This window comes from Pinus tabuliformis, chromosome 6, assembly GCF_031772625.1.
Source record: "Pinus tabuliformis cultivar Carrire ecotype Pingquan chromosome 6, CPIR1, whole genome shotgun sequence".
In the NCBI taxonomy this organism is placed as follows: Eukaryota; Viridiplantae; Streptophyta; class Pinopsida; order Pinales; family Pinaceae; genus Pinus; species Pinus tabuliformis.
The window spans coordinates 574,893,723-575,037,901 of NC_142292.1; the positions used below are offsets into that span (position 1 = coordinate 574,893,723).

Sequence of the window (144,179 nt, forward strand, 5' to 3'; positions counted from 1 at the left end):
GTGGTCTTTGGAGGGATTTCCTCAAGATTTATTATCACAGGAGGAGGCTGGGAGGGTTGGCCCCCTTCTCTTTGCTTCAGTGTTTCTTGTAGTGCTGCCTTTGCAGCTTCAGTTTGTCCTAGCTGGTCTTGAGTCCTAACCAGCTCTTTGTATAGGGATACCAGCAGATCTGTAGCATCCTTCTCTTGCCTTTGCTGGGCAACTTCATCTGTTTGTGGATGGATGGTGGCCGGGAGTTTGATTTTCTTTCTTAGGGCTGCCATGTCTGCATCCCTTATCTTCAGAAGTTCTTGGATGCCTTTGACATCTTTAGGATCATGCCCTATCTCTATAATTACCTCTTCCAAGGACTTGATCCTATTGTCCTTGGCTTGTGATGATGCTCTTTCTAACTCCAGCTGAGAAGCTGTGTTATCCAGGCTGCTCTTTAGTTTATAATTCTCCAATGTCTCATCTGCCAGGGAGGCATACACCATTTCACCAGTTTGTTTATGTAATTCAATCTTGTCCATAGGGTGTATGTCTTTGGCAAGAACCTCCATGTTGGTTCTTAGATAGTCCGAGGTGGACTGAGGTTGCAAAGTTGTGGGCATGAAGTGGCTCATTACCATTTTGCCTTCGCTCACATCGAAAGCAGACATGAGTCTCTGCTGGTTGCTAGGAGCTAGGTTTAACAAGTGATCATACAGCTGCACTTTTATGGGATCACTCCTCCTTTTGATGTCAATGAATTGCTGCTTTATACTTGACTGCCCCTTTCTATGTTGACCGGAGGAGCTGACCTCTCCACCCATAGTCATGTCATGTCCACGCTGAGATGAGCTGGCCGAAAGTTCTCCACTGGGTGGGCCCATGCCCATGGCTTGCCTTACTGCTATGTCCTCCTCTTGGGAGTCATTCAGTCTTTGTCTCTTCTCTCCTCTGATGAAGGATGAGGTGTGGGGGGTCTCTCTCTCCCTTTTCCTGGTCACATCCTCCTTCTGTGGTGTTTGGAGGACTGAGGTGTCTACATTGGTGTCTGTCCTGGGAGGCACCTCTGTTTGGGGCTGCTGCTCAGTGTTACTAGGTAAATCTGTCCCCTTTTCCTGCTGCAAGGGCTGCTGTTCACTGGACTGTGCTTTTTCTTGTTGCTGCCCCAGTTCTTGCTGTTCCATTTCTTCTTGCTGCTGTAGCAAGGTGTCAACTTGTTCCTCTGTCAATACAGGTGGCTGTTCCACCTGTTTACCTTTGTCTTTGCCTGCTGCCTGGGATGTCTTCTCAGTGGTTTGCTGCTGTGCTGCTGAAGATCTAGCAGCTGTTCCAATTTGCTTTCTGTAGGAGAGGGGCACCTGTCCACAAGTTTCCAAGTCAGCTTCTTTTTGCACATTCCTAGCTTCTTTCTCAAGTAATTCTTCCTTAGTGACTTGTTCTACTAGTGTACCCTCTTCCCAATCTAGTGCATTGGCATACTGTTCAATTTCAGGTTGTCTTTTATGTGCATAGTTGCCCAATTTGTATCTAATTCTCCTGAGGGAGATAGTATGATTGGGGTCATAAGGAATCCACTCAAAACTGGTCTGCAATCTGAGGCCTTCCAGGATGCTGTGTGCCTCTTTCCACCCTTCCTCTTTCTTGTTATACAGGAAGGAACCTAGCTGGCTTCTTACCTTCAATTGTGACTTCTTGTTTCTACTCTGAAAGTGAAGGTAATCTGAGTTCCCAAACTGCCTGAAATACTCTAAGGCAAAAAGCCTCATGGGGACATACCTTGGCAACCTAAATGGGTTCAATTCACAGCCATATATCCTAATGACTGTGTGGTTCTGGTAGAAGTACCAGTTGCCAATATTGTAAGATTTGTTCAAATGTAGAATCCTCTTCATTTCATCGGTTAATCTAGGAGGAGGAGTACCTTGCAGAGCTGTTAGGGCCGGATGAACAAATAAATCAATAAACTCACAGTATGTATAGGGTGATACTGAGGTAAAATGAAAAACAGAGGTCCAGAAAACAACTGATCTTGGGCTTCCTTGGGCATTGAGTGGCCTCAAAGGAACAGAGAAGGTAGCTGGCTGATAGAAAAGGAATAAATGATATATATAGGAGGAGTACCTGAACATCTCTCCCTTTTCAAATTCATGAACTGATCATGGATTTTCTCTGCTATGTAAGTTGCATAATCATACTGCACAGCTGGAGGCTTACCAGGGGCAAATATGGACAGCATTGCCATTATGCTTTCATCTACATCTTCCAGCCCCCTGAATCCTAGGACATAGCCAATTAGATCCACCAACATTCTGCCCAACTCATTCAGACAATGGTACCCAATAGGAGGGGTTCTGACTGTTTCAGAGCCTGGTGTGACAAACAGTTGGTTGATTTTGACAATCTGGTCACTGGACAGCTTGATCCCTGTGTTAATCAGATTCTGCATGGACAGAGGGGTCAATTTCTTGGCTGTATTGAAGCACAGCATCTGGTTTATGCTCTCTGGGGTGATCTGGAACAGGACTAGGCCTGTGGGGCTCATGACTGCTCTTTGGCTGGGGTCATAGCATTCCTGGCAACTATAAATAAGCTCTGGCATTGGATTGACTTGGGGAAGGTTGTATATGGGCAAATTTGACTCCCAAATCCCCAAGATATCTGCCCCACTGAGGTGCTGGGCTCTTAATTCATTCAACATTAGCACATTGTACTTGGTTCCCATGGGGAACCAATCCAGCATTTGGTAGTCCATGTCCCCCAGGGCTTTCCATGCTAATTCCTGGTGAGGGGCATTGATGGGCTTAATATTCAGTGCAATAGGGGTCTCCATAGCTCTTCAAGTTGCAATAATTGTGGGTAGACAGGTGAAATGGTAAAAACACAGTCTGGAGGCAGTTTTCTGTGGAAACAGTTGATGTTTTGAGTATTCAAGGGGAATTCTCTCAATAGCAATTGAAATACTACTGGAGTCTAGTGACAGAACTTCTCTGTGGCCTAACTGAACTCTCCAATCGGGTGAATTATGTCTATTAGGAGCTCTGCCGGGAAAACGCAGAATTACAGAGGTTTTATGAGGATTGCAGGTTTCTAAAGCTCTGCAGGTACTTCTTGGCCCTCACAATGACAATGGTGGATGAACAAATGGAAATGAACGGTGCAAATATCGTTTTTATGGTTCTATTATCCCTCTGAGCAATTTTAAGCTTAATGAAGGTCGTATGGAGGGCGAGACGGTCTAAATACCTGTAATTCGACGAGCAGAGGTTGAAACACAGGTGCACAGTTGCTGTTTGAGGAGGTCGCCCGGGCTAATTGACTGGTTGGCGAAAATTTGAGTTCAAACGGTCATGCAGAGCATTCAGCAGAAATCACAGTGAAAATGGTAAAAACACGGGAAAATTGGTAAATATGGGTTATTTTACCAATTTGGCGCTTTTTTCTGCTGACGTCAGCATGACGTCATTGGTGGGTCATGGTGAGGTGACGTCAGCTGATGTCATCGGGCGACGTGGCAGTGGGTGACTGGTCAAGGGCGGCGAGGTGGCAGTCCAGTCAGCAGTGAGGTGGGCCAATACGAGAGGCAGGTACGAGCAGGCAATGACGTGGCGGCGAGTCAGCGACGGGTAGGTGGCGGTCAAACTGCAGCGGTCACGGTTAAGGCCTTAACCGCCGCGGTTTCTCGGGGCGGTTTAGGTACGGCGCAGAGGCTGTCAGAGCGGGCTCCGAGATGGTCCATCGGTTGACGCGTGGAGGAGACGTGACAAGGCGCAACGTCACTTTCCCGGAGGTTAACGTGCCGCCACAGGAAGCGCTCCGATATTGATGTGGGCCGTCGGATCTGATGGGCTTGATCCGACGGCTGGCGGAGGAGAAAAAGGCGCGTTTGATAGTGCGGGCGGAAAAATCAAACTTTGTGGGTTTTATGGGTTTTTTCAAATGTTTTGATTAACCAACCATGCGGTAGGATTGGGAAACGTGCCAGAGGCGGGTATTAGCCTTTGCAAAGGTTTTATATGCCAAAGGGGTTTGGAGAGGGGTTTTATCAGTGCAGAGGTGATTTGAGGGCAAATTGACTTGCAGCAAAGGGGAAATAGGGTGGAATAGGTTCACCAAAGTGGCCAGATGCCATTTTGGTCCCTTTTGAACAATACACGGCTATTATGCCTAGGGGAGGGAATATACATAAGATTTGGGGTTTTATACACCTTAGTGTTAATAATATTAGGGGTGGGGGTAAGATAAGGGAGGTTATATAGTAGAATTAGGAGTTAATATGAATGAAGGAGGGGAATTAGAAAGGGGGTGTTAGTGATAGACTAGAGAGGGAAAGAAAAGAAGTTAGTGATGCTCTTTGCTGTGAGTTCATGGAATTCACCACTTTGTTTGCTGATAGATTTATTGCCTTGGCAAGAGACCTATTGATGCCTGTGTAATGATGATCATATTCTTTCTGCAACCACAACTGCCTACCCAACTATTTGCCTAGCATTTTTTGTTTCTTCTTGGAGGGGCACTTGGACTTGCAACCCTCAATTGCCTTTTCTTTTCTTTGGCTTTTTCCTTTTCTTTCTATCTACTTCTACCCTTATGTCTTCCAAGGTCCCAGATTAAACTTTTGGGAACCTTTGCTTCTCTACCTGAACTACTTGTCTGCCAAGATTAAGCTGTTTGGACAGACCTCTTTCTCTATTCTACAACTCAAAATTGAAACATGGCATGATCCAGATTAGACTGTTGAATCATCCACAAAATTTGAAATAAGGTCCTCAATACTTGAAACACTTTACCCAGCTCTTGCTTTCTAGGAAATATGGGATCTTTGGGATACCAGAGCAGAGCATATTTGGCTTTTCTCTTGCCAATCATGAAATATGAAACCTATTACTATAGGTATCCAACAGAGTTGTTTGATTTTGACCCAGTACTTTTTTGAGACTTGATACATGAAATGTGTTGTGGAGTCGACAATTGTCTGGAAACTTCAATGCATAAGCCACACTACTTATTTTTTTGATTATTTAGTATGGTCCATAATACTTAGGAGATAAATTTTTTCCCTTGTTTTTTTCATGATAGATGATTATAGGGTTGAAGTCTAAAGAAAACCTAATCTCCTTCTTCGAATTCTCTTTCTAAGTGGTGTTGGTCGGCTTGTTGCTTCATTTTATTGTGTGCCATTGTTAAATTTTCTTTTAACAAGTTAATAATTCTTTAGTTTTCTTCTAAGTGGTTATTTACTGCTTTAACCTTAGAATTGTGTAGCGCAAAATCCTTCCACCTGGGTGGTTCATAGCCATATAGGGCTTGTAAGGGAACCATTTTAGTTGAAGTATGATTGGCGGTATTGTACCACCATTCTACTAGGTGTAGCCACTAAGACCATTTTTTTTGTTTGTCAGTGATGAAACAATGTAGATATGTTTCCAAACATTTATTTAAAACTCTAGTTTAACCATCTGTCTAGGGGTGATAAGCTGAACTCATGTTGAGAGATATTCCTGCTTGGTGGCAAAAATATTTCCAAAAATTTCGTTTAAATTTTGTGTCTCTATCACTGACAATAACCTTGGGAAAACCATTTAGTTTGCAATTTTTTTTACAAAACACTTCCGCAATTTGCTTGGTTGTGTTAGTTTTTCTGATTTCCATGAAGTGGACATATTTGGTGAGTCTATCTACTACGACAAATATCTTGTCCTTACTATCAGACATAGGTAGTCCTTCAATGAAATCCAACAAGATTTCCTCCCATTTTTTATTTGGAATATGTAACAGTTGTAGTAAACCAAGGGTTGGAATATTTTCACTCTTATTTCTTTGACAAACATCACATTCAACCACATACTTTTGGATTTCCTTACTAATACCTTTCCAGTAGAACGATTTTTGAATGTTGTAGTAGGTTTTGAAGAATCAAACATGCCTAGCTACAGGAGAACTATGAGATTCTTTTAGATTTTTCATTCTAAATTTGGATGAGGGAGTTAGATAAATTCTACCCTTGTACCATAATATGTCATTTTTCATCCAAAGTTGACATATTGATTGATATTTTCAATCATAGAACCACAATCCAAATCCTTGGCATATTCAGCTCGTATTTCTCCTAACCAGTCAAGAACAACTACCAAGGCAACGCATGTTGTGTTGGCATCATCTTTCCATGAGAGTGCATCAACTACGACACTTTCCTTTCCCTTTTTGTGTAGTAATTCTAGGTCAAATGCCGAAAGTTAATTCTCCATCCATCCTTGATATCCTCATCACTAGGAATGATGATGGCTCTATATCCCACCAGGTATATAGAAAAAAGACTCACACTGAACAATATTTACATGCCTTCTCACATCATCACCCTACCCAAAAACTAGGAGTCCTCAACACGTTAGCGACCAGGGCCCTCAGAATCTCTGACAAGGAACACCTAGAAAAAGAAATAGAACACCTTACTGAAGTTTTCCTAAAAAACGGATACAAGAAACATCAAGTGATCAAAGCCATAAATAGGGCCAACACTCGTCCGAACAAAAATAAAAACTTTGATAATACAAATGGAAAAGTCAACCTCCCTTACATACTAGGGACTACGGACAAAATTTCCCGAATCCTGAAAAATAATGGAATCCTAACCACCTTCAAACCCCCAAACACTATCCGCAACTGCCTTAATCCGGTCAAAGACAAAATTGATCCTAAATGCCATAAAGGTGTCTACTTAATTCCTTGCTCATGTGGAAAATCTTATGTAGGTGAGACTGGGATATCCTTTAACACAAGAATCCAGGAACACTCAGCTGACATTAGACACAATCGATCCAAATCTTCAGCTCTAGCTGAACATTCTAAAAAACTAAGCACCAAATATGCATAGAGGATACCCGAATCCTAGCTAGAAGTGATCACTACTTCATAAGGAAATTCAGAGAAGCCATAGAAATTAACAAACACCTAATAACCTCAATAGAGACGATGGATGGACTATAAGTGAAAACTGGATTCCAATCCTATCATCCAAATCTACTCCTACCCAACTATAATCCTCCTCCAATTAACCTTTTAATCTAATCCTCTCTAACTAAATTAACAAATTTTGACCATATTAAAACATAAGTTAACAATAATCTTCATTTGAAAATATCTTAACCATAATAAATCTGCAACCTAGAACATTATATAAGAAGCCTTAATAATAAACAATCAAAACATTTAATTAAAAGTAAAAATTTTAGATATAAACATAGTAAAATCAATTATAATATGACAAAACAATAATAACAATTCATCAAATAGAATGACTTAAGGGTTAAAAATAAAAAACAAGAAGGATCATAACAATTAAATATTAATAAACAATTAATATTAATAATTAATTAAAATAACAAAACAAATAAGTATAAATATAACCCTTACGTATTTTAATTTTAATCAACAAATTAATTAAAATACATATACATACTTAATTATTAATTAATAAATAAATATGTATATGCACATATACATATTTAATTTTAATTAATATATTAACATGGATATGTATTTTAATTTTAATTAATAAATTAATTAGAATTAAAATAATTATTAATAAATTAATTAAGATTAAAATAATTAGTCATCAAACATAATAACTAGAGAGTTAAGTAATAAATAATCATGGACATGTATTTGAATTTTAACAAATTAATTAAAACTAAAACAATTGGAATTAACTAAAGAATTAATTAACATAACTAGAATTAGGGATATGTATTTTAATGTTAATTTTAATTTAAAAATTAATTAAAATTAAAATGATTAGAATAATAATTCATTAGAATAAGAGCACATCCTAAGACAAATTAAAAGTTAAAAACATAAACAAATAGAATCTTAACAATCAAAATTAATAAACAATTAATAATTATAATTAATTAAATATATAGTTTAATTTTAATCAATAAATTAAAATTAAAATAATTAAAACAAACAATAAATTTAAAAATCAATATAATTAAATTAAAATAGATATAATTAAAACATGAAATAATTAGGACTAATAAAATTAAACAATAAATAAATAAATAAAAATAAAAATAAAAAAGATAAGATAAAATAAATAAATAAATAAAATTTAAAGACCCGTCGGCTAAGCATCTCATGCATCTCTATATATATTTGGCAAAAAAGAGCAGTCTCTCAATTAATTCTCTCACATCCTGAAGATGAACCACCATTGCTGGTTCGAAACGTCGATCTAAAAAGAAATTGAATGCGATGGATCCGGAAGAAAATATACACAAACATGAAACTCGCAGAAACCTCAAAGACAAAATTAGAATGCTTATGATATATACGTGGGCCCATAACCCACAGGTCCACGCATGGAATTTTGTAAAGATGCAGCTTTGTTGCGTTAAAGCAGTTTAGCTGTCATCAGAACATCTATAGGAACACCGCTGAGAAGAAGATAAATGAGATGAAGGAAGTAGTTTCAAAGGCCACATATTCGAACAACGAGCAACAATCACTAATCATATTCTAATTTTTGTTACTTCTTGTTATCTTGTTTTCCTGAAAAGAATGAGGTGTCTTTTACCCTCCAATGTAATATTCTGTAAATACTTTTACTTTAGACAGTTAGGAGATAGTTAAGTAGTTTGACAGTTTTGGTGGTTACCAACTGTCCCATGATGTATAGGCAAAATTATAGAAAAAGGGTCCGAATTTTGAAGAACGAGGAGATTAGGCTATTGTATTTTTGATAAACTGTTGATTAATGAAAGAGTCAAAATATTTCCACACATTGTTGGGTATGATTTTGTAATTTCTCTGTTAAGTGTCATCACGTGTCTTATTTTCTTTAAGTATGGTAATGAAGTTGCAGGTCTTTGTTTACTTATGTGAATGAAGTTAAAATTCCTTAAAAGAGTGCTCCTATATTTAAAGTCCCTACTTTTGCATTTCTTCTAAGTTACAGATAATAGTTTCTATGAAAAACAACATATTGTCTCTAACTTCTCAAAGCATTCTTCACTCAGCATTTATATTCAGCAATCATATGGCATTCTGAGACTTTCTTATCAGCTAAATATTAAGGGTTAAAAGTCAGGCCCTTCAGGTCCTTCACTTGAGGATATATCATACAAATAAGTGACATGAGTAATAAACATTAATGTCTTAAGCACAATTTCTACACAGCCAAGAAATTGGTTTCTTAAGGGACAACAACTCCTATATGCATTTCCACACTTGGTCATGCATTCAGTTCACCTAAGCCTACACGAGGCATGCCTAAGAAGTAGATTGAGTCCTTGTCACAGTTGAAATTCGATGGTGAGAGTAATATTTTTGCATTAAATCATATTGCTGGTTTTTTTAATAGATTTGAATATTTTAATATAATCATTGATAATGAGATTTGCGGGCTTTTCAATCTCACATTTAGAGGACGGATCTGCAAATGGTTCTTGGTGCTTCCCAAGAAGTCGATTCATTCATGGAAACATTTTTGCCAAGTATTTCTCAAAGCACATCAAAATTACAGTTACAATAGTTTGTGTTTAGAATTAAATAATCTTTACATGTATGATAATGAATCTTTAGATGATTTTTATAATAGATTTTGGTCATTTTGTTATAGATTTCATTTAGATGATTTTCCTTCAACTGAAGATTTAATTGAACATTTCACTTCTCTTGTTTCTTCCCATACTGAAAATAATGAATCAATTAATGAAGAACAAGATACATCTAATTCATTAACTATTCTTGAATCATTAAATGGTTTTATGGAACCCGAACCTGAAATTGTAATTGAATCACAACATTCTTCTTTAGAAAATTTCAATTCTCATTTTCTCTTTGAAGATGCAATTGAAATAACTTTTAATGATATGTGTGATCAATCAATAGTTCCATTAAAATTTAATCTACAACAAGACTTGGATAATGAACATATCAATTTATCTTATTCAAGAAAAATTCAAAAAATACAAAACATGTTTCTCTAATTGAAAGAACTTCCTTAAACCTAGATTATAATACAGCAAGTTGTATAGATGAATCGTTTCAGCCGTCATCATATTTTGGCATACATTATTTTCTTTATCCTGATGTCTGTTCAAATCAGAGTATAGTTAATGATGATCATGATAATATTTGAGTTGATAATTTTCCTAGTTCTTGTTTTGAAAATTCTACATTAGCAATCATTTGAATGATAATCCTTTAATTGCAAAGTCTTCTTCTTTTGTATTTTCCGATTTTGTTATTTCATATCAGTCATTTGATTTTCATAAGAAGAAGGTAATTTATGACGATTATCATGACGATGATGACAAAGAATCATATCTTGTACAAATTGCGTCAATTTTGAAAATTGATTTATTTCGTGAAGATTCACATGCTTTAATTTTGTCTCCTTAACACAAAATTATTTTTGAGAATTTTGATGAGTTAATTTTACGAGTTCCTAATGTATTTCATTTTTATTCTCTTTTAGGAATTTGTATTTTTTAATTTTTCAGGGAACCTCCTTTTAGTGGCAATTCATTGACTGAAATCCATGATAGGTTCCAGAATTGCCTTGTAAAATTATTTTGTAATTTTAGCTTTCATAACAATTTAATTGTTTTTCCATCCTTTTATTTTATTTTCTTTTTGCGAGCATGTTAAAACTTTCAATATTGAATATCATCGAGATTTATTAGGTGAAAAGGATGAATTGGTTTCTTATAATCCTGAATATCAAAAACTATTTTGCTTCCAATTTAATTCGACATTCAGAAATTCATTCCAATCATTTCATCATCAGTCAAATTTAAATCTTGAGAGATTTTTCCCTTCACAACATGTATTTCCATCATCTCCTTTGGAAAATTTTCATTCTCTAACAAATATACATCCATTCAATTATGATCCCATTAATATTTATTTAGAGCATGCTTTCCAAAAAAGATGGTTGACGAACAGGTTAATAGTAAATAAACTTATTTTTGTACATAATATTACATTAGATGTAAAAATTAGATTTTGTTTCATTTTGATTGTCTTCATTATCTTGTTATTAACGTTTGACTTGTACATACATGTAGGTAATAAAACAAGAGAATGGTTACATTGGAAGTATGATTATTCATAGTCATGTTTCCTTCGTTAAATTAGAATTAGGAGTAGATTAGTTTAGATAAGATTTAATAAATAATGATTTTGAGTTAATTGCCTTGCATTGGAGAAAGGCATATCTTTCCAGTAAGATTAAATGAAATTCTTCAATGGTAGGTCTCATACACTCACTTTCATTTGTTTCTTTACTTTTTAGATTTAGTTTTGTTTTCTTATTTTCTGTTGATATATAACTCTATTTTGTAGCTCTTCACAAGAATTTTCACACCTTCACTAGATCAAATTGCGATCTCAAAGAAGTAGTAACCATTTTCATGGAATCTGCTAAAATGGGGAAGTTCTAAATCTTAATATTTTTCTTCAAAAGCGTTACTCTGATTAGAAAATGGTTAAAACGGACAAGTTCTGCTTTTGAAAAAGATAAATAAATAGCAAATTTACTCATTCAAATTGAATTATCACTAAATGCTTTTAACTTTGCAAATTCGATTTATCTAGATTTCGACATAAGAAGAAAAGTTTTCTTCATTATCTTTTTCCTCTTTTGTTAGGAAATTTGCATTAACAATTTTGTAAAGTTTTCCTTTTAGATTTGGTTTTGAGTGATTTTGTCATCATACTTGTGAATGGTTATATCTTGATAATTCAGTTATCATGTCACATTTACTTTTTCTTTTAGATAATAATGTTAAATGACATACTCTTGGCTTTTCATCAACAGCTCTTAGAAACCATTTTATGATTTTTCAGATTGAAAGTAGGAATTTTTTAGAAGTGGTTACCAAAATTGAAAACTAGATAAAAATTATATAACTCTGAAAATTTTCCATTAAGTTGTAAAATATTTTAAAAACCTTAAAAAACTATATCTTTTTACTCTAGTTTCAGTCAAAAAAGGTTACTCTTAAAAAGTAAAGACCGTCTTACGACTAAAACACTTTCAACTTATATTTGTCATATATAGTTCTTAAGGAGTCAATGATCCTCCCCATCCATTAAAAATGGATTTTTTAAGATTATAATTCTAAAATATAAAAAGATAAGAGGTCTCATCACGAGCATGCTTACCATGTTCATAGGAAACCAATTAAACTAGCATTACCACACTGAACACCAAATCAGGGTAATGGCTTACGATTTTTAATTGTGAGACAAGGGGTCTCATCACGAGCCAGCTTGTTCAGTTTGATTATTACCGATGAATGGAATTGTCATTATCTGGCCACCAAAATGGGACAATGACTTTTTAGCATAAAAAAAAATATTACCTCTAATTATCGCACTATTAAATGGATGGGATATTGGATTGTTGTTGGTTAAAAGGTAACCCTGTCAAGGCTATGAACGCTTGTTGGCAACAGTGGCTCTACCTGTGACGAATGAGTACATTATAAGATAAGTCGTAAAAGGCCCCCTACTTCATTTTTTACAACGATTAATGACTAATACAAGTAAATATAAGTTTTTCACTTACAAAATGTTTTTAAAAGAAATTGCAATTTAATGAGTTTTATAGCCAAAGTAATTTTATTTATCTAAATGTTTTGAAAAGTAGTTTCCACTTACTAAATTATTTTTAGTGAATCTTTGAAGAAATTCATTATTATCATAGATAACTGATTCTTTCAGTGAATTGCCAATTATTGTACTGTTCAACAACCCCCCATTTTAATATATTATAAATTTCCTATGAACTTGATTATATTAAAATAGGGACCCTTTAGTTTTAAAAAGCCTTTGATTTTTTATCTCTTTTAAAAACAAAAAAAAAATATAAAATTAACATTAAAAAAAAATGTTAATAAAATCCTATAATCAAAGTTTAATACTTAGGCTTTTTAATTCAAACCCAAGTATTAAACCTTGATTATCCAAAAAACTAGTTTTCAAATAGCCCTCGAGACCAAAACTATACTTAGGCTTTAAAAAAAACTTCAGTATTAAAACAATATGGGTTATTTAATTTGAATCAGAGTTTTCAAATTCCCAATGGTCGAAATATTTATAAACTTCGACTCTTCATCATACCCCACATCGCACATCCCATAATAATAATAAATAAAAAAGGCAAACTCCTCTCTGCACCACTATTTCGATATGTGATAAAGCTTGGACCCAATAGGAAAATACATGCCAGTCCCTAAAATCTTGCGTCCGCCAGCTATTGCAAATATCTAAAGTCCATGCCCCATTACTTCACCGAATTGTGATTGTGATCTTCGATTAAGCCCGGACCCGATGGGAAAATCAACTGCAGTTTATAAAACCACGCATCCGTGCAATCACAAAGTTCCAAGAATCATGCCTCATGCCAATGCTGATTGTGATATGACATCAATAGTGACGTTAGATTCCACATCACCTGTGACATCATCCATGATGTCATACTCCACGTTAGCTACCATGTCATCACCACATCATCTACCATGTCACATGCCATGCCACATGCCACATCACATCATGACGTCATTTGTGACATCACTGCCCAATCACCCTGGGACTTCTTAATCGCAAGTTTCAAAGGGACATGGCTTATAAAAAATCCTTCACCCCAGTTGATTTACGATTGCGATTAGGCCACCTAGTTCTGACACGATATTTAAATAGATATGAATGATTTTTCATATGGGCTTATCACAACTTTCATAATCCTACTCGTACCTTTGCCTTCGCTCTGAACACCAATTGCGATATAAAAACTCAACTTGCCTTGATTTAATAATAAATGGCTCATATCTGCCTGGATCAACGACGGAGAAGACTTTAGACCCCCTACACTCAATTTAATATTCTCAAGGGGGGCTCCGAAAAGTGGTTTTTCATCTAAGCCCTATATCCACGCATCACTCCTTTATTCTTTCGGACCCCCCTCTTCACAAACAGTTACCACTTCCAACCCCCCTCGAAAAAAATTGTTAGCCATCCACCTTTTTGCGATTGCGATTGCGATATAAAGTACTCTTGGTCTCCAACCGATTGCAATTATTCTGAGTGTACCCCGGTCTAAAAGTGATTTGCGATAAGCCCATAAATTCCACCTCTCTTACCACAGACCTCACTCTGCAATCCTCTCCATGACATTTGTGTAGGGAATTATTGCGCTCTACATTTTTCCTGATTTCCGGCAAAAATGATTTGTTTCAAATAAAATTCTTTTATCAGTCTCATTTATTTTTATCTTATTGATTCCTGCTTTCCATGTTTAGGTTCATGACAAAAGAAGACAGTTGTGTTGATAAGTGTCAGTTAAGTTCAAACAGACGGACAAACATCCAGAGAATCCGATGGAACAAACAAATCAATGAAGACAGCAAATCATACTCAAAAATTTCTACCAAATATTGTTTTCCTTTTAGCATTGTTGAAGGAATCTATTTAAATGCCCTCAACGCTCTACACAATAGATTCAGTTGTTTTCTGCTATTTAATCTTCCTTGTTGTATGAAATAATGGTCCAGAATTTTATAAAGAAAGGCTTACGAAAGCTCGCACTAGTGTACTTTCACACTTTTCTCAATAGAAATACGGAAACATTATTTTTGGAATTTTCATAAAGAATTTTGAGAACTTGCACTACTGTACTCCTAAAATCATCTTTGTGAGAAAGACTAAACTGTTGCTATTTCTTCTATGAGCTGAGCAACATGCATCTGGTATTTCTATCTTTGTGTCTCTGTTTTGTTCATAAATAAATAGTGAATTTATCTTTTGAGATTCCTTATTACATGGTATTTCTACTCTTCTCTACAATTCACGAATTCTTGAAGGCACTATTGTATAAAGGATTTAAAGTTGTAGGTTAGAGGAGAAAACTCAGATCTGAGGGATTATTGAGGATTTTTCTTTTGCACTGTGAATTATGTTTTGATGGGCAGAGTTTGTACTATTACAGCTCTAATTTTTAAAAGCAGAAGTTCAAGCATTGTAAAAGGTTGTTGGAGTCAGAGCAAGAGAAATGCATTCAATAAATTGGTATTTTTAATACTATCGTTTTAAATACTAGTTTAATTTTATAATGGTAAGAATGTGTCATTTTATTCATATTTGTGCACTATTGTCAGTATGAGTAATTTGTCTCAATCATGTGTTATTATTTATCTCTACTCTTATGTGTTGAATCCTGATTTCTGAGTAACTATTTACTGAGAAATATGTCTTTTAATATCGATTTAACAAATAATGATATGTTGTGAACTATTTCCTCATATTCTTGTTTAATTATTTGAGTTATTGATTTAACAATCAATATCATTTTGTAAACTACTTCCTAAATGTTATCAATTGATTATTTCAATTAAGAGGCCTCTTAATAGAATGTGTTTTGGTATTCATAATGTCAGTTAATTGAACTACTTTGTTAGCTTGATATTCATTATAAGTGAGACATATTTAAATCTCAATCATTTAAATATCTTTCTCTTAGTTGGATTAGATCATTATGTGCCTAATTGAGATAGGATTAGGATTTATTTCTTTTCTCTTACATTTTAGAATTAGTTTTCATTTAGATTAATTCTACATTCCTAAAAGTTGTCTTTTGAGGAAACACTTTAGATTGGTTTGGTTCTTCCACAAAAACAAATTAAGGATCATTTTTTTTTGCCTGATCAGCTCAAAGAATTGATTTAATGGACGTAGATATTAGCAATTAAAGACATATTTAAAGTTGATAACGGTTGGGACAAGGTAACTAGACCTAATTGAACCAGTTGGAGCCACTATCCCAAATGGAAAAGGAGTTGTTTTAAGGTCCAGACCAGGTGGTTATCCCCAATGTTGTTGCAGTGATTTTCGAGGCCTCAACAGGAGGTCACAACATTAAATATTCTCGACACCCTTGGGGTTAGGCCCAACATATTAGGTCTACGGGTAGATCCCTTTGGGTGGATCTACCCATATTATTTCTCGTTGATGTAGAGACCACTCAGTAATTGTGAACCACAGTTGAAAAAAATTAGATTTTTGTTTGTAATCTCTAACATTGGTGACATTTGGCTTCCAACAATTTGCATTATAGCTTATATGTGATATTTTGAACACATTCAATAAAAATACCAAAGTTAATCAATTTTTTCTTTTTTCTCTTCATTACAATCGATTGGTCCTAGTATTAAAGTAGAATGTGATTGGTCCTAGATTTGCAAAGGGGTGCACTTTGACCTCCATATACTTACATATTTCAATCATTCAAATTCTCTAAAATGTACCCATTAATACTCCCTCCAGAAAACAAAATATTCTTCATCCAACCATCAATTTTATCTCCTCTGGAAAATATTGATATAATCAAATTTTCAAAAAAAAAAAAAACATAAACTAAACTAAACTAAACTGTGCATTATTCTCATTTCCAATATTTTGAGTTTTGTGAAGTATTTATTCTATTCTCTTGATGCACAAACATAATTTCAAAGCCATCATAAACATAATTTAGGAAATAGAATACATGGACTGCAAGTGTTGTTTTGTATGGAAGGACTCCCATCAAAGATTTAGAAGCTCTTGGGAATTGAAAATACTAGCCAGGCATAATTATAATTAACATCGTTGTTGTGTCTCATGAAGATGAAAACATCGGCCTTGAATATCTACCCAAACTTAGTTACAACTGGATCTTCATCGACGCATTTTTGAGTGGGGAAACATAATTGTTTGAATGGCTTGGAAATGATATTTATTGATGCATCTTCATTTTTATGCAAATGAGGTGACAAAGTATGTTGGGAATATGTGAGTTCACCAATGAACATGACACCTAATGCACATATGCACGCTAATGATAAACATGTGAATTAAAGACCTCACATCTCATAGTTTTTACATGGACTCCATATTACATCATCACTCATTAGATGTTCATTATTAGTCCTTGCCTCAAAATTCGCTTTGCAGTCAAGTTTCCTTGACTATGCTTTATTCGGCTATATTTTTACAATTTTAACCAAAGTTTTGAGAAAATGCTTAATATTTTATTTTTGCATAAATTCAAAAATAATTATTGAATTTTCAGTGAATGTTATTTCTAATTTTTGATTGGTTGAAGAAGCTTTGATGGGACATAATTCCCCTGGTGGAGAGCATTTTATTTTCATTTTTTTCCAATGCCTGACAATTCATTTTAAAATTAAAATAAAAGTAATTTTGTGAATGGCCATTGTGTTGGTGAGTGCTCTGACACTGTCACTGTTATGTTAGCACTCTACTCAATGATGCGAGAATTGATGCGGTTGTTTTTTTAGTGCTATCTTCAATGGTGCGAAAATTGATGTGGTTGTAGCTTGTTTGCAGGGGGGGTTGTTCTGAACAAATGTCAAATTAATATTATTATGTGCAGGAGTGTTGGGTTTCTTTGCATAGTGAATGCTGTGATATTGATGAACGATGTGGTAATTGGTACAATTTTGTTGTGCACAAGAGTATCTGTGGGAGAACAGGGGTCTTTTTCACTATGTAACGAATGTGAGGAAGGCTTTGTATTTTTAAATTATTATTTAGGAACATTTTTTTCAAGTACGGAAATAGTTGTATGAAGGTGGTTGTGTGAAGTTAGTCGTTGATGTGGTTCTAGGGCACTATTATGTTAATTCTTTGTTCAATGATGCGAGAATTCATGTGGTTCCAAGGCACTATTATGTTAATTCTTTGTTCAATGATGTGAGAATTCATGCGGTTGCAGGTTGTTTGCATAGATCTTGGGAGGGATGAACAAATGTCGAATTAATATTATTGTTTTTTCTTGTGCATAGTATAGATTATTTGCGGGAGAGCTGAGGTCCTTTGCATAATGAGTACGGGGGTCATTGTAAGAAATGTTTATTGTGTAGAGGACAAAGTATGTGTAGGAGATTCGAGGTATTTTGTGTAGATAAGGATGGTAAAAAATTGTAATTTCAATTCTTGTGAAGAAAAAGTGTTGTGCGGTAAAACGAATGTGTGGAAGGCTTTGTCTTTTTTAATTATTATTTAGAAATGTTTTTCAGAATTACAAAAGTAGATGTACAAAGGTGGTTGTACGAAGCTAGTGTTCAGAGGTATCGTGTGTAGAGTTTCGAATGTCAATTAAGGGCGTTATTGAATGCATAAGTAGTTGTGCGGACGAAGTTGTGTAGAGGTTTTTGTGTGTTTGCAGATGTTATGCTAAAGTTTTGTTCAATTTTTAATAAGATAATAAAAATAAAAATATTGATGTCAATTAAGGGTGTTATTGAGTGCAAAAGTAGTTGTGCGGAGCTAGTTATGCATGTGTGGATGTTATACGAAAGTTTTGTGCAAATTTTATTAAGATAATAAATATGCAAATCTCTTTTTTAATTCTTATTTGGGGACGTATTTCACAACTTGTCCTAAGTACACACTTGTTTTATTGAACACTTACTAGGAAAGTACGTATTGTTACGTTTCTACTTCCATACATTCATCCATGTCACATGTTCCACACATTATCTATTTGCACAAGAAATTATTCGTTTTCGCATATATGCATTTGTGTTATATTCAAAGTGTACGAAAATCATGTTCTAGATTTGATGTTTTGGTGCTTATGTGGTTTTCTAAATGCGTGAGCAGATGTGTACTCGATGAACTAAATGCTGAGATGATTTGTAATTATTTGTAGCTCTATTTTCTATTGATCAGAGGACATATATCAAGACGATGAAAATTTTGGATGGCAGTTTTATGTTTGTAGCATGTTTTAGATGCAAAATAATGGGAGGTGGTAATTTCTAGGGAAATGAGATTGCAAATATTTTAAATAGTTAGTATAGTAAGGGGAAAAACACTATTTCAAGTGATAGACAAAATAATGGGGTGTGTAGCATTTTCTCTTTGCAAATTGTGTTTAGGAGTTTCTGAGCTTTTGTTGCCTTATATATATTGTTATCTGTGGGATAGAGAAGTACAATACTACAAGCTTCTATGCTGATTTTCATGTTTGCTTTTGGCAATGGTGTGATTTTTTGGTTTGTCAAGATTTTGTCTATAATACTCTACAATATTATGTAAACTTTGGTTTGCTTTATGATAGTGCGAGAAATAAGTGTGTTAAGTTATTCATAAATCAAATTTGTTTATGTTTTACAAAGTAGTGGGGAGTATTTGTGAATTTGATTCATCATATAAGATAATTTTGCTATTTTTGTGGTATTATTGATAGTTTTACGAGTTTTAACTTTTAGTAATTATATTATTTTCTCAATTTTATAAAACAAAGAGTTTAAAATTAAATGTGTTTGTGCATAATAAGGTATGCACTGCATCGTAAATGCGTGTCAAATTTTGCGAAAAATAGATGTGTCAGGTTATTCGTAAATCATATTTGGTTTGGCTTTACAAAGTAGTGGGACTAGTTTTCAACTCAATTTGTCGTAGAGAGTAACTTAATATAGGTTACAAAATTCACCCAAAGAGTTATTTTTCATCAGAATCCGACAATTTGATTCAACGCCATCAAAAACTCATTGTATATCCAAAACCTTAAAGCCTAATAGTTGTAATCTAGATTTCCCAAATTTTCTGCGAGACTTTAACAAAAAAGCATGGTGGAATTTCTACTATTTTCCAAGAAAATTTGTCGTCTCTTTAGACTACTCTACGCGGATAAAAAAATTCTCTATGGGATTCATTGGGAAAAAATTGAAGAAATCAAATGTTGAAAGTGTTTGAATCATTTTTTTTTAATTCTGAATCTTGATAGTTGTTACCAGAATCTTAAAAAAAATGGTTAGAGTGTGATGTTATTGATATCTTTTCAGGTCTTCGAAATTGACTAGAAAAACAAAGGAAGTTTGAGCATGTTGCTGAAAAAATATGGCAGTGACTTTTTGTAATTCGAGGTTACACTTGTCAATTTTCATCATTTAGGTGTCAATCGGATATGTTAACAAAAAACCACAGCGAAAAAAAAAAAAAAAAAAAAAAAAAAAAAAAAAAAAAAAAAAAACGGCTCTTTGTGATATTTGGTGCTCTTGGAAAATTTGTCGATGGTGTTTTTGATGATGTTGAATCCATTTCCACTATTACGAAAAATGATCAGGTGAAACGGTAATTTTTGTCTGTGTAGACAAAGTTACTAGTTATCAAAAATTTATGTTTCGTAAGGCACGTATATCAATGATCTTGAAGCGAGAGCAAAGTGTGTAGTAAATGCACAATATGCTTTAAATTGGAATTTCAAAATTTTTTCCTATTATTGTCCGCAAAACTTGGTTTTGCTATCTTTAATTTCTATTTACTTGGAGCATTGTCTATAATAGTTTTGCAGACGATTAATAGTAACAATCAATGTTTGTGGAGAAAATGGGGAATTGTATACTGGAACGGGATTTGAATACGTTATTCATTGACAGTGTTTTTTTTCCTCTGCTGCAAATGAATAATGGGCAGCATGCGAGAGAAAGGGGTTGTTTATAGTGATACAGATAACTCCATTATTGAGATCGATGATAGATTTGAATGGTTGAGAACTTATGAGTGATATGTGAATCTTTCAATAGGAGAAAAACAGATGACAATATTTGGAGCATTAAATTAGCAAATGTTGGGTGTGTTTTGGAGGTCTTTAATTTTAGAGAAATTGTTTATCTCTGTGCATATAATTTTGATTTGCGAAAGAGGGAAATTAAGCTAGGAGAGATAAAAGGTTTCTTTGAATCCCAATGTATTCATATTCTTATTCAAGTTACCGGAACCAAACAAGCATTTAGAATTGTCCGTTGTGGATAGTTTCCTAAAGTAGAAGGGTGCAGAATTGACATTGTGCAGGAATTCATTTCTACAAGTTTTGAGGTTCCTTCCAATCTTTCTCTTGTATATATTTCTTTGTTTAGGCAATCGTTTAGGGATTTTTGTTGGATTTTTAGTACATCACGTGTTCTAAAATGCATTTTCTATGTGCTTTATGATACATACATAAATAATTGTATGTTCGATTGGGCTTGTGTCATTTCGAGTGAATTAAATTTTCAGTTACATGGATTACCCAAGAACAGTGGGTTCTTTATGATGTTACATATGATAACCCTTCTCATGTCAAGGAATGTGTTTGACGAGTAGCCTTGTAATCCTATATTCAAGTTTCCAGAGGAACCAATGCAATTTTAGAATCCTATATTGTGGAAATATGAAGCTTCTTTAAATTTTTGCTTAATTCAAGATGTGTTTGTGAGACAAGTGTATAGCATGGTAACTGGACAAGAGCCTCCTCGAATATCTACATAGGCTTAGGCTTTATTACTTTTCAAGGGGGAATTTTAGGAAAGAGAAAGCAATATGGTTATACGAATTTATGGTTTTGAAGATAAGTCATTGCTTTTTCCAATTTTTGTTCTAGATAGATATTTTGTTTTTGAAGTTTTCAGGCAATATTGTCGTTGGCTATCTATATTTGAACATAAAAAGAAGAGACAATTTATTTATTTTCCGTTTACTATTGGAAAAGTGACTATGAAGAATATGGCTCACGCTCTTGTTGTTGCAAAGTCTTTGGATGGTTTCAACTTAAATGAAGTTGAAGCTATTAAATGCTTTGGTAGAGGAATAATTTCCATGAATCACCTTAAGTCTATGAGATACGGGAACTTGTTTCCGAGAAGTAGAGAGTAGGGTGAGAAAAGTCATATTGTTGATCAAAAAACACTAGTAGATGTTGGACAAGTTGTTGAGAAAGAGATCATCGCAATGGGAGAAATATCTAAGCAAAGAGGCACAAACCATGCGGGGAAATATCAATCTTACACATGCAGTACTGGTGCGACTTCATCTACTAGAAAGAAAAAAAAAAAAAAAAAAAGTAATGGAAGTGAAAAATTGGTTTTCAATAGGCTATCTGGTGGCAGGGTTAATGAAGGGTGTCCTCATAGAGTGACCCTAGAAAGAGCACATATTGTTGAATCATTTAGATCATGTGGATTTTATTGGTCGACGACAAGCATGAAATCAAAAGATGAAGGCAAAAATAAAAGAGGTATAAAACGATTTGAGTGTGGGTCCTTTACTAAAGACTCTATTGGAAATACCTGGGAGATCTAATAGGTTTGAGAAACCTGTCAATCTTTTTAGAGGAGTAAAATCATATATCATTAATAATATACTTGAAAGATTACGGATCATTGAATCTGCATGGCAAGTTGTTTTTTTATCTTCAACATTTAAAGCAGAGAACAAGGTATTTTGTCGAACTGGTCAAAAGTGAAGGGAATTCGTACTTTTAGTCAGAAGCTTGATTCACTGTCCGAACTAGAAAGAGATAAACAATGATTGTTTGATGTTGATCAGATGAGGAAAATCAAGGCTGCATGGTCTAGGAAAATGATAACATTATAAGAGATTGTTTTTTAGTGTGGAAACATAGAAAATCGAAGAGAGGATGCGTATGTCAAGGTGGTAATGATTATTCAAAATTTAAATGGTGTGTCTATGACATGTGAATCTAGATTAATTTCAAAGGAAAAGTTGATGCTTGATTTGGAGAAGTTGAAACAATCACAAGCAATAAAGTTTAATGATATAAATGATTTTAGTGTAGAGGAAATTAGAAAATGGCTAATTAATTTTGTTGTTGTTAAAGAAGAGTACTCTGCCTCGGTTTTTCAATTGCAACAAGAATAAAAAGAAATTGAGGAGGAGATATTCAATGAACATGTTAGAAAGACATTATCGTTTCTCCAATGAATGAATTCATCGAAGCTAAAGTGAAGGAATTTGTTACAGGAAGCCTGATTGCGAGAGATGGCTAAGAGTTGAAGAATATCATGCTCTGCTTTTTCATATTGTAAGTGTTTTAATGCATTGGAACATTTTTTTCGAAAAATCATTTAACTATGTATATCTTATATATGCGTTATGAGGGAATATTCTAATTCCCTAATGCAGTTCCTTGTTATCTGTTGCAGATGACTTTTGGATATTGCAGTTGATGGGATTTCAATCGCAACTATCATTGAGACGCCTTTGCAATTGAACTATTGACATTTTCATAAGTTCTTTATGTAATAGAGCCTATTTCTTGGATGACAGTTTTGTGATCATAACTTATTTTAATTCAGATTACTATTTTTTCTATGTTTGATAATTATGTAAACAATTGTGAGATAGAATTTGACATGGGATGTTGTATGGACTTGAGTCCTCGAATGTTATACAAAAAACAATAATTGAACAACTATTTACCAATATTTGCTTTGTGATTTTATATATTATCTAGTGTTCTGTAATGAATAATAATTAAAATTCATTTATGTTTACTATGTTCTAATACTCAAACTTTTTACCAGTTATTTCAATAATTCTTAGATTATGTTTTACATGTGAAGTTGTATCTATTGCATATGTTGTTACTAGCATTTGAATCTGAATAAAATTCACTATGTTGATAACTATTGAGGTTTGTTGGGCTAGAAAGTGTTACTATTGTATTGAAGTTGTGTTTTTTTATGAATGCATGCAGAAAAACAAAAATGGAACACATCAGTGTTTCATTGTACACAGTTTTCATTCTGCAAGAATTAGGATAAGAGTTTCACAATGCAAGGGAAATTGCTTGGTGTGAAAGCTCTACACAGTAACATACGATCATAATAATAAATAATAATAATTAGACATTGAACTATGATATCTTCATTTTTGAATGGTCAATTGTAAACTGTTTATGTAAGTGATTTGCTTATAGAAATATATAGTTTGTTTGCTTAAAGAAAATAAGTTTTTATATAAGACCTACTGAACATAGAAACTTGTTTTATTGTTGGAAGATTTTTGTTATGCGAAACCCATATTAAATCTTATGTTGCAAGTCATAAAAGTTACAGTAGTCAATTGTAAATGAGTATTTGTTAAACATTACTAGATATGAAACCATGGGGACTTCACTCAATGAACCTCTGACATAGCACGTGTGTTCGTGGCATACTAAAAAATACCCTTATTTTGACTACATATTGGAAAATACCTCTAAAAATCACGTTATTTAACCCTCTACCAATGTGAACCCATTAAGCCTTCCCAATTTAAAAAACCTATACTTTCACTAGATATTGTAGGTATACATTTTTTGTACCCCTTTATATATATATATATATATATATATATATATATATATATATATATATTTATATCCCTAGTATTCCATTCAATTGCACCTTCTCATGTTCTTATTCTTCTTTTGATTCCAACTTTTAAGAATTCAAGTGAAATGTATATCTATCCTTCCTTGATTTCAAGAAACACTCTATGAAATATATCCCCTCAGGCACATGGTATCTTGTGAAACTAGAAATTCAAGGTGATGGGAGTGTTAGGGAAATGTAAACATGATAAATATTTATCATTTGTGGCCTCTAATCCAAGGCCCATAAGTTATTCAGGTTTGAGATAACTAAAATGGAAACTTCTTATCCTTTCATTTTTAGATGAGATGAAGTTAAGAGTTATCACGAAGCTTCTACTAGCATTAGATTTTTCCCATTGTACTTTGTCTTAGCCAGTACTCTGTCAACGACACTATAAGTGGTTGATATATGTGTGCACATAGGTGTGTGCATGTGTGTATATAATTTTTTCATGTATTATATAAATTTTAAGTTTAGATGTTATCCCATTTAGTGTGGCTAAATCTCTTTACCATCTTATTGCATTTCAAAAAGTCACAGATTGACAAACAAATTACCTAATATTAAGGATACCTAGAAACAAATGTAATTTTAAGGTGTGCTTGGGTAGATATGTTAGACAAGTCTCTTATTAATATGGTAGTATTTTTTTTACCTGAGGGTATTTTTTTAACATGTGGTTGACAATGGACACAATGAGTTGAATGAAGAACACAAAGTATCTTTTCAATATATTTGGGAAGAATTACTTAAGGTTGGAGAAGAAAGTGTTCCCTAGGTTATTATGGATGGTGCTTCAAATTATGTGGGTATTAATAAGTTGATCATGGAGAGATTTAAAATAATTGATGACATCCCTTGTGTCACAGTGCCACTCATTGTGTGGATTTATTGCTTCATGATCTAGACAAATTTCCTTGGGTAAATGGGGGATTTGTAGATGAAAAACAATTATGAATTTAATCATCATCCATTACTTTTCAGTGAGAATCTCTAGGAAGCATGATAACAAGAACTTAATGAGGCATTTTGACACAACATTTTCCCTGTTTACATCATTTCTGAAGAGAGTGGTTGAGGAGAGGTTGACAAAAATCTCTCTTCTCCATGCCTATATATACATGGATTAGTTTACTTATATGATGCACATATATGGGCAAAGACAATGTAAAATTAACTTGTGTAAATTGACCTGGGATTACATTGTTCAAACATTTAACTAGTTTGTGACATTTCCACATTTGAAAATATTTGTATTTTGTGTTCAAAACGAAAATTGATTCAACCTTTATGGAACATGTTAGCACTCCATAGTTTTCCTAGGATGAGGAATAAAATTACAAAGGTAACCAAAAACCACTTTTAAAGCTGGCATCTAGCCCTTCCAGCTTTAGAGAGGGCTCTCTCTGTATGATTTTTAATTTTAATGTTTAAATTTTAGGCTAGGTATGAAAGGAAAAGGTATATTTTTTTAATTTCTTTATTGTAAAATGGAAGTGAATTCCATTGGGCATGTGGCCATCTGATCTTCAATAACCAAATAAAATAAACAGAGGAGCAGAAAACAAGGCGAGGTAGGAAAAATCTTGGATCTCGTAGAGCTGATGTGGTGTGAATGAGATGAATGAGAATTAAGTTCAATTAAATATAGAGCATACATAGATGAATTCTATACTTAATATCAGAAATAAAACATTGAAATTGCTTAACCATCCATAGCAGAGTACAGAAAGTAAATTTGGCCCTTAATCTTCTTGTAAACAATTTAGGAAGGAAAACATTCATGTGAAACTTGAAAGGAAATAGATTTACAAAGAGGGAAACATCACCATTTTCTTGACACAAGAATCATGAAACCAAACTACCTTTGTATTACTGAATTGATTACTTCAAATGTATTTCGTTGCTTACAATTATAGAAAAATATTTTCTTCTTGCATAATCCAACCCTTTCTAAGTATTTTTACAAAATATTTATAGACTTTTTCTCAAATAAATTTGGACTTCAAATAAAACTTATTAAAAATAATATCTACTAAAAACATGTAGATATTTTCAAAATAAAACTAAGTAATAGGAAATCTAGACTATTTCTGATTTACTGTTCAGACTTTGAAGGGAATTGTTGCTGACTGTAGCTACTTTTTCTCTTCTTCTACCTGTGCATTTCCAAAACTGTAGGATTTATGTTTATCTTTATTCAACTAACACTAGTAACTTATCCCATCATTCTTCACTTGGAATGGAAAAATTTAACATGTTCCTGAATCTCTCATCTACTTATGTATATGTCTCTAAAGTTGGATTATTCAAAAATAGATGATGAATTTCATTATGAATAAAGAGATCATGTCATAGGCCCTCCATGAAAGCTTCTCCACTTATAGTTCCTCTAACTTTAGTAAATTTAGATGCATATATAGCAATATTACACAATTGATCTTGACATTTTTTTAATGGAATCAATTTTCCATTAGAAGCACTTAAGGTTGGGAGCTCTTTCTCCTATAACGCATTAAATTTTCTATTGAATCTTTTTACCTGTAACTCCAATTATTTGCACTTATTTTCTAATTGCACCATGATATTTTTCTTTGTCAACAGTCTTTTGGATTCCATCACTGCATCTATTCTATCATGAATGTTGAGTTCTTCAAGCTCATCTTTAGTTTTGGAATTCAACATTTTTATAATCATGGGTGCTTCTATTGGTTTGTGCTCAATTTCAACTTTTGTCTACTCAATTACTACCTTAACATTTTGCACTAACTCTTCTTGTTCAAAAATGATTTGAATAGATGGCCATAATTCTATAATATTTGCATTAATATTGTGCCAAATGTCGTGCTTGGCTTCTAATAACATTTGAGTTGTAAGTGACTGGTCTTCATATTTTTGAATTTGTTGAATTAATCTGTAGTTATTTTTCACCTCTACTAGGTATGCATTGTCATCTTTTATCTTGATTTCTTCCATCTTGGTGAGTGTTATTGTTAACTCTTTCCTTTCCTTATTTGTTAATGATAATTCTCCTATAGCTTGGACTACCTTCTCAGAAGAATCTGAATTTGATGCTTGTGTTATTTGTTGTGTTTCCTATTGTGTTGATGTACCTACTGGTGATGTACCTATTGCTTCCAATTGTTCCTTTTCCTTTAATAGTGATTCCATGTCATGTTCCATCTTCTGGATTTGAACATTCTTTTCAACTACTATCTTGAATAGGTTTTATTTTTCCATCTCCAAATTGGTTACTTCTTTGGCCTGAGGGCGCTCTGTTGTTGGAAGCTTAAGCCATTTCCTGAGGGCTTGAATTTCCGCAATTTTTTTTAATAATCTCCTCGGCTGCCTTGACATCACTAGGATCATATCCTAGTTTGATAATTAAATCTTCTAAAGTTTTAATTCTTGTGTCTTTGGCCAGAGAAGACATTCTTTCAATCTTTAACTGTGAGTGCACATTATTCAAGGAGGTCTGCAACTTGGAAGCATCCATGAATGAATTGGTCAGTGTTGAGTAGATCATTTCACCTGCTTTCTTATGCAAATCAATTTGATCGATTGCATGGACCTTCTTAGTATCAACAGAAAATATGAAAGCCTTGTAGTTTTCTACAATTCTGGGAGATGGTACTACAGGTTCCAAAAAGGCCATTTGGAACTTCCCCTTTTCTGAGTCAAATGCAGATAACAATCTGTGTTGGGTGGTGGCATTTTGCTTCCAAAACTCTGAATATTTTGAGGCCTTCAAAGCTTCATTCTTCAACTTGATCTCCCTGTATCTTGCAAAAATTCTCTGTTGTGTTGGAGTTTGAGATGTAGAAGAGATAGGAGACTGAGTTGTCTCCTCTATATATGGAAAAGAAGTGGTAGGAGTACCTATCAAAACAATTTTACTTTTCTCCTATGAATCCTTTTCTTTTGAGGATTCTTCTTGAATATTTATTACTTGAGGATTAGTCTTAGTAGTGGTTTTTGAATCCTTCTTCCTAATATTGAAGACATGGAAATCTGCAGCCTGATTTTCTGAATTGTAGAGGACATACTCTCCCTCGGCCTCTTGATTTCTTTTTCTTTTGGAATAGGAGTTTGCAAAGATGATTGACTAACTCTCTGCTCTTCAGCCTCATGTAATGTGTTCTTTGTCCACTACTCTTGGTTAGCATATTGTTATATTCTAGCCTAGGTGTATGTGCATATGGAGTAGACTCCTACTCAACTCTTAACTTTGAAATTATCCCTAATGGATCATAAGACCAAGTGAAGCTTGGTTTAAATTTCATCTGTTTTAATATTTCCTCCACTTCCTTTGTTTTTGCTCTAGTATTTACAATATAGGTCCAACATTTGCCTTCAATTTAAATTGTGCTTTCTTTTTATTTGACACAAAGTGCAATTCATCCATATTTAACATATGCCTAGCATATTCAAGGGAAAATATTCTCACTGGAAAAACACTAGTAATCTATAGGGAGGAAGCTCACACCCATAGATTCTAGTTTCTGTATAATTCAGGTATAAATACCAGTCTCCAACTTTTGACTACTCTGATAGATGAAAAAACTTCTTGATCTCTGGTGAAATCCTAGGTATAGAATCACTACTAAGTACACACAAGGATGTATGGAGAAACTTATCCATGAAATCATTGAATGAATAATCCTCTGAGTTTATTCTAACTAAATAAGTCCAATGAATGACTATTCTATAATTGGAACTTGAACCTGTCTGCCTGGTAAAATAACATAAGATATATTGAAATTGATTGGTGTTTGAACACACCTTCAGCTTTAAACTTAAGAAATTGCTCATGTATGACATCTAATAATAACTTACTATAATTGAAAAGAATTGAAGGCTTCTGACCAACTGTAAATACTGATAAAAACCTTAGTACTACCTCATCTACCCATTATTCTGAGAGATAACCTAATAAATGGGTAACCATAGAAATGACTTGTTTGGACATCTCTAGGAAGATAGAAGTAAAGTATGGGGGATTTATTCTCGGCAATTTGAAATTTGTAGGTGGAAAACATTCGAAAAATTGGGCTCGCTGGGGGAAGGTAAGCTGCTTGTATAACTCCATAAGTGCATCGGTAGAAAATGGATGTAAAGAGGCCTGGGGATTTAACTGAAGGGATAGACATATGCTTTCTGGGGTAATTGAAAATAGGACTTCATTGTTCTGAGCATTTATTGATTTCTGGCTAGGGAGGTACTTGAGATGACACCAGGTAGTGAATTCAGGAAAAATGTGAATTTGAGGAAAGGTAAATTGGGGAGAAATGATTCCCAAATACTTAAATCATCACTATGGTCTAAATATTTTTGTTTTTCCCAATTATGGAGCTCATATAGTTCAAATTTGCATTGGGTTTCAACTATCTTGCACTAGGTATCAATCAAGGGTGTCTTATCTAAATCAGGGGCAAGGGTTATCATGGGATTCTCCTCTAGCAACTTTTATTTTCCTTTGTAAGACGACATTTTTAATTTCAAAGTAGAATTGATGAAATGGCATTACTAGATTATTGTTTGACTAAAAATTGTGGAAGGAAATGGTTCGCAGAGGGCGCCGGTAAACTTCAAAATACTTCAAGCTAAACCTACGTAATTCAATTGACTATCGAAAAGGAAATTTGCAAGTTAATGGGAGATTTTATAACGGGATTTGAGGGCGGTGTAACAGGATTATTACCATTTTCAAAGTGTGGTAGTAATTAGGAATTTCATACGTTGGTGGGATAAATTAATTTTCCAATGCTTATCTAATTGTTGGTGGGTGATTTAAAAGATAACGGTTAGATGATGTGGAGAGTAGATGAGGCGTATGGTGGGACAGGTGACAAATGATGTGAGCGAATAGCAGGATAGTGGTTTTTAGGGGGGGTTAGGAGTGGTAAACGGTATCAGGAAGGGACCCACCAAAAATTATGTGAAGTGGACACGTAGCTTTGTGGTGTATTTGGAAAAGCTTCCCCCCTGTTAAGTCTTGAAAGCTTGCGGGGGGGTCCAAACATTGTCCCCTACCATTGATCTGGGCGAGGATGATTGTAACCATCAAAAAGTGCAATTATTTTATACAAAACAACAACACGTCGAGTCAGCTTTATTTTGAATATTTAAAACAACTTTAATAAAACATTTCATTTGGAAGCATTTGAGCTAGTGTACCTTTCGGGGTTTTATTTCTATTTTTTATTTATTTATTATTTTCATATTTATTTTTCCCCTTTTAATTTGTTTTTATTTCTTTTCTTTTTCTATTTTTCTGTTTTTCTTTCTTTTCTATTTTTCCTTTTATAGACTAAACAATTTAAAATGAAAAATAATTTTTACAATATCCCTGTGGGATAAATGGCTAAATAACCATACTGGACTACTATATTTATAGGACCCTAACAAAACACAATCAAATAACCATTTTATCTAACCAATTCTAGATTATTCTTGTGAACAATATCAATGAAATTTCTCTGGGTCGCTTCATCAGTTGCAAGTTTAACATACTAATGCTAAGCCAAATAATTTATAAATTGTTCAACTAGTGCTTTAATTAGGATGTGTAGCCCACTAAACTCTAAGCCAAATGTGTTTGTAGAATAAACAACAAGTGTAATCCTGGAAATTCCACTCATATCACTTTATTAAGCTATGATGCCAAACCTATTTCAGATAGCTTGCTAGTGTATTATTACAAAAATCACCCTGACACTTCATCAATTACAAATCACTCACAATTGAGTCTTTCCCAAAGTGTTGCAGCCTTGTAGTAATATATTTACAAAGGTTGTTTTTCATTGTTGAATATGTTAGAGTGTCATGTCAAACATTTATTAAAATCTCATGCAATAGTCTATTGGCCTCTTGGGGTGTATCTTCCCTTGCATGGTCCATTTGTAAGGATAGTATACGTAGTCATATCAGGGAGATGCATGTTATCTTTCATCAGTTTAAACAACTTTATTCACTAGTTAAGAATCTTAAATAATTTGTGGAGAATTTCCCTCATATTCACAACCACCTCTATCCACCAGGCTCTGTAGCATTCAGTGTTATGACAGGTGGTATACAGATCATTTGATTTGAATATTTGAATGTGATGGTGTATATATCATTTACAATGACATTCATTAAACCTAACAGTTTGTATACCACCAACAACAACATTGAATATTGCATCACCAAATGGATGGATGTGACCAGAACACTGTGGGATTGATTCAAAGTGAGGTGGGGGTCAACGAAAGTGAGGTGGTATTATTGTATTTAGTAAGCTTTAATTTCCATGTTACATTGTAACATGAAGTCCCACCTTTTAATTGGTTGTGGATGCTAAACAATCAAATATCAAGCATCTTACAAAATCTCTGAATCTTGAAATACCTCCAAATGAGAGAAAATAATGTGTCACAAGAGATGGGACGAGTTGAATCATTTTGCAATACCTCCAAATGGGAGAAAACAACATGTCACAAGAAATTGGATGAATCACTTTCGGAAGGGTTAGATAGCATTCAAGATGAACGTGTCCACTGCAAGGTTAGGTAGAAAGGTCAATTGTTTCGTTATCCAACATATTAGTGGATTAGGTACCAATATTATCTAGTTTTTTATACAGTTTTCATTGTAATTCTTGCTCATAAAATTGCACAACAATCTAAAATGAGTAAGTTTTCAATCAGATTCACCATTCATTTCATGTGCAATCTTTTTGCATAAGAAATATTAGAGAATTGAGCGCATGAATTGGCATTGGTCTCCAATTCATGCATGAAGATTTGATTACAACATTTAGAAGCATATGAAAATAACCAGTGGATAAATCACTAAAATAAGGCATGCACTTACAATGAACCTTCTTTCATTCCACATATTATTTGTATTCTTGAATTGTTAAATAGAGGGATAATGAAGGCCCTATTGTTAGTCGGGACTTGTTTTGTAATTCACATAAACCCTCAGGATAAATGAAGTTCATATTAGTAGTTAGGACTTTTTTTGTGATTCACATAAACCCTCGTCTGTAACATGATTGAATTAGAGTGGCATAGATATCAACATAAATTGCAAAGTCCAGCTGAAATATCAAATAAAATGGCAGATACAACATGAAAGGTTATATACTAGACTTTAACTGAGTGTGTGATAAATGCTACCTAGTTGATATATGTCAAAATTAATTTCGTTAGAATCACTTTTCATGAAAATACCTGATGGTAAAAGCCCAGAAAAAAATTTCATAAGTGAAAATTAGCGCCAAGAAAAATGCTAAGTTAGTCATATCTAAACATGTCACCATGTCATAGTTGTTTCAAACAGCCCCATAGTGACAATTGATTTCAGAAAATATTTATATTTATCGATTTCAGAACATACATATACTTATTCATATCATATAGTAATGTGAAAATAAAATGCATAGCTCCATATTTACCCTGACTACCTCAAAACTCCATTAACATTGTAAAAAGTGAAACCTACCACAAAAAATATTATACCATTTATAAACATTCCAAAAAACATTACACCATATATAAACATTCCTATCTAGGTTCTCTACACCATATTCTTCTCAAAGATTAAACATGACTTTGAGTATTCCCCCCACCAGGACTAGTCTCAAAAGCTTCTTCCACTTCCTTCTGAGAGAATCCAAACCAATGGGTGATCAACGGTTTGACATCCACTTTTCCACTCCTTAAAAATTCCAAGCATAGAGGCCAAGTGTTCTTGTAGAGGAAAACACCAAAAATATCCACCTCCCTACAAGCAGAATCGACATGAGCATAAATTCTTCCCTAAAATGAAACAGCAATATATACTCATGATATGCTTCAGAAAATAAATATTGAATGTGGAATATCAGATATGAGAAGACCATACATGGCAGTAGTTGGAGTGAGTGGCACAATCATCTCATTATGGCCCATTCCCACAAGGAATGCCTTACCGCCAACAAACGTAGCGTTTAGAGTCATTGACATGGTTTTAACAAAACCAACACAGTTAAAAGTTACATCTATGTTTCCACCCATAGCATTTTGTATGTGGGTCACTTCTTCATCAATATCCTAAAATATCATCATCCCAATCAGTAACAAAATGAATTTGGTAGGAAATTATCCCATCCATAATACTTCTCACCACTAAAGCAACATACAGTGAATACAAGTAACAAAATTATTAACATTATACCTGAGAGTCTATGGAAACTAAGATACATTCATTAGAGCCAAAAAAATTAGCCATTGACAAACGCTCTTCATCTACATCAACAATAATAATCTATGGGGCTCCAAATGCATGTGTAAACAACACGGTGACAAGGCAAATAGGACCTACCCCCATTACTAAGACATTTTTATCAGGACCTACATAAGCATAGTGACAAGCATGAACCACAACACTGAGTGATTCACACATAGCGCCTTCCTCTAGACTTACATTATCTAGAAACAACATAAATCTGCGAGATGAACAATTTGCAATTCAAAATCAAACAATTATCAAATTGTCATATGTATGAAATTCTGAATATTATGAACTATCAATATACATCAAGAAGTAGATAGATATCGTGTCAGATTGAAATGATTCCTTCAAGAAAAGAAGATGAATAGTTATATAAGTTTCCCAACATACCCAAACGTCAAGAGTTAACTTTTAGCTAATCTTAATCCTAAAGGGTAAATTAGCATAAATCTATTTTAACTCTTGACCTATCATGTATCATGTATTGAGATGGATCAAGTTTCTCCAAGTGAAAACCTGTTTAGATTAAGAAAAAAATTTAGGAAAGGATTGCGATAGTCAGTGATTTGATATTTTTCAACACATGATAAATACAAATATTTTATTTATGGCTCATGTTAGAAAAAAATTATTAATATTTTTTCAATATAACATGTAAACTCCATGTTAAACACAGAAGGAATTAAACATCTCCCTCATATTGTTGAGCATCGAAGGAATTAAACATCCACTCCTCATACTAGACTATAGAAGGCATCTTTCTATGCAATAATATAATCTCATATTGAAATTAATATGTGAAGAAAAATATATTTTTAACACAAAGAATGGCTTCTCAATTTAGAAAAAAACTTCCTGGAAATTGTTGAACATAATAACTGAAAGATAGTTAAATATTGATTGCAGTCATGTGCGATTGCTAAATATTTTGAGACTAAATATGTGAAATATTATCACTAACTAGTTAAGATCTTACGAAGTCAACGGATCGAGATGTGTAAGAAGGCAAATTGAAACCATAAAAGTGGTAAATATTTATGATATTCCTAGATCAGTTATGTTTGTATCATCACCAAAGGTATAACCCACACTTGAAGGCTTGAGTACATTGAGGTCATAACCAGAAGTTTGCATTTAACTTTGGAAGTGGTCATAACCAAGTTTGAAGTCAGATAAGGTTCACTAAATAATGCTCTTCTTGAAGGAACAACATTTATTAATTGGGTGACTCAGGAATCAGAACCATATTCATTTTGTATTTCCATCAATATCATATTCATTAGGATATGTTTTGATTCCAATCTTATCATTTGAAAATGGTTTAACCATGAACAAATTCTAAAAAATGTTCGTGCCACATATTTGGTTGTGAAAAAAATGTTGATCTAAAAATTTGCGGAGGATGTCATTATCCTTATAGGACAAGCTATCAGTCACCAACAACCAATTTGTAACACCAGTGCCTGCTATAATTACTAACGAAAGTCTCTATGAAATAAATCATAGGTTACTACAACTTTCTTATTTAATTAAGTCTCGATTATCTTCTTTACAATGTTGAATTTAAGGCTTTATAAGTTGTAACATAAGAGGCATTGGACAAGAACTTGCTTAAGCAAAATCAAAGATACAATGAGCATGTAGGAACGTTTTGTATTGTAAATTTTATTTTGAATAGTTGACCTGCTACTCGAATATAGATGCAAATTATTCCTCAATGGGAAGTGAGAGCACAAGGGATACCCATTCTGTTAAGTTTTCCTCTCCTTTCTATTGATGATATTGTCTCAGAAAATATTGCTAGAGACAAGAAATTATTGATGATTCACAAATTCCCATAGAAGTAGATCCTAACCATGAACTTGAACTTACTTATCAAACCAAATTTCCATATGCAATTAAGTGATACAGATACAAAACAAACTTCTTCGTTTCCTATGGTTACTCTTATGTAAGAAAAAAAAGGCCCTTATGTAAGAGAGGAAAAGGGATGGAAATACAAACCTGATTGGCAAAGGAACCATGCATGGGAGGTGTTGTAAAGAACTTCATCTCGGGACATAAAGTATAGGAACCTTGCTTACATTGCTCACATCACCAACATGATATTCCAAGCTCCAAATCTACATGGTCACCAGGAACCAAATGCTTCACTTCACTGCCAACCTCCTCAATTATTCCATCACACTCATGACCAACCACCATTGGTTCTTTTATAATAAAGTATGCACACTGTAATGTCTGAAACCAGAACCAAGAAAGATTGTTTTAAGTAAAATTATGGACCGCTAAAGCAAATTCCATGAGCTAAATGTCCTAGAACTTAAATATATAATTTCCCTAGTTCAAAAAATGAAAACTACCACAAGGGATTATTATCCATAAAATAAAAAATGGCTAAACAAAGTCTATCTTTCTAGCTAGCACACAAGGAAATTAACAGTCGACAAAGAGAACATCATGTTGCAGAAGGAACATGCACATGGTGGTCATTGAGTTCCTTTGTCAGTGGACTTCAACCATCATGAACAGGCTCCAAGTCTCTTACAATTGGCCAAACACATTGTCAATGTTTTTTAAGACCATACATTATCATTTTTAATCAAGGTAGGGCACATTAGCTAAGTTAAAAATTTAATGCTCAAGCAAGATATTTCTTCGTGCTCTTATGGTTGATAAAAAGACATTTCCAAAGCTATTTATCCAATGCAATTATTTAATAGTGTTGATGATTTAACCTCTTTTATGTATGATTGAACTTGAGAACGAAGATATTGTTATGAATGTGTACCATAGGAATATTTCTTATCTAATGAAGGAATGAAGATCATTCAACTATTACATCCATAGATCCATGAAAATTAAAGAATTTATAGAGAATGATAACCAAAACTCATATTGCACCACAACTCTTCAAGCTTCAGCCCAAACACTACATATGAGAGAAATACATCCCTACTCAATTGGCCAAACCATCTTCCCAATGCATGTTGCTGATAGGGAGGCCATAGATCATAAGTTTGGTTAAGTCACTTGGGGTTACCAACAACTATTGTAGCTGGAATTTGAGCCCCCCTCCATCTAGATATTCCAAGGAATAAAGGGTGATGTAACAAGTTATTATGAATGCATGTAGAGAAACATCAACTAATGTAGAATATTTTTAAAAACCTAGTGAAGATTTTCTATCAAATGAAACAGAGAACAAAATCAAAGTCTATACAATTCAATCAGTTTCATCATATTCTCTAGTTAATCATGAATTGGAATGAATTCCCATGTGATAGAGTTTAAGCCTTGAGCTTCACCAATTCAAAACACCAAACCTGATCTATTTGTACAGGGAATGACAAGTTTTCCCAAAAGGATGTTAAGTCCTCTCTATAAAGTTGGTAGAAACCCAAATTATCTCTGACACCACCTGTTTGTTTACCATACCCAACCTATTTTTTAGAGCCCATATCATGGTCACCTCGATTATCATGAAGAAAGACACAGAATATTTCCATGAAGGAGGGCTCAATACACTGAAGTGTGTATGGCATCTTAATATGGTGCAAGAAATACCAAGCGATGTAAATTATGATTATATCATCACATAAAATCAATTACACCTTTGTAAATTATTCTCACTCACCCTCTCAGCAAAAATGTCCTGAATACTTGAACATTGCATCTTTTCAGCTAGTTTGTTTCATAGACATTTACCTACATTAAGTTACATGCCTTTCTTATGATGGGAAATCATCTGATCAATGGGAAGTGTGAACCTCAAACTGAAAAGAAAAACACTATCAATACAATCAAATCACTCTTAGAATGTAGGGAAGTTAATTAACATCTCTCACTTTCAATGGTCAACATGTGAATGGATAAAAAACAGGCCTTTTTGGGGAGTGGAGTAGAAACCTGGAGCAACCTTCACGAGAGGAACCAGTTAGCAGGAGCCTAGTGTTGCCCCCGACCGGCAGAAGGAAGCCAAGGGAGCGCACAAAGACACAACCAACCTCGAGACTAATCGAAGCTTCAGAACCATGGCCCCAAGAGGGGGCCGAGAAAAGAAAACTCCCTTGCCACCGGAGATAGGCGCATTCTGGGATCTGGTTGCAACGTGCAATAAAAGGCCAGCATCTGAAAACCAACAGAAGTTCGTAAAAAAAATGGCAACTATCCCCACAGTTGCTTTGCCCACTGAAGAGCCCTACAAAGTGGCTTTAAACCTAGCATAAAGAGGACTTATCAGTCATTTCACAGGCTTATGGTCCTCGCCAAAAGCGGTATAAGCCTGGGTTCAAAGAAACTGGCATTCACTGGTCAAAGAAGGAATAAAAAGCCATTTCGTCGGCAATGGCTTCTTTGTTTTTGTATTAGAAGTAGCAGAAGATAGAAACATAATATTCATAAACATCCCATATTTCATGGGGCCTCAGGGACTATATCTGAATCAATGGACTCCAGACTTCGACCCGACCTAGGATGTGCCCTCGGCCATTCCGGTCTGGGTGAGATTGCCCCACCTTCATCTTCACTGCTGAAACCCTAAATCCTTGGAAACCATAGGCAACAAGCTAGGCAAATACATCGATCGAGCAAAAAGAAGAGACCAATATTCTTGTGCTAGAATTTGTGTAGAAGTAGACCTAGAGGTATATCTCCCTGAAGTCCTTAAACTCATGGTGGCTGATTGGTCACGCATACAAGTGCTAGATTACGAGCAACTTCCATTTAAATGCAGACACTGCCATGGATACGGGCACTTTATCAAGCATTGCAAAAAGAAATTAGAGGATGTAGTTGAGAAAGAGAAGCGAGAACAATGGACTCAGGTTCAGAAATCAGGGCCAAGTAAACAGAGCAACAAGAAAAAAGGGAAAGCCATCTCCACTGGGAGGGTTTCTCCTCCAGAACCCCAAGCAGAAGGAACTTCAGTCCCTCCAATAGCAGACAAATCAACCAACCCCTTTGATATACTCAGCACACCAAAAGAACTCCAAGATCCAGTAGATAAAGAGATTGAACAGCATGTAAGAAAGCAATAGGCAAGAGGAACCAGTCCCAAAAGGTGCCTCTAGCTCCCCTACCTATGCAGATATGACAAGAAAGAAGTCCCCTTAGATATCGGGATCCTCGGAAGATGAAACATCTGAGAGGCCCTTGAAAAGAGTGGGGAGGAAATCTCACAGAGAGGCCAGAGAAGAAGAAGCAAAGAGATAAAAAATGCAAGGCATTCAGGCCACTATAGAGATGTCTATCGGCAGAAATACTAGAACCAGGCCTCCCAAGGGAGGTACTGCCCCAACCCCTACCAGTAAATAATGTGATTAGTCTCTTGGAATTGCAGAGGACTAGGGAACCCATCAAAAGCTAAAGCAGTCAAGAGCCTATTAAAGTCAGAACTTCCCGAGATCCTCATGCTCCAAGAGACTAAAATAGAAGGAGAATCCCTTCTAGAACTCAGCAAAGAAAAATGGAAAACAAAAGCTAGAAAAGCGGTAAGTGCTAGAGGTACATGCGGTGGGTTAGCCACCCTCTGGGAGGCTGACAAATTCCAGCTCGAGAGCTCCTTTCAGACGCAACACTGGATTTACACCGAACTCCGACACCTACCAAGTAAGATAAACATTGCTCTCTTTAATCTCTATGTTCCTGTACTCTATGTAGAAAAGGAACAATGCTGGCAAACCCTGACTAATTTTTTGGAAGCTTACTCCCTCAATAATATAATCATTGTCAGAGACTACAATCTAATCCTAGACCCAAAGGAAAAAAGAGGAGGAACCAGTAGTAGGGATTGCTTTCTCCCCTTAGTGGAAAACCTTATTCAACATTGGGATTTAAGCCAAAAAAAATGGCTATACACCTGGACAAATAACAAAATAGGGGAGGAGCATATCTCAGCCAGGCTGGACAAGTTCCTTCTTCGGATTTCCTTCCTCTCCGAGAAGATGATCATTTCCACAAAAATTCTGCCAAAGTGGAATTCAAACCATAAACCCATCCTCCTTCTGATGGAAGAAGAAGAAAACCTGGTACCAATCCCCTTCTGATTCAGCCCACTATGGGCAAACAGGGAAGGGTTTTTGGATACAATGAATAAGGCATGGTCCATTCATGTTCAAGGATCACCCATCTATGTTTGGGAGAAAAATATAAAAGCCACCAAAACATCCCCGAAGAAATGGATAAAAAATCCCACAGTCTCTCCCACTATCCAAAGAAAACAAAGCACAAAGCAGTTGTTGGATCTCCAAATGGGCCTGGAGACTCAAGACATAACTAGAACAGAAATTCATAGGGAGAAAGAAAACCAAATCAGCACCCTCCGTACATTTAGAGAAGAGGAAGAATATTTGAGGCTCAAGTCACGCAATCTTTGGCTTGTGTCTGGAGACAATAATATGGCCTTCTTCCACAAGAAAATTCATACTTGTCTCTCTAGGAACCACATTGTTGAAATCACCTCGCCAGATGGGATTGTTCTTAAAGGCACAACTCTGATACAAGAGGAGGAAACCTCTCATTTTCAGCTATTGTTCAAAGAAGAAGGAGTGGAGGATAATGAGGAAGCTCAAGACTTCCTCAAACACGTTCCAAGGATGGTTAATGAGGAGTACAATGCAACTCTCCTGAAGCCATTCACTGAACAAGAAATTAGCAATGTCATATGGAAGATGGAACCAGACAAAGCCCCAAGACCCGATGGATTCTCAATACACTTCTATAGACTCTGCTGGGATACCATCAAGGCTAACTTGTACCGAATGATCAAAGGAAGCACAAACTCCACCTTCCTAGCCCTAATTCCCAAAGAAGCCAACCCGGAGACTTTCGACAGATTCAGACCAATCTCGCTTTGCAACGCGTCCTACAAAATTATCACCAAGCTACTTGCTAATAGAATAAAACCTTTGCTGGAAAAACTCATCTCTCCCAATCAAGGAGGGTTTGTCAAAGGAAGGCATATCCTAGACAATGTGATACTGGTGTAGGAAATCATCCATTCCAACCACCAATGCAAAGAGAAAGGTGTGCTCATCAAATTGGATATGGCGAATGCCTTTGATAGAGTAAGACATTCCTTCCTTGTCCAAGTTCTTTCTGCATTTGGTTTCAATTCTGAATTTGTAAATTTGATTAAAGCATGCATTGGAGAACCCTGGATAGCCCCTCTAGTAAATGGTAGACCTGCAAACTACTTCAAAGCTACTAGGGGAATCAGGTAAGGTTGCCCTCTGTCCCCCTTCCTGTACATTCTGATGGCAGACTCTCTAAGCCGAAATCTCTTTGATGAGAAGCTTAAAGGGACTCTTCCTGGCATCAGGGTGATACCCGAAACAACCCCTATCAACCATTCCTTGTTCGCAGACGACTCTATCCTTTTGGGTGGAGCCTCTATTAAAATAGCAAGAGCCTCTAGCGGAGTAATCCAAAGCTTCTACAGAGTCTCTGGAGCTATGTTCAATAATAGGAAAAGTGCAATGTACGGCTAGGTTGTAGACCAACAATCTATTCTAAGGATTTCCCAAGCCCTTGGCTTCATCGGATATGTATCTTGGGAAAAATTCAAGTATATTGCCCTGCCTTTAATCTTGGGCACTACTAAGGCCCCTCATTGGATGGAAATTATCAGCAAAATCAAGGAAAAAATGACTGCTTGGGGTAGACAGTGGTTTACCACAGCTGAGAAGCTCACTCTGGTCAAGTCAGTCCTCTCATCCCTTCCTATCTACCAGGCCTCTTTCCTTTTAGCACAAAAAATGATCACCAATCAGTTAGCAAAGCTGATTCGAAATTTTCTATGGCAAGGAGGAAAGGGGAACCAAAACAATTTCCATATAGTAAGCTGGGACATAGTGAAAAGGCCAATACCTGAAGGTGGTCTTTAGGTAAGAGATCTTGTGTTGGCCAATCTGGAAATGGGAGGGAATATCCTTTGGAAAATCTTCTCAAACCAAAGACACCCTATAAGTCAAGTTCTAATTAAAAAATATCTGCATAGACTCTCAATAAAGAATATGGAATAAGGAGCTTCACACAAAGGAACCACGTTGTCGAAGTTGTGCAGCCAAGGCTTAAATTTCTTCAAAGAACAGCTCTACAGAATTCCAAGAAATGGGAAAAGAATTAGACTGTGGGAGGACAAGATCATGGGTCTCCATCCCCTAAGCCTTGCACCAGAAATAGCAGACTTGCATAATTGTCTCATCCAAAAAGGTATCCACAAACTTGTTGACATTTGCACATGGGATTCAGCAGGGAACTGGAATAACTGGGACCTGTATCGACCCCTTGATTGGATGCTCCCTCAGCTCCACCAATTATTAAAAAAACTCATTGGTTTAGCTCCTGTGCACTTTCATTCGAGGGACAAGTGGGTCTGGGGGGAGACCGGATCTTACTCAGCTCGGCTTGGTTTTGCAGCTCTCTAAGAACAACAACATCAAATCCATACTACAAAGATTTGGCAGCATATTTGGGACCCATTTGGACTCCCAAAAATCAAATTCTTTTGCTAGACTCTCATGCACAGAAGGACCCTCACTGGGGAAAACTTAGAGAAAAGAGGTATAGTAGGTCCTCACAGATGCCCTTTATGTTGCAAGGATCAGGAAACGATCAATCACATGTTCATTGACTGCCCCTTTTCTCAAGAGGTCTAGTTGCAAGCAATCATGGGGCTCAATGCCCAAATCCCTCACCAGTATTTAGTGGTTAGTATTTTTGCATCCTGGAAAGATCGATATCCACACTCTTTGAACATCAACTCAACTTGGACTAAAATCTGGAATGCAATCCCAAAATATATCTGTTGGGGAATCTGGTTGGCTAGGAATGAATCCATCTTCAACAACAGACTTCAATCCACCAACATAGTAACTGCCAAGGCCAAAGCCTTGTTGCTAGAAAATTTTGAAAATAGACCTCATAAGTCAGACAACTCCCTACTCCCTGAAGAGCTCAGCTGGCTAGGTGATTCCCTGAGACGAGCAAGCATCAAGAAGAATATCAACTTGCCTAGTCATAATCCAAAGTGGCATCTCCGGATCTCTGAGGTGGACTTTAAAAAATGGTGGAAAAAAACATGGAACAGTCACGATCTTCTTTGACGGAGCCTCCAAAGGAAACCTGGGGATTTCAGGGGAAGGAAGAATAATTTACTCCACAGATGGACAAAAACAGGATAGCTACAGTTGGGGTCTAGGACAGAGCACCAACAACCAGGTCGAGCTCCTAGGTCTACTCAAAGCGTGTCAGCTGGCTCAAAGGAACATAGGGGAAAACCTTCAAATATTCAGGGAATCAGAAATCCTGATCAAAACCCTTAATAAGGGCGACCAACTCAATAGCTCTACTCTAAAAAAGACCCTAGAAAGAATAAGAAAGATGACTCAAAACTTTGCATCCTGCTCATTCTACCATGTCCTGCAAGCTCAGAACAAGGAAGCTGATATCATGGCTAACAAAGGATGCCTTCTAGCTCAAGGTATTCTGGTGAACAATGAGGATGAAGCTGAAAGGCACCCAATTCCTTAACAAGCAAGTAGAGTTGTTCAAGGACATATTCCTGTAGTACAAAGGCTGGCACAGACAGACTTTCACTGTCAAGAAAGAGTAATAACAGGGCACAGATTAGATTTCATACAGAAGAAGGCCTCGATGGACGAGATGCATAGGCTTAGGGCAAGGGATGATCCGATGGCCATTGCGATCTGGAAAAGGTGGGGGGTTAAAGATGCGGGGAGTGGTAAGCAATTTTTTTCGCACCGCTTTCAGCTGCTGGGTAGTATTCCACAAATCGAACGCGATGTACCTCTTGGCCTGATGCATTGTAGGAAAAAACCACCCATTTCGCATACTCCTGTGGAAATAAAGGTCGGACAGCAATTGGATGTGATCATCATTGGATCAGAGTGGGGGAAGATTTGACGGTCATCACGCACTTTTCATGGCGGGGTCTTATCCCGGTCGTGGGGCCGAGTACGGAGATGGTTCAGGTTAAAGCTCGAACAGCAAGGGACACAATAAGCGTCAAATCTAGGTGGGGTTGATCTGACGGTCATCACGCATTGCAAATGGAGGGGAGTTATTTTTCTAGGAGTGGTAAGGGGGTTTCATCGTACCGCTCTTGGCTGCTTGGCAGTTTTTTATGAAATGGATGTGATGCCACTTAAGGGCCGATGCGTGGAAATATAAAACCACCCATATCGCGTGATCTTGAGGAGATAAGGACTAAAAAGCATTGGACGTGATATGTGTCAGATCTAGGTGGGGGAAGATCTGACAGCTATCATGTTTTGAACACAGCGGGGGATAACCCTGAAGTGGGGTCGGGTATGGTGGAAAATTCAGGCTTTAAATAAATTCATTTTAATATTTGTGGGTTTGTAATTTGGCCGTGGAACATAGTTTTTGTGGGTTTTAAATAATCTAGGAAAGTACCAAAGTAGCAAGGAAAAGAGGAAAGAAAGACAGGACACTAAGTCGACAATAGCAAAGCAAGCATCACTCAGCCTGCCAAGTGAGTCAAATTCAGCAGCTAATCTCAGATACAAAAGTCAGATTAGGAGGACTCTATTGAGCTAGAAGTCTCGCATTTGTCTTAATTCGAGGTGTTTGGCATGCCCAACCTCTTTTTATAAATAAAATTAAATCATTTTTGTTAAAAGAAAAACAGGCCTTTTCTGCTTTTCAAACTATCTCCAATCGAGGGGGTAGAAATTTTCAAATATACCAAATGAAACAATCATAAGAATGTAACCACATCATCATCTTGTTTCCTATTCCCCACTAAGAATGACTGCTCACATTGAAATTCAGCACTGTACATGTGGTTATATACAATGCTTGATTATTAACTTTGACTTTCAGTCAAAACTTCAACTAATCTCTTCAAAAGATTCAGCCCCAACACTGCATCTTCGCGACTTACTTTTACTAATACATGAAATTTTGAAACACTAATCTGCGACGACTGTAATCAAACAAGGTATGCACCCTAACAATGTCTCACTGCTAAACCTTAGGCACAGGCCTTGAACATCTCCATGCCCACCATATTGATCCATGAATGATGTAAAAATTGGGATTGTTACAAATACCACCGAAACATGAAAGTTGCTAAGAATTCTAGATACAATAGTTCGAGCAACAAAAATAAGTTGATCATCGTGCTAAAGCTGGACATCATTTACATCGAAGGGCATTTGAAGATGTCCTATAAACATGCACATGGAATTAAAGGAATTATTAGAAACTAAGTAGCTTTGGATCCTTTTTGTCACAATTCAAAAAATTCTCAATCTTCAATCACCATAAAATAAAAAGGCTACTATCACTAGATAGAGTTTAGGCACATAAGGTTCCACTCTACCATTAGTAGTATAACAATTCATAGATAAACTATTTGTAGTAGTATAAGAATACATAGATAAATTATCTTTACATGCCAACTTTAATTTCACCTGCGAGAATTTTCCAGCATGCTTGACATCTGAGATTCTTTAGATGTAAATGTAACTGAATTCATAGAAAGTGGTCTCAACAAGGCCCCTATTTTAGGCCTCAATCTAACAAAATAACATCTCTTATTGCAATAGACACCCAACTTGAGAGATACTAACTGATGATGAAAGGAAACATACAACTTTTCCTTTATTGTTTGACCTAGACCAAGACAGGGAATCTCTTGCATAGAAATAACTTTTGGTGGTTCTGATGAAACCATAGGTTTGCAATACAATCCAGATTTTACACGTTAGCTCTATCCCAGACTCAAGAAGACTGCAACACATTAAAAAATTTAACAGAAAAAATAAATCCATATATGCAACAATATTATGTGGAAACATGGAGATGACAGTGAGAATGTGTGTATGTGTGTTGAAGGGGGAATCCAGATATTCAAATACCTACATCAAAAAATCCTTGAACTATAGCTTGAAACTAAATATTTTCCAATAGAATTCAAGGTCAGAAGCTTACTGATCATGTAATTCTGTCGTTGGTGCTCTAGATTCTGCAGGAGACTCTATTGACTCATTAACATTGATAACAATATTCAAAGCATCTACTGAACTATTATAGAAAAAAGACGAACGTGAAATATCAATGGTGAATAGCTTGATTGTTCATTAGAGAATGCATACATGACATTCATACCATCGCCATTTGTGAAATCTAAAAGTGTATACTTCCTTAGCTCTCTATCCATAGTTCTTATAGATAGGTTGGCATAGAAAGTCAGTATAGATTCTTTTGTCGTTGAAAAGGGGTCCAAGAACAAGACGGTCTGGCCCTATAGCCATGACTCTAATGCATCCTGGTGCATCAATGTTATATTGTCAGGAATTGTTGACGGATCATAGTGATCAAATTCTTATTTTTTCCATGCTCACCATCTCATAAAGAGATTATTGGTTCAACATGTATTTTGTCCTCACCTTTTCTCTTTCCTTCTACATCTTTACTCGTTTTATCATTTGACTCAAAAGATTTCAAATTCACACAAGAGTTTCTAGTCAAGTTGGTTGGTGAATATCTTAACCTATCCTTGCACATAATTTCAAGGTTTGATCCTTCACTAACATTTGATTGATCAATTTCTTGATCAGATCCACTTTCAAGGCCCTACAAACTTCCTTCACTAAAGGATCCATCAGAAGACAAAGATGTATTATCATTTATATCAATGGAACTATCTTGATCATTTTCCTTATCCTTGCCTTTTAATACAGTAGGTTGCCTAACCTCATTGGTCTAATGGATGTGAATCTAGCACAGACTACCTGGTTTTAGTAAAGATCTCAAAAACCTGAACATTGCTTCCTAGATTCAATAATGTAGCCATCTTGGGTGAAATAAGAATGTGTTTTGCAAGTGCAAGGAACAAGTTTGCATGAAGCTCTTATTATGAAAGAGATGTTTCACCAACATCATGCTTTATAGAACTGCCTTGATATTTTTTTGATTCAATACCCTTAGACCCAGGTAAATCAAGTAATACAAGGTGTTCTCCTTCTTTGGAAGTTTGTGGAGCATGATTTCCTTCATCAAAACCAACACCAAATAAATAAGGTTCTAAAATCTTTTTGAGCATATGTGCTTGATCTCGAACATCATAGCTTAAGTCACATTTTCCCATGTCAAGTACATAGTTTTCCACCAACAATATAATGTTTCGATCAACAACTAGGGAATGCAAAATTACCTGCACAAATGGATTTTCTTGATGAGATGAACCATCTATATGTTACTAATTTAACATTCTATAGAAACATTACAACCAAACGGAATGAGAAGATTGGACTTGGAGGAAAAATGGCTCTGAAGCCGCTTCTGGAATCAAATGAGCGTCCTCTGAGAGGTTATGATTAGGGTTTACCATGTGCCTGTGCATTTCCTAGTGACCTACTACAACATCTAGTCACCTACACTCGGACCTGCGGCTACACCTGGGGGTTTGGGTAGACAACTCTTTCGTTGGTTGAGGCATATGTCACCGGATTCACATCAAGTTGTCCGTCATCCATCACTTTCTATCGGCTGAGATGAATGAGGAACTCGTTGATTACTCTGAAGATCCCCTCATATCTATGTCTATCTGGATAGAGTCACCACATCATCAGACCCTTATGGCTCATCCGGTTGCTCTTGATATACCGGTTCCTTTGAATGTTGCATTTATGGCCTCGCTAGCACCTGCCCTACATATCCCTAACCCTCCGGATTTTGAATCTCTTCTAGTCTCCATCCATTCCTCCTTCCATCTACCGTATTCTGGTTCCCCTGATGCCTCTTTCTTTATTCCACAATCTGAATATCTCTCACCTTCCCCTGCATCCCTTCATTTCCTGGCATCTTGTCTTAACCCTACTCCCCCATCTGTCCCGGCCCTCGATCCGGTATCCTAGATTTTGTTTCCTAGACCATCTATTTATTCCTCTACTCCTGGACTTTCTAGGGTTAGCCCCATAGCTTCTGATGTTTTCATTGCTCCGTTTGTAACCCTACCCCCTGCTCCACAAACCTCTCTACCCCCCTCATCTGGTTATTTTGATGGTGCACCTTCCCCCTTACCAGACGGTCTAGGTGATGAAGCTAGGGTTAGCGGTGCTCCGTACCCCCCACCATTCAACTCTGATAACCCTATTGCAGGCAACTTGAAGTGGAATTCGAAGAAGTCTGAGTGCATCAAGGTAGGTAATAAGGGGATCTCTCCAATTTTAGGGGACGGATTGTATATGGACAGGGTCCTCGACACTACCAATATGGTTTTGGTTGGATGGGCTCAGGGTCGCAATTACTCCACTTCTTGTTTAAGGAAGTGGGTCTCTAAGATCTAGGGTCAGATACTGGAGGAATCACCTTCAGTAGTAACGATGTCCCAGATCGGGAACAGATAGGGAAGGGACCTATATGGGTACGTTTACCTAGTTTACCTCTTCATCTCTGGTATGAGGATATATTCAAACGCATCGGCAATGCACTTGGGATTTTTCTTGATTACGACAAATCATATATCGATTCTGGTAGAATGGAATTTGCTCATATCTTGGTCCATCTTGATACCCGTGAAGGATTGGAGGAACACCTAAAAATTCAGTGGAGAAGCACTTATCATCTATAGATGCTCGATTATGAAGGGTTACCCTTCAGGTGTCAACGATGCCACAAAGTCGGTCATCTCTATAAGGATTACCCGTTGCTATCAACAACTTCTCCCCTATCAGATTCTTTGGATGACATTGTTGGTATGAAAGAAACCCCATTTTCGCAAGGACAGTGGACTCAGAAAGTGGCGACTCGATCGTCAAATACAAAGGGGCTTGAAAAAGGGAAACAAGTTGTTCCAACTCGCACCGCCTTGCCTCATGTCACCAAAGCACATGCGGTAGCTTCTGATCCTCATATGAGTACTGTCCCATCTCTCCCTTATAATTCTCCTTTTAATTTGTCTAAGCCCTTTGTTTTTGGTCTTTCTCTGTTTGGGGAACTTTCAAATGTGCATGATCTTAATCCCCTCTCTTGTCCTGCTACTACCTCCCCTCCTATATATTATGTCTCCCCCCCCCCCATTCCTAAATCCCTTAGCCTACCCCTTCAACTGAGGATTCAACTGATTCCCACACTCACCACAGATACAACTTACGTTCCCTAGCTAAACCTTCAACTACGGATGGTTGTGGTCTCGGCATCATCCCCCTCCCGAAGCCTACAAAACCCTCTCGGGGCAGACATTCTAATATGTCCAAAGTTATACACCAGGCTGGCCTGGATGTAGCTGAAGGTAGACAACTCTCCATTGATGGGGTCCTTAGAGAAATACATGCCCCACATTCGGTTCCCCCATGAAGTGGCTCTCCTTTAATTGTCGTGGTTTGGCTAGTCTCGCCAAAAAACTAGCACTGCAAAGGCTTCTAGAATTAGAGAAGGTGGACATCATTTATTTACAGGAGACTCTTGGTATCTATGATTATATCATACCTGCATTGGAAACGATGGTTTCTAGATGGAACTTTCATGCCTTGGATTCCCATGGTCAATCGGGGGGCATTGCGATCAGTTATAATCCTAGGGTCATTAAACTCTCTAACATCTGGGGAGGGGAAGGAATATTAGGGGCTGATATTTTCTTTGAAGAACTTGGGAGGGATCTCAGACTAATTAACATTTATGGTCCTTTTCCACATCGTGAGGCTATCCGGGACAATATTTTGAACACTTCATATATGAAAGCTGACAATATCATTCTGGGGGGTGATCTTAATTTCTCGATTGGTCATGCAGAATCCTAGGGGAATCATGCTCAAATTGACCCTCTATTAGAGACTATTGGAAACCTGATGGACAAACATCACCTTATTGACATCCTTTTGGCTCACCCTAAACCTACATGGCGCAATAGAAGTATTGGGGACGCCATGCTTGTTAGACGATTGGACCGATTCCTTATCAAAGATTTTCTACTTAACAATCTCTCCCTATACAGACAATGGCTAGGTTCGGGTGGCATATTGGATCACTCTCCGGTTTATTTAGACATCACTAGAGAAGCTCATAAGACAAAGGCCCCTTTTAAGTTCAATTCAACCTGGCCTAAAGATGAGACATACTTACAACTGCTTACAAACTTCTGGTGCTCCCACCCTCTAGTTCCCGGGCCATCAACATCTAAAAGTTTTGCATCAAAACTTAAAGTTCTTAAGCGGAAGACGATTGAATGGGAAAAGGGAAAAAGGAAGAAAAATGACAACAATCTCAGATTGATTGAAGAGGAATTAGCCAGATTGGAAGAAGCTGGTGGAGGTGGTTTTGACACCACAGATTCCAAAGAACGTAGCATTCAACTAGAAGCTCATAGAATCAAAATCCTCAAGGACATAGAAGAAACCTAGAGACTCAAGATTCGTGCCATTTGGTTACAAGCTGGCGAAAACAATACCAAGTTTTATCAACAATTTTCTAGAGGGCGCAAGGCCATCAACACCATATGGCACCTGGAGAATGAGGTAGGTCAAAAGGTGCATTCCTTTAATCAACTTGCCATGCTCGGAACCACCCATTTTGGTCAGCTATTCAAAGCTTCACAGGAAGTCACATTGGTGGAAGTGATCAAAGTTTCTAGCTTTTTTGCGAGATTCGTAGATCCTGACATAGCATAAGACCTTACCCAACCGGTGTCGATGGGGGAGCTAGAAGGTGTGCTCAAATGATTTAAGAAGGACAAGAGTCTAGGCTTGAATGGTTGGCCAATGGAATTTTATCTCACTTTCTATGAATTTCTCAGACAAGAACTTCATTGTGTTATTAAAGAATGCATAACTAGTGGCCGGAAGCATGATGCATTTAACTCGACATTCATTTCCCTTATCCCTAAATCTGATTCTCCTCATACTTTCAAAGACTTCCAACCAATATCACTCTGCAATTGCATTTACAAGAATATTGCCAAAATTATTGCTAACTGTATCAAACCTATTATTTCTAACCACATCTCCTTTGAACAGTTTGCTTTCCTGAACCATCGTCAGATTCATGAAGCCATTGGTATTTCTCAGGAGGGCCTCCACTCTATTAAAACTAAGAACCTGAAGGGTATGATTCTCAAGATCAATCTATCTAAAGCCTTTGATAGAACCAGTTGGTTATACCTGCGGATGCTATTGACACACCTGGGTTTTCCTTTATCTTTCATTAACTGGATTATGTGATGCATTTCTAATATGTCATATAGTATTCTCATTAATGGATCAGCCTCCCCCTTCTTTCATGTTGAACGTGGTCTCCGTCAAGGTTGTCCCCTTTCCCCCCTTCTTTTTCTTTTGGTTATGGAGGGATTGAGTCGATTAATTGCAGAAGATAAGTTGAATGGGAGAATAAAGGGAATCAAAATTGCAGACAATTGTGCCCTCACACACCTTCTATTCATGAATGATGTCCTTATATTTCTGAATGGATCTATGATTGATTCCTCTGCTTTCAATTTTTCCCTTAAGCTTTTCTGCAAAGCCACCGGTATGGAATGCAATAATTCAAAATCCACCCTGATTGTTGTAAATTGTTCACAAAACGAAATTCATTATGCACATTAGAGATCCCCCTTCTATCTCCTCCCTTTTGATGAAGGTCTCAAATACTTAGGCTTTCATCTCAATCCTAACAGATACAAAATTGATGATTGGATATATCTGGTGGAAAAAATTGAAAGAACGTTAAATATTTGGCACCACAAATGGCTCTCCAGAGCAGGTTGCCTTGTCCTTATCAAATCTATATTAGAATCTATACTTGTGTATTGGATGTCATTGGCCTAGATCCCTAGAGGCATTCTCTCTAGAATTCAACAACTTTGTTGCAGATTCCTTTGGAAGGGCCATAAGGAAGGCTATACATATGCATGGGTTAAATGGGATCATATAGCCTTGCCAAAGAAATGGGGAGGTTGGGGTATGAAAAATCCAGTTGCATTTTCAAAAGCTCTCGCAGCAAAAGTGGGTTGGTAGGTGCTCATAGCCAAAGACTTGTGGACCAAGGTTTTTTACTGAAAGTACATTAGCCCACTCAACACTATCGATTGGGTTCAGCATCCTCATTGGAACAGGTCAAATATATCTTCGATGTGGCATGTTGTACTAAACTTTATTACACACCTTCGAGATGGACTAGCCTAGAGAATAGGCTCTGGAATATAGGTTCGTATAGGTTTGGATCCTTGGTCGGGTTGTGGGAATGCCTTTTCACTTCCTCCCAATCTAATACAACATCTAGCAACCTCCAATATATCCACTCTAGCCCACATTGTCGATCTAGACAGCACTACTATTTTCTCCCAGGCTTGGAAATCTCTGGTACCCCTTGGCATTCCAAATGTGTGGCATCTGGTATGGATCAATTTCACAAACACACTTGCTAAATCACATGTTCAGATACTGGACAGGGATCATGAGCTCAGTTGGGTACTCGCTCAACATGGTTTTTACTCTCTGTTAGTGTCGGTCATGATCCCCTCCATCAGTGATCAAAAAACTCTTTGCATATGCATAAGTAGGTGTCTCATCAATGTCAGTTTTGCATCCCATTAGGCATGCCATAAAACTGATGGAGGAGCTGGTCCTTGTTCCCTTCTTGGCTTTGCTGGATCAGGTCATATCAGTTAATGAGCTTGTGTCACACTTGTTTTCTTTTGTCTTGAAGTCCAAAGTCTTAGGTCTAGGGTTTCAGTCAAATGTCATTGCAAGATCATGATTCAGAGGTCCATGAGTCCCCAGCAAGCCAGAAGGAGGTATGTAAATATGTTTCATTGATATTTTTCATCATGTACAGCTTATTTATACCTTGGATTTAAAAACCCTGTGTTTAAACCCAAGGTCATGTCAATTTTGTAAAACAATAAGGAAATTTCAAAAATTCTTCAAAATTCCGGTAATAACCCTGGTCTCCTCGCCAGAGTCCATCAGATGGTCTACTTGCAAAAAGAACGGAGCTAAAGCACCCAAAAAGTCAAATTCAGAACAAAAGAAAACTCAAAACAGTGTTAAAAGAAAGTGTCAAGGCAAAACATTAGAAAGTGGGTTTGGTAAGTAAATTTTTTCAAATTGAGCTTATAAAGAGTCAAATTCCCTCTCAATACCCTCATTGTGCATCCAAAGAGCTTGCAAGAAGAAGTGATAGGGAAAAGAGGCGAAAGGAGGCAAAGTGCAGAGAAATTGAACCAGTTTCAGGTGCGCGACCCGTCAGAGGTTGTGCGCGACCTGTTGGGCGGTGCGCGACCCGTCAGGCGCCTCCCAGCAGCGTTAATTTGTAACGGGCGCGACCCGTCGGGCTGTGCGCGACCCGTTGGGTGCCCTCCGCGACCCGTCAAGCTATTGACACCAAAACCGCCCCAAATTTTGTCCAATCGCCCTCTAAGTTGCAAAATCGACCGAGGTAGGGTCTATACACTTGATGAATTGATGAATGGTGAATGATGAGCATTCATTTATATGTTTTTATCACTAAGAATGCAAAGAAAATCGATTTTGGTGATTGCTTGTCAATGTAGGCATAATGCTAGGGTTTGGTGTTTTTTTTCAAGGTTTTAATTCCCATTTATGTTCCCTCCATGTTTCCCCATTGATTTCACAATTGTCATCATATGTCTCTATCTTATCTTATTTGTAAAGAATATGGAATTTTCCTCCTTCCAAGTATCAAACCCTATCCCTCCCTAAACACATTCCCAAAACCCTAATACCCTCCATTGTGATATAAAAACACACACAGCAAAAAGAACAAAATGCTATGAAAGAAAAACAAAATGATTATGCAAAAAAGAAAGCAATATGATGATAAAATGCCAAAACAAGAAATAAAGAAAATGTGGTTGTGTATATAAACAAAAGCAAAGGAAATATTGCTATGTATATTTGATCAAAAGTAATGTTGCTGTGGTCCTAAAAAGCAAAAACCATGTTTTCCCTTCTATCCCCTAATATCCTTGTCAATGAAGACCTTTTCCCCTAGCATCAAATGTACATGAACCCCTTTGAAAAAACAGAGTGGGCCTTATGATGTACATTGAAAGGCAGAAATCAAATGAGCAAGTTATCTATGCTGTCCCATTCCCCTATTGAGCATACATGTCATTTCCCTTGGTTATTATTATCCATGTTTCCCTAATAAAAACATTTCTTTGCAAATGATTTCCCGCTGATTAAGATGAGATTATATGTTTGACAGTTTGTGAATTGTCCCTTGAAAATTCCCTGTTTTCATATGTTTCCCTTTCCTTATTAAAAAATCCCCTCCCCTAACATTTCCTTCATGATTTTTTCCCCTTGAAAACAGCATACAACTCAGCATTTTTGCAGGCAAGGGAAGCAGTTTACTTTGTCTATTTTCTCCACTTTGCTCAAAAGCACCATGTCAACCACCGAGACCTATGAGCAAGGTGATGACCAGTCTTCTTCTACAAAGGTTGAGGTACAGCGGAGGCCTCGTAGGGGGGGCAAAGGTGGTCATCATAAGAGAGAGGAGCCCACCTCATTGGCAGAATTGCAGGCCTGTCCTTTGGCAGTGAATTGCTTTCGGTATATGTCATGTTTTCAGTTTTGCGAGAGGCTTGCTCAGATCCAGCACCACAGGGAGTTGGCCCGCTTATTTGTTTTGCACCTTCATGATGGGCAGGTCACTCTGGCAGGAGTGAACTTTGTGTTGTCTCCGGAAGTGATTTCAGAGGCTACCGGGATACCAAATGTGGGTGAGGTGTGGCCCAAGCGCAAAGTGTTGGATTTTGTTCATTTTGAGCCATATGTCATGCCAGCCTTCATGAGACACTTGTCGGGGGTCTTTCCTTTCAGATTTCTCCAGAGGGAGTATGCTCCGATCTTGAAACTCATCATGCATTACTTTACATGTGAGGGCAGGTTTTCACAGGTGTACTCTTATCACATCCGCCTGTTGATGCACTTTACCCGAGTGAGGATGATGAACATCCCGGTTTTCTTCTTCCAGAATATTCAGAGGATGGTGCCTATGTTACAGAGGAAGACCCCAGCCCAGCAGTTTAGGTGTTTATGTCACTATGGTCTCATCCAGCTCATTGTTTCCCATCAGTTGAGTCAGCAGGGCATTCCATGGGAAGAGTTCATTTCCCATGAGTTCTTCACAGCGACACCACAGCCACAGCCGGAGCCAGAGGTCATTTATGAGGAGGGAGGTCCATCTCACCAGCCCGAGATCATTGTTCCGAAACATGTTGCTTCCTCACCTCAGGTCACCTACCAGAGAGGCCACAGGGCCTTGTTTGCAGCAACTCGACGAGTACTTTCTCCATAGCAGGTGGAAGGGGTCTCGTCATCATCTTCAGGGCAGCGAGTGTTATCTCCACACCAGGTGGAAGGGGCCTCGCATTCTTCATCAGCATAGGCAGTGCGGGAGGGCAAGCAGCCCATGGTTGAGGATGACAGAGCCGGTGATACACATGATGATTTCATTGACCTTGATGCCCGCTCTCCTTCTTCAGATTTTTATGAGATTATCAGACAAAGAGAGGAGGAGAACCTCGTGTTGCAGCAAAAGCTCCAAATTTCTCAATGGACCATCACTTATCTGGAGCAGCGCAACAAACAATTAGAAGAGGAAAAAGAACTTGATGAGCTATGGAGGATACGCAGTGATCGAACTTTGAACCGTAGGAGGCCCGGTGACCCATTGCCTGCTGACCGGGAGTCTTTGCTCATTCAGGAGAATGCTCGCTTGGAGAGGCTGTTGGAGAAGGCCAACCAGGACAAGAGGCTGCTAAGGAACATGAAGAATCATTATTGGGCGAGGATGCATGTTTGCAAGGCGAAGATGAAAATGTTCCAAAGAAGGTTGTCCAAGGCCCGCAAGAGGAAGAAGAAGACCAACCCACTCCGTATCTTGGCCGAGGCTTCTCTCACTCACCATGATACTCATTAGCCTCTTCCTAGCAGCTAGCACAAGAAATTTTGAAAGTTTTGAGGCATTTTTGGCATTTTTGGGACATTGACAGGTTTTGGCCTTTTAACGGGTCTCACCCCGCGCGCGACCCTACATGGGGGCAACTCAGAACGGGGAAAACTCAGCATTTTTGGAATTTTCATGCAAAGTTACACCTACCTGTGGATGGACTTCAGTTTTTATGGAGATTTGGGCCTCCAAAAGGTCAAAACACATGCAAATTTTGACTTTCTGCCCCTATTTTGAGTTGCAGAAAGCTGTCTTGGGAGAATTGAGTTTTTAGGGGTCAAATCAACTCCAAATTCAAAAATTCTGGTGGGGTTGGAAATTAGACTCGCATACCTTTCCAATGAGCTATCTTGCACCTGATTTGGACACTGGGAAGGTCCCCAAACAGGCCTCTCAATGTGCGCGACCCGTCAGGGAATTTTGCCTGTTTTGACCAGTTCGGCCAGAAAAACACTGTTTTCACTTGGTTTAATGTTTTGGGCATGTAAATGATGGATTTTTGTGTAATTTTCATGGCTCTATGATGATTTTACTCTCCTTGATCACTTCTAGAAGATTCTTGAATGTAAATGGTAAAAATTTAATGCATGGATAGGTTTCCTAAGTTTTAGAGGCAAGTTGTTTTGACTGCCTATTATCTAGTGCTCAGTTTAGAATTAGTTGAAACAGCTCCTAGGAAGCTGAGCTCGACCCCTAGAGGTGGGGAAAGGAGTTAGATCATCTATATTATGCCTTCTCTTTCTCATTTTCATGGTTGGACTCTTGAGGGAGAAGCTCCTATTGTATATTTTACTTGTATCTCTGCAATTTGAGGAAAAGGAAGACCAGGGTTTTGCAGACATCATTGGGATTCTTGTGGACTCTTGTGTTGATGGTGTGTTCTCTTATTGTAATTGTAAGTGTGTTTATGTGTTCCATCTCTTTCTTTACTGCAGCTTATTAAACAAATGAAGTGATAAAGTTTGAATTCATGCTTGCCATGCTCAGCTTTCAAATTTGTTTAATGTTTATGTTTTCCACTGTCTAGAGAGGATTCAAAGTCATTGTTTGCCCTCTTTAGCTTCTCTTTTTTCTTCCTTGATCATCCATCTCAGCTAAAGGCATCAGCACAAATTCCTACCTTGCCCCAAAGACCCACCTGCAAAACCTGAGCTCAATCCCCGCACCCTGAATTGCACTCCCTCCAATTGCCACCAAAAACCCCAAAAACCCCCAAAACAACCTTTTAATCAGTTTACTAGCCTAATATCAGTGTTACCTTTGATTGGTCATCTCATCCCATTGAAAATTTGCCGAGATAGACCGGAGAGAGCCTTCTCATACCCCGTAGGGCTAGCTACGAGGTGAAATGGTTTGATGTAGCTTTGAGATTTGCCTTTTCAGCCTGAGGTGAAATTTCAAACGCTAACACTCTCCAAAGGATGGTTACCACATTATTTATTCTGAACATAAGCCCCCTACCATTATTTGGTGGTGGAGTCCTCTCTGGAAGCTTCACACCCCCAAGATCAAAACTTTTCATGTGGTGCATCCTAAGCAATAAAGCACCAACTGGGGACAATCTACAACGACGGTCTTTCCAGGGACCTTCATGGTGTGTACTTTGTTGGAATGCAGATGAAAACATTGACCATCTTTTTATTCATTGTCCTTCTACATCTTCACTATGGAATCAAGTTCAACTCTCTATGAATTTGAATATCAGATGGACAAGTCTGACCTTTACATTGGCATGGGAAATGTGGTGGAACCAGGCACATCCCACCAAACTTAGAAACCTTCCAATCCTGATCTCCTGGTGCATTTGGTTGATCAGAAACAAACTTATTTTTCAAAGCATTCCCCCTCACTGGTCACTTGTTGCTGCTCACATCACGACTCTCTATAACTCATTATCAGATGACACCCACAATCAGCCCATCAAAAATATCTCAGCAAAACACATCAACAAATCTCTCCCATGGGCATATTTCGATGGATCTTCCCAGCAGAATGGATGTGGTGGGGGAGCCATATTATATCTCAATGATGAACATTATTTCAAACTACATATGGGATTAGGAGATGGCACAAATAATTTTTCAGAACTTATTACACTCAAACATCTTCTTCATTTTGCATTAGAGAAAGGATGCAGACATCTTCAGATTTTTGGTGATTCAAAACTTGTCACTAATTGGTTCAATCAGCTATTTGTATGTCACATGCACACACTCAAGAACCTCCTGGATGAAGTTTTATTATTAAAATCTAAATTTGATACTATTATTTGTCAACATATCTATAGGGAAAGAAACCAGCTTTCTGATCAGCTATCCAAGGAGGCTGCACACCATCCACGGGGTCTCTAGTTGATTCAAGAACAGTCTGGACACAACTTCTATCAATATTTCCATCATCCTTTTGAAGATCAGCAGTTTTTGGGGCCAAATCAGCCCTGATTGTTTTTTATTCTTCATAGACAGAACTTTTTGCAGACATTAGTTTCTTGTATATTCCACAGATATGTTTATATTGTATTTATTTTCAATTATTAGTTATAGTTATGTAACAAAAAGTCATATCAGTAATGTGGCATCGCCACCAATTTTTCATGTGCTTCTCAGAAGCATCTACAACATGTAATTTTCAATTCAATAGTGAAAGTTACGATTTTTCCTTGGGGAAAAAATTACAACCAAACTACCAAGTTCATCTAATAGTGTGAACCTAGGCTATGGTATATAAACATTCAGTGACAAAAGGTTCATAACAATACATAGAATATACAAATCAAAGACTGTTGATGACTTGTTAAATCACAAAGGATTTTCCAAATCTATAATGATACCATATTTGCACACATCCAAGAAAACTCTAGAATTTGGATGGTATAAAGGCATTCATTATATTGGGTTCACATAGAGGTCGATACAAAACAAACTTCTTCATTTCCTATGGTTACTCTTATGCAAGAAAAAAAAAGGCTCTTATGTAAGAGCAGAAAAGGGATGGAAATATATACATGATTAGCCAAGGAACCATGCACGGGAGGTGTTGCAAAGAACTTCATCTCAGGACACAAATTGCAGGAACCTTTCTTACATTGCTCACATCGCCAACACGATATTCCAGGCTCCAAAGATACATTGTCACTAGGAACCAAGTGTTTCACTTCACTGCCAACCTCCTCAATTATTCCAGCACACCCATGACTGATCACCATTGGTTCTTTACAATAAATTTTGCACACCGTAATGTCTACAACCAAAACCAAGAAAAATAATTTTTTAAGTAAAATTGTGGACTGCTAAAGCAACTTCCATGAGCTGAATGTCTTAGAACTTAAACATATAACTTCCCTAGTTCAAAAAATGAAAACTACCACAAGGGATTATTATCCATAAAATCACAAATGCCTAAACAAAGTCTATATTTCTAACTAGCACACAAGGAGATTAACAGTTGGAAAAGAGAACATCATGTTGCAGAAGGAACAGGCACATTGTGGTCATTGAGTTCCTCTGTCAGTGGCCTTCAACCATCATGAAGAGGTTCCAGGTCTCTTCTAATAGGTTTCCATCCATCGTTCTCTTTAAAAATGATATATAACCAATCTAGATCTATCTTAATTTAGCTTCATCTTAATCAAGAAGATGCATCAAATCCCTAGACATGTAAGCCCTTTTGATGAAGTAAAAACAATTGTGTGCAAATTTACACCTAAAATAATTTCATCATGTTGTAGTGGCTACAAGCACCCTCCAAAATTTTTCCTTAGCTTCGTTTTGGAGCCTCCTTACCAACCATCCTCAACAACATGTGTTGCATCATCAGGCACATAGGCATCAGCTATTTCATACAGTCTTTTCAACCTGTGCATGCAAGTTTGTTCCACCTCCTTCACGGGATGCTTTCCAGACTTAGTGTCAGTTGCTGGTTGAGTAGCTCCCTCTGGGAATTACACAATTATGGAGAGGAACCAGCCTTCCCTCCATAAATTAGGCAAACCCAGTTGGGCTTAAGAATTGCGCAATTCTTCCTAACATTCTTCCTCTCTAAAATTGCGCAATTTTGGGCAGCTGTCACCTGCTGCTCCCAAAAATTACACAATCCCTTTGGGAGAGCCAACCCAGCAGCTCGCATAAATTGCGCAAATCAGTGAGGCATCCTACTGGGCTCAAAAATTGCACAATGCAGTCAAACAGCTTCCTTGAGAAAATTGCACAATCTAACCCAAGATAGCTGCTCAGCACAGGAATTGTGCAATCCTAGGATACAGTCACCTGTTCCTCCCAGAAATTGTGCAATCCCTCTAGGAAATCCAGCTCTTCTTAGCCCAGGAACATTGCATATTTTCATCCCAAGCTTGCAAACCGATGCATGTGCCTTCAGGTTGACTGGTTCCCTCTGGGAACGAGCAAAATTAATTGGCATGCATAGACTGCTTTTCCCAAGGTAGCATGCAAAGGCATCCCTAGATTTAGGGATCTATTTTTAGCATCTGGAGGTTACATGCAAGGATCATTTCGGAAACCTCTCGCCAAGTGTCGTTTTTCCTATATTTGTGGCATGTGCGTCATAACCTCGATTTTATCAAAACTTATGAACTAGGCGTTGCAGAGCTCATTCCTCGAATCGATCTTGCAGCTTTGACATCCCACATTACATCTAGGAGTCATCGGCACATTCATCTTAACAGTTTCGTGGTAATCCTGCTTCGCATGTCCTGCGTTGCGTTTATGTCACTTTTTTTGTTTTGGCTTGTGTGAATGTTGTCTGCTTGATTTCTGTGAACACTTTCTTTCATTTACATGAATTTTATCTTGTACAAGCATCATTTCAATTTTTGTTCGCATCTCACTGTTGTCGCATGCATGACATTGTTTTTGCACCAACAGGCATCGTCGTGGTGACCCGCTTCACACACATGCATGCGTCCCATTTTCTAAATCCTGCACTTACTATTTTCATGCATAATCATTCACTCTTGTTTGCACTCATCTCATCATGCATTCAGACTTCTCATGTTTTCAATCACCCGTCAATCGGTTTGGGTTGCCTTGGCCCGAACTGTACCTTTCCCAGATGCACTACGCATTTCCGAAAGCGAAGGCTCTATCTTCCCTCCAGAAATTGTGCAAGTCTGGCCCAACACTCACCTCTAGGCTTGCATTGCGTAATTCTTGGAGGCAGTGTCTTGTTGGCCCTGGAAACTGCACAATGCAGTTTGTTGGTTGCATGCCACTACTGACTGAAATTGTGCATTGCGCAGTTTCAGTCCTCAGCAGGCTAGGATGGACTGTCCATTACACAGTTCCAACAGTTAGTCAGCCTCCTGGCAGCCCGAACTATGTCGTCCGCAGTCTTGGCAGTCAGTCTCCCAGCCTCCCAGTGAAAATTGCGCAATCTTCATGGACAATCACATAGGTATGTTGCATGTCAATCCTTCAGTTTGTTTTGGTTTTCAACTCACAGATTGCTTGCCATGAGTGTCGCTATGTCTTCAGGTATCACAGGTGTCGTCCACTTCCCAACAACACAGGTACAATGGCTTCGAGGAGAGAAGATTCAAAGACACCGTTAAGAGTGCAACTGGGGATGTAGTCGATCAAGTGTCTATGAACTTTCCTTTCCACAAAGACATCAAGTTGTTCATGGACAAGGATATCAATATGAATGGCAATGGCATCACAGCGAGAAGCACCATCAGCAGCACCAGAAGGTCTCACACCTGCACACGACGAATGCAAGAGGAAGGTTTTTGATAGCATAGAGGTGGGGCAAAGCTACAAGTTCAAAGAAAATCCACTCATGACGAAAGCAACTTTGGAGATTGAGGCTATGAGGTGATGATGTGACACGTAGATCGCATGAAGGTAGAGAGAGAAACAAAGAAGGAGTTGCATGTGTTGAAGTAGCAACTCAAGGAAGAACAGGAGATGCACAGACGAGAGAATGCGTTACAGCAAGAATAGGTACAACAAGGGGCGCAACATGCACAGACAGAAGAAACTATGCCTGTACAAGTTATAGATCCATCCCAGCAGCTAGCACGGAGTAGACAAGGGGAGCAATGACATTGGTTGCATGCAAGAGAATTCAACAGCATGCATGTCATTGTGCACCTGCATGCGATCCCACCCTTTTGGCACACTCACTGAGGAGAAGACAAGAAGCAAGTCTGACCGAAGATGAACATGTATTCTGACAAGTTGATGTGCATGACCACCAACACACGCTTTGAGATTAGAACAAACACTATGCATCAGTATGTTTCTAATCTGGCCGCACCCAGGACGACCATGCGCATGCTATCAGATGAGTTGGAAAGAGGAGCCATATGAGTGTACCTGGATGCAATGGAAGCAAGAGTTCACTTTCAGCAGGATGTCTCCATTTAGCGTTAGAACACCACCACGAAACACCAAGCTTGGCATTAGCCTTCCATGGTCGACCACCATGAGGATGTCGAATAGTTGGTCATCCCACATATGTCCGAGTCTTAGTGATGTCTTGCGTGGATTTCTCAAGCCTATGCCATCCCACATGGGTATATGTACATTGTAATGTAATGTCATGTACAGTGAAAGTCCAAGTGTCGATAGTTGGATGTAATAGTCATGTAGTAAATGAAGAGTCACAAAGGGGAATGACAAGGGTCACCCCACCCTTTGCTCTAAATAGAACCTCATAACTCATTATAAGAGATTTTGGTCAGCCAAGCTTCCAATAGAAGTATCTTAGAGAAAGCTTGGACAATATTGTAATGAGCCTTGGCTTCTCCACTATGCAAAGCTAGTATATCTCTTTGGAGGAGCAAGTGGCAGTGACTGTAATGTTCCACTGTCAGAACTAGTGGTTGGTCATGGTTGTATTGTATGACTAGAATTTTCACTTCTTAATATAACAAAGCTAGCACGTTTCATGCATATGTTGTTATTGTATTTCAGTTAACTTATCTACTCTAATAATATATGTATATGTTTGCTTACACATGCATGTATGGCTTTCCTATATAAGTATGTATGAATCTTACTGAAATGTGATATTGGTTTAACCATCACTTTGGATTGCTAGCTCACTTGCTTTCAAGTTTGTGATGCATATTTTCTCGTGTGTTCCCTTCTTAACTTTGTGCTTTCATAGGTTTCCAAGGGGCGCACTCACCTCACCCCCCATGTGTTAGAATTGCTCATGCACCTTCCTTGACTTACTGCATATGTCACACCCTTTCTACCAACAGGGACATCTTACTTGCCTCTGCGCACCATCGCGGTCAAGGTGATACCATACGACCCACTGCTGGGACTCCTACACCAAACAGTCTGAGGTCTAGTTGGGACTTCTTACCAAGGAGATCCCCTGACATGTTGGCAGGTCCGGCACCATCAACATTTTGGTGCTAGAAGGAGGGCCAGATGACAAGTTGATTCCTCACATCTGTTTTGAATCTCCACATATCTATCATGACTAACTACAGAGTTTCTCTTTTGGAATGTATGTCTTATGGAAATGACTTCATTATCTCGAAAAAAGCTCTCGAATAACTTGTCACATAAAACATATGATGGTGGAGGCTACGTAGCCTTGGTTAGACACACAGTCAGTGTTGTAAGCTCATGCGAAAGACATAGAATCTTTGAAGATTACATGACCTACGTGTTGTTCATCTACACGCTTCGAGGGCACCCAATGCACTGGTGTGCCACGCTGCCCAAAAAATCTGTTCATTCTCTTTCTCATATGGTTGCAGAAATAGACCATGCTTTCAATCACTTTGACTGTAAAGCACTCAACAAAGAAATTGTGGAATTATGAAAAGCACCTGATGAATCCATTGAACAGTTTTACACATGCTTTTGTAATCCAACATACTGATTCCCCAAAGATGAAATTGATTGGGAATTTCTCGATGGAATATTTGAGTATCTTCTTTACACATCCAAAAATCTGCAATTCTTGAAATCATCTAAACCCCACTCAGCACACTTTGGTGATGGAGTTGTGCAATCACAGGCAGGCACAGTTGCTTTCACAAGTGATTGTCTACCTTCACCTCATCAAATAGCTCCACCATCGTAGAGTGATGTGGGAGATTATGCACACACATATGTTGAACTGTCACATCCTCCCAACCCACCTGCTCTTGATATTTGCACAGATTTGGCTTGCAAGCCTGTTGGTTGTCACGTGGATTCATCCCCTCAACCTCCATCCCCACATTCTGTTGATCCTCTGGATTGTACTCTCTTGTGTTCTTCCATTCCGGACTCCTCGCCTGTTGTTAACAAGGATCAAGTTGTTGACGAAGTTAGTGTTGTGTAGCCAACCTACGCCATCATTCATGATGAGTATGTGCAGGAATCTAAAGAAGAACTCACAGTGGAGGATGACTCCCTTCCAACTATGCCTCATCCGCTTTATCTTGACATTCCTTGTGATTTTTCCATTGATGATTTCCCCTGTGAAAACTCATTTCCGGATGTTTCTACTTCTAATTGTTCATAGGACACGTCGAATGTCAGTCTATCATTGCATTATGAAGAGGACACATCTTCCTTAAAAAATCGTCCAATTTATCATTATCATTTCTGAAAACACAGAGGGTGAACATTCTTTCTTCTCATCTACCCCTCTGCACGATTCATCAAAATCATGAGGATGTCGATGAACATCTTAGATTTTCTGATCTTGGTTGTCATGATCTCTCTACTTCTTCACCCGATCACGATGTTGATTCAATCGGTGTTAATCTGTCTAAGACACTGGTCTACGATGATCTATCTGTCGATGAAGTCGAAACCCCGTAGACTGTCGAGGCACTTCAGCGCGAGCCTATAGTTATGTCAAGTCCTCACTGTCCTGAGGTTGGTTTCACCTCCGATCAGGAAATTGTTGAAACACACAAGGCTCCTCATCACTCTCTACTTTGCATTGAAGATCAACCAAACTTCCAGATTTCACTTCCTCCATTCAAACTACACGATCCCATTGCTCATGCAATGGAGGAATCTTACACAGCAAGCACACTTGCACAACTTAAGTGGTCTACCTTTCTCACGTTTTCTTTCATGTCACAGTCAAGAGAATGCATACACTCAACATTTACACGTAGTGTAGAACAGCACCATGGCAAGTCCACAAAGTGCATGTCATGCGCTTTCACACATTTTTGTTTTGTGGACGCTTGTAAGCTCGGAGTGTGTACGTCTTTATCGTTATATCTTGCGTACTTGTTGGTTTGCGCAACTACGATGTTCGCGAACCATGCCTTCACCAACATGGGTTGACCAATACATCTGTGGCTACATTGGAAGTATCACTTCATGTGAGACAACCCATGCATTGTTAGCTTAGGAGTAGAAGTAGTATTTGCTTTGAGTTGTTTGCTTGCACGCATGTTTGCTTTTTTCTTTCTGTGTTTGCTTTCTTGCTTGTTTATTTTCTTACTCGCTTTGCATATGCATTTGCTTCTGAACAATGTAAACTTTGAAATCGGAATTGATACTGTTATCCGTTTCGTAGAGATAGCAAAAAGTGACCCGATTCTGAAAAGGGGTGATGCAGAACACACATATTTTTTTTAGAGCATACTTTTTGGCACTTTAAATTTTTTTATGTGTATTACGTTTTAGAATGTTAGTGATTTGCATGCTGATTTGAAAAAGTGGTGATTCTGCATCAGGTCATTTTTTTTAAAAGACCTATTTTTTACTTTAAATTTTCTAATGTATGAAATGTACATAATTATTTTCTAAATTTAATAATTTTTTACACTTTAAGTTTTTTAAAGTATTAAGTGTGGTTTTTTTTTTAAATGTTACATTTTTTTACACTTTAAAAATTTTTATGTCTATTTTTTTACATAAAAAAAGCAAATAAATATATATATATATCTTGTAAACCATAAAAAAAATTAAAAAAAAAAAAAAAAAATTGGAAAAAAAAAAAAAAAAAAAAAACAAAACAAAAAAAATTAAAAAACTATAAAATTAAGTAGCTAAAAATAGAAAATTTTTAAAAAGAATTAACAAAAAACTAAAAAAAAAAACAAACTAGATTAAAAATAAAATAAAATAAAAAAATCTAAAAAACTATTAAAATCAAGATTAAAAAAAAAAAACAAAATATACTCACAAAAAAAACAACAACAACAACAACATTTTAAATTTTAAAATATATATATATATATATATTGGATTTAAAAACAAAACCATTTAAAATTTTAAAAAAAGTATATATTTTCGATTTTTAAAAAATAAAAAACATTTAAAACTTTAAAAAACATATATTTACCATTAAAACTTTAAAAAACATATATGCACACAGCTCTGCCACGCCCCCACGGGCGGTCGAGCAATGACTATCTGATTCCGACAATCAGATAGCCACCCCCACAGGTGGCCAGGCGATGGCTATCTGATTCTGAGAATCGGACAGCAACCGCTTGGCCGCCCATGGGGGTGTGACCTTTGGCGACGAAGCTATACACAACTCCGCCGCTCAAGGTCGTGCCCCCATGAGCGGCTAGGCGGTGGCTATCTAATTCTCAGAATCAGATAACCACCACCCAACCACCAATGGGGTTGGCTATCTGATTCTCAGAATCAGATAACCACCGCCCGACCGCCTGTGGGGGTGGCTATTCGATTCTTGGAATCAGATAGCCACCACCCACCCGCCCATGGGGATGGCTATCCGATTCTCAGAATCGGATAGCCACCGCCCGACTGCGTGTGGATGCGCAAACCTGGGTATTAGGACCTACGGTCCGTGCGACGGGTAGGGCGACTCCACCGTGCAAAGGACGTGCGAAATATGAAATGAAACGAACCTTAGACGAGTTTATAAGGTGTTGGGCGAGTGATGGGGGGGCGGTCCCACGAGTTGGGCGGGCCGACCTACCTCATGGGCAAGAGTTCGCATTATGAACGAGTTCACTGGGCATTTGGTGTGGGTCGGCCGGGTGACACAACCCGCCACCCGCCCATATATATTGGAGGGTGTTTGGAGGCAAACGACCATCATTCGATCAACACGAGTTCGAACAAGGAGTTCTACAGTGCGTGGATGAACCCGCACGACGAGCAGAACTAGGGTGTAAAACTCGTTCAAGAAAGTCGTTCGAGAAAGTCGTTCAAAAAGTTGTTCGAGAAAGTCGTTCGAGAAAGTCATTTAAGAAGTCGTTCGAGAAAGTCGTTCAGGCGACCCAGGTGAAGTCGTTTGGGCGAGCCAGGTGAGGTCGTTCGAGCAACCCGGGTGAAGTCGTGTGGCAACCCGGGTGAGGTCGTTCGAGCAAACTGGGTGAAGTTGTGTGGCGACCCGGGTGAAGTTGTGTGGCGACTCGGGTGAACGAGTTCGAGTGGACGAGTTGGGTGAACGGGTGGACGTGCGGACGGGCGACCGGGCGAGGGTGCGTCGTGCACGCCGAAAGGAAGAATCGTGTGGACAGGCGACCGGGTGAGGGCGCGTCGTGCACAACGAAATGGTGGAAACAATGAAGTGTTGAGATTGTGAACGGAGGTGTGACTCATGTGAAGGCGCCCGTGTGTGGCGACTTGGTTACAACGAGGCGCGCCCAAGTTGGGAAAACAACACGATCATGCAACGAGGTGAACGAAGGGTTGACGAGTCATGCGGCGACCGTGTGGAGGCACCAACGAGCTGGGCAACCGAGTTCGCCGAAGTTGTAAAATTGGCTAAGTGTAAATTTGGGGTTTCCCAATATTTAACTTGTACTTGTAAAAGAAGATTATATATATTGATTCGGGCGGACTCATATTGCAGGGAGTTGCCCCTCCCTTTATACTGTTGTGCATTTCTCTTGTATAATGTTGTTTATGTGAATGTTATGAGCTTTCACTTGTATAAAGGAACACATTAATAATACTTGGTTGCGAAACACAAACTAAGTAGGATAAGTGGAATGTTAGGTGTAGTCTACAATCGTAAGTATTGGTGAAAAGAAAACGATTGGTAGTGCCACACCTCGCTATAAGCGGTTGAAAGACTACCGCAAGTGTAGGGGCGTGACACTGGGCGACGGACCTGCACACAGATCCGCTACCTAGGGCCATGCCGCCACGAGTGGTGGCTATCTGATTCTCGGAATCAGATAGCCACCGCAGGGCCGCTCGTGGGGGTGGCTATCTGATTCTCGGAGTCGGATAGCCACCGCCTGGCCGCTCGTGGGGGTGGCTATCCAATTCTCGGAATCGGATAGCCACCACTTGGCTGCCCGTGAGGGTGGCTATCTGATTCCGAGAATCGGATAGCCACCGCCCGATCACCCGTCGGGACGTGGCCCTAGGTGACGAAGTTGCACATAGCTCCGCCGCCCAGGGCCACACCCCCACGGTGGGTCGGGCTGTGGCCGAAAAAATTGTTTTTTTTTAATAAAAAATAAATTTTGTTAAATATGTTAATTGTAAAAAAAAAAAAAAAAAAAAAAAAAAACCTAAAAATATTTTTAATTTAAAATATATATATATATATATATATATATATATATATATATATTGGATTTAAAAACAAAACCATTTAAAATTTTAAAAAAGGTATATATTTTCGATTTTTAAAAAATAAAGAACATTTAAAACTTTAAAAATATTTAATACTTTAAAAAACATATATTTACCATTAAAACTTTAAAAAACATATATGCACGCAGTTGTGCCATGCCCCCACGGGTGGTCGGGCGGTGGCTAGCTGATTCCAGGAATCAAATAGCCCCCTCCATGGGCGGCCAGGTGGTGGCTATCCGATTCTCAGAATCGGATAACCACCGCTCGGCCGCCGATGGGGGTGGCTATCTGATTCTCGGAATCAGATAGCCACCGCCCGACTGCCTATGGGGGTGGCTATTTGATTCTTGGAATCGGATAGCCACTGCCCGACCGTCCATGGGGGTGGCTATCCGATTCTCGAAATCAAATAGCCACCGCCCGGCTGCCCATGGGGGCGCAACCCTGGGCGACGGAGCTGCACGCAGATCCGCCACCCAGGGCCATGCCCCCACGGGTGACCGGGCAGTGCCTATCTGATTCTCAGAATCGGATAGCCACCGCAGGGCTGCTTGTGGGGGTGGTTATCCGATTCTCGGAATTGGATAGCCACTGCCCGGCCGCTCATGGGGATGGCTATCCGATTCTCAAAATCAAATAGCCACCATTCGATTCCGAGAATCGGATAGTCACCGCTCAGCCGCCCATGGAGGTGCGGCCCTGGGTGGTGGAGCTGCATGCAATTCTGTCGCCCAGGGTCGCGCCCCCACGGGTGGCCGGATGATGGCCGGTAAAATTGTTTTTTTTAATAAAAAATAAATTTGGTTAAACATGTTAATTGTATTTAAAAAAAATAAATGTTTTTTTTAATTTTATATATATTTGTAAAATATATATTTTTAAATATTTTAAATTTTAAATTTTAATTTTAAATTTTTTAATATAAAATTTTAAATTAAAATTTAAAATTGTTTGATATAAAATTTTAAGTTAAAATTTTAAATTTTTTAATATAAAATTTTAAATGTTTCTTTTTTTATATAAAAAATATATTGCTTTCTTTTATTTTAAATGTTTTTTAATTTGAAAATATGTATATTTTTTAAAATTTTAATTGTTTTTTGGTTTTTTTTTTCCAGCGTATTTTTGTTTTTGTAGGGGTTTTTTAAATGTTTTTAATCTTAATTTTAGTAGTTTTTTCATTTTATATTTTTTGGTTAATTTTCTTCTTCTTTTTTTAAATCTAGTTTGTTTTTATTTTATTTTTTTTGTTTTTGTTAATGCTTTTTAAAAATTTCCTATTTTTACTTACTTAATTTTATAGTTTTTTTATTTTATTTTTTCTCCAAATTTTTTTATGGTTTACAATATATATATATGTTTTTCTTGTAGAATTGAGGCTTCTATGATCCATATCAAGTTTACAAAAAAAAATTCGGCGAAGATCACATGAAATACCATTTGTCGACGCGTTTCGAACCAACCAGTGTGGTTCATCGTCAAGACAAGTTGAAGAAACAGATCCAGCTTAGCAAGTTAAATAGACTGAGCACAGCCTCCAACAGCTCACTTGACCAACAGCTACTTTTGACATTTGGACCGGGATCAAAACTATTTTAATAATTTAAGGGAAATAAGTTATCTTAGGGGGACCAATCCCTTAAAAAAAAAAATTATGATAATAGTTAGTTAAAAAGTATTAATAAATAATTAAAAATTATAAGTTAAATTAGTATTTAAATGGAAATTAGTTATAAACAGGACATTTCTTATATGAATAAATTATATGTATATACAAGTTAGCTAGAAAAATACATAATTAATTAAATGCAAAAAGTAAATAAAAGAATAAGAAAGAGATGGTTAAAAAAAAAATATGAATAAATAAATAAATAAATATATTAAGTTGATCTAAATAAAAATAAATAAATTAGTTAAGAAAGTAGATGGTTATAATAATAATAAAAATTAATTAAGAAAGTAGATGGAATATTAAAAAAAAAGGGGGGAAGGGAGCGAAACAAATGACTAGGAAGAGAGTGCTGGGACCCAACACCTACTGATTTTCCAGCCATCTTCTCTATTGAGATTGCTCGGCCTCTTTTCAATCTCAAGCGCTTCCCTAAATTTCCGATGATGGAAGGCGTAGGTTGGATGCACCCATTCTTGGGCTAGTCACACGGAGGAAAAGGCGTTGGACTCGATTATGGGTGAAGGTGCGCCCGGTGGTTGGGTGAGGGCGTGCACAGGTGTGTGGCGCCCGACAGACGATTGAGGCGTGCACAGTGAGTGGCGCCCGGTTTGTGCAAGGACTTGGTGTGGGTGTCTTGGCGACTCGGGTGAGCGCCCGCCCATCGTGTAAGTGTGCACAGAGACAAGGTGAACGAAGGATTGGCAAGTCATGCGGCGACCGTGCCGAAGTTCCGACGAGCTAGTTTTTATTATTATTTATATCTTTATATATTTTTTATTTTTTAATTCTTATCTTTTATAGGTTATTTTTTGTTTTTTTTTACATTTTTATGATTGATTTTTTTATGTTTTTTTTTAATATATATTTTTTTAACATTTTTGTTTTTTGTTTTTTTTCATTGTTTTTATTTTTAATTTTATGTTTTCATTATTCTTTTGAAATTTTAATGTTTTTTGGAGTCATGATAAAATCTTTTACACCATTATTTCAAAATGTTGAAAATTTACCCTAAAAAAAAAAATGTTATTCCAGCATCAACACTTTTCGTTTTGAGGGTGCTTTTTGCACATAAAAATTCGGTTTTACTGGCATTTTTTAAAAATGTTGAAAATTGACCCTAAAAAAATTCATCATTCTAGTATCAACACTTTTCATTTTCAGGGTGTTTTTGCACAAATTGTGTACAAAAACCATCATTCCAGTGTACACACTTTTCGTTTTTAACATTGTTTTTCATGTTTTTTCGGGGTTTTTTAGCCAGAGTTCCCATTTTGAGTTTATAATTCTCATTTCAAAGTTTACATTGTTTCTACTTCTTGCTTTGCATTTTCTTTTGTTTGCTTGTTTTCGTTCGTAGGTTAGTTTCGCATGGACCGCGTGCGACTCTTGAAACAAGCCTAGGTAAAGTACAAGAGGACTTGTACAGCTATTAGCATTTGGTTATTTGTTGTCCACTCTCTCATGAAGAACTTTTTACTTTCATTTTGTGATACATCAATGGAAAATATGTATTGTTCAAAGTGAACCTTGGTGAAAACACAACGCTTGCGTGCGAACTAATATCACCTACTCTAGTTAGTTGTTTTTGGTTTAATCCTTGTCAGCTCAGTCAAGTAGAGTAAGGTGAGGGGGAAAACCTTAACAAGCACGTCAGAGATATATATAAACTACTTCTCTGAAGGAACAACCTCTTTTGCTCTTAATAAGTCGAGATCCCTCTTCCACCTCTAAAATGAATAAGTGTTATGCACAGTTATGAAAAAATGAAAAAAATGAAAATGTGAAAAAAAAAATTAAAATTGAAAATGAATAAGGCGAAAGATGAGAAAGGCTTCATGCACAGAGAGGTGATACAAGTAACTCTGCCGGGGTACTGACCAGGCTCGCTGGCAGTGGAGTGATGCTTGTGTTCCTGCGTGACTCCACCGGGGTATTGTCCAGGCCTGCTAGCAGCGAAGCAACACCAGAGATGAAACTTAAACTCTGACGACCAATATGCTTGTGCATCAATATACCCCTAATCCCCAATCTAAACACCTATGTTGGCTTGGCCTGGAATGTGTGTCGACCGACCAAGAGCTTAGCAGATGCTACATCTTACAATCAATCAAGTGCGGAAAACAACACGAACAAAGAACTGAACAATACTTCCTGAGGTGTCAGACTTGCTTTTCATGAACAAGGTCCATTCAGAGAGCTGGATTTCTACCATTGTGTCACCAAGTGTTGTAGTGGCTATAAGCACCCTCCAAAATTTTGCCTTAGCTTCATTTTAGAGCCTCCCTACCAACCACCCTCAGCAACATGGCTTGCATCGTCAAGCACATAGGCTTCAACTGTATCATAGAGTCTTGTCAGCCTGTGCATGCAAGTTTATTCCACCTCCTTCACAAGCTGCTTTCTAGACTTAGTGTCAATTACTGGTTGAGCATCTCCCTCTGGGAATTGCACAATTTTGGAGGGGAACCATCCTTCCCTCCAGAAATTGCGCAAACCCAGCTGGACACCCAGCTGGGCTCCAGAATTGCACAATTCTTCCTAACAATCTTCCTCTCAAAAATTGCGCAATTCATCCTAGGACAGCTGCTCAGCCCAGAAATTGTGCAATTCATCCCAAGACAGCTGCTCAGCCCAGAAATTGCGCAATTCTGGGCAGCAGTCACCTACTGCTCCCAGAAATTGCATAATCCCTTTGGGACATCCAGCCCAGCAGCTAGTAGAAATTGCGCAAATTAGTTTGGTAGCCTGTTGGGCTCAGAAATTGTGCATTGCAATCAGATAGGCTTCCTTGAGAAAATTACGCAATCTGACCTAGGACAGCTGCTCAGCCTAGAAATTGCACAATCCTGGGATTCATTCACCTGTTCCTCCCAAAAATTGCACAATCCCTCTAGGACAGCTAGCTCTGCTCAACCCAAGAACATCGAAGATTTTCATCCCAGGCTCACAGACCAATGCATGTACCTTCAGGTTGACTGGTTCCCTCCGGGACCAAGCAAAACTGATTTTCATGCATGGACTGCTTTTCCCAAGGCATCATGCAAAGGCATCCCTAGATTTAGGGATCTATTTTTAGCAGCTGGAGGTTACATGCAAGGATCATTTCAGAAACCTCCCGCCAAGTGTCTCTTTTCCTATATTTGTGGCATGCGCGTCATAACCTTGATTTTATAAAAACTTATGAACCGGACGCTGTAGAGCTCATTCCTCGCAACAATCTTGTAACTTTGACATCCCACATCGCATATAGGAGTCTTCGGCACATTCAGCTCAATTGTTTCAGGGTAAGCCCGCTTCGCATGTCTTGCGCAACGTTTTTGTCGTTTTTTTTGTTTCAGCTTGTGTGAATGTTGTTTGTTTAATTTCTGTGAATGATTGTTGTCGTTTGCATGCATGTTAGCTCGTACAAACGACATTTTAGTTTTTGTTCGCATCTCACTGTTGTCGCATGCATGACATTGTTTTTGCACTAACGGTCGCCTTCGAGGAAACCCACCTCACACACATGCATGCATCCCATTTTATGAATCCTACACTTATTATTTGCATGCATAACCATTCGCTCTTGTTTGCACTCATCTCATCATGCATTTAGACTTCTCATGTTTTTTGTCACCTGTCGGTAAGTCTAGGCTGCCTTGCCCGGATCGTGCCTTGCCGAGCTAGCACTGCGCATTCCTGGAAGTGAACGCTCTTCCTTCCCTCCAGAAATTGCACAAGTCTAGCCTAGCACTGACCTCTAGGCTTGCATTGTGCAATTCTTGGAGGGAGTGTCCTGCTGGCCCCGGAAACTACACAATGCAGTTTGCTAGTTGCATGTCACTGCTGATTGAAATTGTACATTCCGCAGTTTTAGTCCTCATCAAGCCAGGCTGGATTGTCCATTTTGTAGTTCCAACAGTCATTCGACCTCCCAGTAGCCTAAACTATGTTGTCCGCAATCTTGTCAGTCAGTCTCCTAGCCTCCCAGTGAAAATTGTGCAATTTTCACGGACAGTCACACAGGTATGTTGCATGTCATTCCTCCAATTTGTTTTGGTTTTCAACTGATAGATTGCTTGCCATGAGTGTTGCTATGTCTCCAGGTATCACAAGTGTCGTCTGCCTCCTAGCAGCACAGGTACAATGGCTTCCAGGAGAGCAGATTCAAAGACACTATTAAGAGCACAACTAGGGATGCAGTTGATCAAGTGTCTATGAACTTTCCTTTCCACGAAGACATCAAGTTGTTCATAGACAAGGATATCAATATGAATGGAAACGGCATCACAGTGACCAACACCATCAGTAGCAGTATAAGGCAGCACACTTTCACGCGACGAATGTAAGAGGAAGATTGTTGACAACATATAGGCAAAGCAAAGCTGCAAGTTCAAAGTAGATCCACTCATGACGAAAGTAGCTTTGGAGATTGAGGCTATGAGGTGAAGGAATGACACATAGATCATGCGAAGGCAGAGAGAGAAACAGAGAAGGAGTTGCATGTGCTAAAGCAACAACTCAAGGAAGAACAGAAGCTGCACAGATGAGAGAATGAGTTACTGCAGGAACAGTTACAGCAGTGGGCGCAACATGCACAGGCGAAGGAAACCATGCCCGTACAAGTTATAGACCCATCCCAGCAGCTGGCACAGAGCAAACAAGTTGAGCAGTGTTGTTGATCGCATGCAAGGTAATTCAGCAACATGCATGTCACTATGCGCACGCATGCGATCCCACCCTTTTGGCACACTCGTCGAGGCAAAGACAAGAAGCAAGTCTGACCGGAGCTGAACACGTATTTCGACAAGTTGATGTGCACGGCCACCATCTCATGCTTGGAGATCAACGCAGACATTATGCATCATTATGTTGTTAGTTCGGCCACATCCAGGACGACCATGCGCATGCTATCAGACGAGTTGGACAGAGGAGCCATATCAGTGTACCCGAATGCAACAAAGGCAAGAGTTCGCTTTCAGCAGAATGTCACCATTGAGCGCTCGGACACCACCACGGACCACCAAGCTTGGCATCAGTCCACCACGGTCGACCACCATGAGGATGTCAAAGAGTTGGTCATCCCACATATGTCCTAATCTTAGTGATTTCTTGCATGGCTTGCTCAAGCCTATGTCGTCCCACATGGGTACATGTGCATTCTAATGTAACTTCATGCACAGTGAAAGTCCAAGTGTCCATAGTTGGACGTAATAGTCATGTAGTAGATGAAGAGTCATGAGGGTAGATGAAGAGTCACAAAGGGGAATGTCAAGGGTCACCCCACCCTTTGATATAAATAGAACCTCATAACTCATTGTAAGGGATTTTGGCCAGCCAAGCTTCCGATAGGAGTATCTTAGAGAAAGCTTGGATAGTATTGTAATGAGCCTTAGCTTCTCCACTATGCAGAGCTAGTAATCTCTTTGGAGGAGCAGGTGGCAGTGACTGTAATGTTCCGTTGTCAAAACTAGTGGTTGGTCATGGTTGTATTGTATGACTGGAACTTTCACTTCTTAATATAACAAAGCCAACACATTTCATGCATATGTTGTTATTGTATTTCAGCTAACTTGTCTTCTCTAATAATATATGCTTATATTTGCTTACGCATGTATGTATGGCTTTCCTATATAAGTATGTATGAATCTTACTGAAATGTGTTATTGGTTTAACCATCACTTTGGATAACTAGCTCACTTGCTTTCTAGTTTGTGATGCATATTTTCTCGTGTGTTCCCTTCTTAACTCTGTGCTTTCACGGTTTTCCAAGGGGCGCACTCACCTCACCCCCCGTGTGTGAGAACCGCTCATGCACCTTCCTTGACTTACTGCATATGTCACGCCCATGCTACCGATAGGGACATCTTACTTGCCTCTGCGCACCATCGCGGTCAAGGCGATACTATACGACCCACTGTTGGGACTCCTACACCAAACGGTCTGAGGTCTAGTTGGGACTTCTTACCAGGGAGATCTCCTGACATGTTGGCAGGTCCAGCACCGTCAAGAAATCCCTACTCTTGCTTGATAAATATGGGATTAAGAAGTTAAGATAGATCTATCTCTCTATATATATATTTAATGTGAAAGGTAAAAATAACACCAACATTACACTCATTCATGAATACACTTATAACACATCCTTATATTGGATTGTAAAATGTGCATCTGGATACAAATAATGTTACACCCACTTGAAATACATCTTCCCCTACTAGGCTATATGATACACCTTTCAACACAACCGACGTTATAGTCAATCACTCCTGACACAACTCCCCCATACTAGGGAATATGATTTGTCCCTGGGAACAACTAACATTACACTCACTCAAGCATGACATAGTTCCCCGTATTGGACTGTAAAATGGTGTTCTCTACCTGGATCTACTATTGGACGATCTAGATTTTTTTTTTCCTCGCAACACCCATAGGTGAGCAGGCCCACTCGAAGGGGCCTCATGCCTAGTCGACCCAATTGTCGAGGCTTGACCTTGATAGACCCAAGGATAATTGAACCCATGCCTCATGACATAGGGCTAGTGACTTAGCAGGGGCTTCATCCAACTAGGATACCGATCAAGGCTAATTGGATGATCTAGATATCCTACTGGTGAATCTGATTCTAAACCTATGGTGACAGATGTGACTCCTTAGGAGGTCCTATCACACTATGGGATAGATCCTAGGACTTTAGGGGTGGCCTTAGTTATTAGAGATATAGATCTAGGTACTTTTTGGATAGATAGGATGCAGATGTCCACCATGATATAGGGTATGTCAGGATCTCAATCTTAAGAGAGTAAAATGTGCATATAGTTGCAATTAGTTGGCACAGTTCCCCATGCTTGATTGTAGGATGTGCATCTTGTTGGAAAATCCTTATAGATGGAATTTAAATGATTTTCCTCTTAATGACATTAACTTGTGATATTTTCATTATTAGTATTTGTTCTCTTAATTATCTGTTCTTATCATCAATATTAATGCCAAGCAACAAAATAGATGGGAACACAAGATGTAGGCACACTTCCAGCAAAAAACCCACTTTAAGGGGAAAACCCAATCACACACTCTTCCTTTAGTAGATTTAATATGAGACTACCAAGACCCTTACAACTCAGACTCGAGACTACCTCCATCCATCAAGTCAATATTGTCATTCTTCAATTTCATTGCTCCTGTCACAGTCAATCTTCTTCATACTTTATCCTTGAAGAGATCACCTCTGCAACTAATCTGATCACTCTTCTTCATACTTTTCCTTGATTATAATAGCACTGATATGATATCACTGTGCTGAGAGCACTGAGTTAAGGTCATTGTGAAAACATCGAATCTCGTAGCCACCGCAATGCAAATTCATCTCTATGACAGCAACGAAATTTTCTTTCTAAAATAACAACGAGTTGAAGTAGCATCGAGCACTTTGTGACATCCAAACTTTTTATTGTAGAGACCCGAAATATATATCTTTGAAAATATATATGAACTTCTCTGTGAACACCGAAAAAAAGACGCTCTGAAATCTGAACTTGTTATATAGTTATGCGAAGATCCAGTGCTTGTATATATAGTGGTTGTCAAATATACTTGAGCCGACATGAGCATTTGAACAATTGTGACTATATAGGCTGACATGTGATCACCCTTTGGAAGCTGACATGATGGAGATCCTTTCAATGGCAAGGATACTTCGATGGATGGATGGATTCTTTCGCAATTTGACTTTGACAAATAACCTAAAGCCTACAATGGAGGCTTGGCCTATACATTTGACCCAAGCATGAAACCCATGCTTTAATAAGTCAATTCAAAAATAATAAAATTTATTTTTGTTTTTCTTTTGAAAAATATATTACATTTAACTCAAGTACAATAATGAAGACTGAACCTAGTTACATTTTCTAACACTCCCTCTTAACTAGGGAGGTATTCATATTTACATATAACCAAAGAGGTACATGGAAGATCTCAAACCACATCATCTATGAAGAAGTTTAGGCACCGCAATGCCATGGACTATATTCCTTACCAAGGTAATCTATCCATTGGACTCCCAACAATTTAGGCACTGTAATGCCATGGACTAGATTCCTGACTAGGGCAATCTATCCATTGGTCTCTCAACAATTTAAGCACTGTAATGTTACGGACTAGATTCCTAACTAGGAAAATCTATCCATTGGTCTCTCAACAATTTAGGCACCACAATTCCATGGACTAGGTTCTTGACCAGGACAACCTATCTGGGTGGGACTAAGATGGACTCAAGATTTCAATCTCTCTAGCTACCATCAGGCTTACTTGCTAACCATCAACCCAGAAATCCAGGTGCGTGTAAGAGCTCAATGACCAACTCCACCTTTCCAACTTCGGGACCTATACATCAACACAAATGTCAGTCAGGTGTCCTACCAGACAATGCTTCACTCACAAAGCCTCAACACTCCTTGATCTAGCAGATCAAGGACAACAAATCTCTCCTAATGAAACTTATCGGTAACCAGCATGCCATCAAAACCTTTGATATATTTACCTATACAAACACAACGCCAATCATTAATATACTTTCACATGTAAATAATCAAATACAAACCTCTAGGGTCTTCCAAACAACTTGATGTTGCTTCTCAACTTTTCATAGTAGATCAACCGAATATTTTACAGAAGATTCCATACTTTCCTTTCCTACTTCACATGTAGCAACATATCCTTCATTCTCCAATCAAAACTATGTTCTCCCTCTCAACCAAGGAGATTTTCTTTATCTAGGCTCCCTATTAACCCAGGGAGATCAGCTTCTTCTTTTCGTCATCGGATAATATTTCGTGGCTTCCAATAATCTCATCAAATTTATCACTATACACATCATGCTTATCATACTGAACATCTCACCATCTTGAAGATTGTGTACCTGCAACACTTAGATAGCAAGTACAACCAACTTTATATGTTAGAAAATTATATATTACGGAGCAATGGAACACATAAAATATTGCAGAAATATAAACACAGAAAATGCACAAAACAAGAGAGACACAAATATACGTGGTTCACCCAGTTTGGGCTATGTCCACCCCGAACAGCCAGTCCTTCCTTTCTATTATCCAGAAAAATGAAGAGATACAACCTACAGCAAATCCGCTGTAATATCCTCTGTTTTCTCTCACAGTCTCAGCTCTCTGTTTCTCACTCACAGAATACACATCTATCACACAGCCTCAAATACAATACCCTCATACAAAGAGAGGGGTTGCCTTCTAGGGAAAAAAACCCTAAACAAACATAAGTTCTACCATCAGATCATCCACCTAATGAACGGCCCAGATTGACTAGAAATTACTATACTTTTACAAGGCAATTTTACATTTATTTTTGGCTTCGGGGGACTGCTGGCCCCCGGACCCCCGCGGGGGGGACAAGTCCCCCCCGCACCCCCCCACGTGGAGGGGTGTACAAAACTTCCTGGGGTATACATCCGACTGAAACAAAGACCTCTGAACAATCATGCTCCACACACAACAATCTCCCACTTGGAGAATGATTGTAGCAACTCCACCGCTGCTTCATTTGCTGGACAATGGCTCCTCTTTGGACCTGGCTGTTTCTCATCTTCATCGTCATCCTTGAAGACCAATTGAAACTGAGCATGTTCTCAGTTTCTCCCTGGTTACAACTTTTGTTAGCATATATGCAGGATTCTGGCTAGTGTGTATCTTTTCCAGCTTCAACTCTCCATCTTCCAACACTGATCGTATGAAATGATACTTGAGCTGTATGTGTTTAGTCCTGGAATGAAATGCTGAGTTCTTTGCAAGATGAATGGCACTTTGGCTATCATTGTATAACGTGCCCATATCATGCTTCTTACCCAACTCACCCATAAACCTTTGTAACCAAATCATTTCTTTACTAGCCTCTGTAGCAGAAACATACTCTGCTTCTGTTGTTGAAAGTGCAACAACACTTTGGATTTTTGAAACCCAACTGACAGCTGTTCCTTCAACAGTAAATACATATCATGTAGTGCTCCTCCTGTTATCTCTGTCACCTGCCATATCTGCATCAACATATCCTTGTAGGGAGATGTTCGAACCACCAAAGCATAATGCTTGATTTGTGGTACCTTTCAAATATCTGAGAATCCATTTCACTGCCATCCAATGTTCCTTTCCTGGATTGTTCATGTACCTGCTTACAACTCCCACTGCATGTGCAATATCAAGCCTTGTGCAGACCATTGCATACATTAAGCTTCCAACTGCTGATGCATATGGAACTTTAGACATATAATCCATGTCTTCTTGGGTCTTTGGGCACATTTCCTTGCTAAGTTTGAAATGGCTAGCAAAAGGTGTACTAACTGGTTTTGCATTGTGCATGTTAAATCTTTTCAACACCTTTTGTATGTACTCATTCTGAGACAATGTTAATTTACGATTTTTCTTGTCTCTAGTTATTCTCATACCAAGGATTTGTTTTGCAGCTCCCAAATCCTTCATTGCAAATGAATTTGCCAATTTTCTTTTGAGCACATTTATTTCCTGCATGTTAGATCCTGCAACAAGCATGTCATCTACATACAATAACAATATAATATAGTTGCCATCATTTTGCTTTTTCAAATAAACACAATGATCAGAGTGACATCTAGTATAACTTTGTTCAAACATAAACTTGTCAAATTTTAGATACCACTACCTTGGAGCCTGTTTTAAGCCATACAAGCTCTTCTTCTGTTGTAGATCTGATCCAAAAATATTCAAGAACAATAAGATTGAAATAGATAGAAATTCTTCTTTATTATCAAAACCCTTAAGGTAGGGTAACACCATACATTCACTCCTTAAGGAAGGAGAACACTCCACAAGCCATATGCATGTTCATACAATAATACTTCACTTCATCTTCATATCCCTCCATGTGGAGTCTCTAGCCTCTATATAGGCCTCATACATACAATACCATGCATCATTACCATGGTTTCCTCATACCATCAACTAATACCATGGGCCTATTACATTATTATTAACTACTTGTGGTCCCTTACATGACATGGGTTAACCACCTTATTTATTACTATGGCCCTTCCCATTATTACATTATTACCTTGGGTACCTCCCTTGGTACCCCATATTATCCCCCCTAGGTATATAACATTCCACCCCCCTAAGCATGTTTCGTCCCCGAAACATGGGAAGAACATAAATAATAAGATCTACTCAAAAGAGTATTCCACTGGTACCATGCACGTGCATCTAGCCAGCCAAGCGAAAGGTGAACCCTCGATCTCGCTGGTGCCTCACTCGCTTGAGATGGAAGTTGACCGTGGCAGCTCTTCTGTGTGTAGTAGGTGGATCGTCGCTCCTTGCTATCCGTCATACGGGGGTTGTTGTCCTTGTGGCTAATTGGTTGCCATCTTGTTGGTTGTTGTCTTGCGGGGTGATGTGGGTGATGATATGTTGAAGTTTTAACCCACGGTGTCTTTTTCTTTAATTCACCCTGCTGTGGTGCCTGTTGTGGTGTCTTCTTTTCCAATATGACTTCAACCACTGAACCCTCATCAGATGTGTCAGCACCTGTTACCTTTTTTGCTTCCGCCTCTGTTTGTGTTTGATTGTCAACCATCAACTGCTCATCATCTGATATGTCAGTCCCTGTAACATCTTCTCCTTCAACCTCCTTGGACTCTACCTGCTTATTAATGGACATATCCTGTAATGTAATTTTCTTCTTTTTATACCAGAGCTTCAGGAATTTCTTCTGCACATTAATGGTGATAGTACCTACTGATTCCATCCAAGGGTATCCCAAAACAACATCCATATTATCCATTTCTGAAGCATAAAAATCACCATGCAACACATATTTATCCATAGAAATCTTCAAATCCTTGTACACTTGAACATCCTCATTATCAACTTGTAAAGTTTCAATGTGTTTTGTTGGAACTTGCAATCTTTTTGCCAAATTAACACTGACAAAATTATATTTACAACTAGGATTGATAGAAACAATGATCTTCTCTTTCTGAATCAATCCATGAATCTGCAATAAGGATATACCCGTAGCAATTAACCCCTTGTGTGTCTCATTCTCCTTTTTTCTAGCCCGAGACCATTTGTCCAAAAAGAATTTTTCAAATTCTGCATCTGAAAGTTTGATCAACTGTTGGTAGTCAAGTGAAGAATACCATCTGTCAGCCTCTTCTGTCAAATTAAACCATACTGCAGTTTTCCAACATATCCCATATTTGGACTTTATTCTTTGTAAGTATTCTTCAATAGTAGGGCCATCATCTCTTCCTGTAAACTTTTCCATGAAGAGGGTTTGAGAAAGATTCACTAACTTGGCGGGATACCAATTGTTGTAAATCTGATCCATTTTTGCTAGCCATGTTGACGTGTGAGAACCGTCAAATTTATACAAGTCCCTCGAATTTCGATCTAGGCCCGCCATCACAAAAATATTGGTGAAAAATTGAAATGGTCACAGATCCGTCAATATTGCTCAGAATCTCTATTATAACCTATTTTTAGAAATGGAACAACCACTCTGCATCTTCCCATGTGGTAGAAATCTTGATCCAGGCACTTGAAATTTCATATCTGCGCTGCTACTATCCCGTCGTCACCCAAAATTTCTGCAAAAAGAGCTGATTTTAATTCAGCAATATCTCCCTCATCCGGACTCCAATTCGACTGATTGTTTTTTTGAAATCATATGTTTTTTCACAAAAATTCCAGATCTACAATTAGATCTTGCAGATCTAGCACCAAGACTTCTAGATATGCGCCGCAAAATCGCTGTCCTGAAAATTGTCTGGAACCCCACTGATTTTTAAATCAGCGATATCTCCTTCATCCGGACTCCGATTCAACTGATTTTTTTTTTAATTTGGGTATTTTTTCACAAGGAATACAGATCTGCAATTAGATTCTGTAGATCTAGCACCAAGACGTACAGATCTGATCTGCAAATTCGCCGCCCCAGAAACCCTGCAAAAATGAAAAAAAAATTCTCCACGGTTTGCCCAAGAAAGTGCTCTGATACCACTTGTTGTAGATCTGATCCAAAAGATATATGATAACAGAAATAAACCCAAGAAAGAACAAGATCAAAATAGATAGAAATGATTCTCTTTATTAATCAAACCCTTAAGGTAGGGCAACACCATACATTCACTCCTTAAGGAAGGAGAGCACTCCACAAGCCATATGCATGTTCATACAATAATACTTCACTTCATCTTCATATCCCTCCATGTGGAGTCTCTAGCCTCTATATAGGCCTCATACATACAATACCATGCATCATTACCATGGTTTCCTCATACCATCAACTAATACCATGGGCCTATTACATTATTATTAACTACTTGTGGTCCCTTACATGACATGGGTTAACCACCTTATTTATTACTATGGCCCTTCCCATTATTACATTATTACCTTGGGTACCTCCCTTGGTACCCCATATTATCCCCCCTAGGTATATAACATCTTCAACCTGCACACTAGTTCCTCCAAATCCCCATGGAGAAAGGCTGTCTTTACATCTAACTGCTCAAGATGCAAATCCTCAGCTGCTACAAGACTTAAAATAGTTATGATTGAAGTCATTTTAACAACAGGAGAAAATATTTCATCAAAATCAATACCTTTCTTCTGTGCAAACCCCTTCACCAGAAGTCTAGCTTTATACCTCTGTTTTCCTCCATCTTCTTCCTTCAGCCTGTAAACCCATTTATTCTGCAATGTTGTTTTACCTGCAGGCAACCTGACTAAGTCCCAAGTCTGGTTATGTGCTAAGGAGTCCATCTCTTCTTTCATGGCTTGCTCCCACTTCTTCCTGGTTTCTATCTGCACTGCCTCTTCATAACATTCGGGTTCACCAGAATCAGTCAACAATAAATAATATAATGAAGGAGAGTATCGTTCAAGGGGTATACTTATCCTGGTAGATCTTCTAACACCACTTTCAGGTGTTTGGGGTGCCTGTTGCTGTTGTGGTGGTTGTTGTTGTTGATTATTATTATTTTCAGGCACCTTTACCTTTTCAGTGATGTCATCAAGAACTGCGTATTCCTTGCTTTCATTTTCTTTCTTCTTTTCCTGCAACTGATTCTTATACAAGACCTTTTCATTGAATATTACATCTCGGCTCCTAATGATTTTGTGATTTTCATAATCATATAAGCGATAACCAAAATCATTAACACCATATCCAACAAAGGTACATTTCTTTGACTTTGCTTCAAGCTTTGTTTTATTTTCTTTATCAATATGGACAAAGGCCTCACAACCAAAAGGCTTTAAAAAAGAGTAGTTTACCTTTTTACCTGTCCATGCTTCCTCCGGAACACCACCATCCAAGGAACTTGAAGGCCCTCTGTTTATTAGATAAACAGCAGTATCTACAGCATCTGCCCAAAACTGTAAAGGCAATCCTGCATGCAATCTCATGCACCTTGCACGCTCCATGATTGTTCTGTTCATCCTTTCTGACACACCATTTTCTTGTGGTGTTCTTGGAACTGTCTTCTCTCTGCGAATTCCATGCTCTAAACAGTACCTATCAAACTCTTTGCTGCAATATTCACCTCCATTGTCTGATCTAAGACACTTCAATTTCTTTCCTATCTCAATCTCAACCAAAGCTTTCCATTTCTTGAAAGTATCAAATACATCAGATTTATTCTTAATACAATAAATCCAAGTTTTTCTAGTTGCATCATCAATAAAGGTAACATAATAACGAGAGCCACCAAGAGATGATACCTGAGCAGGTCCCCATACGTCTGTATGCACAAGCTCTAATTTTTCATTCTTCTTTTCTTTCCCAACTCTGAGAAATCTGACTCTCTTCTGTTTTCCATAAATGCAGTTCTCACAGAAGTCCAAATCAACATTCTTCAAACCCGGCAACAAATTCCTTGACTGAAGAATCTTCATCCCCTTTTCACTCATGTGTCCGAGCCTATGATGCCATAATGCTGCATCTGCTCCTTTGGAAGTTAAAGCATTAACAGAGTTAGAAATACCATTGCATAAATAAAATGTACCAACCTTTTCACCTTCTGCTATTACCAGGGCTCCTTTGGTGACCTTCCAAGCTTTATCTGTGAAAGTTGTCACACAACCTTCACCGCCTAACTGCCCTGTTGAAATCAGATTTTTCTTTAGATCTGGAACATGCCTTACCTCCTTTAATAGCCATTGGTTTCCATTCTATTGTTTTACAAGAACCTTACCCATTTCAACGATTTTACAGGGTTTATCATCACCCAGACGAACTTGTCCAAAATCTCCTTGAACATAGTCATGAAAGTATTTCTTATCAGGTGTGGCATGGAATGAAGCCCCTGAATCTACCACCCAGGAATCAGTAATATTTTCGAAAGAAAGAATCAAAGCATCTTGTAACACCTCACCTGTCACATTTGCTTCATGATTGTTTTCTTGCTGTGCATCTCCTTCTTTTCCCTTCCGAGATCTACAGTCTTTCTTTAGGTGTCCTTTCTTTCCACATTTCCAGCACACTATTCCCGATCTGGACTTGGATCTGCCTTTCCTTGATTTACTGCGATATTCTGAGCTCTTTCCTCTTTCCATTTTTCTTCCTCTAGACTCTGCACTCAAAGCATTTCCTGATGTCTCACCGGAGCTTTTCCGTTGCATTTCCTCGCTAAGGATAGCACCGACAACATCATCAAACTTTAAAGTACTAGATCCAGAAACGGAGTTACTAATGGCCATTACCAAACCATTCCAACTTTCTGGTAATGAGCACAAGAATAACAGAGCTCTAACTTCATCATCAAAGTTTACCCCTACAGAACTTAGCTGACTTGTAACTGTATTAAAATCATTTAAATGGTTTGCAACGTATCCACCTTCTGACATATTCATATTAAATAACTGTTTCATAAGAAATACCTTATTTGAGGCCGAGGGTTTTTCATATAGTTTCGACAACGTCTGCATCAAACCCTCTGTCGTGGTTTCCTTCGAAATGTTGAAGGCGACTGACGCAGCAAGGCACAACCGTATTGTTCCGAGTGCCTTTCTATCGAGAAGGTTCCATTCTTGGTCTTTCATACCCGTCGGCATCTTTGTTTTTCCACCCAATGGTAGGTATAGATCTTTCTGATACAGATAATCTTCCATCTGCATCTTCCACAGCGAGAAGTTTTGGCCGTTAAATTTCTCAACCCTAAACTTACCATCTTCCGCCATTGCTCCCACTCGAACCAGGAACCCTTCTTTCCTGCGAGTTTATCAGCCAAATAGACCTTCGGCTCTGATACCAGTTGTTAGAAAATTATATATTACGGAGCAATGGAACACATAAAATATTGCAGAAATATAAACACAGAAAATGCACAAAACAAGAGAGACACAGATATACGTGGTTCACCCATTTTGGGCTACGTCCACCCCGAACAACCAGTCCTTCCTTTCTATTATCCAGAAAAATGAAGAGATACAACCTACAGCAAATCCGTTGTAATATCCTTTGTTTTCTCTCACAGTCTCAGCTCTCTGTTTCTCGCTCACAGAATACACATCTATCACACAGCCTCAAATACAATACCCTCATACAAAGAGAGGGGTTGCCTTCTAGGGCAAAAAACCCTAAACAAACATAAGTTCTATCGTCAGATCATCCACCTAATGAACGGCCCAGATTGACTAGAAATTACTATACTTTTACAAGGCAATTTTACATTTATTTTTGGCTTCGGGGGCGCTTCCCCCGAGCCCAGCCCGGGGGACCGCTGGCCCCCGGACCCCCCAGCCGGGGGTATGGGCCCCCCCGCACCCCCGCGGGGGGGACAAGTCCCCCCCGCATGGAGGGGTGTACAAAACTTCTTGGGGTATACATCCGGTTGAAACAAAGACCTCTGAACAATCATGCTCCACACACAACATTATAGAAGCATGAATTTATCCATATCCAAATCTTATAATAATGGAAGCATTTACAAATATAATCAACAAGATACTATACTTCAATACTTCAACTTCTTGCCTAGGTTTTGTTACAAACCCTAAATCACATCCATAGCTCATCAAGATATTAACCTCATTATATCTAGGGTTTCAATATTCTTTCAACAACAAGTTCCTTCATATAGCAAACCCTAGAATCAAATCAAATCACTAAATCTAACAACTTTCAAAATTCATATGTTAGACTCTTCACTAAGATTTCATACATATATTATATTTCATACATGAGATTCAATCAATCAAAACCATTCACAACTTAATTAGCATCATTAATAGCATCTACTAGGGTTTGATGTAAACCCTACATTTCCATCTTTAAATTCTTAGCAATCACTATATAGATTCATAAATTCCATACCGTTATAATACTAGAGATTTTTAACTACTACTAGGGTTTTTACCTGCTAAACCCTAGATTTTCCAAACACCATCCTAGACCATCAAACTTTGAGTAGGGCTTATTTCCAAACCCTACGACTCATGACCATTAACACTTAGGTCATCAAATATATGTAATAATTCATCATCATATCACAAGCATATCATATGTCAGGCAATATTAGTATGTTAGACATATACTGACCTAGAGTAGGATAGGGTTTCAACCAAATGAATACATACCTAGGGTTTCATTCCTATGACTCTAAGGGTTTTTCTTATAGACCCAACCAAACCCTAAATATCTATGGTTTCATAACATAACAAAGAAAACCCTACTATTCTGAAATTTCAAACGTTCAGGATCTCAGACAAACATCATTCAACCCTAATAAGTTAAGGTTTCATGATCATACTGAAATCCCAAACATGACATCATCAATAAAAAATTCAAATAACATTTCATAATAACACTAAGTATGGTTTCACACATTGTCAACATACCCTTAGGTTAGGGTTTTCCACAGAACTTATCTAGGGTTCTATAAAATCAATTAATAATATTAGGAGGGGTATATTTATCAAGAGATGAATCACCCAGAACAAAAATCATTATGATTCAAGACTACTACACATAACGATATTAGTAATGCAACGCAAATTTCAAAATAATATGAACATACCTTTTAAGATAATTTATAAGGTGTATAGACTAATACATACATGGAGATGGTCAAACCTTGTAAGTATTCCTTGAAGTGTTCTTCTTGTATTCAGCCATGATCTGTAATACATACTCTCAAGTAAAGACATATGATACCAAGAACATGATCTAATTTCTTAAGTTAGATGGAATCCTATGAAGATCAAGATATTCACTCTTTCAATCAACATTGGTATTTTTTTCTTGAAATTATAGACTACTTGTAAATCCTAGAAGATAAAGATTAAGATTTCAATATAAGATTTTAGTGTGTTATCTAGGAAGTACAATATTTACCATAGACTGACTATAAATAAGAATTATATGAACCATAAGAAACTTATGAATATATGTACCTTGTGTTTTATGTACCTTTTACTTTATAGCTTATTAGACTTGTTGAAGGCGCATCTTCTTAAATATTTACTTGATTTCCTTTGAGATGGAACCTTATGCTTGTGCTTGATATTTGTGCCAAAATTACATTTCTTTAACGAGTGGAAGACTGACTGTTTTGACCTTATCATTGTAACACCACTGAGACCTTATAAAGAGCACTAAACTGTTGTTACTTGTAATACTACCAAACTGAATTCATTGTGATGGTTTTGAACTGAGGTCATTGTAGTGGCACTGAACTAGAATGGCACCTAAATTGTGATACTGAAGTAGAACCAAGTTACCTTCTAATATCACTGAAATTCTGAAGTGCCTTGATCAAACTTCTATGAATGTGATGTGAATTCCTTACCTTTGTAATAGTATTGAGACATTGTGAGAGTATTATAGCATCACTGTTATGCATCAATATTTTCTCATTGTGTTGACAGCGAAACCTTCTCATGGTGGTGAGATCGAACCCTTATTATTGTAATTGCACCAAAACAATGAATGCATTGAGACTTTGATTTATTACCAAAGTCCTTGATTGTGCTACTTAAAACATCCTCTCTGTAATCCAAACTACACATTGTGGTGCCACCAAAATTGTCCAAAGAAACAAGCCTTCACTATCAAACCCTTATTATTGTAATTGCACCGAAATAGTGAATACACTGAGACTGTGATTTATTACCAAATTCCTTCATTGTGATACTTAAATCATCCTCTCTGTAATCCGAACTACTCACTATGGTTCCACTGAAACTGTCCAAAGAAACAAGCCTTCATTATTGAGACATTAAATCCTTCTCATCTTGTACTATCCGAACTTGTTCTTTTGAGATTTATGCAAGCTTTTCTCCGAACTGTGGAGTGAGTTATAGCCTTTATCGAGTGCCATCAGCGAAATGATTTGGAACCTATTCTCTTAAAAGACCGAATTGATTCTTTTTGTGGTAGCACTGGAGTATCATTGTGTTATCACCTTGAGGGATCTTGATATAACTAAGAATGCTTCAAGGATGTATATGTGTTCTTCAAACTGCCTTTGACTTTTGACCATAGCTTTGATACCATATTGGAAAATCCTTATAGATGGAAATTAAATGATTTTCCTCTTAATGACATTAACTTGTGATTTTTTCATTATTAGTATATGTTCTCTTAATTATATTTACTTATCCAAACAACAAAATAAATGAGAACACAATATGTAGACACACTTCTAGGGAAAAACCCCCTTCGAGGGGAAAACCCAGTCACAAATTCTTCCTTTAGTAGATTTAAGATGAGATTACCAAGACCCTTACAACTCAAACTCAAGACTACCTCCATCCATCAAGTCAATCTTGTCATGCTTCAATTCCATTGCTCCTGTCGCAATCAATCTTCTTCATACTTGTCCTTGAAGAGATCACCTCTGAAACTAATCTAAGTACTCTTCTTCATACTTGTCCTTGATTGTAACAGTACTAAGATGATATCACTGTGGTGAGAGCACTAAGTTAAGGTCATTGTGACAACACTGAATCTTGTAGTCACTATAATGAAAACTCTTCTCTATGATAGCAATGAACTTTTCTTTCTGAAATAACAACGATTTGAAGTGGCATCGAGTACTCTGTGACATATGAACTTTTTATTGTAGAGACTCGAAATATATATCTCTGAAAATATATTTGAACTTCTTTGTGAACACTGAAAAAGAGACGCTTTGAAATCCAAACTTGTTATATAGTTATGTTAAGATCCAATGCTTGTATATATAGTGCTTGTCCAAGATACTTGAGTCGACATGAGCATTTAAACAGTTATGACTATATAGGTCGACATGTGATCACCCTTTGGAAGCCGACTTAATGGAGATCCTTTCAATGGCAAGGAGAATTCGATAGATGGAGGAGTCTTTCACAAATTGACTTTGACAAATAACCTAAAGCCTACAATGGAAGCTTGACCTGTATATTTGACCCAAGCATGAAACCCATGCTTTAATAAGTCAATTAAAAAATAAAAATAAAAATATTTTTTCTTTTATTTTGACAAATATATTACATTTGACTCAAGTACAATAATCAAGACTGAACCTAGTTACATTTTCCAACACATCTAGCTATAATTAGCTGACGCGGTTCCCCGTGCTAGACTATAGAATGTGCATCTAGTTGCAATTAGATAGAAAACATACTTTTTACTCAATTGATATTAGATCATCCAAATAATATAGTGCATATCCATTAATCGATTGATCCTTCTTTTAACATGCTTTAAGATCTACGTGGTCTATATACAAGTCCCCTACACCTTGGTGATGAATGTTCAATATCTGATACAAAGACCTTCATATTACTATTATGTGTAAAATGGAAAAGAGAGAGACATTATCCCTTGCTTGTGGAAAGCACATCAAAACCCCCTAAACCTAGTTTTATTGTGGTTATCTAACTATTCCATTTCTTTGCAGCGGGTGCAATGAACCACACAAATATAACAACTACATTTAACATATCAGGAAACAAAGATAAGAAATCCATTCACAAAAAATCAATATATTATAGGTTGAAATTCCATTCCGAAATTTGCAAAAAATTAGAGGATTATCCATTCATCACTAAGAAAATTATAAGTGATATGTTCAACCAGACCCTAAATCTCAAAATCATCGATATGTGTGTTATTTCTCAAACTAGCAGGGGTCCTAGGAGGGGATATTATAGAGAAACTACTAAGTCAAGTGGAAATGATGGATAAATAGCCCATTTTCACATCAATTATAGCCCCCTGCTCTTTAAAAACTTTCACTGATGGGACGAGACCCGATATAAGAGGAATCACAAGGATGATTAGATCAATGAATGGGTAGAGAGTGATCCCTAGAACTTATTCACAAGAGAGACTCAATTAAATGGCTTACTTGCTTAAGAAGCAAGGTGATGGGCTCTCTAGGAAGGGTTAAGAGGATTCTTAAGCCTAGGTTTGAGGAATATCCCTTGACAGGAAGCTTCCTTGACCTAAGAATCCTTTTGGAGAAATGGTTTCTTTGAAATCCTTGTGGAATCTGAGTTATAAAGTTGTGGGACCACAAAGAACCAAAGCAGACCCAAACTAGGTCAAGGATGCAAAGTTAATCAACACTAGAGGGGCTTGCCTAGTTTAGGGAGGAGAATAGGATTAAAGGACAAATTCTCTTTTGAATTTTAAATGCAATGATCCAAGTGAGGATGCTAACCCAAATCAACCTAGGGGAAGAGATGGTCTTATTACTAGGGCTTGTTATATCTCGATATTCCACAATCATATTTGCTTCAAACTTGAAGGACCTCTTGAGAAAACCCTAGCAGTAGTGGACCAAATTCAAGGGCTTTGGATGGCTACAAATAATTTCGCTTGATGCCATAGGTGACCTACTAGGGTTAGGCCTAGAATTGGAAGAGATGAGAAAAAGAGGGGTAATTTTGACCACCAAATGGATGTGAGGATCAATGTCTTTCTTCTTGGGCTTAATTGAGTCAAGATACACCTAGATCAAGGATTTTCATATGCTAAGGACCCTAAATAAATTCCTTTATCCTTTCAAGGTGCAAAAAACAAGGCCATGAGGGTTTTATACTTCAAATTTTCAAAGGAGATGAAGTTTCGAGGTCTTTCAACCTATGAGGTGTCTCTAGGAACATTCACCCACTCCCTCAAAGAGAAACACATGCATTAAATCACTTATTCAAGGTTTCCAGAAGAATTTTGCATTACTTTAACCCATACAAGAATAATGATAACAATACCATGCATTAGACAAGTAAGATAACAAGAATAGCATTAAAATTTCACTTACATGAGAGAGAGAGTATATCCATTCATCAACTTCACATTAGAAATAAGCTTCAAAGGCAATAGAGAAAATCCAAACATCATAGTGCATCAAGAAACTCCAAAAATTTCATCCCAGAAACAAGTGCAAAAATCTCTCAAGTGATACTAATTCAATCCAAGTGATGATGAGAGGAATGAATGAGCCTCTCATGTATTTATATAATCCATAAGGGGGTTTGAATAGCCTAATAATGACTCAAATAATAAAATAATGTACAGTAGTGATATAACTTGGTGACAATCCAACCAAGATAGCTCCAAAATAGAAATATAAGCTTCTCAAGAGGGAAAAATAGTAAACATAATGAGTCGTTAGACCATTGAGAAGGTCTAGTGGAGTCCAAAGTGTGCCTATGTGTGAGAATAGGCTCCAAACATAGTGAATGAGGGGTTGGCCACTTAATATCCAAGAAAATAGCATGTGGTGTCCCCAAGTGGGTGTGGGGGGAAATGACATCCTCATAGGTCTCCAAGTGGATTGATAATGTCTTTAAACCATCTGCAAGGGATAGGACAATGACATAAGCCCTGCTTTTGTCTCTCGCAGTGAGACACATCCTCATCTAGACCCTAGAACCTCTACCAAGTGTGGGGTAAAAGTGTGAATATAGTTGGGCATGGTGATCCAGGTGCATCATCCTCATCCAAAAGGTGGAAGACGAGCAATCATTGAATGGTGCTAGGGATCCATGAAGTGCTCTCTATTATGGTGGATTCCCATGGCTCTCTACGCTCACCCTACTAGTGCCAATGTGACCCTCTAGAGGGCTTGGACCCAGTATAGGAAGACCAAACCCCAAATGGAGACCCACCTACAATGTGGTATAAGATCCAATGTGCCTCCCCACCTTTCAATACATAAAATCATTAGAATAATAAAGTAAAAGAGCTTACAAATCATGAAACGCAAGTGGACACTTCATAATGGCATGCCCTTCCATAGTGGGCTTTTGCATGTACAGGTGTCTCCAAGCTCAAAAGTGGGTTAACCAAGGACCCTATTAGGTGGCTTTAGCCTCTAAATGGGGTGACATGTCCATGGTACACCCATCCAATGGTAGGTGGCATATGATATAGTAATGAAATGGAATGGGGATGAAGGGGAAGCTCTTGGCCACATGCCATGGTACAAGAGTAGCTAATATGGGGAAGCCCACACTTGAGTATATGAGTGTAGGAGTGAGAAATCATGGTACATGATTTACCCTAGCCTTTGTTTGTCCACCCTTCTTCATATGCCTTTTTCCCTTTATTGATTTTTTCTTATAACTGCTCAGGGCTCCAGGGGATGACAACATGATGTGTAGGATACAACAGTAGATACCCCCTTTAGGTGGGGTATTTCATTGCCCACCAAGGGTTGGGACAATCATGGGTTCCTTAATTATGGAGGGGGCTCATCTAGGGCCCATAGGAACTAGGGTTATGGCCATGGATAAGGGGTAGATATCATGTTTGAATTTTTCCCATGTGCTAAATTTGTATGTCATGACCATATTTTGCATTTTATGGTACAATTCCTATTGAGAATGGCCAAATATGTTGTTTCTTTTATTTTTAGTTGCATCAGCCTCTAAGGCATCATTCCACGCTCGACCCAAGGTGTGGACAAGGGGAGGGGGAGGCTAACTCCTTGTGGACCCAGTAGACAAATGTGGACCTGGATGGGAAAAATGATGAATGGGGTTGTAATGAGTGGAGGGGAGAAATGTATATGGTATCAGGAAGTGGGACCATGCAACAAAAATCAGGGTTTCTGGTGAGCTCCAGTATTGCAGCAATAATGTTGCAACTCCTGGGACTCCCTTATTTACTTTTATCAACCCGGTAGTTCGTAACAAACTTGGAAGCGACGGTGCTATATGTGCAAGTACTAGCTCTTGCCGCAGCTATCACTTGGTCAGCTGGCACAAGTCTGCTAGGAGCTTAAGCCAAATTCTATGAGCTCTGAGAAGAAGCTTTTTAACTGATGGATGAAAGCTAACTCAAAGAAGGCTGATCTACTTGTAGAAAGAAACTGGAAAGCTGAAAGGAAACGTAAACCCTAGGAAAACCTAATTTTACCAGCTATCCCTACCGATGCAAGAAAGAGGATGCAAGCTACTGAAAGAGATGCCATTGACTTCCAGGAAGGTAAATACATGTATCTAAGCTACTTCTACAGTAACATCTAAAAAACATCTTTTTGTATTTTTAAGTAAGTTGCCAAAATTATCATGCATGTGATTTGAATGTTTTGACTGTGCAGAGGTGGATTGGTGAGAGGAAATGCTTGGAGAAGGTTAGGAAGGTTCAGAGAGGGCCTAAGCGGTCCCTAACACCCTTCCAGAGAGTTTCACAAAGTTTGGGTATCAAGAAACCTCATTCGTGAGCTTCTACAAGAAGTCTACAGGGGTTCTATAGGATGTCTGTAATTTTCTACAGGATGTCTGTAATTTTCTACAGGTTGTTCAGAAATGGGATTTTGGAGGATGGATGGAGAGAGAAAGGTGGAGGGAGTATGGAGATAGGATAAGGGTTTGAGGTGGTCCAGGACTTGGTGGATGGAGTTGAGGAAAGATGTAGATGGCTGGATTTGTCCAAGGAGGACTGAAGCAATGTTGCACAAAAATTAGGGTTATGTGAGCAAATGGAAAACGTAAGGCAAGAATCTGAGTTAAGGGATGGAGCAGATGGGTTTGATGGAGTAGGGACAGATAGAGAAGTGGTACAGGTGCTCTGCAAGTTGTTTTTCCAACTGAACCAACGAAGACTTGTAAAATCAAAGACCTAGTTACGTTGACCTAATCTGATCTAGCTGACAGTAAAGAGAATGAACAGAAGTTTGAACTGCAATGAAACCATGTATACTAACTATGCAACTAAGCAAGAAAGAATATGAACATGTAACCGACTTCTGCAAATGAAAATCAAACACTAGTGATTGCATGGCAAAGCAAAGTCAGTGTTTTTTTGGGCAGCAAGGTCACCTTGATCCCAGCTCCTGATCCCACTGAGGGAGAGGTGAAATCAGAGGTGTTTGATGGCCCTTTTTTGAAGCTTTTCCCTGTTAACAACCTATCAACTCAATATGAACATCAAAAGTCTTTCTAATCATCAACAGTGACCTAGTTAATCAGCAAGATTTAATCTACTTAACAGAAATGATTTTGCAAATACATAAAGAACAAATAACAATACATAAAGGAGGCCTTAGCACTCGGGTTGGGCCCAACCCCAAGAGCTGCAGGCTCCTATAAAGAACTCAGATCTGATGCCAAGTAAAGCTGCTTCTCATTACTCAAAAATAATCATCACAAGAAAGTTATACAGCAGTAGCTAAGAAAACGAGCTGAGAAAAGGACAGCACTATAGTGCAAATACCAATAGTTCCAAAAGTAAAATACGAAGGTTGAGGCCTTCCTATTTGTACACTGCGAGGGGCCTAGCAGCCCTCCTAAATTCAAGGGACTCAGCTGTTCCAATTGCTAGTAAACAGTCACTCTCCCCAATGCTGCTCGGCTGCCTTTAGAATTCATTTTTGTGGCCTGTTGAGCTCGGAGTTGAGGGTGGAGATTTCGAGGAAGGGCCATTTAATGCCAAACACAACCTTCCTACGAATCCTCACCTCAAGCTTGGCTATCACCTGGGCCATAATTGCCTGGTTTTGCTCCAAAATTTGTCCAAAAAACCTGAAATGACCACGTATTAGCCTCCTTGGTAGAGTGACCACCCTTATTCGTTCAAATAACATAAACATACTAGAAAAACATGCATAATCTATGAAAAATGGAGGATTGAACAAGGACAATTAGGCAAAATGAGCCCAATAACTTACCCAATTCAGGGCTCATCATCACCCCCCTGCTAAATGGGTTGCTCATCCTCTGAGCAACTAGTCCAGCTCATCATCCCTTATGGCTTTGATCGCCTCCCCCGCATCCCAGGCCTCTACGATGATATCTTCTTCTCGGTCGTGGAATCCTGCTTTCCTTTCCACTTCCTCCCATTGTCTACCTTCCTCCTCTTCCTTAACTCCTTCTAGCAATCGCAAAAGAAAAGGAGGACAGAATTTCAGGCCAATCCAATTGGCCTGCAAATTCTGCATCAATTGTTTGTAGAGAGGCACCCTTGCCAAGGCTTCCCTCATCCTGGTGGGAGAGTGGTATTCCTTTATCTTCAAGCTGTGAGGCAGTGTGTTCCACCGCCTTGTGCAGGCATGCAGGCAGTTTTCTCCCAATAGTCTCTCCATGTCCTCAAAGTGGGCGATAGCTTGAGCCTGTTGCTCAATGTATTCTGGTAGATCTTGAGGGTTGTTGGCCAAGTGCTGGTGGGCGCTTATCACTGCTGAGGGGTCGTCCGGCTCTGCTCTGATCATGAGTGGCTCACTGAGCTCTCTGCCTATGATACTGCGGACCTCTGCTACTCTCTTCTCCTCATGACTCATCCAAGAGGCCATGGCCATAACTTGGACATTTCCTATCACCGTGTTGGGATCCCATGCATTCATGTTCGGAAGGGCGAAGTTGTGCAAGTAGAACTCTGATAATTTGGCCCTATCCTCTAATGAACTACTGCCACATAGAGCTACAAACTGATGATAATTTTGGAATGGGGTGATGCCCCTTTGGGCCAAGGTATTGATCTGAAATTGTAACCACTGATCCTTGAGGTATAGGGCATAGGATTTGGCAGGCTACCTACACTGCAAAGCTTCCATTGCCCAGCTGGCCATGCAAGCCAGTTGGGCCTCCTTTTCTTGTACCTATTGTTTTAGAGACTGTATCTCCAAGCCTGCTTGCAATTATTTTTCCTGTAGCTGTTGATTCAGTGTCTCAATTTCAACTTGCATCCCTTCCTTCAATTTTGTGCCACACTCCATTAATGATTGTAGGAGGAAATATGGGATGCTTAACTTTTTTTTTGTGGGTAAATCCATCTTATGCCTGAGTTCAGTTAGCAACCGGAAGTGATAACCATATACAATACTGAACCGCCCCTCACAGGTAATGTATTTCATTATCTGAAGGCTGACCTCGCTCCAAAATGGATGTAGGCTGGCTCTCCGGACCCCATTTTTATCCTCTGAAAATTGTTCCCCTGGTAGGAAGAATTCCTTTTTCGATTTTTGGCCCAATGCCCTCTCCTCTTTGCTCCAGGGTATCCCCAATGGCAGATTAGTGACGCGACTAATGAGTTGTGGGGTAAGTTTTAAGGTCAACCCTCTGAAATTTACAGTGGCCAGTATCTTGGATTTGGGCTGCAGGGACATTAGGAACTCTTATGTTACCTCATCGTCATGACCTTGGATTCTGTCACAGAAGGTCATCCAATTAGCACGGGTAAATAGGTCTACCACCTCGGGAGTTTCTCGCAATTTCCTGGAATCCGAGGGTTCCTTTCTGATAAACCCTCCTGGCATGGTGAGAATGCTCTATTTTGGCTTGTGCTCTAATCAGAAGGGGAATTCTGTGTATGGTTTCCTCCTTTGATTCTCAGGACAGGGTTTCTCAGATGTTTATATCTCACTTTGCACCAATTCCCTGGTTATAATGTTGTTGTTGCCCAAAACTCGACTGTCAAAAGGGAATTAGGCTCTCACAGACAGAGTGCAGAGCTTAATTTTCACACCAACCACATACAAGTCACATTCTTCATGCACAGGTTAGCCCTTACAGTGGTTTATCATTTCTACAGGAGGAATTTGTTAACAGGAACCATGGAGGAGAATGTGACGCATAACCAACTGAAAAAAATTCCGTGTATCACATTGGCAAACTACCATTCTTGACCCATAGGCAGACTTGTTTTTAATTCTCTTACTCCGGACAATTTAATTCACCACCTTTCGAAATATCATGCATGGGAATGGGGTTTTCGAGCCTACCTCTCTTCGAAACTCCAACTTCGACGCAGAAAGTCCAGGTTTTTCCACTCCGGGAGGCTATGTCGCGTTTCCTGTAGAGCTCCTTCCTGTAGAGAGCTTTTTCGGCTTTTGGAGGGCATCATAGCGCTTCTGAACAAGCATGGGACGTGAGAGGATTTTGAAACGAGCCGAGAAGCTCGGGCTAACGAACTGCAGAGGAGGAGGACGCGTACTTTGTTCAAAAACGGTTGCAAGTGTAAATGACAGTGGTTAATGTGAGTTCTCTGGCCGAACAATTTTGAATTACGGCGCAATTCATGGTGAGGTGTCCAGGCCGATCTATTAGCCAACGTCACGGCCATCATTCTTCGGCGTGTCTCTGACCGCCATTTCCTTTCTCTGCCATTACCTGCCGTCATCACTGCCAATCCGCCGATTTTCCCCGACTGGACACTTCCCACGTGTCGGCTCTTCGTCCCTTTGGCAGATTCGAGCGTAACCGAGATCGGATCCCACAAGGCCATTCGATTGACTGTGGGTGGCCAGTTGATTGGCCACCAAATTCGTTCAATCCGCACCATTTCACAGACATGCAGTTTTCAGAGTATTGTCTATGCAATTTGACGAATAAGGTTAGACACTTACCTGTGTGGCCGTGGATGTGTTCTGCAGGCTTCGGGATGTGGAACGATGGTTTTTTCTTACTGCTGCTTCATGCACAGGCGCTGGAACTCCTTCATTCATTCGTTGATGCTGTATGCAAGGCTTCAGGACCCGATCCTCTAGTTTTGAACGCTGCATGCACGACTCTATCTTTTCTCAGCTGTCGAGGAGGTGTTTACATCCAAGCGGAGCTTGTTGCATGTCTCCTGCATCAATTTCAACTACTATTGACTCCATAGTATGTGCTCCAAACGGATCAGCTGCTACAGGATTCTTGTAGGACATCCTGTAGCTGCTTCTCCTCCTGGGATGCATGCTGAAACGAGCAAGGTTGTATTCACGGATGAAGGGTCCTGATGGAGCTTTGACAGGTAGAGTGTGTGAGCCTTTATGTGCTTGATTTGTCCCTTGAAAAAAAAATTGCAATCTGAGGAAAACAGGACTCTTTGCATGACTGTGCAGGAATACAGGACCAGATTGTTGTAATGGCGGTGGAAAGAGATGAAACCAGTGATGGATGGAAGAGAGGGGTGGTTGCAGGCCTCATCAACAGACTTCAAGCTTTAAATCCCTTTCCAGAATCGATTTTGGCCTGCCCGAAGGCTCTACAGGATGTTTCCTGTAGAAATGCGAAACTTCCTGTAGAAAGCCCCAAAACTTCCTGTAGAAGGTTGAATCTCGACCCGAATGTGTTCAAATCCTGGAAAAAGTGAGTGGCCATGGAGGGGGTGTCTGTGAGGATGTCTGGTAGCTTGGTACGGACCCCTGTCCTCATTTTGCGTGACCTTCTTTATCTGAACTATATTCCCTACAACCTGCAATAATTCCAAAGATTAAACCTGTTTCTTTTTCTTCTTCTCTTTTTTCTTTTTCTTTTTTTCTTTTTTCCTTTTTGAGAGATAGTAGGGCCGCCTCCATGAGGTTTTCACCCCACTATCTGCGCTGGGCACCTCAGAGAGGTTTTCACCCAGGGATATTTTTATTCCTCTTTTTTCTTTTTCTTTTTTTCTTTTTTTTCTTTTTTTTTTTGATGATCAAGGCAGAACCCTGCTCTACTACCAGCACTGATTTTTCCACAGTTTCAATGAACTCCTGCCTCGAAAGGGGTTTCTTGTATATTTTCAATCGATGCCCATTGACAAGCATGGGGATGGCTTCTTGATCAATGGTCCTGATAAGGACTGAACCATTGTCATTGCATTTCTCCACTGTATATGGTCCTAACCATCTTGTCCTCAGCTTTCCTTTGAAATCCTTGTATCTTGAGTCATACAGCAGCGCCCAATCTCCCGGTTGGAATTGCTTTTCATTAAGGTGCCAGTCATGCCATATCTTCCTCTGGAGTTGAACTACTTCTGAGTGGAGGAGGGCCTGCATTCTGTGTTCATCTAATCCATTCAGCTGCAATAATATTTCACGTTGAGCATGGCTGAGATCTAGGTCCAGCTGAGGTGCCACCCTCAATGGATTGTACTCGATCTCTATGGACAGCAAAGATTTCTTCCCGTAGACCAGCTCATAAGGTGTGAAACCTGTTGTAGTCTTCCAAGTGGTGTTGTAGGCCCAGGTGGCCTCAACCAGGCGATTTGCCCAATCCTTTCTGCTGTTGCTCACCACCTTAGTCAAAATCCCTTCCAATGCTCTATTAGTGACTTCCACTTGCCCATTTGCTTGAGGATGATATGGGGTGGAAGTCTTGTGCTTGATCTTGTGATGCGTGAGCAAGTCTTCAATCAGGTTGGAAGTGCACTGGCTTCCTTGATCTGTGACTAACTCTCTTGGGTAGCCAAACTTGTAGAAGATATTTTCCCTCAAAAACTCAGCCACCTTTTCTTCTGCTACTATTTTGATTGCCTTCGTTTCTGCCCACTTGGTCAGATAGTCGGTGCACATAATGATGTAAGATCGTTGCTTTGAAGGAGGGTTGATAGGACCCACAAAATCCATGCCCCACTTCTCAAATGGCTCGAAGGTCACTTGAGGTTGGAGAGGCATTTCATCCCTTGGAGTCGGTTTCCCCATCCTCTGACATCGGTCACACTAGCTGATGTATCTTCTGACATCTTGATGAAGAGTAGGCCAATAGTAGCCTGCCTGTAGAATTTTGAAGGCAGTCCTTTTTGCTGCAAAGTGCCCCCCACAAGGTCCGTCATGACAGGTTAGGAGGATGTCAAAGACTTCCTCCTCCCTAACACAATGCCTCAAGATCTAATTTGGGCCAAGTTTGAACAGGTTGCCCCCGATCCAAGTGAACAGGGCACTCTTCCTTACAATTCTGCTCTTCTCCTTTGAGGATAGATGCGGAGGGAACTGTGCTGAGACCAAGTAATTTTCTATATCAGCAAACCATGGAGAGAGTACTGAGATAGCAAACAGATGTTCATCTGGCATCTGTTCATCCATTGTTCCTTCTTCACCTGCAGGCAAGTCCAATCTAGACAAGAAGTCAGAAACAACATTTTCCTTACCTGGCTTGTCGACAATAGTCAAATCAAATTGCTGCAACAAAATTAACCATCTAATGATACGAGAATTGACATCAGGCTTATTCATTAAATATCTAATCACAGCATGATCAGTGTGTACAAATGTTTGATAACTAGTGATGTAGTGCCTGAACTTGTTTAGGGAATGGACTACAGCCAGGAACTCTTTCTCGGTTACAGTATAGTTCATTTCTGCCTCGGACAGGTTTTTGCTGACAAAGTATATGGCATATGGGAGTTTCTCCTCAACTTGTCCTAAGGCTGCCCCTATGGCTTTTTTCGAGGCATCAATGTGGATGTGGAAAGGTAGGGCCTAGTTTGGACCTCTCAAGATCGGGGCGGACACCAGCTTATCTTTCAACTCATCCAGTTCCCCTTGACAGTTGTCAATCCATTTAAACTCAACATCTTTCCCTAAGAGGCCAAACAATGGCGAGGCTAGCTTGCTGAAGTCTTTAATGAATCTTTGATAATATCCTGCTAAGCCTAGGAAACTCCGAACATCTCTTACCTTTTGAGGAGGTGGGACCTTTTGGATGATAGAAATCTTATTAGGATCCACCTGTAATCCTTGCCGAGAAATGGTATGACCTAGCACGGTCCCTTCAGTCATCAGGAATTCACATTTTTCGGGACTGAGGGACAGGTTCATCTCAATGCACTTGGTTAGAACTTTTCCCAGATTAGTAAATGCTTCTCGGAAGTTGGACCCATAAGGAGTAAAGTCATCCATATAGATTTCTACCGAATCATGGACCAACTCAGAAAAGATGCTCAATACTGCTCTCTGGAAAGTGGCAGGAGCGTTGCATAGCCCAAAGGGAAGGACTCAATAGGCAAAGGCACCCCAAGGACAAGTGAAGGTGGTTTTATCTTGGTCTTCCGGGCTTATTTGGATCTAGTTATACCCGCTGAACCCATATAGGAAAGAGAAGAACTTCTTCCCTGTCAATCCATCCAACACTTGATCTATGAAAGGAAAAAGGAAATGGTCTTTCTTAGTGGCTTTGTTAAGTTCTCGGTAATCTACATAGATTCTCCACTTCCCGTTCTTCTTGGGCACAAGCACTAGAGGCGAGACCCACTCACTATCGGAGATAGGGTAGATGAATCCTGCATCCAACAATTTTTGCAATTCTTCTTTGACAATGTCTTTAAGGGCTGGATTCATTCTCTTCTGAGGCTGCCTGACTAGTTTACAATCTTCTTTAATGTAGATGTGATGGGTACATACCGAAGGATGGACTCCTTTCATCTCCTTATAGCTCCAAGCGAAAGCATCTAAATGAATGTTTAGTAAGCTACACAGCTCCTTCTCCTGGGAAGGAGATAGGGAGGAGCTGACCTTTAAAGTTCTATCAAGACCAAACTCCACATTCTTAACTCTGGGAGAGGTCGGATCAAACACACAGAGGTCCACTAAGGTGCTGGCTTGGGTATCTTCCACCAATTTCTCTAAGGACAGTGCACTGGGAGGTGGATTTTGAATCAAAGTCTCAATCAAATCATCCTCGGTTTGAGGGCCTCCCCTAGTGGTTTCTACTGTGCACAATGGTGCAAAGTAGACCTCATCCTCATCTCCTTCTTCCAACCAGAGTGATAAGTCATGTTCTAGCAGAGGTTGGGAAAGAGGATATAGGACTAGCTGCTTGGACATAGGCCCATTCTTGATGGTCATGCTTCCAGCTCAGCAACTGATGCAAGCATCCGCAGTGGCTAACCAAGGCCTTCCCAAAATGAGGGGGTATCTAGTGAGCTTGGCCTTTGGCTGAAGGACCAAGAAGTCTGCAGGGTACTCCCAAGAGTCAAAAGAGACCAAGACATCTTCCATAATCCCTTCGGGAGTCACGATGGAGCGATCTGCCAACTGCAAGACTGTCGAGGTCTTCCTTAAGGAACTCTGAAGGTTGAGTTTAAGCATGGTGTCCCTGGTCATCACATTAATGGCAGCCCCTAAATCAATCAAGGTATGGGGGATTATGGTGCCATTGATGTGGACATCAACTACAGGACTCCCAGGGTCCAAATACTTTGGACAGATTACTTGCCCCAACATTAGATCGGACAGTTGTCCGATGACATTGATAGTCGAGGCATCTCTCTTTCGCCTGCCTGGGTGCCTGAAACACTTCTCCTTAATCAATTTGTTGTATATCAGTACATCTTTGATGGCCTGGAGAAGTGGTATTTTCACACACAACTGTTTCAGTTCTCCCAGAAGTTCAATCTCCTCTGGGTTTGGTTGCGTGGTTATTGTTAGTCGCTCAGGAAAGGGTGGAATGGATTTGGGTTCACTTTCCCATTTCTCTTCCTCGTCCTCTCGGGGAGGAGGTTGGCGATCTGGAAGGGTCTTCCCGGATCACAGGTTGATCTCCTAGATCTCCACAGCATAGGTAGGACATGTTGTCTCCCCATTGTATACCTGTTGGGCCTATTAGTTGTTGGGGTTCAGGTTCGGTTGAGCAGGCATCTGGGGTTGTCTTGGAGGAGCAGGAGGTAATGGTTGTGGCTGAGTCGGTGGTGGAGGCAGAATGGCAAGAGGAGAGTTGTATTGGGGCCTCCACCCCGGTTGAGGTGCATTCCACTGAGGCTATCGCTGGACATGTGAGTGAAACGAATGAGCAATGGGTTGAGTATGGTATTAAGGTAGATAAGACCACGGAGGAGGTGCAGACCAGGAAGGATGAGCAGGGGGACCCCAAGAAGGCATGTGAGCAGATTGGTTGGGGCTATAATAAGCTTGGGATGTCCCTTGCATCCCCTGTTGGTAAGGTCTGGGCCCATGCAACCTCCTTTGGTTGAGGAAGTAGAGAGGTTCAGTGGTTGCCTCAGTCCCTTAGTACATGGCTTTAAATCCAGGCAAGGTTGGGCATTGGTTTGTGGGGTGGTTCTCCTCACAAACGAAACATACCCCTACTGAGTGCAATGGACACTCATTCTTAGGGTGCTTCCTCGTACATCTGGGACAGAAAATGGCCAAAGCCCTCTCAGCTTCCTCTTTCTTTTGTTGGATTCAAAAAGTATCAAGTTGCATGGAAATGGTCTATCTCATCTCACTTTTGAGGTCTTCCATCTGATTAGCAAACTCATGCTTGGAGAAGGTAGTACTAGCTGAAAGTGGATTCCCCCTACCTCTTTTCCGGGCTGCCCTAGAGTGGTTTCTAAACACATTCTTTATGTCCTCATAAGGTAGTTGGTAGATGTCTCCTCCAGCTAGCATGTGAAGGGTATCTAGAAGGTCTTCAGGGACCCCTCAGAGCAGGACCAGCTTTAGAGATTCAGGGTCAAGTGTGCACCTGGCCCGTTTATAGCTAAGTTGGAACCTTTCCTCGTAGTCTTCTAAAGACTCATCATTTCCCACGGTCATCCGAAAGATTTCTCCCTTGGTTTCCTTTGACCTATAGTAATCCCGGTATTTGTTGTTAAAGGCTTGCTGCATCTGAGCCCAAGTAGTGATACTGTTTCCAGGTAGCCCCATGAACCAGCATAATGCTGCATCCTTGAGGGTAGAGGGAAATATTTTCAACTTTTGCTCGTCTTCTGCATAGTCATAAGTTCGACAAAGGACAACAAACTCAAACAGGAAGGTATCAGGGTCTTCAGTGGTCAATCCATGGAAATGAGGTAAGACTGAGGGACTTATGTTCTTCATTTTCATGTCCCCGTTGGTCTCTCGGATGGGGAAGGTACCTTCTATTCTCTCGTCATCATCTCTACCATTTTTGTTTTCAGCCGTGGTCTCAAAAGGAATGTTTTCTTGCTCTTCTTCTGTTATAGGATCTTCATATATCTCAGGAGGTTCACCTATAGGTTCTTCTGGGTCACTGCCACCAAAGAAGAGAGAAGGGTGACTCAGTGAAGTGGTGGGGGTGTTGGGTAGGAATTTTTCGGTATTATCTATGTTCCTACGAGGCATGAAAAGATTTTTGGTTGCTTTTGCTTTTTTTTTTCTACTTGTACCTGCAAAACTGAAACAGATGGAATTGCAACTAACTAAAATCTATCTTGCAGAAATGAAAATGTGGAATTGAAATGAAAGCAAGAGAGGATTGATCTATTTTGCTGAAATCAAATTGCGAGAATGAAATGCTAGACTATGCTTGCAGAATTGAAATTGCGGAATTGAAAGGCTAATCTATGAAAGCAGGAAATGTCTAATTTACTTTTGCAGAAATGAAATTGCAGAATGGAACTAAAATAAACTACTTAGCAGAAGGTTAGAGTAGGAAAATAGAAGAAAAGCAGCAATCACAAATACTTTGACGCTTCCCCGGCAACGGCGCCAAAAAGAGTGGTGAGCTCCAGTATTGCAGAAATAATGCTACAACTCCTCGGACTCCCTTCTTTACTTTTATCAACCCGGTAGTTCGTAACAAACTTGGAAGCGACGGTGCTGTATGCACAAGTACTAGCTCTTGCCACAGCTGTCACTTGGTTAGCTGGCACAAGTCCGCTAGGAGCTTAAGCCAAATTCTATGAGCTCTGAGAAGAAGCTTTTTAACTGATGGATGAAAGCTAACTCAAAGAAGGCTGATCTACTTGCAGAAAGAAACTGGAAAGCTGAAAGGAAACGTAAACCCTAGCAAACCCTAATTTTACCAGTTATCCCTACCGATGCAAGAAAGAGGATGCAAGCTACTAAAAGAGATGCCATTGACTTCCAGGAAGGTAAATACATGTATCTAAGCTACTTCTATAGTAACATCTGAAAAAAAAAACATATTTTTGAATAAGTTGCCAGAATTATCATGCATGCGATTTGACTATTTTGACTGTGCAAAGGTGGATTGGCGAGAGGAAATGCTTGGAGGAGGTCGGGAAGGTTCAGAGAGGGCCTAAGGGGTCCCTAACACCCTTCCAGAGAGTTTCACAGAGTTTGGCTATCAAGAAACCTCATTCGTGAGCTTCTACAAGAAGTCTGCAGGGGCTACAGGATGTCTGTAATTTTCTATAGGATGTCTGTAATTTTCTACAGGTTGTTCAGAAATGGGATTTTGGAGGATTGATGGAGAGAGAAAGGTGCGGGAGGGAGTATGGAGGTAGGATAAGGGTTTGAGGTGGTCCAGGACTTGGTGGATGGAGTTAAGGAAATATGTAGATGGCTGGATTTGTTCAAGGAGGACTGAAGCAATGTTGCACAAAAATTAGGGTTATGTGAGCAAATGGAAAACGTAAGGTGAGAATCTGAGTTAAGGGATGGAGCAGATGGGTTTGATGGAGTATGGATAGATAGAGAAGTGGTACAGGTGCTCTGCAAGTTGTTTTTCCAATTGAACCAATGAAGACTTGTAAAATCAAAGACCTAGTTACGCTAACTTAATCTGATCTAGCTGACAGTAAAGAGAATGAACAGAAGTTTGAACTGCAATGAAACCATGTATACTAACTATGCAACTAAAAGCAAAGTCAGTGTTTTTGTGGGCAGCAAGGTCACCTTGATCCCAGCTCCTAATCCCACTGAGGGAGAGTTGAAATCAGAGGTGTTTGATGGCCCTTTTTTGAAGCTTTTCCCTGTTAACAACCTATCAACTCAATATGAACATCAAAAGTCTTTTTAATCATCAACAGTGACCTAGTTAATCAGAAAGATTTAATCTACTTAACAGAAATGATTTGGAAATACATAAAGAACAAATAACAATACATAAAGGAGGCCTTAGCACTCAGGTTGGGCCTAACCCCAAGAGCTGCAGGCTCCTATAAAGAACTCAGATTTGATGCCAAGTAAATCTGCTTCTCATTACTCAAAAATAATCATCACAAGAAAGTTATACAATAGTAGCTAAGAAAACGAGCTGAGAAAAGGACAGCACTATAGTGAAAATACCAATAGTTCCAAAAGTAAACTACGAAGGCTGAGGCATTCCTATTTGTACACTACGAGGGGCCTAGCAGCCCTCCTAAATTCAAGGGACTCGGCTGTTCCAACTGCTAGTAAACAGTCACTCTCCCCAAAGTTGCTCGGCTGCCTTTAGAATTCGTTTTGGTGGCCTGTTGAGCTCAGAGTTGAGGGTGGAGATTTCGAGGAAGGGCCATTTAATGCCAAACACAACCTTCCTACGAATCCTCACCTCAAGCTTGGCTATCACCTGGGCCATAATTGCTTGGTTTTGCTCCAAAATTTATCCAAAAAACCTGAAATGACCACGTATTAGCCTCCCTGGTAGAGTGACCACCCTTATTTGTTCAAATAACATAAACATACTAGAAAAACATGCATAATCTATGAGAAATGGAGGATTGAACAAGGACAATTAGGAAAAATGAGCCCAATAAGTTACCCAATTCGGGGCTCATCAGTTTCCCATGTAGTGCCATCCCTAAAACCTAGTGGCCAATAAAGGAGATCCCATAGGACTCGAATACAACGTTAACCACCAAAATGGAAGAGGAGACAAGATTACAGACCAAGTCCACTCTTTCCGCCGAATCCCCCCCATTAATCCATGCCCAAAGTGTCCATGATAAGTAAACAAAAATACTCAATCACGCAATGATAAGCCATACCTTTGGGTTTGGCCTTCAAACATACGATCTTGGCAGATGGGTGAGGGACCACATGGTTAGCTCAGGTGGCAAAGAAAATGGCGCATCGAGCTATCTGGTGGCTGCAAGGGGTTGCTTGGTGCCGAATGAGGACCATTTAGGAGAAAAAAAAATTCCTATGGATATCACCCACAAAGTGGTGGAACATATATTTCATTGAATATGGAATTAAATAGTGGATTTAGAATTTCAAAATAACCAAAAAACTCCATTCTACTGATGTCCTTGTCATAAAAGTTTTCCAATTTTAATGGGATATGTGTTGTGGGTAACAATGTGTAAAATGGAAAAGAGAGAGACATTATCCCTTGCTTCTGGAAAGCACATCAAAAACCCCTAATCCTGGTTGTATTGTGATTATCTAATTATTCTCTTTCTTTGCAGAGGGTGCAATGAACCACACAAATATAAAAACTACATTTAACATATCAAGAAACAGAGGCAGGAAAGCCATTCACAAAAAATCAATATCTTACAAGTTGAAATTCCATTTCGCAATTTCTAGAAAATTGGAGGATTATCCATTCATAACTAAGAAACTTATAAGTGATGTGTTCAACCAGACCCTAAATCCCAAAATCCTCGATCAAATTCTAAATAAATTTAATTTTCCATTAGAGGATTTCCTATAGACCTGATGGCTCTTGAACTATGTTAAAAGCATACATAAATAAAAAAAACGCATACCCTCAAATAGTGGACGTCAGTACCACAGATACCCACAGCCTTCATGTGCACCTTCGCATCATGAGGGCCTACAACAACATGCAGTTAAATATACATTAATTAATTAATCTCTACAAGGTTCCCACGAGTTAGAATCCCAGACCAAGAAAAAACAGAGTAGTGACTTACCAGGAGGCATAAGATTAAAGGGTTGGATGTGAAGAGTGTTTATTCTAGTGAGCCATGTAGCCATATTGTCACCTTCTTCATTTTCATTACCTTGAGACATTTCTCCCTTCCCCATTTTTTCTCCTTTGGTTAGATGATCAATTCAAGATAGATAGGCACAAAAGATTAGATCTGATCAAAATTTTATAGAAGAACCCTGGAAATTTTTCTCCAAAACTTAGCCGAATCAATTTGGGATAAGTATTTTGTTAGGTCCATCTCAGGCCCAGACTTCGCAAAAATCTAGAAGCAGTGATTGAAAATAGACTCTCAACCTACTCTGGACCAACAATTTCTCCCTCCACTCTCATACTCCCATGAATTTCTCCATGTCGCCTCGTTTTTTTCTTCTGCTTGGCCAATGTATGGTACCTTATAATATACATATTGATATATAATATATAAAAACCCTTTAGCCCTTATTATATGCTCAATATATTATTGTGTTTTTCTCATTTTTTATACCCAATATGAATGCACATGATATGGTATTACGTTGTCAGTGAAGCCCCCATGTGCGAAACTAACTGTGTGGAAGTGGTTGTGCGCTTGTGGAGGCTTCGCAAGGAACAAATGCATATGTAGAATTAAGTATTTATATACCTCATGCTATATATAGAAACTTGTTTCACTATGAGATTTATTAATTAAATGACATTATTTTATAATATTTTTTACTAATTGCAAAAAAACAATAATTAATAATAATGTTATAGCTAAATTTTTGTTGGTAATTTTAATCAATGTGGGAGGCGTATACTGCATATGGAAAAGAGGCAGAATTGAAATATTAATAATGTAGAAAAAAAAGGAGAAGAACAAGAAACACAAAAAAACAAATCGATTTCATTATGTGGAGTGCGGTTTTTCCATTTTCACAGACAATATAATGACATTAATGGTTCAGTACCCATTTGTTGCATTGGACAGATCGACACGTAATCGGAAACGTAAATGCTATTAACTCTACATTGACATCGATGTAGTAGTGGATGTGATCGTTGACACCCTGTAAGCTAGCTATCATTATTAGGAAAGATTCACATTTAATTTGTTTCGTACATGGAGTAACTGATTTCTGAATTTTGAGATTTGATTTTTAAACTATTTGTGTTGTTTCTCAACAACGTTTGTTTTGTTGTTTTTTAATTTATTTTTATTTCCTAAAACACATTTCACATGCAGAATAGTAACATGTATTGGAAATGGAAAAAGACAAAGGATTTAGCACTATCAGTGATCATTCGAGTAGCGAAAAATGTTGTAGTTTGACAACTATAATCCAATTTCCAAAAAAACAATGCCTCATTTGCTGAAAATCATGTCGAAATTTCTACTGTTTTTTGGCTAGAATTATGGTGGGTTTAGATTATACGATTTATTTTTATTATTTGTCGTAAATGTAGATTTTTCTATATTGATTTGTTATATATTGGAATTTCCTGTAGAAGGGATTTCACAGACAAAATAATAATAAGTGGTGTTTGTTTAGCATATCATTGATTTATACCTATAGCGCATTGAAAGCATTGTTGGTTGAAAAAAAATCAAAATTTGTTGCAGAAATGGATTCAAGGGGAAGGAAAGAAGGTATTTGCATTGATAACATTAACTCACTTGTGTTTATCGATTAGAGCTTTCAGTCGTTGACTACATATGAGAAATATATGAATCTGTCTGTGCAAGATAAGAACAATGATAAGATATGGTCTATCGAAATAGTGAATGTTGCATTCGTTCCAGAGGGATTTCAGTGAAATAGTTTATTTATGCGCAGATAAGTTTGATTTGGCAACAAAAACAATTAGACTATCAGCCAAAGATACTGGTATTTCTTTGAGTGCGAAGACATTTAGGTGGATATTGAAGCTACCGATTCTGAATATGTTGTTAGATTTGTCAAATGAAAATAGATTTCTAGTATCAGAGGAAAATGGCTTGAAAATATTACAGGAGTTCACTTTGCTAGATTTTGAGGTTCCTTCTGATCTTTCCTCTCTAGATATCACTTTATTTAGAGAATCATTCAAAGAGTTTTGTTGGTTGTATGTGCATTTAATGGGCCTAAAAACTATTGCCATTGTGCCAAGTTCCATTCTGTATGTGCTCTATTACTCATATAAAAAAATTGTCTATTTGACTAGGTTGATGTTATTTCAAATGAACTGTTTTTTCAGTTAGTAGATTTGTAGAAGAGCAATAGGTTTTTCATGATGGCATATCTGATAACAACACTCATTTCGAGTCACACTTTTGATAAGTTGCCACATAATCCTAATTTCAGTGTTGACAAATAAATGATGTTGTTATGTTATCCCATATTGTGGAAGAAACAAGCTTTTTCAATTTTTGTCTAATTCAAGATATTTTTGTAAAACAAGTTATTTTCCTGATAAATGGACGACAACCCCGTCGAATATCTAGTGAAGCACAAGTTTTCCTCTAGGGGAAAGGCATACATGAAAAAATAGCAAATAATATGGTTATTTGAGTTTATGGGTTTCGAGGTAAACCACTATTCCTTCCAAAAATTGTTATGGACATGTATTTTGTTGTCGAAGTCTGCAAACAATATTATGATTAGCAAGTTAAATTTGAACAGAAAAAAGAAGAAATAATTTATTTCTTTGTCATTTACCATTGGTCGAGTAACTGAAGAATGGGAGTCAGATTTCGGAGTTTGCAAGGTCTTCTCATTGTTTTAATTTAAAAGAAGTTGAAGTCGCGCAAGACATTGATCTAGAAGGTCTATTTATCAGACATATAGCTGCGATCAAATGCGAGAGCTTGTTGACAAAATTTGCAATTGAAAGCGAAAAGAGTCACAGTATTGTAAGCAATAATGAAGAAGGAGCAATGACTATTAGAGAAATTGTTGAAGAAGCAAGTATTAGCAATGAAACAAGGATTAAACAAAGATGCGGAAAAGATGCACAATATTCTATTTGCGTACTCGAAACTACTTTGTCTTCATCTTCAAGTGAAAGAAAATGAAAAGATACCGAATGCGCACAATTGATTCATGGTCATCTATCAGCTACTAGAGATGACAAGAAGCCTCAATTGGAAAAATGCAAAAGTCCTCTGCAAACAAGAAGCTATCAACGAGGAGATTGAAACTCCACTACCTGATTGGGTCAGCAGTGCTTTGAAAGAAAAGCATAAAATAATGAAGCAAATTTCCAAAGTATTTTCTATTTCGATGATCAGTTTGTCGCTTTTCAAGATGAAAACTATAACAAAGAGAGTAAAATATTGAAAATTGAAAAGTAAGTATGCATAGTAAAAATGTTATTGATACGACAGAAATGAATCTTCATATTTTTGGAATTGCAGTCACAGATGTTTTGGCATTGCATGAAGCTACCGAGAATGCACTTGTAGTGTCTATTGAGGAATGAAACACGAAGAAATTGGTACTGAAAGAAACAATAAAGATGTTGGAAAATGCTTTAAATCTGGGTCCTTTGTTAATGACTCCAATTGGAATACAGACTCAACAATCCCCAATTCCCACTACTAGCACATCTCATGGATCTATTGGAGCACTGCAACTGGTTAATGCAGTCAAATGTCATATAGTCAGTAATATATGCCAAAGATTAGAAATCATTGAGCATGTATGGTAGATAGTTTCTTTTTTTCTATGGTTAACACAACAAATCAACTCATTTGCCGATTTTCTCACAAATAATGTTACCGAAGACAAGCATTTCGTCAACAACGAATTTCTTGCTTTTGGTCAATATATTGAATTTCTCCCCTTATTTGGACAAGAAAAACAAATAAATTCCAAATGTTAATTGAATGAGGCAAATCAAAGTTGGATGGTCCAAAAGAATCAGTACACTAGAAAACATTATTTCTGAATGTAAGAGAATAGAGAATAGAAGAAGTGATGTGTTTCTAAAGGCCATGCAAATTGTTAAATATCTAGACGGTCCATGCATTATACGAAATTCTGAATTGATTACAAAAGATACGCTAACATTGGAACTAGACAAGAGAAAACATTCAATGACAGAGAAGTTTGATGTTATAACTTATTTTACTGCAGAAGAAATTGAAAAATGGGTAATTGACTTTGTCAGTATTAATGACAAGAAATTTGTGTTAACCACTCAGTTACAAGAGGAGGCAATGGAAATCGAAAAAAAAAATATATATATTTGGTCAACATGCGTGGCTAGAGATTACAATGGAACCAATGAAAGAATTCATTTAGGCTAAGTTGAATACATTGGTTCAAGAGGCCATACATTTGGGACGCAGCTAATGGTGAAACATTGTAGCCTATATGCTTTCACAATCTGCAAGTGTCCTTAAACCTTTGCATATTTTTTTTGTTTACTAGTATTATTCATCATGATTTGTTAATTTTACCGATGTCGCATATTCTATTTGTTGAATGCAACCGTTTTCTTTCTTTTTCGCCTCTCTTTTTGCATATTGCAGTTCACGCATTTACTTTTGGCATATGCAAAAGCAAGTACTTAAAGAGAATATGCCACAATAGCGGAGCGAATGAGCTAATGAACTGAGCCATTGAGCATTTTCATCACTCATACAAGCAATTCGCACTGAGAATCATATTTCTTAATGCTTAGCATATAATCTTCTATGCATTTATATTATGTTTATTTATTTCCACTATAGCTATGATGATTGAAATTGAAACTCGACATTGTTATTGTTATTGTGATTGTATTTCTTAATGTTACAGAGTCATGTTTTATGCATTTGTATTATGTTATTTATACATATATTCTAATAACACGAAACATGAGAATAGTTCATTTTTCTACGAAACATAAATAATGTTCATTGTCATATTTTTAAATTTATCTGGAGTAGGTGCAAAGCTTTTTGCAAATAGATTTGTGTGCGAAGTACAAAGATTCTGACGATGAAAGCTTCAAAGCTTCCTCCACACAGTGCACTAATATGGAGTTTCTCTTTTATGCCTATTTGTGCAAAGTCGATAACTATAAACAAGTTTTTGTGTTTATGTTCTTATCTCCGAATATGTTTCAAATAAGGCATTTGTCCGGAAGTGCATAAGAAGTCTATTGTGCGGAGGAATCTTTCAATGTGCGGAACACCACACTTTGCATTAAAGGTTTTTTATTGCTAATATTTTAGTATTAAACAATGCATAATTGTTGCTCGCAATAAGATGGAGGAAACTGATGGACTTAGCAATAAATAGTTCATATCCCCGTGTCTCTGCAACTAATTAAGTCGGGTCCACATTTCGTCACACTTCACACTATTAGAACAACAATGACAACCACACTCGATAATGCCCTTTGATCAATCATTGACATTCGAGTTTACACATAATACTGATAATAATTTTACTAAGATAATAAATATACTTAGATACGATGCAGCATAGTCTCTACATCTATTGCTTATTAATTGATTCTCCCCGCAGAAATATTTCTGCACAATGAGTGTTTTCCGCACACACTTCCTTCGCATATCCACCTCTACATAGCTTCTTCCGCAAGAATATTGCATGTAAAATAAACCTGGAAGTTAACGCCAAAAAGGAGAAGCATAAAGTTGGCATGTGGCAGTTTTTTGTTGTATTGCTAGCTTTTACTGTTTAGTAAAACAAAGTATAGCATAATGCAAAATTCTATTTTGTTGAAGTACGAAAATTGTAGTCAGTATGAAAAAGGTGTTTGTGACATTTGTGCTTATGCTCAAAGGCTATTATGTTGCATAATTAAAGACTTTTCATTTTCATATAAAATTTATATACAATATTGAATTAATTGATTCATGTCATTCTTTGCACAACTTCCTCTGCACACGCTTCTTTCATACATGCTTCCTTCGTACAACCGCCTTCGAACAATCACATGCTTCCGCACAACCACCACTGTACAAGGTTTACCTATTAAATCTATAGGAATCATATTGAAATTAGACTATTTTCAAACAAATGTGAACATTAGACTATTAATAAGAATGAACATTAGATATTTTGCAATTTCGAATTTGAATAGACCTTCTCGTTTTGTCGGTTAACTCAACTAATAACAGTTTATACATTAAGATTAATATTTTAATGCTTTCAAAATCATAACCAAAGCTTCAAAGATTTATATTTTGTATTAATTTTGAGAATACACATTAATTTTAATATTTCAATGCTTTCAAAATCATGATTTTATGTTTAATATTTTAATGCTTTGAAATAATGCAAAGTTGGATAACATTGTGAAGTGATAATTCGTATATACTTAATTGAATTTCCAATGAAATTTTGTTGACAGTCTGAATTCCATTTCTCATTTCATAATAAAAAAACAAAAGTTAATTACCTTTATCGTAATTATCAAGTTTGTTTAAGAAAAAGAAAAAAATCAATGGAGCATTTCATCTGCGAATAGACAATGTGTGAAACATGTGATAGGGATGGGTGTATGGAAGTAGAAATGTAGCAATATGTACATGCCTACTAAGTGATCAATAAAGCAAGTGTGTACTTAGGACATGAATATTAATTCAATTAATAATAGTTTCAAATGTCAAGTATTGATCAAATGGAATTATTGAGTATGAAAGTAATTGTGCAGAGGTGGTTTTCCATGTGCACAGCCTATGCAGAGAACAAATGCAGAAACACTTTTATAAATTTCTAGATTGTATATTGTATCAATGTTTACGGATAACCAGATATGTGCGGGAGAACCAAGAATATTATTATCTTTCGTTGGGCGGAGCTTTTACTATGCGGAATATGTAGTATGTGTGGAAGAGCAGTTGTGTATTAGTGAACGAAATGCGTACCTCTTTGCACAATAGAGTTACGTGTCCAGATATAGCATGTACAGGATAATCTATGTAGTTTTCGTTGTGCGGAGAAAGCAGTGTGGAAGAAGCAATGTGGATGAAATATGAACCTCTCCACAAAAATACAAAAAGATATTCAGAAATATGAATATTACCAAGAATATCCTATATGTTAATTGCTTACTAAAATATTAGCAATAGTGGACGAAATAGATGAGATGGAAATGTGAACGAAATGTGAACCTTTCCATAGAATACAGTTACGTATCTGGATATAACATGTATGGAATAAGTTGTGTAGTCGTTGTTATGTGGAAGAAGCATGGGCTGAGAGACAAACATAGTTGAAATATGGACCTATTTACACAAATACAAAAAGATACTTGGAAATATGAATGTCACCAATAATATCGTTTACGTCAATTGCTTACTAAAATATTTAACAATAAAAGACTTTAGTAGACGAAATGTGGATGTATCCACACAATAGAGTTACGGGTCTAGATATAGCATGTACAGAACAAGTTGTGCAGTCGTTGTTGTGCGGAGCAAGCAGTGCAAAACAAACAATGTGGACGAAAGATGAACCTCTTTGTACAAATACAAAAATATATTCGGAAATATAAAGATCACCAATAATATTGTATACATTAATTGCTTACTGAAATATTAGCAATAAAATCCTTTAGTAGATGAAATACAGACCTCTTCGCACAATAGAAGTATGTGTCTAGATATAGCACGTACGGAAAAAGTTGTGTATTCGTCATTGTGTGAAGCAAGAAGTCTAGATGAAATATGGAACTCTCTGCACATATATAAAAAGATATTCAGGAATATGAATATCACCAATAATATCATATACGTCAATGTAGATTTTAAACGGAGGGTGTATAGAGAAGTTAATGTTAAACTATTAATGTTAATTTGGTATTATTATTATGTTTCGTTGTGCAAATATTTGACTATACAGAACATGAGATATGTTTCTCGACTTCCCAAACATATCTTCGGTTAATATTTCATTGTGATAAGATCGTATATCGTATAATTTTTTACGAAGGGCGGGGTATGTGCGAGAGAAAGATGAATGTGATTATGTTTCGTTGTGCATAGATTTTACTGTGCAAAGTACGAACTATGCGCAAGAAAGTAGTTGATCAAGTGTGTCCAGATATAACGTGTAGGGAAGAAAAGTGGACCAAATATGAATTCCACTAAAATATTAGCAAAATATTGCATTATTTTAGCGTTTACTTTGGTGTTATTGTGAACAGAAAATATGCATTGTTTAATACTAAAATTTTAGCAATAAAAGCCTTTACTAAAATATTAGCAACAATATCGTATAAGTCTAGCGTTTTCTTTGATGTTATTGCGAACAACAAGTACGCATTGTTTAATACTAAATTATTAGCAATAAAAGTCTTTAGTGCCAAGTGCGGTGAACCACACATTGAAAGTTTTCTCCGTCCATTGGACTTCTTCCGCACTTCCACACAAATGTCTTATTTGAAATATATTCAAAAATACGAACACATACATTATTTACAACTAAAATATTATCAATAATATAAGCCTAAAGTATGAATTTTTAATACTAAAATATATAACCAATTGAATAGCAATAGTATGCATTATTTCAAGTAAATTATTATCAGTAATCTAAGCATAGACAATATTATTGAGAAAATATGCATTATTTAATACTAAACTATTAGGAATATAAACCTTTTGTGCTAAGTTGGGCAATCTGCACATTAAAAGCTTCCCCCACACTTGCGCGCATATGCTTAGTTTGAAGCATATTCGGAAATACGAACATAAGGATTATTTGTATTTAAAATATCGCCAATAATATCATTGCTTGTCACAATAACTAATGGTCACAGATAGCTACACATTTTCATGTCTGGTGAATGCTTCCTATAGCTTGGAAATCAACAAGCACCCAATACAAGGGCCGAACTCATCGGTGGCCTTTGCATGGTGTGAGTCGTTCAATTACAAGGTGAAGCAATTCCTCCACATTGCTATTGATGGGTCCATCTTTGTTTCTATGCAATTTGCATAAAATCGTAATGGGCATAGCTTAGAAGTTGAGCGAGGTGATGGCTTTGGATCTTTATTAGCAACTTCTAGATATCAAGAAACTAGCTCTATAGTGATTAGATATCTATAGGTGTTTTGCTTTGGTTTAGGGCTTATGAGACTTTAAAACATTGATTCAAAAGTTTGATTTTGTGAACAATCATCATAGGCAAACATATGCCTCGCTTCTATGTTGATTCGTCGAATACATGTTTGCGTTAATCGTAAAGGAAAATGACTAATGATTTACTTTTACAAATAAACATTTAATGTTCAAAAGTTCAAAAAAACATTAATTCTCTTCACAAATGGGATATATAAGTTATTCTAAACTGTTATGCTTTCTTAACAGGGAAACAACAAAAACAAAAAAAACATCTATGTAAATTCATCTAGGAACACGTGGCCTTGATTCTTTTTTTTAAAGGAAATACATTAAACTTAAATATTTGTAGTCCAACATTATTTTCTTTCCCTATAATAATAATTATTATTATTATTTATGTTATCTACTAGTCCAAATATCTTAAGTGTCTAATACATATGTTTAATATTCATATGCTAATGTCGAAAACACCACTTACTAATTTTCATTGTGTTGTTTGTAGAAGCATTCGCCAGGTGTTCATCATGCAATGTTTTTAGCATACACGTTACAAACACAAGCATGAAGATCAGGTTACAAATAGAATTCTCATCTGGGCTGTACGATATTTTTCTTGGAATTGCAGACTATGAGCAACTATCATTTAGAACAAAACAACAAAACATGTAGCATTAGTGACAGTTCTCTAGTAATGATGTACAAAGTTTAAATATTATATGATGTGATAATATTAAAAAAATGTTTGGACAAAATATGTTATTGTCATATAGTTCTTATTTTTTAAGTAATTTGGTTCTATGGAATTAGAAACTCTTATTTTTCTTATGTATGTATATTCGATCTAACTCATATTGTTATAGCAACAAAAATGAATACAAGCATACCAGATACATTTAAAGACAATCATAACTATTCTAAGAGGAAAATTTTTGTTTTATTTATTGTACCTCGATTATATTTGCATTACACAATGCAACTATTGTTGTTTTTATGTTTTTTGTTTTTTTGTTGTGTGTGCTCCCATTGCTTTTGGACCATATTTTTAACATATTATAACTAAAAGCAATTTTTTTTAATTTCAAGGAAACATATGACACTTAGAGATTTGGATTCAGGACAACGATTACAAGGGAAAAAGTAGTTTGAACAATTCTATAAGACTTTCATATTTGCTAAAACTAAAATCCATCTAGTATTTTTGTACATTACTAATGAACTTGATTTATCTTATTTTGTTCTCATTAGATAGTTGTTACTTAGTTTCAATTATAGTGTTCTTTTAAGCACCGGTTTGAGTGTAATATTTGTGAATAGGCAAAAGTTATCGAATTCGAATGATCTCACAGTAGAAATGGACGACAGTGTGGACATAGTAATGAGCAGTACTACAGAAACAGATATTGCAAAAAACAAAATAGAATCAAAGCAAACTATCGAAGAACAAATGCAAGTAGGTACTTCTGCATAAAATCAATTAACTTTGTATCAACTTTTTCCTTTTCTCCTCTTTTTTCACCTCCTTTTGTTTTTCTATTCTTTGCTTTCTTTTTTCTTAAAAAAAGAAAATAAAGTGTTTCAATTCAATGGTTATAATTAGGAAAAAGGACGTCAAGTCGATGTCATTGTTGATAAAAGATATAAGCAACAATATAACTGGAAAAAAAAATCATGGCGTTATCTTGGTCACATATTGAACATTTTTGGGCAAAATAAATGAGTCAAAAGAAATTATACTTTATGCAGACTTAACAGATAAGAAAGTATAAATAACAATAGCATCGCTTGTGCCAACATCATTAATTGAACAACATGAATCAAAGATTATTGCAAATGTCAGTGTTTCTATTAAATATTTTGAAATTATTCCAAAGCACAAATACGATTGTGGTGATTGTGAGAAAACTATTTGTGTAAATAGTTTTAGCAGTGTAGAAAACAATTGTCTTGTTTGTGCATAGTATTGACTTTTTCCAAACATGACAATTGCAAATATGTCACGCAATGACAATGCCTTTCCAGTAGGCACAATTGTAGCTATTAAAATTTTGGAAACGCAAACAACAATGCAATATATTCTAGAAATCAAAGACAACAATGGAGAACATGACAGAGCTACAATAAGCTTTGTTTTATTTAAAAAAATTATTGTTACAGAGTCCATTGAAATAAAAAAACAAGTTACATATAAGTAGGTCTGTATATTTCAATGTTCGAAGAAAAAATTATTCATCATCTATTGTATGGTTTTCATGTATTGTTTTACAAATGTTGCATATGTAATAGGTTCAAGTACATGATAAACTTGTTTCAACATGTGTTACAATTCAAAGATATTTGCAACAAAATGTTTTTCTGATAATATTGCTAAAAATATAGTTAAGAAACAAGAAAAGGTTTTCCTACATCACAGTCAACGTTCATTTATGCAATGAACACGGGAAGAAAAGTTGACAGTGTAAGAAATTTGCTTTCCTCACTAAGCAGAATATGCACAGTGAGTTATATCATATTGTTTAAATAAACATGGATAAAGAAAAAAAATAAGAAAAACATTTGATTTTGTGCTACTAAGTATTTGTTTTCTATATTAATTTTACAGCATTTTCAAGGATATCTAAAAATAGCTAGCGTATATATGATGCCATTCGAAACTGTATGCACAAAATGCAGTACTCCAATCACAACCACTAGAACTATAAACAATAGTATGCTTTATTGCACTACCTGCAAGCAACACTCTAACTTTTTTTATTTTCATCGTCTAAATTGCATCATACATGCAACTGATAGGACTAAAAAATAGAGTATTTTGAAGGGCGTCAAACTGGAAAAAGCTTTACCTGCACTACGAGAAATTTCCTATGACTAATATTGTGCAGACAAAACATATGCTATTGAAATCTTGAGCAAATTTGAAATACATGGCACATTTATGATAGACCATCAAAACGTAGTTGTATGTATATACTAATAGTTTTCTTTGTTTATGTTGCTAAGCAATTCGGGCGACACAGTGTTCTTTCATTGCATTACCAAGCATCCTAATAATTGTTTCGTTTTACTGGACATTTGCGATCTGATTTCACATTATGAATCAATATCCTATACCCATGTAAAAACAAGATTAACAATAACAATATACTCATCATAGAAACAAGATGATTTTTTCTACCAATGAAAATGTTACTATGACATTGTACATAAACGTAATCCAATGAGAAATTTCTTTTTTTGTTTCGGCTCTATGTTTTGTATTATTCTATGTTTTTTTTTTCACCCTCATTATCACTTTTTGCATTGTTTTCTTGAATTATCAAATTTGCAAGTTCTATAACTACTTAGGCTTGGTGACATCACTTTACAATAACGGTCTTCTTTGTTTACAAATTCAATATTTTTTTCCTATTTAAATAGCTATTCCATATAATATTTAAACAAAGATCCAAATAACTCGTCATACAAAGCTCAAATGATTTTCTAATCCAATATAACTTATAAAACATATTCATTTATTCATAAATATGTAATCTAGAATAGTTCGATATGTTTCTTTGCGTTAACTCTGTCAACAATATTACAATACATAGTCCTTAACATATACTGAATTTCAAAATCTATTCAACAAATATAAAAATTATTGATAACGCCTTCTCTATTAATTAACCATTGTTTCTGGGAATTAATGATTGTACCAATTATGCTATCAAAATCAAGAACTGATTCATTTGTTCATGATTTGCAATAACTCTTCTAATAACTTTCTTATGGTATCTAGTTCATCTTCGAGACACCTAAGGATTTGCTAAAATTCTAGTATTTTATGCATTAACATTAAAATATCGTTGCTAAGCATTAAGATATCTTGGTTGAGCATTGAAATATCTTCGCTTCCCGCATGTACATCTTCCTCTGTGCCCCTACCATTGTTTCTTTGAGCCATTTCTTCGGTGTTAGTAACAAACGCAAAAAAACAATAGATAAATTATAAACCAATACCTTAAAACACTTATCAGCTTCAAAACAAATGAACATTGACAAATTGTTTTTATAGGAAACAAGCATATATATAATGTGTTAGAATCAAAATAAAACAGAACCTTGGATCACAGGAAAGATGGAGGAAAGCAACGAGTTTCGATGTGGGGTGGCTTCACAACACAAACCCTACTGCTCTATGGTGGTTTTTCGCTCTTTCAATGAGTTTATTCCTACCTCCTTCGCGCAGGGATAGACAGTCAGGAGTTTCCCTCGATAGGTGTTAGCACTCAATTTTCCTTACTGTCGGCCTGCCTATTTTTCCAGTGCAATGACCCTGGGTTTTTTCTCTCCACCACAGGATTCTTTTGTTTTTTTTATTTTTTACGGTCTTCGAAGACCTGCCTTTCCACAGAACTCGAGCTCAACCGCCGTGGGTAGATGACCTGAAGAAGTTACGTTTTGAGTTTTAAGTCTCATAAGGGTTTGCTGTGCGATATTACAACTGCTTCCGGTTTACCTCGGGCCGTTTCTCTGTGTCCCCGCGCCCCAGCCCCACCAGCATCCTAACACCATAAATGGAAGAGGTTTATGAGGAGGAGCTTATGGACTACACCTCGGACAACTACCCAGAATCTGAAATATTCGTGGCCTCCCGCCCTTTAGTCCAAGGAGGGTTTGGACTGGAAATGGACAGCGCACTGGCAGAATAGGTTGACCAGGGCATTTACGAGCTAGCAGACATGGAAACTTCTATGTCATGACTAGAAATCTCTCAACCAAGAGTATCAGTCACCGAGGGTTTCATAAACCCTATTGAGGGTTCTTCCTCCCCTTTTCTTTCTATTCCTTCACCATCACAACTGCTCGCTCGGAATGGCCAGCACTAGCTTTCAGAAGAGTTTCAAGGCATTGAGGACCACGGTCTAGGGCTCCAAGAAGAAATTATCCTCGGCTCTGTAGATCATTTCAGTGACCATGGGTTTCAAAACAATAGGTACAATATTCCGGAATCCTCACAAGCTTGTACGCTCCACGTCGATCAAAGGGACAATCCCCAACTCTCGGGCTTCTTTGAAGGCATCATAAACAATGAGCTGGATAGAGATGGGATAGAGTCTCAGATCTAGAGCATAGCCCGGACAGAGAAGATGATAGCCAGCCAGCACAACATCCCTAAAAATAAAAAAAGGCCAAGCCTTCGAAGCTTTCAAAGACTAGAGAACGGGGCAAATCCCTGGTTTTTGGGGAAGACATAGGAATGGAAAAGGCAGCCCTAACTGAAAGCACGGTCCTTGTTGGGCGAGTTTGGGGTAGAAATTACTCGCCAGGAAGACTAAAGCGTTGGACCATGGAGGTTTGGGGGAACGCACTGCCGCAACTTCCTACGGTGTTGGCGTTATCTAGAGGCTGGTTTGCCCTAATTTTTGACAAGCCAGAGGATGTAAATTGGATTCTCACCCATTTCTGGCACATAGAAATGACCCCTGTTCTTCTAAAGCATTGGTCCACTTTGTTCAACCCGGAAAAGGAAAGCCTGGGAGTTGGACCGATCTAGGTGCGTCTTCTAAGCCTCCCACTTCAGTTTTGGTTGAAGGATATTTTCAAGATTATCGGGGACGATCTCGGCACCTACCTCGACCACGACAGAACTTACATGGACACAAGCATTCTGGAAATGGCCCGCATTTTAGTTTATTTGGACACCAGGGACGGGTTGGTGGAGAGCTATCAGTTTCATATGGGATCTACAACCCACTGGCAGGAATTGGACTACGAGTGCATCCCTTTCAGGTGCAGGAAATGCCATGAGGTAGGCCATCTCTACAAGGAATGCCCACTAATTGCAGGGCATAGATCGTCCCCCCTAGAAGCTTCGTGGTGGCCAACACTCAGACAGATTTGAGTATGACAGAGATCTCAGATTTACAGTCTAGATTGACCAAGGGCAATAGTCGGTGCCCTCCTTCTTCACCTAGCCTCCCGGGATCCGACCTTTTGCATTTTGTGATGCCAAGCACTAGGGCTCGCTCCAAATATGGTGTGGGATTCACGGATACCTCCTCTACCCCTATCTCTGTTACTCCAGTTGTTTTTAATGTTAATGCTTCTATTTCTTGTCTGTTAACTTCGAATATTATCTCCCCCCTCCCCAAGCTGAGGCAAGTAAATTTCCCAGTGATATCAGCTCCTCCCCCCTCCCTTCCCTCCCCTTGTACCCTTGGTCATCACCCTATCAATGAATCCCCTAGGGCCTCGACCTCCGATTCTACCCACCGATACAACCTGCACTCCATTCCCCCCCCCCCCCAATCATGCTTTTGGATTGGAGGATGACCCTATACCCCCCCACCCCCAAAAGCCCCTCGAGGCAGACAATCCCGTATCTCCAAAGCCATCAAGCAAGCCAATCTAGAAGTGGAATCATGCATGCAAAATCCCATCGATTAGGTCGTTAGAGCAAAGGGGAACCCTGCCACTATGAATCCATGAAAGGTATTTCCCTAAATTGCAGGGGGATTTCCAGCTCTGACAAAAAACTAGCTCTTAAAAGACTCTGCCACTCTCATAAGCTAGATTTCATAATGCTACAAGAAACACTTGGTGATGGGCAGCTAATCCACAACACTCTTAAAAACTTTTTGCCCAACTGGGTCTTTTTCTTCCTGGATGCCAAAGGTCGCTCGGGTGGTCTTGCTTTGGGTTTCAACAGCCTCACAGTCAAAATTAGCAACGCTTGGGGTGGGCAAGGATTTTTGGGTGCGGATATTACCTCAAACTCCCCCCTCATTGCTCTGAGGATTATAAACATCTATGGACCTTGCCACCACAGGGAGACCTTCTCGGATAATCTGCTCCAACAGGACTTCATGCAGGTTGATGATATCATCATTGGGGGAGATCCTAACTTTTCCCTGGGGATGGCTGAATCTTGGGGACACAGGGCCCAATCAGATTCCCTCACTGGCTATTTTGAGAAACTACTGGATGACCATGACCTACTAAGTCTCGACTCTGCCCGAAAAATGCCTACCTGGAGGAACCGCCGAGTTAGTGTTCATGCCCTGGCCCATTGTCTTGACTACTTCCTCATCAAACCCCAACTCCTAAACAGGCTTGGTCACATCTAGCATTAGGTGGGCTCTAGGGGAATCTCGGACCACTCCCCTATTTTCCTGGATCTGGATGACAAGGCCAAGAAACCGGATTCCCCTTCAAATTCAATGATGCATGGCCAGGGGAAGTTGGCTTTCATTACCTGGTTAAAAGGATTTGGACCCACTACAACAGAGAAGATGGGATCTCGCCTGGGGCTGCTATTACTCATAATTTAAATCAGCTCAAACAAGAAACAATTACCTAGATCAGGACCAAGAAATAGGAGGAGGAAAAGGAACTGGCTAGATTAGAGGCTGAACTGGCCCACCTCAACTCCCGGGGGCTGATGAGCTACTCCACTTCCAAATCAAAAGAACATTTGGTCAAGCTTGAAAAGGAAAAAATCAAAATTCTTCAAAGAAATGAAGAGACTTGGAGGCTCAAGAGCAGGGCGACCTGGCTAAAAGCAGGTGATGAAAATACTAAGTTTTTCCAACAGTACGCCAGAGGAAGGAGGAATATCAACACCATCTGGGCTCTAAGGGACAAAAATGGAAGAGAAACCACCTCTTTCACTCAACTGGCCGACCTTGGGGTCAGGCACTTCTCTGATATCTACAAAAGCCCCAGGGAAGCCAACATAGCCGAAATTCTCAGAGTTACTGAAGCAGTCCCTCTCTTCGTAGAAGAGGAGGATAAGGAGATCTTGAATTCCCCCATTTCCCTCAAAGAACTGGAGGCCACTCTCAAGAGCATGGGAAAAGATAAAATTCTGGGCCCAGACAGCTGGCCCATCGAATTTTTTACAGCTTTTTTCGATCTCATTGGTCAGGACCTCTTACTGGCTGCAAAAGATTGCCGCACCTCTGGGACCATGCCTAAAGCTTTTATCCTAGCCCTCATACCCAAAGTGGACAATCCTCAATATTTTGATGACTATAGACCTATCTCACTCTGCAACTGCATTTATAATATTTTTTCCAAGATCATTGCTCTTCGCATAAAGCCTATTATTTCAAGGATGATCTCCAAGGAACAATTTGTGTTCCTTAGTCACTGTCACATTCAGGAAGCTATCGGCACAGCATAGGAAATGCTACATTCAATAAAATCGGAATCGAAAAAAGCTTCCATTTTGAAAATTGATTTGTCAAAAGCTTTTGGCAAGGTCAACTGGACCTATCTACAACTCATGTTAACTCACATTGGGTTTCCCCCCAGTTCATCAAATGGGTGGGTTATTGTTTCACTGGGGTCTCTTTCAGCGTCCTGAATAATGGTGCAGCCTCAAATTTTTTCCATGCTGAAAGAGGGCTCCGACAGGGCTGCCCACTCTCCCCTCTCTTATTCTTACTGATAATGGAAGGCCTCAACAGATTTATATCTTCAGCTCGGAACAACAATACCTTAAGGGGTGTTAGAATCAATGACAGGACCACTATCTCTCACCTTCTTTTTGTAGATTACATTCTAATTTTTCTAAATGGGTCCCTTAGTGACTCCACCACTTTCAAGACAATCTTAACTCTTTTTTGTAAAGCTACAGGAATGGAACCGAACACTGCAAAATCAACAATTTCTTTTAGCTCCTGTCATCCAAATGAGCAATGCTTTGCCTCCCAAAATTTCGCTTTTGTGAGACAAGATCTGGATGCTGGTTTAAGATACCTGGGGTTCCGTCTCAAGCCTAACAGATACCGAATTGCAGATTGGGCCTAGTTGATAGCAAAGATCGAAGGACGCATAAACATTTGGCAACAGAGATGGCTTTCCAAGGCTAGGAGGCTCACTCTCATCAAATCAGTTCTTGAGGCTATCCCGGTGTACTAGATGTCACTGGCCTAGATCCCAAAAGGCATCCTCCATAGAATCAAACAAATCTGCAGCCGATTTCTTTGGTGGGGAAAATCCGAGGGTAAGGTTTTTGCTTGGGTTAATTGGGAAAGGATAGCCAAACCAAAAAAGTGGGGTGGCTGGGGCTTAAAGGACCCCCAAGACTTTGCAAAGACTCTGGGTGCAAAACTGGTTTGGCACATCATCTCGTAAAACAGCCTTTGTGTTATAGGTAAAAGTGTCTATTTAGAACTACTCTATCCCACTAAGGTGTGACAGCTGCCTTAGAAACAAATAGAGAAAAGCTACTTTTGTTTTTCCTTTATGAATTATAGATAGAGAGGAACAGAAAGACCAACCTCTGTCTTGCGCCAATCTCCTGATTTGATCCCTCTCTTCTTTGATAGTCCTCAGCTACCTGCTCCCTTGCACGCCCAACTTCACAAAGTACCTGTAAGATCACAGAAGCATAGCACTATACAAAGACATGGATCTATAATCATAAAAAATCTAGGGTCAGATGTAAATTGACCATACAAATGTAACAAGCATCAATGACACAAAAGCATGGAGGAAAACTCAAATAGCTTTTATTGATAAACAAGAAAAGAGCCAAGAGGAGTTACAACTGGTTTTTCTGACCCAGCATCAACCTCCCAGCAAAGAAGCCCCTCTTCACCTCAAACAAAGCTTAGATCACCCAACAATCTGATGTTTGTCTCAGGAAACCAACAGCAATTCCTTACAATATGCAAAATTCCAGCCTCTGGATCTCTGGGATGAGGGATCCATATATAGATATCTGTAAGGGGGATGAGTCAGCTTGTGATTTGATTAGTGTCTTCTCTCTGATAGTTCTTGCTTCCACTTGGATACTGATGGCCTCTTACTCATCCTTGGTCGAATTCAGTGAGGCAAGTGTCACAGGAGAAGATTCTGGAAGCTTACATTGCCTCTCCACCTCGTGGAATGACACTGCCATTTGTCATTTCTCGCCCATCGCACCCCATAGAAGGGACTTTTGAAATGCAACGCACCCTCACAGTGTATTTGGGTGAGATGCAACACACTTAGCCAGTGGAGCAGCTGCAATGATCCTGTTTTGACCAATTCTGAGCAGTTTCTCATGGAGAACTTCTGGGAGAAGCTGTAATCTGTTGACCTTGTTCCTTTAGGGGTTAGAACAACACTTTTAGGGACTTAGGAGCCCTTGGTTTATGGACATTTCATGCTTGGGGTTGTATGGCCCAAAAATGTCTATAACAGTTGCCCCCTAAAGTATGAGGCCATTAATCTTTTGGTGTAGGGTGAAATGCTTTATTATGAGGATCTGAAGTTATTTCAATGCTGGGAGGAGACCTGTAATAAGATACAATACAATACATTATCTTCATACTATTTTCATGATCTAGCTGAGGCGGGCATTCCCATGCTCAGCTTTATAAATTCATTTTCATGTACATAGGACAGACAATCGTCTGAGTGTAGACTGACGATTCTGATAGAGCCATCATCCTTTTGAGTGGATGATTATCTGTGTAGCAATGATGTACATTTAATGTCTTTATTTTCATGAATATATATCACAGCCCGAATGGATGAAACTAGATCCGGGGTCTTCAATCTCGTCCAATCTTCACTCGAAGTACAAGTCGATCCATGTGAGAAATGTTCTGAAGTCGAACATGGAAAAACATCGCTTGATTACCAGTCAATGATGTAAACTGTTAACAAGTGCGAGAGGAATCATCGATAATGATAATGACCCTCAAGGTACTGCAGTACAATTCACGTGGTGTGAATAAAGGACTTGGCGTCGAACACCACGCAAAATCTTTTGGTCGAAGGCCATTGATGTAAACCTATCGCCGGAAGTGAGAAACTTGCCATTGAGGCATGCAAGCTTCAAAGTACTGAATGGGGTGTTCCTAGATCAACTTCTTGGATAATGAGCTGATGTCGACAAGAAGTGATCTGTCACAGGAGGGCCTTAATGAATCCCACATCAATGACACGAAACGGAGCAAATGATTTTAATGGCGGTGAAAACGATCTAGTGATATAAGGTTCAGGGTGGCGATCATGGTAGTGGGTGAGACACAGGTGAATTCTCTGAATGACTTCTCTTGAACATATCGGCGACACTGATGTGATGGATCGGTAGCATTAACCCCAAATGTGGATGGTACGGCGTGACCATGGTGATGCGACCGGTGAATGAAACAACCCAACCCAACTCGGACACGGAGCGGAAGTGTCATGTTCAAGAGTGACTTGCTACCAACAAAGTTTCTTCAAGTTTTCTTCCCAAATTTCCCCAGTCATTGCTGACCAGTACCTCTTTATTTTTGTCAAGCTTGAGGAGGATAACATATGCTCGTTCTATAATTTGCCCTTCGGGCAAACCCATCACTATGTTTTAACGAGCCTAGCGATAGTGAAACTCGTTCTCGTCTATAGACAAGTTTGTCGCTATTAATATTTTTAACGAGTTTAACGACAAAGATAACTCGGTCCTTTTCAATTTTAGAGAGTCTGAAAAGGAACGTAAAGGTAACTCCAAAATTCCTTTTTCGTCATCTAATCCCTTAAGTCCGAAAAAGTATAAAACAATACAGAAGGGATGGATTTTCGATACTTTTAACGAGCCGAACAAAACAAGCGCTCGATCTTTTTGTGTAATAATCCCTTAGGTCCAAAAAGATTAAAATCTAGAGGAGGGATAGCACTTCCTGTCCCTTTAACGAGCTGGAGAGGCCAATGGCTCGGCAATCTTTTCATATTTTATGAGTCAGTTGAAAAGAGCTTAAAGGAGACTCGTCTTTTGAGGAACGAGTGATAAAACGGGTAGCAGCTGATTCCAGGTAAGGTTTGGAATTTTCCAATCACGGCAGTGTCACAAGGATGGCCAGTGAAATCACTCTTCGCAGCTGTTCCTCAAAACGGGTAAACAATCAAATGGAGGTGAATGATCGGCCAATGAAAAAGTGGAGGTGACGATGCAAACACGACCAAGGCTTTAACGGCTAAAGTACTACATTCACGATGGTTATTTACCGGGGAATAGTTCATTTTTTAACGAGCTTAAACGCGGAGGGAAACATTTGCTCATGTCTTATGTTTATTTTTTAACGAGCTTGAACTATGTGCTAAAACTGCTCGATTAATCCAGTCGTGTGATAAGAATGTCTCATATAAAACAGCAACTTTCAGAGTTTTGCCCCACATCCTTTCTTTATGCAAGTTAGGAGACGACCAATCCTACGAGTTTAAAGGGTTAGAGATCCTACAAATTTAAAAAATAAATAGTTTCTCTTCGTTGCACGCCAAAAGGCTTGCATGCCCCCAGGTATAAAACAGAGTTTCAAGGTTACCCCTTCTTTAGTCCGTTAAAACATTTGTTTTACCGAGAGAGGCCTACCTCTTACAGGTTACCAAAGATTGTTGCATTTACAGCGCAAACAAAACATTTCTTCGGCGATGTCTACCGAAGTAGACAAAGGTGAGTGAAGGAGGCTACTCCAGTCACATAACTTTGACAAGAGAATCTTGTTCTAGAATAACCCCCTCTTCCAATCACGGATGGGGGTACAGACTAGTCATATTCTCTCGCGGAAACCTACCCTATACCCGAAGTTTTCCTACCGAAGCAGACCAGGGTGCATGCCCCCTGGGTTTCAGTCATGTCCCCCCGAATCACTCACGCTCATCGGTAGGACGGACTGGAGATTGAGACATTTCTTGCGTGAAAAGACCATTCAGGGATAGTATATGACTATTTGCTCTGTATGATCCGGGAAATGAAAGCTGGTCTACGAGCTTGACCACTCTTCCTTCGTGCGGAAAACACATTACTCTAAAGAGTGAGGAGACAATTGCTCCCATGCAATAAATATAGTCTCGTCCAAGGAGTAGATTGTAATCCAAGGGTCCTTGGACTACCATTACGTTCATGTGAACGGTTTTCCCTCTCAATGTTATGGCACATCGGGAAGGATCCCTAACGGTCGACTGGTTCCTTTACCAAAGCCTATTAGATTTCTCATTTCAGGCAAAAGCGATGGTGAACCAAGCGCTTTCCAAGCAGTTGAGGAAAGGATACTCCCAGAAGCCCCTTCATCTATGATGGTACTAGCCATAACCATTTGATATATTTGAACAATGATTCGGAATGGTATACTAACCGGTAAACGGGGTCTGCCTAGTTGGTTCCAGTCGAAGGAGACAACTAGGTTGCTTGGAGGTGGGACCGAATAGACGGCCGGGTACGACTCTGACGAACTTCCTTCCTGCGGTAAAGGAACGGGTAAATTGCCCCCATGTTCGTTGGAGTCTGTGCTTATGAAAAGAATTTGGACGGTGTCATCCTTGTTCTCTTCAGTGACTGTATCATCTGAAGATGGAACCTCTGAAGGCAAGACCAGGTCAACTGCCGCCTCGACCTTTTGACATTCGTCTGGTATGGATTCAGATGGTTTATCTTCAATGATAGATGCTTCGGCCGACCACCTGAGCGGGCCAGCCGGATTTTCAATTAGTGACGGACTCGGCAAGAGTTTTTTATATCCAGGAGGAAGTCGTAACGGTGAAACCAGACAATCATCCAAAACTCTTTTAGCTTCGTCTAAGAAGGGACAACAGTGGACGGCATGATCGCCTTCGCACAGTTTACAAGGAAATCTATAATTTCCTTTTTGTCCTGGGGCTTCACTTTCACTAGTTGACGGTGTGTTTTCAACATGATCATCAGAGGTTTACGACACTGGGTTGTGCAAACGAGGAGACCAGTCCCTTAAGATCCGGGGGATGCAAGGAAAATCTCTGTGATAGTGGTCTCCTTTGCAAATGACACATGGTGATTTAGGCCTGGTCGGTGCGGTGTGTGGGTTTTCGCTAGACGACACTCGTCTACCCCCATTCGCTTTTGGCTCCTTCTTCTTCTTCTCTTTCTTCTTCTTTTCCTTCTTCTCCTTAGGTACTTGACTTTTGGCTTTACCGGGCCCATCAAGCGAAGAGGAAGGAGGAGAGGAAGAATTAGAGGAAGTAGAAGGTTGGTGGGTAACTTTGGACTCGTCTAATTGCCGATTCGATTGTTCAGGAATTGTGGTGTTCTGAACGACAGAGGTTGAGAAGAGCTATACAGGCAAACCAATTGTCAGTCCTGGAAGCGACAATGTGGCCATATGGGGTGTACCAACATCTCCCCAAGAGGAGAAGAGACTAGGATTTCCTCCAAGGGGAATTCCTTGGTTGTGGATTCCATTTTCTCAACCCAAGATCAACGTAGGAAAGGGTAATGAATATTCCGTTTAAAATAAATTTTAGACGCTTTGACACAACTTGTTTTTTCAGTTTTTAAGAGTCGAGAAAAAGCAAAAGATGACTCTAGTCTCCTTCGATTTTTAATGAGCCTGAAGTGACAAGTGCTCAGATGGACCTTTTCTGTTAAGGAGTCTGAAAAGGAATGAAAGGGACTGCTCTGGAAATCTAGGTAGAGGGATTACCAAACCAATCGCAAAACTGCAGAATACTTTTTACGGTACGGCAGTCAATCTTCCTGAATGTTGTGTTCAGTGCATTGCGATCGATAGGGCGGCAGACACGGCTTCCTATGGATAAAGGATTAAGCCTATTGGGGTCTCCCAAAATATACTCGACGGTACGTGGGAGCACAAGTCCGTACTGGCACTTATCGTCTCAAAGTGGAGGAATCACCCAACCATCAGTGAGAACAACAGTTACCAGGCTTTACGACGCCGGAATACGTCTCTAGCCTAGACTTCTAAATGTTGTGCGTTAAGTTCCAAAGTGTTGTTAGATTCATTGAATTTATTTTAAGTTGATCTTGTTTATGAAGTTTACCTTTCGGGTTCACCACGAGATGTAGATGTAATTCCTAAAATGCAATCTAAGATGATAAACAAACTTTTTATCTCCTTTATGCAATGAAAATCCTAGCTACTAGGGAAAAGAAAGACAGAATCTTTTCACAAAGAGCAAAGAGCACACTCTAAATGCACTTTCCTAAATCAAGCCAATCAGACTGTCTATATGCAAATGCACATGCATGTATTTGTTTTCGGCTTTCTTAGTATATGAATGCTAAAAAGAAAGTTGATGCACAAATCTGAATTTCTTTTCAAGCGACAAATATCAACAAGCTTCTTTTCGAAATCAAAAAATGGAGATGATTACAACACCTTACGATTTTGAAATGAATACTTGTTCTTGACACTAGAAAATTACAAATTCAGACCAAAAGCAATAGTAACAGGATAATCGACCATCAACAGCAATTAAACTTTTTCCTACGATTGAAATCGACACTTGCGACAGTTTCAAATCAAAGGGCGACAGTACGATTACGCTACTTTTGCAAAGGAGAACTGTAAATGACTCAACAAACACACAAAAACATCTACAGTTCTTTTGTACAAAGGAGGCGGAATAACAGTAAGGAAAAGGGGTTTCAAACAGACATATACTGATCACAGGCAGCAAAATTCAAGAATAGAACTGGAAAGAATGAACCACAGAAGCCACAACTGCACAGAGCTAGTTTGATCAGCGCACCTGTAACACAGAGAATCTGAAATGCAGCGCAGGTTGTCCACTCGGGAAGTGCGCTGAAATTCAGAATCTCTGAACAGTACCTGCGCTGGGCCAGAAACGAGACTCTGTTCGGGTTCCGGGTCATAGTTTGCAGTTTAGTTCTTGGGTTTTGCCGAGCAAAAAGCAATCAGTAATGCAACAATCAGGGGTAGATCTAAGGAGGATCTAAGAGCTATCACAAGGGCAATCAGATAGTTTTTGAATCAGTTGTTTAAATAATAAACAGATCCAGTAGATGGATTGAAGTAGCAGTTGTCTACTTTGCATTTGTTATGGCAAATGCAGTTCGAATGCTACTTGTAAGTTTATGAAACAAACAACAAAGAATGATAAGCAAACAAACTAATTAGCTCCGCAGCGGAGTCGCCATTTTGTTACAGGGAAAAGTGTCTATTCAGAACTGCTCTATCCCACTAAGGTGTGACAACTACCTTAGAAACAAACAGAGAAAAGCTACTTTTGTTTTTCCTTTATGAATTATAGATAGAGAGGAATAGAAAGACCAACCTCTGTCTTGCGCCAATCTCCTGATTTGATCCCTCTCTTCTTTGATAGTCCTCAGCTACCTGCTCCCTTGCACGCCCAGCTTCACAAAGTACCTGTAAGATCATAGAAGCATAGCACTATACAAAGACATGGATCTATAATCATAAACAATCTAGGGTCATATGTAAATTGACCATACAAATGTAACAAGCATCAATGACACAAAAGCATGGAGGAAAACTCAAATAGCTTTTATTGATAAACAAAAAAAGAGCCAAGAGGAGTTGCAACCGGTTGTTCTGACCCAGCATCAACCTCCCAGCAAAGAAGCCCCTTTTCACCTCAAACAAAGCTTAGATCACCCAACAATCTGATGTTTGTCTCAGGAAACCAACAGCAATTCCTTACAATATGCAAAATTCCAGCCTCTGGATCTCTAGGATGAGGGATCCATATATAGATATCTGTAAGGGGGATGAGTCAGCTTATGATTTGATTAGTGTCTTCTCTCTGATAGTTCTTGCTTCCACTTGGAGACTGATGGCCTCTTACTCATCCTTGGTCGAATTCAGTGAGGCAAGTGTCACAGGAGAATATTCTAGAAGCTTCCATTGCCTCTCCACCTCGCGGAATGACACTGCCATTTGTCATTTCTCACCCATCGCACCCCACAGAAGGGACTTTTGAAATGCAATGCACCCTCACAGTGTATTTGGGTGAGATGCAACACACTTAGCCAGTGGAGCAGCTGCAATGATCCTGTTTTGACCAATTCTGAGCAGTTTCTCATGGAGAACTTCTGGGAGAAGCTGTAATATGTTGACCTTGTTCCTTTAGGGGTTAGAACAACACTTTTAGGGACTTAGGAGCCCTTGGTTTATGGACATTTCATGCTTGGGGTTGTAGGGCCCAAAAATGTCTATAACACTTTGGAGTGAAGTAATTTATAACAAATATATATTCCCTCAGTCCACCCTTGATTGGCTCTGTAGCACACAGCACCACCACAAAGGGGCCTCCAATATTTGGAAGACAGTAATCCTTTCCATGAACATCATAAAATCTGGTCTGGCTTGGAAAGTGGGGACTGGCACATAAATAAGAATTGGGGCCGACCCCTGGGTTGGTAGCGCAAATGCCCACATCCTCCCTCAGGACATGAGAAGGGAGCTCACTGAGGTGGGATACTCCCTCCTTGCTCACATACAAGAAGTTGGCCAAGCTGATGATCCTAATAGACTTTGGAAACACATTGACACCCTCGGCATCAGAGACAGATGGAGAGCGGATTGGTCGGGTTTTGTTGGTGGGTTGGAGGAAGCAAATGTAAAGATCACTGGCAGAGATGACAGACTCATTTGGGCCAAGGCAAAAAACGGTATCTACACTCCAAAAGTTGGGTTTGCTTCTCTTATGGAAACTCGGGAAACTGGACCACAGGATTGGTGGTGGAGCTCTATATGGAAGCTGAAAGCTCCCCATAAAACTAGACTTCTCCTCTGGTATATCCTTTCCAACAAAATCCCCATAGAACATAACCTATCAAAGCGCAACTTTCATGGGTCATCTAGATGTAGCCTCTGTAACTCTGCCACAAAGGACACTGATCACTTCTTTCTACACTATCCTGTTTCAGCTGAGTTTTGGAACTTGATCACCCACGGGCAAAACTTTCCATGTCTTTGGTCCGGAAGAAACATTAAAGAGGCCTGGGAATCCTGGTGGGCAAAATTTGCCAATCAAAAACAAAAAAAATTGCCACCTATCATTTGTTGGGGCATCTGGACCATCAAAAACTTCAAAAATTTTCAGGAGAAAAACATACTAGGTGCTACTTTGTGCAACAATATTTTAGTCATCTATGACTCAATCCTTGATGACAAAGACCCGTGCCCCCCCCCCGCTCGCATCATTGTCCCCAAAAATATCGACAAGAACCAGCCTTGGGCATACTTTGATGGCTCTGCGAATGCTGAAGGTTGTGGGGGTGGAGCTATCCTTCACCTATCTGAGACAGTAAATTTCAAGCTGAAAGTGGGTTTAGGAAGAGGCACAAACAACTTCGCCAAGCTTAACAGCCTCAAACATTTACTCCTCTTAGCCCTGGAAAAGCAATGCTTCTTGATCCAAATTTTTGGGGACTCTCAACTTGTTGTAAATTGGATAAATGGGACCAATCAATGTCACGTGCACACACTCAGAGACGCTGGAAGAAACAATTGCTTTAAAATCACAGTTTGAATCCTTTGTCTGCTATCATATTTACAGGGAAAAGAATGAAGTCGCTGACTTTCTTCCAAAGAGGCCGCACAGCTGAACAGAGGACATTGCACTATACAAGAATACAGGAATGGTGATTTCTTCCAGATCTATCACAGGCCATATATAGATGAGGAGGCGGGGACACAAGATTGATCAATAGGATCAATCCTACAAATGTTTTCTCTGGTTTATTTTTCGCTTGTATTTGGTTCATTGAATATGTAGAACAGTCTACCAATAGTATGTATATAGTTTTTGCACCTTCATTTTGTCGAAGGTTTTTGTAATATTTTCAGAACATCTGAACTCCATCAGCTGACAGGGATGAAAGCATAACACAATGTTGGCATACAACATGTAATTTTCTTAATTTATCTAATGAAATTACACTTTTTCCTTAGAAAAAAAATAATGTGCTAGAGATAATAAGTCATTTAAATCACAAATTGACGTTTAAGTTTTCAAACCACAATTAACTATTATCGATTTCAATGATAACTATTAACTAGTAATCATTTTTTTTTTTTTTTGTAAAGTTTGGCAGGACCTTCTTTTTTTATTTATAAAAGACAAGTTTACACCGCATATGTGAGATAGGTGACCTTAACTTGCCCAGTGGGAAACCAAGTCTGTTGGCCACCTATCCTCGTTATAAGCCATCCAAAAATAATCTAGTTTCAGGCGATCTACCCAAGCTATATATGTATCTATATCATGATAAGAGTCTGAGTGTCTATCTATCATAAGCATGCATCAGTAAAAGTAAATGCTAGCCGCAAGAAACCAAAAAAAAAGACATCTTGGGACTTGACTAGTCCTGTTGATCTTCTGAGGCTGACTCCACCAGAGCCGGGTATGTCCGCCAGCTCGATAATACAGGGGATGTGCCTTTGAATGTGATCTAGGCGGATGTCTTACTTGCACAGCTAGAATTGAATGGTCTGCAAGTCTTTCTTGTAGTTGGGTATGTCTTGGAGGGTCATGGCCATCCCCACTGATATTTGCTCCATGGCCTTCCCCATAAGGCTCTTCATGAGCCAATACAGGTATAGTGTCTGCTTAAACTGTGTGATTCTACCCCTAGTATTCCTAGGATCCAGGATTACCTCCCGCCAACTCTTCATTTCCTCTTTGGATTCCTCCTCCTACTTTATCTTTTCTTCCCAATATTCTAAAATCTTGTGGATACCTGTTGCCGCTTCGTTGATGATCCATTCTATCGGTTTCCTCCCATGCCTAGGTTCCGAGGTTCTCGGGTCTGCTGCTCTGGGCAGTTCCTTACCCCTTCTGCCTCATCCTCTTCCACGTGCTAGTATGGCCATCGCTTCTTTATTCCAAGCCTGTTCACACACAGTATATGTTAGTTCACGGGGCATAGATTCATGCCTTTCCAAGTTGGTACCGATTCCCCTCCCCTCACATTTAAAGCCACAATTGCCTCTTCTCAGGTATCCCTCTGTCCAAAGTTGTGGTGCCTCTCCTCTACCTGAAGTGACAGCGCCCCTCACCTACCTTGTGGTAGCCTCTCCACCTTTCAGATTTTGGCATGTCTCTCCCTGACTCCTTGGGGTAATGTCCCAGTGCCCAACTCGAATTATGCATACAGTGCTCACCGCCTACCCATCGATCCAGGTTACCATCTCTTCCACTCTCTTAGCCTTCCTTCGCCCCTATGTCCTGTGTTGCTTTCACTCCTCTCTACCCAGTCGAATTGCCCTCCCTCTCTTAATCTTATCTACCATCTCCCCTCCCTCCCTGGTAACCCAGCTATCTTGCTTTATCACAGGAGGTTTCTCGAGGTCCTAGCCCCGATTTTCTCTCCCGGTGCAAGTCTCTGGCTCAAACCTGGTCCTCGTCCCTCCCATCATACGATGGTCTCCCCAACCTTTACCCTAGCTCCCCTCCCCGGTCTTCTTCCTCGCCCCCTCAGCCATGGAATATCACAGTAAACATAGCAATGGGCGTATAAGGCCAGTGAACATACTTGGTGATACTTCATCGATGTCTTTGCTGGTCACTTCCCTGTCTTACAGTGTTGCTCCTCCTTCCTCCCATATCATCTATACTCTTTCTTCCATCCTGCCTGCCTTCATAATCCCCGTCCACCATCCTTTGTCCCATCATCCATCCTGGCTTATCCCTCCTACCTCCTTCACTACCCTGGCTCTGACTGCCACTTCTCCACTTCCTTCTGTCAGTTGTCATGCGGGAGGCCACCGCACCCATCGCCATGAGCATGTGGGGGGCAATTGGTAGTACCCTTCCCTTATGTGGCCTGACCACCATAATTGGTCGGCATACTCAAGCATACACCTTGATCGGGGGCATTAACTAGTAATCATTATGAATGTGGATAGTATTGATTTGCCTGAGCTTTAATCAAAAAAGACTGTTGTAAAATTTGTTACTTCAAATCATATATGTTTTACTTAATTTGACATAGTGTAATTAACACAAATATGTTTCATGATTAATCTTCCTTACACGCTTTAGAAATCAGTGTCGACATATTATTTTATTAAAGTCATAAATCACATTCTATTTTCATTAACTATAGCTCTTTTACCAATAAATAAAAGTTATTTCCATAATTATTCAATGCACTAACGCATATCTCGCAGATTTACTATGTAAACTTGTCATGCTATCGTCCAGCGTTTACTTTGCAAAAGTAATTTCAGAACCCAGATGTCAATTCACCACTTGAATACCTTTTTGTCGTTATTGCATTATGCATATATTAATGAACTATGTTCACTGAAATAAGTAATGTGTCTCATTTATGTCTCACATTACCGAGACTTCTAACTACCGAGATAGAATCTATAGTAATCACGTAATAAAAATGTTATCAACACTAATGTTATACTACACTGATAATGATTATAATATGTGATATCAAATTTGATAAATGAAAATTGATCCTGCACATTAGCTTTCAACTTTTTCGCAGCCAAACTCAACACTCACATATCAGTTCCCAAAAATAAACCTACAAAAACCTTTAATGTGAAATGAGAGCATTCAAAAAATCAAAGCTTGAAAGCTTCCTCCGCACAATAGACTACCACATAACCATAAATAAAGCTTGTGTTCAATGATACCAGACTATTGATATTTGACAATACAGAGATACACATTACTTATAATTAAAATATTGTAAAAAAAATAATAATAATAATAATACTATAATATTAGCAATAAAAAGCATTATTTATAATTAAAATATTCGCAATAATATCATATTGGTCCACTAGTTATCTCGGTGTTATTGCAAACAATAAATATAAATGCTTTCTTTTTTCTTAAAAAAGGAAAAAAAAAAAATTGTTTCAATTCAATGGTTATAATTAGGCAAAAGGACATCGAGTTGATGTCATTGTTGATCGAAGATATCAGTGACAATGTAACTGGAAAAAAAATCATGGCATTGTGTTGGTCACATATTGAACATTTTTGGACAAAACAAATAAGTCAAAAGAAATACTTTTTGCAAAATTAATCGATAAGAAAGAAGAAATAACAATAATATTATTTGTGCCAACATCGTTAATCGAACAACATGAGTCAAAGATTATTGCAAATTCTTTTGTTTCTACTAAATATTTTGGAATTATTCCAAAGCACAAATACGATTGTGGTGATTATGAGAAAACTATTTGTGTAATAGTTTTAGTGGTGTAGAAAACAATTGTATTGTTTGTGCAGAGTATTGACTTTTTCCAAACATGACAATTGCAAATATGTCACGCAATGACAATGCCTTTCTAGTAGGCACAATCGTAGCTATTAAATTTCGGAAACGCAAACAACAATGCAATATATTCTGGAAATCAAAGACAAAAATGGAGAACATGAAAAGGCTACAATAAGCTTTGTTTTATTTAAAAAAATTATTGTTACGGAGTTCATTGAAATAAAAAAACAAGTTACATATAAGTAGGTCTGTATATTTCAATGTTCGGAGAAAAAATTATTCATCATCTATTGTATGGTTTTCATGTATTGTTTTATAAATGTTGCATATGTAATAGGTTCAAGTACATGATAAACTTGTTTCGACATGTGTTACAATTCAAATAGATTTGCAACAAAATGTTTTTCTCGTAATATTGCTAAAAACAAGAAAAAGTTTTCCTACATCACAGTCAATGTTCATTTCTATAGTGAACATAGGAAGAAAAGTTGACAGTGTAAGAAAGTTGCTTTCCTCGCTAAACTGAATATGCATAATAAGTTATATCATATTGTTTAAATAAATATGGATAAAGAACAAAAAATAAGAAAATCATTTTATTTTGTGCTACTAAGTATTTATTTTCTATATTAATTTTACAGCATTTTCAAGGATATCTAAAAACAATTATCGTATATACGATACCATTCAAAATTGTATGCGCAAAATGCAGTACTCCAACCACAACTGTTAGAACTATAACAATACTATGTTTTATTGCATTGCCTGCAAGCAACACTTTGATTTTCTTTATTTTCATCGTCTAAATTGCATCACACATTCAACTGATAGGACTGAAAAAACAGAGTATTTTGAAGGGTGTCGAACTGGAAAAATCATTACCTGCATTATGAGAAATTTCCTATGACCAATATTGTGCAGAAAAAACATATGTTATTGAAATCTTGAGCAAATTTGAAATACATGGAATATTTATGATAGACCATCAAAACGTAGTTGTACGTATACACTGACAGGTTTCTTTGTTTACATTGTTAAGCAATTCGGCAGTGACACAGTTTTTGTTCATTGCATTACCAAGCATCCTAATATCTCTATTGTTTTACTAGACATTTGTGATCTAATTTCACATTAGGAATCAATATACTATACCCATGTAAAAACAAGATTAACAATAACAATCTACTCATCACAGCAACAAGATAATTTTTTCTACCAATGCAAATGTTACTATGACATTGTACATAAACATAATCCAATAAACTTTTTTTTTGGCTCTATATTTTGTATTATTCTATGTCATTTTTTTTGTTTTCTTTTTCGCCCTCATTATCGTTTTTTGCATCGTTTTCTTGAATTATCAAATTTTCAAGTTCTATAATTACTCAGCCTTGGTGACATAACTTTACAATAATGGTCTTCTTTGTTTATAAATTCAATATTTTTTTCCTGTTTAAATAGCTATTCCATATCAGATTTAAACAAAGATCCAAATAACTCGTCATACAAAGCTCAAACAATTTTCTAAACTGATATAACTTATAAAACATATTTCATTTATACATAGATATGTAATCCAGAATAATTCGATATGTTTCATTGCATTAACTATGTCAACAATATTACAATACAATCTTTAAGATATACTAGATTTCAAAATCTATTCAGCAAATAGCAAAACAATTGATAACGCCTTCTCTATTAATTAACCATTAATTGTGGCACTATCCAAGGTATTTTCGTAAGTCCCATTTGAGGTCGAGAGAGGGACAGAAATGAAATTGTTGTACGAACACAAATACTGATTGGCCATGTGCTAGCAGACGATCACGAAAAACCACAAGATCTGAAAGAGAATGACTGGAAACAATGGTTGAGATGTTTTGACCGGTACAATTTATCCCCACAGATATGGTCTAGGATAAACCCAAATAAATGTAGAAATATAGCAATGAGATTTAATAGGATGACAGTTCCTGATTACGGATCTGTATGATCGGAACTTGTGATCAAGTCACACATCGCAGTATACTGGACCTTCTAAAGGGAATTAACGATTGTACTGATTATGCTATTAGAATCGAGAATTGTTTCATTTGTTCATGATTTGCAATAACTCTTCTGATAATGTTCGTATGGTATCTAGTTCATCTTCGAGACGCCTAAGCATTTGCTGAAGTTCTAGTATTTTATGCATTAACATTAAAATATCTTTGCTAAGCATTAAGATATCTTGGTTGAGCATTAAAATATCTTTGCTTCTTACATGTACATCTTCCTCTGTGCCCCTACCATTGTTTCTTTGAGCCATTTCTTCAGTGTTAGTAACAAATGCAAAAAACAATAGACAAATTATAAAGCAATACCTTAAAACACTTATCAGTTTCAAAACAAAATGAACATTGACAAATTGCTTTTATAGGCAACAAGCATATATATAATGTGTTAGAGGAAATAAGTAATCTAAATCACAAATTGACATTTAAGTTTTGAAACGACATTTAACTACTATCAATTTCAATGATAACCATTAACTAGTAATCGTTATCAATGTGGATAGTACTGATTTGCCTGAACTTTAATCAGAAAAGACTGTTGTAAAATCTGTTACTTTAAATCGTATATGTTTTACTTAATTTGACATATTGTAATTGACACAATTATGTTTCATGATTAATCTGCCTTACATGCTTTATAAATCAGTGTCGACATACAATTTTATTAAAATCATAAATCACATTCTATTTTCATTTACTAGAGCTCTTTTACCAATAAATAAAAGTTATTTCTGTAATTATTCAGTGCTCTAACTCATATCTAGTAGATTTACTATGTAGACTTGTCATGTTATCGTCCAGCATTTACTTTGTAAAAGTAATTTTGGAACCCAGATATCAATTCGCCACTTGAATGCCTTTTTGTCGTTATTGCATTATGCAGATATTAAATGAAATATGTTCACTGAAATAAGTAATGTGTCTCATTTATGTCTCACTGCCACTTCCAACTACCAAGACAGAATCTATAGTAGTCACGTAATAAAAATGTTATAAACACTAATGTTATACTACATTGATAACGATTATAATATGTGATATCAAATTTGATAAACGAAAACTGATCATGCACATTAGCTTTGAACTTTTTTGCATACAAACTCAACACTTACGTATCAGTTCCCAGAAAAAAAAAAATAAAAAAATAAAAATAAAATCTACAAAAACCTTTAATGCGAAATGTGAGCGTTTGAAGAATCAAAGCTTGAAAGCTTCCTCTGTGCAATAGACTACCACATAACCATAAATAAAGCTTGTGTTCAGTGATATCAAACTACTGATATTTGACAATATAGAGATACACATTACTTATAATTAAAATATTGTAAAAGAAAATACATAATATTTAGTACTATAATATAAGCAATAAAATCCATTATTTATAATTAAAATATTCGCAATAATATCATATCGGTCCATGGGTTATCTCGATGTTATTACAAATAATAAATATAAATGCCTTCAATGTGAACGTCGGTGGACTCTAGGTCAAAGTGCCTATGGAGGAAGCATTTCCACACATAGCGTACACGAAATAAGTGCAGAGCAAGCATGAGCTGAGATAGAAGAGTGAGCGAAATGCAGACCCCACTTAATTGGTTGTATAGACATGTAGATACACATCATTTATGAGTAAAGTATTTGCAACAATCATATAATTCCACCACTTGCTTCGATGGTATTGAAATTATTTAATACTAAAGAACCAAGTGCGTCGATTTGCATATTGAGCGGCTTCATCTACACAATGAACTTTCCCTGCACTTCTGCACATATGCTAATTTGAAACATTACTTACAATTGAAATTTACTTAAATAGCAATAGTATACATTATTTACAATTAAAATATTATCAATAATATGTGCATAAACAATGTTATCATCTGCATAATGCAAACTTGAAAGCTTCTACTACTTTAAACAAAGCTTTTGATCAATGAAATGCAATTTTGTACACAACTTTGAGTGCACTCTGCACTACTTTTACTCACTTGACTATTGATATGTATTATCTATAACTAAAGTATTAGCAATAAAAGTATTTAGTTCAAAGTACATACATCCACACAAAAAACATTTTCGCACCAGAGCATAAACAAACAGATATTCGAAACATTATTTACAATAAAAATATTATCAATAATATGAACATAATTAATGTTATTATCCGCAGAACTTTTACTAAATTGATTGTTAATATGCATTATTTAAAACTAAAATATTAGCAATAATATTAGCACTTAATGCAAAGTGTGGACATTCGTACAAAGAGAACTTCTGCACAAGCAAATGTTCAGAATATACAAAATATTAGCAATAACTCTGTATACGTTAACCGTTTACTAAAATAGCTATTCGCTCGGGTGGGGTCTCCACATATATCGTGTACGGAAAAAATTGTGTTGACCAAGCATTACGGAAAATGCAAACCTCTCCACACAATAGAGTTACATGTCCAAATATAGCGCGTATGGAAGAAGTTGTGTAGTCATAGTTGTGTGGAGAAAGCAGTGCAAAATAAGTAATGTGGATGAAATACAGACATCTCCGCACAAATACAAAAAAAAATATTCGGAAATACGAATATCACCAATAATATCATATATGTCAATTGCTTACTAAAATGTTAGCAATAAAAGCCTTTAGTGGGTGAAATGCAGACCTCTCCGCACAATAGATTTACGTGTTCAGATATAGTGCATATGAAAGAAGTTATGCAGTCGTTGATGTGCGGAGCAAGCAGTGTGGAACAAGCAATGTGGATGAAATATGAGCCTCTCCGCACAAATACAAAAAACGGTTACTAATTA

At 38.2% G+C, this 144,179-nt stretch overlaps 1 pseudogene; it reads right to left on the reverse strand.

Annotated features, from left to right (window-relative positions):
* Positions 1–32,754: 32,754 nt before the first annotated feature.
* LOC149259818 (sorbitol dehydrogenase-like) lies at positions 32,755–108,420 on the reverse strand (annotated as a pseudogene).
* Positions 108,421–144,179: the final 35,759 nt, after the last annotated feature.